Source organism: Dreissena polymorpha, chromosome 12 (genome assembly GCF_020536995.1).
Source record: "Dreissena polymorpha isolate Duluth1 chromosome 12, UMN_Dpol_1.0, whole genome shotgun sequence".
NCBI classification, from domain to species: domain Eukaryota; kingdom Metazoa; phylum Mollusca; class Bivalvia; order Myida; family Dreissenidae; genus Dreissena; species Dreissena polymorpha.
The window spans coordinates 18,353,281-18,466,698 of NC_068366.1; the positions used below are offsets into that span (position 1 = coordinate 18,353,281).

At 35.7% G+C, this 113,418-nt stretch overlaps 4 protein-coding genes and 1 long non-coding RNA gene across 8 annotated transcripts in view; 3 read left to right on the forward strand and 2 right to left on the reverse strand.

Annotated features, from left to right (window-relative positions):
- The first annotated feature begins 1,886 nt into the window (after positions 1-1,886).
- On the forward strand, positions 1,887-58,843 carry LOC127852223 (uncharacterized). 4 transcript variants are annotated; one of them, XM_052386107.1, is made up of 44 exons: positions 1,887-1,995; positions 5,904-6,109; positions 6,438-6,647; positions 8,106-8,255; positions 8,617-8,736; positions 9,350-9,538; positions 10,032-10,253; positions 11,496-11,651; positions 12,664-12,786; positions 13,340-13,531; positions 13,823-14,044; positions 15,391-15,546; positions 16,556-16,678; positions 17,225-17,416; positions 17,712-17,933; positions 18,704-18,859; positions 19,352-19,474; positions 20,125-20,316; positions 20,881-21,099; positions 22,825-22,998; positions 24,099-24,221; positions 24,785-24,926; positions 25,520-25,593; positions 25,766-25,908; positions 26,975-27,078; positions 28,634-28,764; positions 29,179-29,412; positions 30,531-30,695; positions 31,309-31,434; positions 32,019-32,192; positions 32,661-32,800; positions 33,005-33,185; positions 34,816-34,992; positions 42,838-42,981; positions 44,214-44,354; positions 45,433-45,618; positions 46,358-46,545; positions 48,032-48,135; positions 50,028-50,247; positions 50,395-50,610; positions 51,364-51,587; positions 52,173-52,394; positions 57,214-57,420; positions 57,976-58,843. In XM_052386107.1, the coding sequence occupies exons 2-44, from the start codon at positions 5,968-5,970 to the stop codon at positions 58,136-58,138; spliced, it is 7,212 nt and encodes a 2,403-aa protein (XP_052242067.1). In that variant the 5' UTR covers positions 1,887-1,995; positions 5,904-5,967; the 3' UTR covers positions 58,139-58,843. The 4 variants fall into 4 exon arrangements, with proteins under 4 accessions (XP_052242067.1, XP_052242068.1, XP_052242070.1 ...); XM_052386108.1 differs by lacking the exons at positions 13,340-13,531; positions 13,823-14,044; positions 15,391-15,546; positions 16,556-16,678; XM_052386110.1 differs by lacking the exons at positions 12,664-12,786; positions 13,340-13,531; positions 13,823-14,044; positions 15,391-15,546.
- Positions 58,844-85,314: 26,471 nt separating this feature from the next.
- Positions 85,315-86,946, forward strand: LOC127852226 (uncharacterized). The gene is made up of 3 exons (XR_008036142.1): positions 85,315-85,475; positions 86,136-86,275; positions 86,854-86,946. It is a non-coding gene; the product is annotated as an uncharacterized LOC127852226 (long non-coding RNA).
- Positions 86,947-88,999: 2,053 nt separating this feature from the next.
- On the forward strand, positions 89,000-100,889 carry LOC127852412 (protocadherin Fat 1-like). Its single transcript, XM_052386367.1, has 10 exons — positions 89,000-89,075; positions 90,000-90,185; positions 90,713-90,900; positions 91,339-91,442; positions 96,829-97,048; positions 97,611-97,844; positions 98,759-98,982; positions 99,378-99,578; positions 100,005-100,238; positions 100,615-100,889. The coding sequence occupies exons 1-10, from the start codon at positions 89,000-89,002 to the stop codon at positions 100,724-100,726; spliced, it is 1,779 nt and encodes a 592-aa protein (XP_052242327.1). The 3' UTR covers positions 100,727-100,889.
- A 1,415-nt stretch (positions 100,890-102,304) lies between these two features.
- Positions 102,305-106,442, reverse strand: LOC127852224 (uncharacterized). The gene is made up of 4 exons (XM_052386111.1): positions 106,329-106,442; positions 105,457-105,600; positions 104,191-104,412; positions 102,305-103,644 (listed from the first exon to the last, which is right to left on the reverse strand). The coding sequence occupies exons 1-4, from the start codon at positions 106,423-106,425 to the stop codon at positions 103,601-103,603; spliced, it is 507 nt and encodes a 168-aa protein (XP_052242071.1). The 5' UTR covers positions 106,426-106,442; the 3' UTR covers positions 102,305-103,600.
- Positions 106,443-109,201: 2,759 nt separating this feature from the next.
- The window catches only part of LOC127852413 (sushi, von Willebrand factor type A, EGF and pentraxin domain-containing protein 1-like), a 26,143-nt gene continuing 21,926 nt past the window's right edge, over positions 109,202-113,418 (reverse strand). Inside the window, exons 30-33 of the mRNA XM_052386368.1 lie at positions 111,802-111,920; positions 110,082-110,128; positions 109,665-109,742; positions 109,202-109,332 (exon numbers count right to left, since the gene is read on the reverse strand). Coding sequence (XP_052242328.1) covers positions 109,202-109,332; positions 109,665-109,742; positions 110,082-110,128; positions 111,802-111,920 — 375 coding nt within the window. The remainder of the gene's footprint in view (positions 109,333-109,664; positions 109,743-110,081; positions 110,129-111,801; positions 111,921-113,418) is intronic.

The window sequence follows — 113,418 nt, forward strand, 5'->3', positions numbered from 1 at the left end:
TTAGTTACGTGTATGTCTTTTGTTAGAGTGAACAAAGAATGCATCGCCTTCAAAGCTTCGCAGATATGGAATGTTTTGTTCTACGAATAATTATAATGTTCTTGCATTTTAAGTATACGTAGACACAATCTGATTCACCCTTTACTAGGGAGCAGGATCAACGTGGTTCATAGGGATTTACACACGGGCAGGACAGAATGTAAACACACCGTTAAGAACTTGATTTTTGCAAATATCTTAAGTAATTAAAATACATTTGCAAAAAAACGTAAGTGCATAAAAGACAGTTTTAATTGCAGTTACGGCCGATATCTTAAGATTTAAGAATAAATCAAATTGAATACCTCTGAAATCGGTGCCACAATTTCACGTTGCGTGCAGCATATCCGTGTACATGAATGCTGTACTCATCGACGTTTTGGCCAAGAACACATTCTTATAAAAAAAGTAATTCTGATGTATTTTGCATTGCCATAAGAAGCTTTATGCACTAGTTGAAATTTTTAAGGAAACTTGTTGTAAAAAGTCATTTGAAAAAAAGCACCACTTACCCATGTGTTTACATCCATTAACGTTTAATTGTGAACCCCACAAAATCACGTGATCCTGCACCCTGGTTTCATTAATATTATTTGGTGGACCGGCTCTAGAGCGCTGGACAACAAAATACGGTGTGGCCATATAACTTGTTATTTAGAATGGTGCGATATGGTAAATGACCGCAATGAAAGGACTGTAACACTGTTGCAAACGTTTATTTATTTATTTATTTATTTATTTAATAAATTTTATTTATTTATTTATTTTAATTTTTTTATTTATTTTTATTTATTTATTTATTTCTTATTGTGATTATTTATTTATTTATTTATTTTTAGTTATTATTACGGTTGATTGAGTGTATATTAAGAAGCCAATAATCATATTATATTGCATGGTCTTTCGTATAGTTCAATCTATAGCGTCCGCTAAATATACGATTTTGTATCTCTGTTATACATTGAATAAATATGTAGCGCTCGTTAAATTTGTAAATGTTTACTTGTTGTATGCCATTTTTATTAATTATAATCCATATATACGAACTGGTATTGTTTTTTTTACACATCGAGTCTTTCATGTGTAAAATAGACATAAATATAGACATGGAAGTCAGCTCGATATAACACATTTGATATTTAGCGGCCATCTACAACATGCAATTGGCAACATTGAAGATTCCGCTGAGTTTATCAAAAGCAAGCTTAGTCCGGGCTCAAATGTCTTTTGAATTTTTAAATCTCGCCGGACAGGTACGCGCCATGTGTTCCACTCTTATGGACTTACATTTGCAACGAGTTGTAAGATTTTATCATTACTTTAAACGCAGATAAAGCGTTGATCAATCAAAAACTAGAATACAAAATGAGAAAATACAAACGACAAAAAGGTTAAATTCAACTGCAAATACTTTTCTGCTGTACACCAAAAACTTCTCCATATACACAACACATGCGCTCTGTCGGGAAAACTCCATTGTCCGTGCAGATTTGTTCAAATAACACAAATACACAAATTTTGTTCTCCAACAAAAACGAGTAAACGTGTCGTTAACTTGCTCTTTCTAAATTTAATTTAATTATAAAATATATAATTGATGAAACCATATAAATACTGTTTAATAATTTTATTTAACATACACGAATCATAATCATATGTAGTTTTTAATGTTAATTTTTAATTCGTTTATACCGGTACTCGCTATAACGCTACTACCTGACAAAACAGCCGAGGGGTGTTCAATACAAATCGCGGCGACTACTTGCGTTTTTGTCTTACAGATGGAGCCCAATTCACCAGCTCTCCCCACACCACATCTCTGCACGTGAACACGGACGACAAGATGAATCTCTGGACGATTTCCGCCCAGTGCGAAACTTCGTGGGACTGTTCAGAGTGGTGTATCAAAAAATGTGGATATTACTCGGTCTTGCCATCGAATTGCGACGATTGTCTGTAAGTATAAGATAACACATTTCGATCGCTCGGTCCACCAAGTTGAGTGACCTAAAGATAAGATGATAAGATCAAATCGCTGAAGGTACTGCAGTTATTCGCTCTTTGTATCTATTTAGTATTACAGTCACAGGACATGAAGTCCGACTTTTTAACGTAGGCCAAACGAACGGCCACGAAAACTCCAATCACCAATGGAATTTACTTTAATTGTTTACAGTGGTGAGATTTTGCACAAAAAAAACATCGAGGAAGAATATTACATTCATTTACAATCTCTCATAATTTCTTACCGGATTCCCCCCCCCCCATCCCTCCCGTCAGCAATATTTTTTTACGAGCGTACCATCGTCTGCAATGTATTAGTCGAAAATTGACGTATGTTTTCTATAGTTTCCATTAGTTAATACGTTCTCATCGTGTGCATTAATTCCGATTTAAAATTTCCATAATAAAATACTACATGTACTGAATTGCACGTCTATATTTAGTTACAGCACCTGGTCTGTTGCAGCACCCACGATTTTTATGCGTGGAACTTGACAGACGACGTCGAAAATTTCGCTCTCTTATAAAAAAACACTTTCTTTTTAGATGCGTACGAAGGGACTTAAATCAGAAAACACATATGGCTATAGGAAATCGAAATATACATGTACTGCAATTTAATTGCTACTGCGTAGATTCCTTAAAGGTTATTTTTTCACAACTGTCTCGCCATAAGGATTCAATTGCTCACAATTTGCTTTTAATTTTTCATAAGTAACTATATGTTTACAATTAAAAGATGTGATGATGATGCCCGACATTGTCGTTAATGTTTTGTATTAATTACCGTTTTATATCACGTAAATGGTAAAACTGTAATTATTTGTTAAAGAATCTGCGGTAAACGCTTACTTCGTTGACGACTTCAATCAAAAATAATACTAATAGTCGTCAGTTAACCCCGCCCTCATAAGCATTTTCGGAACCAATTGGACGGCGAAAATAACAGTTTATCGACTAGAAAGTAACATGAGGATTTCTAGTTACGCATCAGTGTCAGCACACATGAATCTGTAATGTGGCTTGAATATTCGATAAGTTCGTCATGCTATCTCTTATCAGTGGTTTATCTATTACCCCATGGGGCGTTTATGGCGATTACGCGTTGAAAAAGGTACATAGTGCTCCTTTAAAGTGTGTGTGTATTTCATAAGTTTATTTACAGGTCATCGCTGAGACTTCACGACTACATTATTTGCAGACTTGCCCATGTGACCTTTCAGGGAAACATATTTAAGTTTGAGCCAAAGTAGGTCAAATTTACCTCGGCTACCCGTGTATTCGCCAACGAAATAATCTTGATCCAAATAGATCAGTGCACGGTGGCCAATGAGACCTTAATGAGCACTGGTAGACAATTTAAAGAAAATTCATGTCTGATTTCATTTAAAAGAAAAAGGTTACTCCGATAAGGGAGTGCTGACAATTAAAAAAAGACCTTCTTCCCGCTCCTCGCGCGCTGCGCCGATTTTATGGCCTCTTTTGACGCCACAAGCTGTCGTCCCAAAACCCAGAACGGTTTCCCTAGCACGTTGAGCGTACTAAGTACCGCCGTCCTTGGATACTTTTATTATCTTCATAGGGCTACCCCCTCGAAATCCTGGCCTGTATCAATGCCCAAGGTATGCCCCGCCCGTCCTCTACGCTGCCACCTCCTCTGCTACCATCCCTCTTCCGGGACGGTATGTAGTGAAACCACTATGGACTACGGACAATTACCATTCCGCTTGGCGATCTTCCAAGCTGGGAATCAGCGAAGTCAGTGGGAGAGGACATCCGGGTCGAGGGATGACGGTACTCGCTCATCCCGCCAGCAGAATTTCCCTTATCTGACCTTCTTCAGACAATGTAGTGAAACCACTATCCACCTACGGACAACTACCATTGCGCTTGGCTATTCTTCGTAGTCTTCAAGAAAATCTTCTGCGGGTGACTCTCGCCCCGGTCGCGACGTGCACGCTCCAGCTGCTGACCGAGCTCTTTTAAACTATGGAAAACTATTACAGTTATAGAGTAACCTTGATTTCTTTTACGTTTTCAACTTTAATCGCCAGCTTACAGATTCAAACGCCATTGGCGATTTTGTCGATCGGAAGCGCTAAAATATAATCTCCTGACTTTGAAATAAAGTTAGAAAAACGTTTTAAACATTTAGTTTAAAAATATTTAAATTGTTGTTGTTGTTGTTTTTGTCATTTGTCATTTGCATATTCACCGCATGAAATGTGTGTTATTAATTGAACGTGTATTCAAAATACGTACATTTTCGTAAATAAAAATGATAATACGAGAGATCCAGCATTTCCGTCCTCTTATTGCTTATTATGAGGTTGTTTTTTTCACCATCGAAATATATGGTATTTTAACATTGGATTAACAAACTTTTTTGTTGACACATTCAAATAATCTTTTAGAGCCGCGATATGCGAAAATGGCTCTTGGCGCGTTTGTTAGCGTAGCTAAAGCCATGTCTGAGCATTTGCGTAGTCTGGTCAGGCGCTGCGCTGTCCGCTATAAATCACGCAAGGTTTCGTGGTCTCATTAGGTATCTTCTGACCTGCTGCGAGATGCGTTCAGTGAACCATAGCTACGCTAGCCGCATATGACATAAGACCAATTTTCGCATGAAGCGGGTATATACAAATGTCTTTGTTTCTTATAAATGGAACATCTTAGCACAATACTTTTCGATAGAAAATTTAAGTCAAACTGTGTTATCTATAGCAAACTGGCAATTTTCGGTAGCCTATTCAGTCTTTCAACGACCTTTAAGGAGAGCTCATTGTGTACACACCGGTCTTACTGACCTGTGTACTAACGCGAAAGGAATTGTGGGTAGCACGTAAAGAGTGAAAAGTGAAAGCGATAGTAGGTCAGGTAATCGTGCTTCTGATAATCGCTATCAGTCGTAATAGAGATTCAAAATCACATTTAAACATAATTAAATAACATTTCTTCAAACAACGTTTTGTTTTAAACACACAATAAAAACTACTTTTCTTTCATTATTAACATTTTCATTCCTACGCAGAACTACTTTGGCGGAAGCATAATTCCTCAAACCAAGGGAATGTGATGCGTCTTAGTATAGAGGTGACAATAATGTAGTGACGTCACCATCTATGTAAAGAATGAAGGAGAGCTGTGTTAGGCGATTATAACGTCATACGCAGTGGACTATTTTCCTGGCAAACTGAATATATATTGTTCAACGGTCAAGAGTTAACATGCAAACACATTTTGACTGTCATAAGACTTGGGCTAAACCAGAAAGCGAAATTCTCTGTAACATCAAATAACATTATTGTAAAATATTACACGAATTTTGCTTAAAAAGGCCAATTGACATGAACGTACAAATCTTAAATGAAACGTTTATTCGAATAATACATCACTCTGTGTTTTGTGGATAAAAATGGAGGCGATACGGCGCTGGTAAGGGGATGCCGTTATATTAAAAATCGATATTTGATGTATTGATCGCGTTCTTATTTGATCCTTTGATTGACAGCTGACAAGTGATACGTTGAATGCGCAACCAGTTATCTGGTTTACCTATAAGATACAGAGGGTTTACGTTTAAGCGTTTAACTTTTTGTCCGGTTAAGAATCGATTCTTTGAGAAGAACTCGTCTTTTTACTTAACCAATAACTTCAATGTTTTTAAATGTTATAGTTAAACAGCGGCATGCATTTAAAACACGGTTGAAAGAATGTTTTCTGTTAATTTTGTATTTTGTACTTTTGTGTATGTGCCTCTACAGTTGAGTCATTTGTTTCTAATAACACCTTAGAATGTTAACGAACTTCTTGTTTCAACCAGCTCGTCTGTATTTCTATGTCCCGTTTATACATTACAGAACGCCAGTCATTATAGACCCGAATCCAGACATTACAGACCCGCAACAACCTACAGACCAAATAATGCATGCGGTACAGCGCCGCAGTTCTGATATAAGTTACGGACCGTGTACGTACCTGTGCTCTCAGTCTCAGACTTGCACCGCCACTGTGACTTGCAACTCTTGCTCTATCAGCGATACTTACGGCATGTTTGAATTAATCGGTGAGCAACTTTTGTGTGTGTGTGTGTGTGTTTCTAGCTCTACAACGCCCTATATCATACGACCCATGCTCCGTCGGCAATGTATGCTTTAATAACACTCCTTTTTCTTAAACAAAATGTATGTAAGATAATACTCAATTTCCAAAATGTTTTCCTTAGCGTAGTGTTTTCTGCAGTGCTCTTTTTAAACGATAGTGATCTTTTATTTAATTTATTGTTGCAATATATATTTTTTGCGTTTGTATCCATTTTCAAAATTCAATACTTTGCAACAAGGTTTTAACAGACGTGAACGCATGACCTACGTTTATTTTGTTTTCTACGTCAGATAACACCGTGTACAAAAAAAGTTGCAGCACGCCCTTGTGCACAAGTTGCAACGCATACAACGCATGCCCAAATGCTGGAAATTATAAATACACTGTGAGTTGCAGCGCAACAAACGACAACGGTTACGCTAGCTTCTCGTCAGACACTGCAACAGGAACGTACACGCTCACATTCGTAGATGACATTGATCCGCCCTTCACATATAGCGGTAATGATGCTGATTGGTTGATTACACAATTAAATTAGGAATCAGGAAACTGTATATTTGCAATATTTAAACATATATAGAATCTAAATATAAAACATAATGAAGAAACGATATATATATATATTTGTTATGTATACGTATGCTATATGGTATACATTACAAAAATGCTGATGTTGAATTTCTGCGCATGCCGCTTACACACTTGTCAACGATTTACATGCTAAGACTTATGTATATGTACACTTTAAGCTATTTAAGGGGATCTTTTCACGTTTTGGAAAATTGAGAAAATTTATTAACAAAAAGTGGTTTCAGATTCGCAAATTTTCATTGTAGTTATGATATCTGTGAGGAAGCAGTAATACTGAACATTTACCATGCCCTATAATATGCATTATATGCATCTTTTGACGATTTAAAAACCTGAAAATTGTAATGTGTCGCAACGCGAAACGATTGTATAATTTGAAGAGTTCAGTTGTCGTCGTTATATTTTGTGACACTACGAGGATTGCTTATATAAAGTATAAAATACGTCACTCAGTTTATGAGCAAGGATGGTCGAGTGGTCTAAGCAATAGATTTTTACTCCAGAGGTCAGTGGTTTGAGCCCAATTGAGGGTTACTTTTTTCTTTCTTTTATTTTATTTTCGTTTTTTTTACTGGAGCTTTTTAGATCAATGTCTACATTTATCAGCATAAAGCATTTAATGATAAATTTCAATACATGCCAAAATCTGTGAAAAGGTCCCTTACAAATACAAATAGCAAAATATTGAGAGAAAAAAACACTTCTTATAACGCTTGCCAGAAGCTTAATGTATGGCGCTGAAACTGTTATAAAGTTTCTTTATACATTAGGATGCGTTGTCGGCTATGTCTCGCAATCTTCTTTTAATCAAATACGACAAATACAAGTTGTAAAATGTATAGTTGTTTTATTTTCATGTCGTGGCGTCTAGAATTATGTTGTTCTTGTTTGCACGAATACAACGAAAAGGTTTAAATGTTTCTAACATTGAACCGAATTTTCTTTTAAAAACAAACGTCCGCTCCGGATAAATACTAACTAACGACTTAAAGGGCGCTAAAAGGGGCGGACTATCTTAATCGAGATTTCGCAACCGGGAAAGAGTGGCCTCCCTTAATAATTATTTAATTTTATTAAAATTAGTGAAATGCTTGTTGATGTGCATTGTTATGCTACGATGGTACGTTTTATACATCATTAAATGTTTTTGAAAACCTATGAGCCACATGAAAGTTTCTGTGCTCCTTAAAACCTGTTTAACCCCCATTACTTTGAGCTGACCGTTCCGAAAAAAAAAACATAATAATAAATTATCTTTGCAACCAAATAACAACGTTAGCTGTTGTAAATTAAAATCCAGGAAGTATGAATTGCACATAGAACAGGTGAACTCACAGTCGAACTTAATTATACATTTTATATAATAGCTGGACCAAGTATACAACTTGGACGAAGTATTGCGGGCAATGGCAACCTTGTCAACGCAATCGTGTCCAATCCCGAAGACACCTCGTTAGACAACGACTTTGTGACCTTCTACAGTGCCGATAGTTTCTCGTGGTTATCCCTTGGATCATGTAAGTTGGTCGATCTTTAGACACTCTCTTTCATGGAATTAATAAAGTACCAGCGGATGCTGAAGTCTTTTCTTTTACCGATGGCGTGTCTGGACTTTTAACATTTGGTATCAAATAACTCTTTCTTTCAATATTTATATTAAAAACAATAAATAGATGATCATAATACATGTATTTATATGTATATATTTAAGAAACTTATCTTTTTATAGATTGTGAATTTATTGATCGACGAATACGTGTATTACATGAATTGACTTATTGATTATTAGATCTAAATAGTCAATCATCACTCAATATAAGTTTACCCGATCGTTTCGGCGTTAACCACGAATCAAATGCGTATCGCTTTCTTGATCAGCAAATGGCAATATCCAAGTGACCAGCAGTGTTTCGACCTCTGCGGGTACATACAGTAAAGTGTATTGCGCCCGGAACCGACGCTCCAAGACGACATGTGCGACGTTGAGCATCACAGTGTGTAAGTTCTCATACCGTTTTAATATACATGTATGTAAATTCGCAACTGCTGTCCGCCTTAAATATATTTTAACTTAGGATTTTATATAATAATATTTTCAAAGTCTCGTACAGATCACTCATTTTCCATTTGTTTAGCCAGGTCATATTGTGATTATGTTTGTTGTCTATGATTTTCCGAAGTGCGCATTGTTGTGTTTGTAATGTTCGATGAATGGAAGTAAATGCTTTTACAAAAGCTAGGAAGTATGAAACCATGCATGGAAAAGCACTCTGATCCGCATATTTGTTTAATAATTGTATGATATCTTTGGGTAGGCATTAAATATCATGACATAACCATTCTGTACATATTTGGGCTTGTGAGCTCGAGTACTATATAGAAAATATGATAAATTAAAATTCGCATACAAAATGTTTAAATGTAAATGTGTATTTATTGTTCGAATGAGTGATACATGCATTATGTAAATACACTTTACAAGCATTGTCACTTACTTTATTATAACGAACTGTTAGCAAAAGAACGCGTAATAATAAGGACCGAGTTTCAATAATTATGTATTGATACGAATGGGTTTTACTTAAGTGGACATATCAGTTTGTTCATTTAGATGACAGCTACGTTAGCAACTCACCGGCCATAACGTCCCTGCACGAGAACACAGACGCGCTCAAGAATCTGTGGACTATCACCGCGAAGTGTGACATCTCGTACACGTGCGGAGGATTCACGTGCTCTGCCCAAGAAGACTGTGACTCGTGTACAGTCAGCAATACACAGAACTTCTTCGCAATGAGTGGTACTATTTATCTGCGATATTCAATAACTAGTCTGATTTTAACATGAACAAGTTTAAGGTTATTGTATTGTTTGTTTCTGGTTTAATTATTTTTAAAATTATACATTGAATGCGCATCATTATTTACATGTATTGTATTATAGTGCTTTTTACTATATCCATTTCAGAATCCACATTCCACAAATCTCGTGCGCATGAAATCGAAAATATTAAAACAAAAGTACCGTTTCTGTTTGTCAATATTTACAAATCGTATCCCCAACGTCCATTTATGTTATAAAGCTGTAAAAGCTATATATCGGTTTAACACGCCACCATAATAAAGGTGAAGTTTCTAAGAATATGCTATGCGTAGAAACTGGTTAAATGTTATGGGACAGAAACAATTCATATTTTAATACATCGAACGGAATCTTAAAACTCAAAGATCACGTTCATCGTTGTCGAACAATAACATTTTTGAGTCTTCATTCATTTTCTTACCATTAAACAGGTACTCATACCGTGTACAAAAAAGAATGCCTCACTCCCTTATGCGACACGTGCAGCGTAAGTAATTACTGCGCCAACCAAGGGGAGATCTACACCTACACAGTGTCGTGTGTCCGAACCAACACCTTCGGCTACTCTGGCTTCACTTCTGGAACCGCTACGAAAACGGTCTCCCTGTCGTTTTTCGCTGATGTCAATCCGCCTTTTGCGTACGATTCCAGTAGTAAGTTGACGCTGACATGCATTATCATATTGAACACATTAATACATAAATAAATACATTAATACATAAATATATGATTGAATGAAACCCTGTTCAGTTTACAATTATTGATTATTATTTTTGGTATTTCATGCAATATATTTTATCTTAAAATGTTCTAAATTTATTGCATAAAATATAAATTTATAACCAACATTACCATTAATTTTTGGTTTAAGACCTAAAAAGGCGTTTTTCTTTCATTATTTTTAATAAATAATCGAGAAGATCGAGATACCGTAGCCTAATCCCTTTTCCTTCGTTATCTATAAATAGACTATTTATTTATAGATCTTTGAGCTAGGTTATCTAGAGGCTAACCCCATACCAAATGGTATGATGGTAATACCATTACCTGTCCGTACAGGCTAACTCCGTTAACCTAAGGCCTGTTGAACAGACTAACTCGCATCATATCGGGTGTCAGAAATGGTTCCGGATGCTTATACACCCTTACTAGTTTTTCTGTGTTAAATCTTACCGTTTATTGAGATAAGCAGATGGACAGAATAACATTTGAAAATTCCAAACGATCGTATGCTATATCGTTATAGGCTACGCGCAATAAAAATGTATTTACTATGAGATATTGCAATCTAACCCATATACCCTGAACCGACTTTATAAACGAATTTCTATTTAATATTGACTGTTCGTTCAATGCTGGATAACTACGACCATCTTGGCTTTAAACCATTACACCATTTCACGTATACGTTTAACCGTTTTTATAAATGCTCGTTTGTTATATACTAGTACAATACACGTTGATTGAATCTGTGTTGGGTTGGGGCTTACTACGACCATCTGAACTTTAAACCATTATACAACTAGACGCAAACGTTTAACATTTTGTATAAAGTCTGTGCGTGTTGCGTATATACCATTTTCCATCTAGACGTAAACGTTTAACAGTTTGTATAAAGCCTGTGCATGTTTTGTATATACTAGTATTTATGACCCTCTAAATTTTAAACCATTTTCCAACTAGACGTAAACGTTTAACAGTTTGTATAAAGGCTGTATATAACTAGACGTAAACGTTTAACAGTTTGTAAAAAGTCTGTGCATGTTTTGTATATACGAGTATTTATGACCCTCTCAATTTTAAACCATTTTCCATCTAGACGTAAACGTTTAACAGTTTGTATAAAGGCTATGCTTGTTGCATATATGATTGTATAATGATTGAATGTTGTTTAGTTGGCAACTCCATAAACATTGGCAAAGGCATTCCGGGCACAGGTCAGATGGTCAATAGGATCTTCTCCAATCCGGAGGAGACCACAGATGACAACGATGTACCCGTTTTTTGGCGTAGTTCCGGTGACAACCCTGCGTGGCTAACCGTCGTTCGAGGTAGGCTATGATTTGTTGATAATTGGGCTTCATGTAGTACAGGCGTTCCATATTTCATTTCATTGTGTATTTATCTGTAATGCAAAACATGCGTTCCGTGCTTTCGGTAACATATGTAAAAACATTATCGTTCGGTCTGTGTGACTATGAGTAACAGGTTATAAATAGGATTCGAAACAAAATTAAGTGGATTTCTCGTCTCTAATGCTGAAAACTACCACTAATTATATATAAATGCGACAATAATATTGCCAACACTGATGTTTTATTCGTTAGCTGACGTTCGTGGGATTTAACGATTAAATATCTGCAATTGCAAAACATGTCAAATGATGATTCTTTCTATTTGTATTTATTTAATTGAACATTTGAATTTGGGTCTTTTGAAAACAGATTTAAGCAATTTGAAAAAAAAAAAATCCAATTATATAGCTATTCGACTTTCGGGGAAATGATTGCTATGATGTTATATTCCGAAATTAAAACAGAGAACAAAGACGCTTCCTTTATAGTGTATGCTTGATAGCGGTATCGCGTGCAGCAAGTGCAAAATTGCAAAGGCACCACAACAATATATTCCGTTTAATCGAAATAACTTTTAACTTAAAACCACACGATAAAACGGACGGTATAAATATGTTCTACATAAACATTTACATGCGTTCTTAATAAAGAAGCATCAAATATGGGGTTCAAGCTCCCATAAATCGGTCTACATATTAATCTGATTCAAGACAAACAGGCCTATCTTTCATTCCGATATCCAAGACAAAGACCTAAGTTTTCGTTATGTTTGTTTACGTGTATAATTGTTTAAGCATAACTACGGGTTTTCTGGAATTTGGCAACGTGTCTTCAATAAAGGATCATGTGATGCTTATGATAGCGCTCATTCTGACGCCGCTATCGTTTCATTGTGTTTATATTTAAATCATAAAAACATTCAATGACAGTATTTAGCGTATCAAATCTCGTTTTTAATTTTATTGCTTTACGTTGTTTGTTTTGGCAGCAACTGGTGAAATCAAGGTGACGTCATCATTGACCTCGGAGACTGCTACCTCCATGAGCATTGTCATGTGCGCTGAGAACAGACGTCATCAGACAACGTGCCAAACACTGACTATCCAAATTTGTAAGCGCACTGCATTTATTTAGAATCACACGATAGTCTTGCAACTGATTAAAATAGCCTTTATCTCTACTTCTTATTTTTAATACACGGATTTTACTCGTAATTTGTCAAGACGTGTTATTAATAATGACATGCATTTTAATTTCGCTATTATGCATGTGTTTGTTTAACGACTCATTTTTCATTTGCATCACTTCCAGAACATTTTGAACACCTGTTTTGTTTTGTTTATTTTTGGTTAATAATTGATTGTTAAAAGTTCGTCATTTGCCATATACCGGGTACATATGAAGATTTAAACGTGTCAATTGTTCCTATATTACAACACGGTGACCAGTGTTCAGCAAACGACGTCATTTCACGAGAATACAGACACCCGGACGGGACTGTGTCGGCCACGTGCGAGACCAAGCACGTTTGATTCAATGTTTATACGTGCGTGTAAACGTGCAGTTGTTAAATCTGCACAATAGCAACAGCGTAAGACCGAGGCGGTAAAAAGGTGTTTAACCCAACGATTAGACCAAAGTCTCAAATACTTATTCTGTTTTAGATCACATGTCCATTACGAACAATCCGTCTATCGTTAGTCTGCACGAAAACACTGACATCGATAAGCTGCTTTGGACCATCACGGGCACATGCGACATCTCGTACCAGTGCTTCTCGGTGTACACCTGCGCCCAATCTCACGTCTGCGATAGCTGCGCTGTAACTGACACTTACAACTTCTTCTATGTTGATGGTATTTGTTTAATTATTCAGTTTCTATTGTGGGTTCTTACAGATACAGGCTGTTTGCAATTATTTCGTTTTCGTGTCGTCGCTATTCAAACTGGTAAACGGGTATAACAATGTCCCAAAGTTCTATGACTCTGTGCATGTGTGTTTTTTTACGAATATCATTTTGAAAGGTAAGGCTGAATTTGTATATAAGGAGGGAGAATATTGAATCTTTAAACATCGAAAATCAAGTTCAGCGTTGACGATTAATAACATATGTTGAGTCTTCGTCCATTTCCTTACCACCAAACAGGTACCCATGCAGTGCACAAAAAGGAATGCCTCACTCCCTTATGCGACACGTGCAGCGTAGGTAATTACTGCGCCGACCGAGGGGAGACCTACACCTACACAGTGTCGTGTATCCGAACAAACACCTTCGGCTACTCTGGCTTCACTTCTGGAACCGCTACGAAAACGGTCTCCCTGTCGTTTTTCGCTGATGTCAATCCGCCTTTTGCGTACGATTCCAGTAGTAAGTTGACGCTGACATGCATTATCATATTCAACACATTAATACATAAATAAATACATTAATACATAAATAAATGATTGAATGAAACCCTGTTCTGTTTACAATTATTGATTATTATTTTTGGTTTTTCATACTTTAATATAATTGAACTACAAACAAATCCCCAGTGTTTTTAAAAATTATTAATCTATTCACTATCAGTGTGCAATATATTTAATCTTAAAATGTTCTAAATGTATTGCATAAAATATAAATTTATAACCAATATTTCCATTCTTTATTGGTTTGAGACCTAAAAAGGCGTTTTTCTTTCATTATTTTAAATAAATAATCGAGAAGATCGAGATACCGTAGCCCACGGAGTGTAATCTAGAGTCCGTGCGTAGCCTAATCCCTTTTCCTTCGTTATCTATAAATAGACTATTTATTTATAGATCTTTGAGCTAGGTTATCTAGAAGCTAACCCCATACCAAATGGTATGATGGTAATACCATTGCCTGTCCGTACAGGCTAACTCCGTTAACCTAAGGCCTGTTGAACAGACTAACTCGAGTCATATCGGGTGTCAGAAATGGTTCGGGATGCTTATGCACCCTTACTTGTTTTCTGTGTTAAATCTTACCGTTTATTGAGATAAGCAGATGAACAGAATGACATTTTAAAATTCCAAACGATCGTATGCTATATCGTTATAGGCTACGCGCTATAAAAATGTATTTACTATGAGATATTTGCAATCTTACCCATATACCCTGAACCGACTTTATAAACGAATTTCTATTTAATATTGACTGTTCGTTCAATGCTGGATAACTACGACCATCTGGGCTTTAAACCATTACACCATTTCACGTATACGTTTAACCGTTTTTATAAATGCTCGTGTGTTATATACTAGTACAATACACGTTGATTGAATCTGTGTTGGGTTGGGGCTAACTACGACCATCTGAACTTTAAACCATTATACAACTAGACGCAAACGTTTAACATTTTGTATAAAGTCTGCGCGTGTTGCGTATATACCATTTTCCATCTAGACGTAAACGTTTAACAGTTTGTATAAAGCCTGTGCATGTTTTGTATATACTAGTATTTATGACCCTCTAAATTTTAAACCATTTTCCAACTAGACGTAAACGTTTAACAGTTTGTATAAAGGCTGTATATAACAAGACGTAAACGTTTAACAGTTTGTATAAATTCTGCGCACGTTTTGTATATACGAGTATTTATGACCCTCTCAATTTCAAACCATTTTCCATCTAGACGTAAACGTTTAACAGTTTGTATAAAGGCTGTGCCTGTTGCATATATGATAGTATAATGATTGAATGTTGTTTAGTTGGCAACTCCATAAACATTGGCAAAGGCATTCCGGGCACAGGTCAGATGGTCAATAGGATCTTCTCCAATCCGGAGGAGACCACAGATGACAACGATGTACCCGTTTTTTGGCGTAGTTCCGGTGACAACCCTGCGTGGCTAACCGTCGTTCGAGGTAGGCTGTGATTTGTTGATAATTGTGCTTCATGTGGTATAGGCGTTCCATATTTCATTTCATTGTGTATTTATCTTTAATGCAAAACATGCGTTCCGTGCTTTCGGTAACATATGAAAAAACATTATCGTTCGGTCTGTGTGACTATGAGTAACAAGCAATAAATAGGATTCGAAACAAAAGTAAGTGGATTTCTCGTCTCTAATGCTGAAAACTACCACTAATTATATATAAATACGACAATTATATTGCCAACACTGATGTTTTATTCGTTAGCTGGCGTTCGTGGGATTTAACGATTAAATATCTGCAATTGCAAAACATGTCAAATGATGATTCTTTCTATTTGTATTTATCTAATTGAACATTCGAATTTGAGTCTTTTGAAAACAGATTTAAGCAATTTGAAAAAAAAGATTTTCCAATTATATAGCTATTCGACTTTCGGGGAAATGATTACTATGATGTTATATTCCGAAATTAAAACAGAGAACAAAGACGCTTCCTTTATAGTGTATGCTTGATAGCGGTATCGCGTGCAGCAAGTGCAAAATTTCAAAGGCACCACAACAATATATTCCGTTTAATCGAAATAACTTTTAACTTAAAACCACACGATAAAACGGATGGTATAAATATGTTCTACATAAACATTTACATGCGTTCTTAATATAGAAGCAGCAAATAGGGGGTTCAAGATCCCATAAATCGGTCTACATATTAATCTGATTCAAGACAAACAGGTCTACCTTTCATTCCGATATCCAAGACAAAGACCTAAGTTTTCGTCATGTTTGTTTACATGTATAATTGTTATGCATGACTACGGGTTTTCTGGAATTTGGCTACGTGTCTTCAATAAAGGATCATGTGATGCTTATGACAGCGCTCATTCTGACGCCGCTATCGTTTCATTGTGTTTATATTTAAATAATAAAAACATTCAATGTCAGTATTTAGCGTATTAAATCTCGTTTTTAATTGTATTGCTTACGTTGTTTGTTTGCAGCAACTGGTGAAATCAAGGTGACGTCATCATTGACCTCGGAGACTGCTACCTCCATGAGCATTGTCATGTGCGCTGAGAACAGACGTCATCAGACAACGTGCCAAACACTGACTATCCAAATTTGTTAGCGCACTGCATTTATTTAAAATCACACGATAGTCTTGCGACTGTTTAAAATAGCCTTTATCTCTACTTCTTATTTTTTATACACGGATTTTACCCGTGTTTCGTCAAGACGTGTTATTAATAATGACATGCATATTAATGTCGCTACTATACATGTGTTTGTTTAACGACTCATGTTTCATTTGCATCACTTCCAGAACATTTTGAACACCTGTTTTGTTTTGTTTATTTTTGGTTAATAATTGATTGCTAGAAGTTCGTCATTTGCCATATACATATGAAGATTTAAACGTGTCAATTGTTCCTATATTACAACACGGTGACCAGTGTTCAGCATACGACGTCATATCACGAGAATACAGACGCCCGGACGGGACTGTGTCGGCCACGTACGAGACCAAGCACATTTGATTCAATGTTTATACGTGCGTGTAAACGTGCAGTTGTTAAATCTGCACAGTAGCAACAGCGTAAGACCGAGGCGGTAAAAAGGTGTTTAACCCAACGATTAGACCAAAGTCTCAAATACTTATTCTGTTTTAGATCACATGTCCATTACGAACAATCCGTCTAACGATAGTCTGCACGAAAACACTGACATCGATAAGCTGCTTTGGACCATCACGGGCACATGCGACATCTCGTACCAGTGCTTCTCGGTGTACACCTGCGCCCAATCTCACGTCTGCGATAGCTGCGCTGTAACTGACACCTACAACTTCTTCTATGTTGATGGTATTTGTTTAATTATTCAGTTTCTATTGTGGGTTCTTACAGATACAGGCTGTTTGCAATTATTTTGTTTTCGTGTCGTCGCTATTCAAACTGGTAAACGGGTATAACGATGTCCCAAAGTTCTATGACTCTGTGCACGTGTGTGTTTTTTTTTTCGAATATCATTTTGAAAGGTAATGCTGAATTTGTATATAAGGAGGGAGGACATCGAATCTTTGAAAATCGAAAATAAAGTTCAGCGTTGACGATTAATAACATATCTTGAGTCTTCGTTCATTTCCTTACCAACAAACAGGTACTCATGCAGTGCACAAAAAGAAATGCCTCACTCCCTTATGCGACACGTGCAGCGTAGGTAATTACTGTGCCAACCGAGGGGAGACCTACAACTACACAGTGTCGTGTGTCCGAACCAACACCTTCGGCTACTCTGGCTTCACGTCTGGAACCGCTACGAAAACGGTCTCTTTGTCGTTTTTCGCTGATGTCAATCCGCCTTTTGCGTTCGATTCCAGCCGTAAGTTTTGATACGCTGAAATGCATTATCATATTAAACATTAAATGCGATTGAATGATCAGAAATGGTTCGGAATGCTTATACTACCAAACTAGTTTTCTGTGTTAAATCTTGCCGTTTGTTTAGATAAGCAGATTGACAGAATAGCATTTGAAAATTCCTAACGATCGTATACTATATATTCCTGATAGGCTAGAAGCAATAAATCAGTAGGTGGGTTTCTACACTTGAGAATTCACTCACATTGGAACTTGTCTACATGCTTTCACAAATTACTCACTATATTGTTATGATAAAGTCGGCTCAATATAACAAACTTTTGGTCACTATATTATTGAAGGCATATAACTATGCACTGCAAATCAAACGGTGAACAACACTTGTCTTTGTAATAATATGTATGGTTACTGAGTTGTGCAATATCGTCCTTGCCTGTTGGCTGAACAACAAAAAGAAATAGCGTTTATACGACAATATTGCCATTTGTCGACCTTTTTGTCGTTCTGACAATCGTTTTCTGACAGGTTGTCATGTTGATTATCTTTAAATTCGCTAACACGAAAACTAGAAAAAAGGTATCCTTCAGAACAAAAAAAGGACAACACGCGTGACATTTGACGCCTTTTTATTGTTTTTTCTGATGTGATCTCGTGTAGGCCATCTTCAAACACGCCATACAACTACACAACCAACGTTTAACTTTATTTTTTTAAAGTCCGTGCTTGTTGCATATAACACGTATTATAGTATAAAGCTTGAATGTTATATAGTTGGCAACTCCATAAACATCGGCAAAAGCATTCCGGGCACAGGTCAGATGGTCAATAGGATATTCTCCAACCCCGAGGAGACTACAGACGACAACGATGTACCCGTTTTTTGGCGTAGTTCCGGTGACAACCCCGCGTGGCTAACCGTCGTTCGAGGTAGGTTGTGTTTTGTTTATAATTGTTCTTCATGTGGTATAAGCGTTACATATTTCATTTAATTGTGTATTTATGATTAATGCAACACACGCGTTCTGTGCTTTCGGTAATATATGTAAAAACATTATCGTCCGGTTTGTGTAGACCATATTGACTATGAGTAACTGGTTATGAATAGGATACGAAAAATAAATTGGTTGATGTATCGTCTCTTATGCTGAAAATTGCAACTTATTACAAATGAATACGATAATAATATTTCCAACACTGATTCGTTAGTTGAGGTTTGTGGGCTTCAACGATTTTAAATCATTTGGCCACTTGTCATCAATAACAGATCACGTGATGCCCATGATAGCGCTCATTCTGACGCCGCTTGCGTTTTATTGTGTTTATATTTAAATTAGAAAACCATTTAATGTCAATATTTAGCGTATCAATTTGCTAAATCAACTCGTGTTTAATTTAAAAGCACACGTTGTTTGTTTGCAGCCACTGGTGAAATCAAAGTGACGTCAGCATTGACCTCGGAGACTGCTACCTCCATGAGCATGGTCATGTGCGCTGAGAACAGACGTCATCAGAAAACGTGCCAAACGCTGAATATAACAATTTGTACGTGCACCGCATTTATTTAAAAGAACAAGATTGTGTCCGTTGAAAAAATCCTTTATATCTAATTCTACGTTTAAATACACGGCTGTTACACGTGTTTCGTCTAGACGTGTTTATTACGGAACTTGGTAACATGTTACATGGACTGATCTATTAGTACATTAATAACTGCTTATGTGTTATTAATAACTACATGCATATTAATGTCGACAGCATAATTGTATTTGTTTGTTTAGCGACTTCTCGATGTTTTTTAATTTGCATCACTTCTAGAACATGTTGAATCGTATTGAGAAAACATATTCTGAAAACCTGTTTTGTTTTGTTTAAAGGTTTGGTTAATAATTAATTGTTAAAAGTTCGTCATTTGCCATATACGTATGACGATTGAAACGTATCAATTATTCCTATTCTAAATTACGGTTACAAGTGTCCCGCATACGATGTCATTGCAAGAGAACACAGACGCCCGGATTGACCTCTGGACTGTGTCGGGAAGACAAGTGTCCGGCGTGACAACGCACATGTGATTGAATGTTTATACGTGCGTGTAAACGTACAGTTGTAAAGTCTGCACTGTAGCATATGATGTTAAATAGGTGTTGAACTCAACAATAAGACCGCAGTCGAAAATTACATTTCTGTTTTAGATTACACCTCCATTACGAACAACCCGTCTATCGTTCGTCTGCACGAGAACACGGACCGCGACAAGTTGCTATGGAACGTTACGGGCACGTGCGACATCACGTATCAGTGCTTCTCGGTGTACACGTGCGCCGAGACTCACGTTTGTGATAGCTGCGTTGTTACTGACACCTACAACTTCTTCTATATTGATGGTATTTTGTGTTTTAATAATTCAGTTTCTATTGTGGTTTCTTACACAAACTGGCTGTTGGCAATTGTTTTGCTTTCTTGTCGTCGCTATTCAAATTGGTAAACGGGTATAAGTATGGCGTCCACAAGTTCTATGCCTCTGTGCATGCGATTTTATTTCTACAAATATCCTTTTTAAAGGTACGGCTACATTTGTATATAAGGAAGGGAGGATATTGAACAAGAAACTTTAAATGTTACAAAACAACTGTGTTGAAATTTGTTTTAAGATATTCTTTATGTCAAAATCTACAATGGACTTTCCATTACATTTTATTTAAATCATCACGAAATCAGTATACAAAATGCACCTTTATGGAACGGTGATTTGAAACGATTTGTATACACTTAACGTGAGAAAAGTGAGAGACAAAAAAAATGTGCAAAAATTTCAGAAAAAAGTTAAGTTTATAACAATGTTACATTGAATGAAACGTTTTTGTCTCTACTGCCCGTACAGTTTTAATGAAAACATGCATAGTATTTCGCTGGTAACCTTAAACTGAACAGCTTTACCGGTCTTCTAGAGCCAGCCCACGATGTGCACAAGAAGACCTGCCTGAAGCCTCTCTGTGAGCCGTGCTATATCAGCGACTTCTGCGTCAACGAAGCTGAGACGTACAATTATACCGTGGACTGCGTCAAGACAAACTACAATAGCTTCTCTCAATTCACCACTGGGCACGCCGTGCGCACACCGTCTCTGTATTTCTACACGGATATTATACCACCGTTCAAGTATGACGGTAAGTAAGTTAAGCAGTAAAACTGTTTTCAATTGCTAGTTTTTCATAAAAAGGCGCTTGGCTGCCAACGGGAGTTCTCCTGTGGAAACATAAAATTTCAATAATGGTCTCCGCTATGAGAGCAGGGTGTGTCGTTTATTCTCTTCGTTAAACCGTCCGTCCTTTCGACCTTCGGATTGTTTGAGTCACCAAAACGTATTGCTGTCAGAGATTCACATGTACAATCTTTAAAACATTTCAACTAGTGAACCTTTTGAGTAAGGACTTGTCTCATTAATATGTTTCTTGCTAATTCTGACAAGGTATGCGCCAGTTACTACATGTACAGATACAGCGATCGAATGTGAACATGTTTTATTGTTTCAACATTCAATTATACTAGCCTTATCCTGTTGAATGATATAATAGAGTAAATGAACACGACATTTTACACTTGTTCATTCAATGTTTCAGAACAGTTACCTTGTACAATGATTCCGAGGATAAAAGGCTGAATGAATAATGAATAAGGTGATATGTAACATTGTAATTGAGCCTTGCTCAGGATAAGCGGGGCTTAATTCGTGAGCGTAAATGGCCATCATAGATTAGCCTGTTCATTTCGCACAGGCTAATCAAGGACGACACTTTCCGCTTTTGTTGAATTTTGCGTTTAAAGAGAGATTTTTTTAGCGAATCCAGTTTATGCGGGAAGTGCTGTCCCTTATTAGCCTGTGCGTACAGGCCAGTGCTGTCCCTGATTAGCCTGTGCGTACCGGCCAGTGCTGTCCCTGATTAGCATGTGCGTACCGACCAGTGCTGTCCCTGATTAGCCTGTGCGTACCGACCAGTGCTGTCCCTGATTAGCCTGTGCGTACCGGCCAGTGCTGTCCCTGATTAGCCTGTGCGTACCGACCAGTGCTGTCCCTGATTAGCCTGTGCGTACCGGCCAGTGCTGTCCCTGATTAGCCTGTGCGTACCGGCCAGTGCTGTTCCTGATTAGCCTGTGCGTATCGACCAGTGCTGTCCCTGATTAGCCTGTGCGTACCGGCCAGTGCTGTCCCTGATTAGCCTGTGCGTACCGGCCAGTGCTGTCCCTGATTAGCCTGTGCGTACCGGCCAGTGCTGTCCCTGATTAGCCTGTGCGTACCGGCCAGTGCTGTTCCTGATTAGCCTGTGCGTACCGACCAGTGCTGTCCCTGATTAGCCTGTGCGTACCGGCCAGTGCTGTCCCTGATTAGCCTGTGCGTACAGGCCAGTGCTGTCCCTGATTAGCCTGTGCGTACCGGCCAGTGCTGTCCCTGATTAGCCTGTGCGTACCGACCAGTGCTGTCCCTGATTAGCCTGTGCGTACCGGCCAGTGCTGTCCCTGATTAGCCTGTGCGTACCGGCCAGTGCTGTCCCTGATTAGCCTGTGCGTACCGGCCAGTGCTGTCCCTGATTAGCCTGTGCGTACCGGCCAGTGCTGTTCCTGATTAGCCTGTGCGTACCGACCAGTGCTGTCCCTGATTAGCCTGTGCGTACCGGCCAGTGCTGTCCCTGATTAGCCTGTGCGTACCGGCTAGTGCTGTCCCTGATTAGCCTGTGTGTACCGGCCCGTGTCGTCCCTGATTAGCCTGTGCGTACCGGCCCGTGTCGTCCCTGATAAGCCTGTGCGTACCGACCCGTGTCGGCCCTGATTAGCCTGTGCGTTCCGGCCCGTTTTCCCTGAGCGCAACTCAATTTTAAGTGATTCTTTTCTTACAGACGGAAATAACATCGTCGTATTCCAGAACAATTCCTACAAGGACACCATCATCAACAAGATTATCTCTAACCCGGTTAACGAATCCGACGATAATGACGAGATATTCTACTACACGGACCGACCACCGCGACCGTCTTGGATACACGAAAATATCCTGTTCGTATTGGACACTAGTATGTAGATTTTGTTTTTTCTTGGAATTGTACATCCTCATTTTAATTCTGGTATAAAATAAGATAAGGAATCGCAGATATGCCATGTGTGGTTATTTTCTATATCCTGTTTGTGTGTGCGTGCCACTTTTCGGAGCATTTTATTGGAGACTTCGCTGAAAGATGAATGTGTATTGAGCATGTCTTGCCTTTTGGTGCAGTTCCATGGTTGTCAATATAATGTTTGTTTCCGATAAACAGCATGTTTTTTTAGCTGTTTTAGATATTTTAAATATATTTATGATTGGTTTATTTATGACCAACTTTAAAGATAACAATAATCATTTGTGATAACCAAAGTATTATTTATAAGTTTAAATATGAAACGAGTCACTTGCTGAAAGATGTGTACACAGTATGTGAAAAAAAAACATACTGACCATGTTTATTTATCAAGTATTTAAAACTTATAGTTGTTATATATCAGGGTGCAGAATCAAAGGGGTTTTCACTGGGTTACACACGGGCTAGACAAAATGAAAACACACCGTTAAACACTTATTTTTTTTTTTAAACCTTTAGTGCATAAAAGACAGGTTTTCTTGCAGTTTGTGCCGATATCTTAAGGTATAAGGATAAATTCTTGAATACGTGTGAAATCGGAGACAACATTTCACCTTGAGTGACGCATAGTCGTGCAGTAAACATGGAATTTTGAACAAGAGCACAGGCTCATTAAATAAATTAATTCTGATGTACTTCACGTTGCCATTAGCAGCATAAAAATATGTCTTTTGTGCACTAGTTGAAATTCTTAAGAAAAAAATTGTTTTTAAAAAGTAAATTGGAAAAAAGGAGCCCTTTCGGGGGTATTACATATAATAACGTTTAATTGGGAAAATCCAACAAAGTCACCTGATCCTGCACCCTAAACTGTGCAACGCTTATGACTATAATGCTATCTTTTCGTAGTATTTCACTAACTACGAAAGCATCGCTGCAATAGAACACACACCGTAAAAGCGATTTTTCAGAACAGATCAGGCATATTTACTTGATTATATTAGCAAATGTTTCCCCATCTAAATTTATCGTTTTAAATGTGTTTTGTATCTTTTCAGGCAATGGCTTTGTTAAAGTCAATAAAACACTCGAGTTTGAATTTTCCTACACATTCGACATGAGGCTGTGCGTCCGAAATCGTCGACAGTTTATTAACTGTGACACATTCAACATAACACTGTGTAAGTTTTACCGATCACCGCACATAAATAATCAGCAAAAACGGCGTGTTTCGTTGGTAGAGTGCTCAACTGTTATTAAAATAGAACCCCAGTCTTTCCTCATGAAGCTAACTTGGGTTTGAGCAAAAAAAATAGTTTAAGGATTCGATCAGGTTATGACAGTATATTTCATTTTACAGCAACAATACACCCCACAAGAGGCTGATTTCGTGATCTTTTGCTCGTGTTTGAAAACTTTACGTAATACTCAAACGTATAATATACAAATGAAAACATGTAAATATAAACGTTAATGTCTATCCACTCTCATACATGATTTCATTTATAACATTAGTAGCCATGTCGAGCGAAAATCGACTAAAGGAAATATCCGAACACAGTGGCTCCAGCAATACCTCTGATTTTGAGTCGTAATGTCCTGAAATGACACCACGCTTGATTCTAAGTGGACGTGGCCAGACCGTGCGCAAATACACAGGCTGGTATGGAGCTACGCTGGCTGCAAACAACATAATACAAATTTCGCACGAAGCGGCTCATATTTTTTTATTAAATGCATTCAGGGGCGTGTTACCAGACTCCGAACTGCACGGACCAGGAAATACTTGACCTCAATGATACCCATGGCATCTATGGACACAGTAACAACAAATCCCTGTTCCAGATGATCTACAAACAACCCACCTACCACTTCCCCAACTTCAGGTAAGGTTTTATTTCTTGTTACATTTACCTATGTTTTGTTGCCTTTTTTTAGTGATTTCCACAAATTGTACTGTCTTTTTTCTTGTTTAAGTTTCTTCTAAAACGCTTGGTATACGAATGATTTGCTTATGCTTCTTTTCTCGTTTGTTAAGTTCTTTCTTTTGACAAATGTTTTATAACGTGTGATATGAAATCTAATTCCTAGGTTTTCGTGTTTTTTTCTCCATTATTCTTCCTTTTGGAATGCCTAATTTATTGTATATATCGATATTTATTACTAACAACGCGACTACAATTATCTCCATTCAAATATGCATATAGCATCTTCAACAAAATGAAGCATTGTTTTTAGTTAAAATAATAACCAAAATATTTAATATATGTTATTTCAGTCTCCATATGCAGGCATGTAATTTGAATTTCATTTCGCCTCTTTTGTCTTCTTATGAAAAACTTTTTTTATGAACGACCGTGCATGTTATTATATACAGAAAAGATGGAGCATGTATCATTAATGTTACTTAGTTTAACAAGAAATTAAATAAAATACGGGATAAAGCATGTGTAGACATTTATAATATGGTCCCTTTCAGGAATACTTGGTCAAATCTGACGTGGACGCTGGATAATGGTGGATTTATTGAATCAACAATCAACCCTTTAACGGGTAGGACCAACATTGAATACATTGAATAATTTCACCATCAACGTTATATTGTATTAAACAATTAATATTGAGCATTCTAACATTTTGATAGCGACACCTGTGGACACAATGATCGCAAAGAGCATTCGGACTAAACGCATAATTTGCCGATTATATTGTGATATTATTTCAGGTGAAATCTACTTGACGCAGAACATCAGTATCTGGCCATCGTGGCCGACCAGACACTATATAGAGACTGTAACAGTGGCCAACTCCGAGTCATGCTACACCACCACGTGTCAAATGGATGTCACCATTTGGTATACGAACTGGGTAAGTGCGAACAACTAAAATACTGGATCTAAGATATTTGTAACAAGTATTTAATTAAAGTTTATACATTAACTGTAAGTTTCACAAATCGTGTCCAATTATACATTGCCAACGTTCAAGTCATGCGTCAAGCATTTTATTATTTTCGATTGTGACAGCATATTATGGATTTAAAGATAAGTATGTGCTCTTCAGAACAATATAATACCAAGATATGTGGTGTAATTCTTGCAATATGAAAATGCAATTTGTGTGAATGCTGATACTCTCAGAAAACTGGGTTTCGGTAGTGAAATTTAACAAAAGCGCATTACACAAAAACACCCTAACGATTCATGTTCCACCGTAGTCTCCAATTAAATGTTGCAGACACACATCGGATATATAGGAAATAACCACAAACTGCTTCAATGCAAATCCTAAATGGATTGTATACAGGAAAACAAAACAAACTATTTCGAAATACTACATTCGAAAGGACAAAAGAGGAATATACATTGATTCCGTGGAATAAAAAAAATAATGTTGAATTTTCTGTGCACTTTCATCAATCCGCCGAATACAGAAGTGAACAAAATAACGTATATATCAAAAATTCGATATACTTTGAAAACGCATTGTTGTAGATCACGGTCATATGATAATTGCATTACCATTAAAGGTATTTCAAAGAACTTATGGCAAGGAAATGTATCATTATATCAATTGTAATCCATCATGCTTTGCCATAAGAAAGTATATATTTTGTTATCATCATGTATCGATCTGAAAGTAAAAGCTATCTGGAATACACACAACGGAAGCCTATAACAAGGCGCCGATCGACATATAAAAATGGTCATCTTATATCCTTACTTATCTATGGTTGTACTATTATCTTATGCAGATAGAAGAATACATAATAAATAAATAAGGAGTTTTGCAGGAAAACAACTGTTGTTTTTGCAGTTTTACAATTAATGGGATTTTTTGCTGCAAGACAACAACAATCTGTGCAGTGTCCTTCTGAACGATTATCGTTTTACGGCCTATACATTGGGTTCTGATAAAAAATCTGAACTTTCAGAAACCCCGGATTAGCAGCTTACCAGCCCAGAAAAAACTGCACGAGGATACGGACGCTGAGACGTTGCTCCACAACCTTGAAGTGTATGACTACAACTACGACAGGTATGTGGATGCGGCTTTTCAATATTGTGATCAGAAAAAGCCATACAACAATTATAGGATAGCTATTAATGTAGAATGATACTCGCTGATAAAAGTACTTGGGTGCAACACTTTCCTTATGAGTGTTGTCAATATTTCATATGAAAATCTTTCCTTTTATGCAGGCAGAACTGTGTTTAAAGTAAGCGACGCAAATCAAAATATAACAATTGGAGCCAGAAAACTTTACGTGTGTACTTCACTGTTCGAAATCTCACTATTTAAGGTTGGAATGTCAAAAGCTAAAATATGTGTCGTGTTCTGAGAAAACTGGGCGTAATGCATGTGCGTAAGTGTCGTCCCAGATTAACCTGTGCAGTCCGCACAGGCTAATCAGGGACGACACTTTCCGCTTTAATGACATTTTTCATTGAAATGAAGTCTCTCCTTAGCAAAAATGCAATTTAGTCGGAAAGTGTCGTCCCTTAATAGCCTGTGCGGACTGCACAGGCTAATATGGGACGACACTTTACGCACATACATTAAGCCCAGTTATCTGAGAACGCGACTCATATAATACAGTGACACAACAGAAGAAACCTGGATGAAAATAAACTATTATAACTTACTGTCTACCTCTATATACACTTTTGAATGTTTTTTTATAGATAGCACACTCCAATATCAGTTTTCCGCGCATGCGCTTTACACTGTTTAAAAAGAAATCATTAGAAAAAAATAGAGGGGACGGGGCGGTGCTAATTGTATTCGTGCAATACTATATCCGTTTGTTTCTTCATATATGAAGCTGAATTTTGGCACATCTTCCTAAAAAGGATGCTTCTTTATAATAAAAATGTTGTGTTTTTTTTAATTATATTGATATTGTAATTTTAAACAAAGAATGATTAAATTGTATGTTAAGTAATTCAAGTACACTATTTAGAAAAAGGGAGACAACATTAAATATTTAATCCTTTTATTATTTATTACTATTTAACACATTTAAACATAGAAAAATTAAACGTTTTAGTAATGAAACTAGTGAAACAAAATGATATGAATAGATAAACGTGAATACAAAGTAGAACGGTAAATAACGACATTTTTCAAAAAGAGCAACACAACAGGTTTTATAGATCAATCAGATAAAATGAATGATGAGTTTAATAAAACGGAAATAAGTGTTATGGAACTAAAACCCTAAACGCCTCGAAATATCTTGATTTAGAATTTGAATGATGAAATTTAGTGGAAACAATTTTGAAAAGAAAAAAGAATTACTTTTTACAACATTTCAATTAAAATATATTTTCATTATAATGATACAGGCATATTGTCACAATGTGAAATTTATTAATAACGATTGTTAAATTACACATCAAATTTTTATAATAAAAAAACACAATAAAAGTAACCTTCAAAATACAAGGGTTTAAAGTTTCACATGGTGTTCTTTTTTCATAACGAGATAGACGTTTGTTAGTACTTTGTAAAGCTGAACTGATTTGATTCACTTGTTCGTACCAAGTAACATATTTATGTAGAGGTTATTATTGCGCTTTTGTAATTGAAGGCCTGCGGACGGCCATGCGCTTGAGGACAACTCCACTTGCTGGATTGAATACGTGTTCGATCAGTGGGGTGAGAACGACATGGAGCTGTTTGAACTGAAAGAGGATCCAAACAATCCGAAAAGATGGAACTGTGAGTTTCAGTCATTGTTTTATGTGAAACAATTGTAACAGACATTGAATTTATTATTGTGACTTAAGTACTAACTATCGACTATGGACTAGTTTTTTTTTCATTATGTTGACGCGAAATGCATATTTTAATTCAATTAATAAAACTGTTCAATTATTATATTAAAGTTTTCTCGATTTTATTCGCTTTATGATGTTTGCTGTAAAAGTCCTACAGTAACTTCAAAGCGAGTTTACGATGACGACACACTAAGTTCTTTAATAAGTACGTTTTTTGTTTAAACATCAATTGATTCAAGCATATTTAGCTTAATTAATAATGCCCGACACATGTTTCTTTATATAAACTAATGTATGAAAGGCACTGGTCATATTTGAAAGTCTTCTTCATGAAAAAACTTTTTGCTTTACAAAGCTTATTCGCTGTACAAACGAGAGTGCAACGTCTCCGGCTCTCCGTATACCCCACCATGCGGGTACAAGCGGGAAAACTTCACGTGCCCGAAACACACGGGCTGCATGACCCACAACGTGACTCAGTGGTACGACGTGTCAATCCGATGCAGGGACGGATATGGGGCCGAGGATAACCGAAACTTCTCGTTCTATCCCGAGCCTAACGTGGCTCCGGAGTATAGCAATTTACCTAGTATGTATTGCCTGAATTGTCTGTGTATGTATATCGCAATATCTATTAACTCATAGTTACACAGTTACACAACCCCGATTATGGCCCAGAAATTGTCGCTAAAGCTAAAAAAACATGGGTAATATAGGACTCTTGTGCGGGAAGTTTTGGGAAGCCGTCGTTCCCGATTTGTCTCTGATGAAGCCGAATCAATGCCCACTGAAAGTTATGGTACGTTTGAAGATTGGAAAAATAGATATGTGGGTACTTTTTGGGATATCTCTCCGTAAATACTGGTCTAATAACAACTGGGATGAAAACATGTAACCAACTAAACAGTAACTATCCGTCTCTTTTGATTTGAGGTATAGTTATGAAGCTATTAATTGTATACATATTTTGCCATTTTAATTGTTCTGCCCTTCTGATTGCAATTGTACTTATTGACAAAGCTAAGTAAGGATCATCCGTTTATTGTACTATATTCTTATATATACATGACTTCCGTCCGATACTGAAAGATTTCTAACATCGTTAATCAAGCGGATTCAAGCGTTTCATGATAACTATAATTGTTGACGTTTGTGGATTAGAAGTCAGGCCGTAGAATAAGATACTGAAAAGAATGGAAACACTAATGCGGTCCGCTTAGAACATAGTCGGTTAAAGCCTCTATAACGCTCAAGATCAACGAAAATTTCGTAAAATAAAGTTAACACCTAAACAATCAGTGTTCCTTATAGCAATAGCTACAATTTCAACGCTAGATGTGGTATGATTACATAGATTTTTGTAGATACGAAATGCTCGTTTTTATTTATTTTTGACACAATTAATTTCATTTTAATTTCCCGCGAATATGCCTTTTCATACGACACACGAACACTAAAATGGTACCATGTTAGTGTTCATGTGTCGTATGAATAGATATCGTTGTGGGAAAGTAAAATGGATTTAAATATGCAAAACAATAATAAAAACGAGCATTTTGTATCTACAAACATCTATTTTACCAGACCACATCAGGCGTTGAAAGTTTGGCAATTGCCATAAGGAACAATTATTTTTACGAAATATTGTACGAAATTTTCGTTGATTTTGAGTAGTAATGTTACTTTAATAAACGTGTAATCTTGCAGAGAGCATAACGCTGAACGTAAAGACCGGAAGTGAACATGACATCATTTTCTCCACCATGTACCGAGACGCCGAGAATGAGAATCTCACATATGAGTATACGTTCGTTAAACAGGGCGGGGGCGACGTGACCTACTTTAAAGGCGACCCCAGTGGAAACTATTTCAGTAAAATGTGTTTGATAATATTCTAACAATATGATCAACACTAGTGACAATTATGTCAGTATTGTTAAAAAAGAATCGGCTTGTCCTGCTGTTAACCCTTCATATTTAACTACACTCTTGTCATAATATAATACGCATGATTTACATCTAGAAATGATTTATGTGGATCAACTATAAGTTGCTGTACTTTTCACGCGATAGCAAAATATTTTTTTAAAAGACATAACGTTCTGGCTTTCAACAAAATATGAATACTTGTTGCTGAATATTCATGCCACGTGTTCAAATGTAAGAACAACATTTGTTTAAGTATGTATATTTAATACGATATATTAGTTACAAGCCTTATGGAATGATTTTTTTAAGAATCTTCGTTTAAAGGTGCATTTTTTACTTAAAGTGTTTAAGATCCTCGGTTTTCTGATTATTTGCATACCCCTCCACAAGACTAGTCAATAATGCTTGATAGAAACAAGTGCATGCGCATTTGTGTCTTTGTGAGCAGACTTATCTCCGATCCTCGTGTAATAGACAAAACCAAGCTATACATTTGTTTTATTGCTTATCATGCGTGTTGCATTCTGCTTTGAAAAGTACTATTTTCGTCTTTAAGACCAGCTTGGCAATGTGTCCCTCACGACGTACATGTACGAAACGCCCAACGCCACGTACAAGATACTAATATGTGGCCACGAGCGGCGGAATGAGATATGCGAATACCTTACTGTGGATTTCAGAGGTAAGACAGTTCAGTATATGATTTGCATACATGTTTATTTAGATATTACTTTTAACACATGCATACCATAAGACTGCAAATATTTAGCCTTATATTTTTTGTTTTCATTTTCATTTTGTGCTTACCATAAGATGTTAGGCTTTGAATGTAAAAAGTAACACAAATCATGTAAAGTCTATATACCATCTTAAACATTTATTGTACATTACAGGCTAGGATGATGCTTGTTATCGAACTGACATCTACTTTTGCATTACTTAAATATATCCAACCCTGCTAGCTGCAAATTAGAATATACACCCAGCTTTCGTATGATTAAACGAAATTTTCTTTCTGGGAAATCAGGGCATGTGCGTAAATTGTCATCCCATATTAGCCTTTGCAGTCCGCATATGCTTATCAGGGACGAGACTTTGCGCGTTTATGTGTTTATACGAAGTCTCTTCTTAACCAAAATCCAGTTAAGACAGAAAGCGCCGTCCCTGATTAAGCTGTTTTGACTGAACAGGCTAATCTAGGACGACACTTAAAGCACATACATTATGTTCAGTTTCCCAGATGGAGACTCGAATTAACTGTTTCAGATTATTGCGGTCCCACTCCCGAATGTAATAGTAATTCCACAACGGTGACGTCAGAGACACCTGCGGGAACTGTGATATTTAGCGTTGCCGTCACGAACGCTGCGCTCTACACCAGCTTGGAGTTTTCCCTTACAGCGCAATATGCCAATATGTTTGATATTAATGCCTCAACGGGTAAAACATTATAACGCTGTATTGATCAACTTGATATTTCTATCAATAAACAGGAAATAATATCAATACTAGAAAACTTAACATTAATTTACTTTCGGGCTTTATGGCAATCGCTCACTGTGTCCGTCTGTATGAAATACGCAATGTGTATTGCGAAATTTGCATCATAAACTTTTACATGAACGAATAGGAAAGCAATTTATGTAATGAAATAATTCAAAGCTTTCATTATAAACAGAGAGAGGGCCAATTACAAATTCATAATCCTAGTATTTTCATTTCATTATACATCTAGATTATTAAAGTTAAAATGGGTAACACATGAATGATATCAAACACTACATTGGACAAGAGAACACCTAGAGGATAAAATACAGAGAGTATGAAGTTACGTTTCAATGTTATTGCATATTGTCTGTACACGAAATGTTGACGCAACATGATCAACCAATAAAATCCGCGTTTCAGGAATTGTCAAAACAACGTCCAAACTTGCCGCTTCATATCCATCGACTACATACAGTTTGAACGCCTTTGTGACCGACGTTAACTCGTGCGGTTTCTACTCGGTGTGCCCACTGACGTTGGTCGTCACCTACATCAATTTTGTACGTATTGTATTTGTTGGTGGAATCGAAATGCTTTGCAATGGTTATAATCATGGAAAATTCAACAACATACTTAATAAAGTATATATACTTATAAAATAGAAACAACAATATAATTGATAAATTATATATACTCATTAACTAAGTAAAGTTTACCTGTGTACTCAGCATGTGCTCCTGTAATCGTACGGTTTTGGTCTGCAGCCGCTAAATATAACGAACCTGCCAGCTACAGTCACAATCAAAGAAGATACGCCGTACACCGTGACGTTATTCACTGTTATGACGTCAGACCAGAATACCAATGATGAGGTCATATGTGCCATAACCAATCCAAATGACAACAAACCGTTTTACATGGTTGAAACATTCACTGGATCGGGAGGTATGAACAATTATCAGCACCGCCGTATAATATGTGTATTTATTTTTTTTTATTTTTTTATTTTTTATTTATTTTTCGGAGAACACTATCATTTGGTATATTAGACTATGTATCATCAACCAAATCAACAAAATGAAACACGTCCGGAAACTGCTATTCAAATGTCCTTAAATTCAAGCATGGGTAAATTTCAATGTTAAAAATAAGGTTTTTGTTTAGTTTTAATTTCAAAACTATCTGCATGATTCCTGAGCTTTGCTTGTCTTACATTCACAAACAAATCATATGATGTAAAACTAAACAAACAAACATTGTAATAAAGAATATTAACGTCTAGACTGATCAGTATTTTTCGGCGTAGCTGTTTAACGTCACTTTTGACCTTACCTGACTTGTGTAAGTGTCCAATAAAAATCAAATACAATTTCCCGCGGCTAGACACGAATGAATACGCTTCATTTATTCCATTGGCTGATTTGAGTATACCACCAGAACATTGGAAACATGTCCGCGTCTTTTTAACTGCATGAAACAATTGTATCTCTAATGAAAAGGCTTAATAGATAGAACAGTTTTACACTCAACTCTCGACATGAATACAGTTTGTGCGTGCACCTTTTATTTTCAGAGGATTCCCAGCGCAAGAGCGTTTGTACTTAAAGGCTATGTTCTCATATTTAGTAGTGACTTCCATATTCCTGTCAACATGTTAACATTTAAAAGTATAAAGAGCAGTGGAAGCATGGCCTCATTTAAATGCATTGCATTTCAACCCGCGAGGTAACAGGGTCAGTTGACGGCCAGTGTGTGCGAATAACAGAGTTTATTTACAGATCATCGCTGCGTCTTCACGACTTCCTTATGTGCTGACCTGAGTTCGCGGCCAGAAAAATAATCGTTATATAATATGAACGCTATTGCGTGGACTAGGTGAACTGGAATTTTCTTTAGACCAAAAATATGTTAAATGAAGATATTCAGTGATATAATTATGGTATGTTAATAATAGATTCTTAATGAGTTTTCAACAATACCATGATGAATATTATTTTTGATTAATTTAACAAGAATTATTCCACCATATTGACTAATGTATTAAGCATGAGCGCGATGATTCTCGATACTGTTAATAATCGAATCAAATAGCAACGCCCGACAAACCACTAAAACAGGTTTGTTCGAAGAACGCGCGTATAAATATTTAAAATATGTACGGATACTTCGCGTGTGGCCGGTTGATTCGTATGTTTTAATTTCACTTCCATTCTTCTGTTGGTTTTCTGTTTTGTATCTATAGGTTTATGACCAGCAATGTGTAATAATGTAAAATAAGCCGCGAAAACTCCGCGTAACATCCCGTACTGCGTGTGATGCAGCTAAGAACTGCACAGAAAAAGACATTCGCTATCCTTGATCTCATTCATTGAACTCTTTACCTTTCAAAAACTCCAACCACAATCAACGCCGTATATCTTTTGTAAAGATATTTCTTGTTACTAGCTAATCATGCTTATAACAGGACGTTATGAAGCCGTGTTCTTTTAACTACCGTCTATAGCCGTAAGTTAGGCATTCCAATTCTTCAATGAAACAGATTCAGTAGTAAATTAATGTGTTGTTCTGTATTCAGTGTATGTTGTGAAGAACTACGTAGCTGGGACGAACACAGCTCGCCAGCTCTCATCCGCAAAGCTTTCGTATAACGTCAGCATCAGCTGCAACGACACCATCGGTCAGGGCGACACTGGTGACCTCACGATTGACGTCATACCCAACGAGGGGCCCAGTCTTACCACAATCATTAATGGTTATTTTTCACGATAGTAGCTTTGAATTGATTTGAATAAAAGCACAGATAAATTATTGTACTCATCGTATGCTCACGTAGTTCTTCTAAATGATATCTATTAAATACTACACGATAATATAATGGACATAAACATAGACTTATTGTTTTAGTTACAATAAGACGTCTCTTAATAAATAATACAAATGTTTTGACAATACACTGAAAAAGATGATGTGGTAAAAATGATAATACCATAGTCGTCTTACCAAAGAAAACCGGTCGCTTGTTGTTATTTTATACAAATAGCATATGTATTCTAAATGTATACAGAATTAGTTGTGCCAATGGATTTGTAATGTCATCGTCATAGGTCAACGCATTCTGAATGCGCGATCATCCTTTTGCATAGTCCTCAATACGTTCTCAAATTAATCAAACCAATGATATTATATTCATTCCAATAGTGTTGTTTGTTGCACGCGTTGCTTTGTATTGTATAGGCTTAGTCATTTGGTCACTTGCCTTAAATAAAAGACTAGCTTTTGTTTACAAGCTAACTTTCCTGATAATATTTCTGGGGTTCAAATGCAATTTACTTTTATTTGAGCCTCGCTCTAGTAAAACAGTGCAGTGAGCACATGCTAATCACTGACGACACATTCCGCTTTAATAGTATTTTGAGTTTTCATGTCATAAATACTGATCTGCTATCCCTAGCTTTCTCCTTTCCAAGGGGAATTAAATCATCCGGAATTTTAACTGGGAATCGGCCACCTCAATACCGTAATACAAGCCAGGTTAAACATAGTGCAATGCAACCTAGGCAAAAATCGGTAACCAACCCTCACTATTCTTTCCGGATTGATCAGGTGTATACGTGTCTTTTACGGCTTTGAATTGAAAATTGTTTTTCGATTTATTTCATTTGGTTGATTGGGGTTTTTAACCAGGTTTTCCGAAGGAAAAAACTGGTTATTAGATTGGCGAATGCGGGCGGGCTGGCTGGCTGGCTGGCTGGCTGGCTGGCTGGCTGGCTGGCTGGCTGGCTGGCTGGCGGGCTGGCGGGCGGGCGGAACAAGCTTGTCCGGGCCATAACTATGTCGTTCATTGTCAGATTTTAAAATCATTTGGCACATTTGTTCACCATCATTGGACGGTGTGTCGCGCGAAATAATTACGTCGATATCTCCAAGGTCAAGGTCACACTTTGAGTTCAAAGGTCAAAAATGGCCATAAATGAGCTTGTCCTGGCCATAACTATGTCATTCATTGTGAGATTTTAAAATCATTTGGCACATTTGTTCACCATCATGGGACGGTGTGTCGCACGAAAGAATCACGTCAATATCTCCAATGTCAAGGTCGCCACGACTAAAAATAGATTTTTTTTAAAACAAACTTACAAAGGGGGTTAATTTTGTTTGTTCATTTCAAAAATTCAGTTTGAGTTTTCTCCCTTTATCACTTTTTTTTTCACAATGAAAACCTGGTTTTGTGACAATTTTGTCCCTTGTTAATAGATAAATTGTGTTATTTATTATTTTACTTCTTATTCGGATTATTTTGTGTGAATTTAATAGAGTTTTCTTTCATTTGTAAAGGTAAGCCATGCTTGCTTTTATCGAACAATGGTTTATTTCTACCATGCTGGGTGTTTTCAGGCGCAAACGACCACGTGCAAAACGTGATCTTCTAATACATTTCTAGAACGTGCAAAGCATGTTCTTCTATTGTGTTACGAGATCGTGCAAAAAAAAGCGCGTTCTTCTATTGACAGATTGTTTATCATTTGCCATTGTGTGCAATAATGATTTTAACGTTCCGTATGACAATCTAATTGATCCTCATTTTATTTTTCATCTGTTTTGAATTTAACGTTTGTTTAATTTATGATCTACGGCAGTGTTATAATATGTACAATTGATTTTCTCTTTTATAATAATAACTGAGAGAATGTTTATTATTTTCATTATTGTCAAATAATGATTTTATGTGCCGGAGGATAATCTGGTCTGTGACCAGTTTATTGTTGAATATGTTTTGCTCTTGTTTTTATATAATCGACTAAATGATGGTCGCAGATACAAGCGTTGATAAATACCCGGTGACTTCGCAGACCATGGATGACAAGTTGCAGCATTAGTCACTGGGAAACGGGCAAGATGGCGACCGTACTGAGATTATAAAGTTAAACAGTCGGTCAACATCAGACCATATAGCGTCCCCATACGCCGGTCTTTGCCCGAGGGCATAGGTCAAGGACATCGACCAATGTCTGACCATATGGCAGCCGCCATACTTTGGTCATCATCCGGTGACAACACTGGTCATGATATGACCGGTACGTCACCGAGGACGTTGATCACGGACCTTTGGCTCTGCATTGATCGACGTCTGACCGGCCGGTCCGGTCACCTCCGGTCCGGTCAACGTTCATCAACTTTCAACGGTCAGGTCCGGTCACCGGTCCGGTCCGGTCATCACCGGTCCGGTCTGGTCACCGGTCATCACCGGTCCGGTCACCGGTCCGGTCACCGGTCTGGTCCGGTCCGGTCAACGGTCCGGTTACCGTTCATCACCGGTCCGGTCACCGTTCATCACCGGTCCGGTCCGGTCCGGTCATCACTTGTCACCGTGCACCGGTCCGTTCACCGGTCCGGTTACCGTTCATCACCGGTCCGGTCACCGTTCATCACCGGTCCGGTCCGGTCATCACTTGTCACCGTGTACTGGTCCGTTCACCGGTCAACGGTCAGAAGAAGAAGTTTTTCTTCATCATCGGATTATTGTGGTTATTGTTGCTGTTGTTGCTGTTGTTGTTGTACTATTCTTCTTCTTCATCGTCGAAGGACTCATCATCGTCAACGATCTGTCACCATAGAAACAACAGAATAGACATCGGACACGCCTCTCCTTCACTGAGCACAACAGGATAATCATCGAACACACGTCTCTTTAATTGAGCAGTTCTCGGCTTCGATACGCACGTATGCGATCACGTCAACGTTCACGGAGACAATAATGTAGGAGACCTTATTTCCAGCGTAGCCGAACAACATTTCGGCATCGCAGGTATATGGGACGTCGCCACTCCTCACGTAGGCGTTAATGTACCTACTGGTCATATCGACGATCTCCATTTTATTGCTTTACGGAATATCATGTCTCCATTCCACGTGTGTTGGTTCCCTTATGGCATCCACACATGTTGCAGTCACCGAACCGTGCTTGTTTCGGTTACGTACTAGTACGTTTAACTTTCAGGCTTCGGGATTAGGTGTTCATTACTCCACTACGACTACAATGGACACTTTTTGCCTATTAATACTGATAATCTACCGTTGTTTTCCGGTTTACATTATCAGATGACTTCGTGGATGGTCATTCTTCTGCACCAGATTTTTCATTCTGACGCAGTTATATTATACCGGTCCGATCACCGGACATCGGTAACCATTCACCAGTCATATCACCGGTCAGAATAAGAAGTCGTTCATCATCATCGGATTATTTTTCCTCCTCTTCTTCGTTATCATCATAGGATTATTCTTCCTCCTCTTCTTCATCATCGAATGAATCTTCGTCGTCTGCTTTAATGATGTCTCGTCGTCATCGGATTGGATTTTTGTTACGCCCTTCTATTCCGAGCAGTTCTCGACATTGATATCAAACCATATGGATTCAACCATATGTCGGTCTTTAACCTGTAACGTCACCGGCCATATTATGACTGGTCCGTTCACCTGGCTACAGTTACCGGTCATCGACCAGTCCGGTTCGGTCACCAGTTACCAATCACCGTTATTACACTGTGTTTTCATCGGTCAATTTTATTGTATCACGGGTATCTTCTACATCACCTAGTTGTATACAAACGGCTATGATTGTAATGAATACAATATTTTATGGATTCAACAATCTACATGACATTTTGTGTTTTTCAATACTGATGTTCTACTGGCGAGTGTTGGTTACCAAATCATCTCCGCTGACTTGGTCTATGGTTGATTTTCCTGACCAGCTATCCATTCGGGTGCTGTTTATGAACTACTTATACTAGAAGATTATGATATACCTATATCTGTTATTTCTACTTCTACCTCAACCGGCTACATGCAGACTACTGGTCTTGCAGATGGTTCGGCTGAAGCGGGCTCGGAGTCTAGCATTGAGGTTGAACATTACTATTTGACCTCTATTAATTTATGTTCGAGACCCAAGGGATGAATTGTTTTAACCGCCTTTACCTGTCGGCTACAGACTTTGCAGTCACTGTCACAGAATAGTTTGGACACATACGTGACTCTAGCAGGATTAGCAAAACGACATTTCGTGTCGACTTCTGCTTTTTTATTGCCTCTACGACAGTGCACATTTTCAAGTTACTGGAATCAACAAGATTTCTGACATTATCATACTTTCGCTTCATATGCCAGTTGTTTCTACTACTATCTCAGTTTTGGTTACTCCATGTTGGAGAATTAATAACTAAAAGAGTTGTGATACATAGGATTACCTACCAGATTGACCGCATGGCGGCCACAGTATTGTAGATGGCTTGGGAGCAATTGAACTCAGATCTTAGATGCTAAGGATTTGGAGGTACCTCATCTTCTCTTTTCATCTTCAAGATTCCCTTGTTGGAGACAATTTTATTAGAAACAACAACTTTTCCCTACATAAGTTCTTCTTCTATTACACTTCTGGCCATAACATGCCGACTTCCTATAACTGGTCGTATTCATTTCGTAATTCGTCTGGTTAGGAGTCTTGAAGTAAATGGATTAATCAAGCTAGATTTGAAGACTTCCAAGCATTCTACCGGCAAGGGGGGGCCTCTTTCAGGTTATTCCTAGGGTTTTCACCCTTTTCTGCCACCACACCTCCGATGCCGGTGGTACCACTTTCAGTCATATTCCGTACTTCGCAAATCGATGACTTCACGACCTTTATTCTCCGGGATTTTAAAGGTGCCTTTTATTGGTTCAAGAAAGAGGCTACTGTAGATAGGTCATAAACCTATAGGTGTTAAACACTTTCCTATTCTACCAATTTTCAAGTCTGTTGGGAGTGGGAAAGTTCGGCTTGCCGTGTTTTCTTTCCCCACCCATCATTGACTAATGGTTCCGGCCACCGGTTGGTATTACTGGCCCGGTAACCGGTCTTTCTGCTGCGACGTCTCTTCGTACGTCCGTTTCAGCTTTATTTTTAAGGTTATTGGAATTAATCTCAGGATTATTCAATGACACAAATTTCCATCTTTTTGTCATTATTTCGCACGATTGAGTAGAATATTATCTTGGCAAGAGTATTGTTTCTTCTACAACAATTTTCCTTACATCTTATACTGATGTTAGCATGGAAGGTTATGGATGATCACCTAGAACCACTTATCCTGATATTTTCAATTATGAGATATCCTAATGAATATCACCTGCACATCAACATCTTGAAAAGCGAGCATTCTTTTTAGCTGTTTTTCATTTGCAACACTTTTTCAATGCTCCTTTGTGATGGTTTCAACTAACACACATCGGTCGTAGTTTACTTCCAGACACGGAGGTGAACATTTTATCACTCTTTGTGTCTTGGAACCAGGAACTTTTTCGTTTTTTTTGCAAGAACATCAATTTTTCTCTATCGTCTTACACATACCAGGTCGTCTCAACGCCCTGTTGGACGTTTTGTCTTGCAGTTCTTTCTGTCGAATTAGTTTTCCGTTGGGTTTAAATGAAATATGATTTGCGCATGCGCGGCAGCGTTTTTGCTAATGGCGTCGATGTAGATGCAAAGTAAATCGAGAAACGTTGTCTCTCATCTAACGCTAGTAATGAGCGATATGCGATCGTAGATCGCAGTGTAAATGCTGAACAACGTCAATACACTTCATAGAAATCGATCTAGCAGTGTGTGCGATTGTTATACATTCGTCCACTTGACATAAACTGGATACTTACATTTATTCTATTTTTGTTAGGAATATCTTGGTGAGTTTTTGCCATATTTTCAAATAAAAAAACCATGGGATTATAGTTCTACGACCTTTTTTAAGTCTCCTGTACAAGTATTTTCAGGAAACTTCTTCACAGGTCAAATATCATATCTCAGAGAGACATATTTTTATTGATCCAAACATGTGCCACTATATATATCTCTGGCCATTATTTAGTTATCGCTACAGAAAAACGTTTTTCTGTTTGAGTTTCAATCCTTGTTACTTTTGCAAGGATAGTTCCATCAGAACTGTATAAAGGTTCTATGGAAATTCTTTTTTGACTAGGTATTCGAGAGCATAGTTACCTTAATCTCTCTGCTGGATGCATAGAGGTTTTTCTCATCTTTTTCTTTGATAACAAGAAATGTTGTTCTTTTCTCCGTCAAAGGATAGAGATTATGCTTTCGTATACCTTGTTTTTTGTAAGTCATCACAACTCTGTGCTGTCTTACCTATTTTGGAACTGATCCATGCTATGGAACGTCAACACTATGTTTTTTGTTCCTTTACCTTCTTAAGCGGTTTTGGCTTGTGTTATTGGGTGGCTTAATGAGCTTCCTATGAACTTTTTTCATCAGTCTTATTAACAGTTCCAATAAAATTTTAAGACGGTTTTCCTTCTTATTATGGTTTTTACCATACGGAGAAGTGAAATTCATGCTTTTTCTGTTGAATACGACCAATTCCAGTTGGAACTTGGGTCTAATGTCGTCTTCACTTTGTTGTGTCAGCCAGGATTCCTTGCTTTATATCAAGTCCTCTATTTGGCTTCTAAAATCTTCAAGTTTCCAAGTTTTTCTTTAACTGGTAGACACGAATATGAGGATAAACTGCTATGGCCAATCGTGGCTTTGAAGTTCTATCACAGCAGTGTTAGTCCATTCGAGGTTCTCAAAAGACACTCTTCATTAACCTAAAAAGGGGGATGTGTCTGCGGCTTCTATTTGTCGGGGTTAGACCTCGAATAAGGAAGGTTATTCTTATCTCTATCTAAGGATTCATTCCTCTTTTAGGATCTGACCGCATGAATTAAGAGCTCTGTCTATTTTGTGGGCATATATTAATCACATCCCACTTTTTTACGTGCTCTAAGCTGTTTTCTGGAGGAATCCGACCACCTTTTTATCTTCGTTTTCTGAAGTGCCAACAATACAATTTGTATATGTTTAGTCTTGCTGTGGTTTCACTAACGGTTGTGTCTTCTTTACGACATAGACATATTTACTTTGTCAGAGAAGTCATAATTAATACCGTTTTAACGAAGATTACCTGATAACCCGTGTATTGGGTTTTGCTATCATTAGCTAATAACCCTGTGTATGGGTTCTACTGAGATGGGAAAATATATACGAACCTTCCCACCATAGCTGCAAAATCAGCTAGGGATAGCAGGTCAGTAGTTATGACATTAAAACATTTTTTGTTAGTAAAATTCATTTTAAATATTTAATACTTACCTGCTATCGGTAAGTCCCACCTCCACCCCGCTATTCGATTAATAATTTTGTATATATATATATTGAAAGAATATATAGGGTTGGTTACCGATTTTTGCCTAGGTTGCATTGCACTATGTTTAACCTGGCCTGTATTACGGTATTGAGGTGGCCGATTCCCAGTTTAAATTCCGGATGATTTAATTCCCTTTGGAAAGGAGAAAGCTAGGGATAGCAGGTAAGTATTAAATAATTAAAATGAATTTTTACTTTTAAAAAATCGTTTGAAGGTAGTCTCTTCTTATGGAAAATCCAGTTTAGGCAGAAAGTGTATTCCCTCATTAGACTGTGCGGGCTGCACATGTTAATCTGAGGAAAAAAAATACGCACATGCATTAGACCCGTTTTCCCAGAACGAGGCTCATTTTCTAGGCACGGAACCCTGGCATGTTGACCAGTCGGTGATGTTCAAAGGAGCCGTGCTCTGGACGGAGTCGGCCAAGGACCCCGAGGGCGATGCTCTGACGTACACGTGCACTGTGAACAGCAGCAACAACCCACTTACATGCGCCGTGGGTAGGTTACGCACAATGTCAGTAGTGTTGTTACTGTAATTATCAAACATCAGTTCAAACTTGTTTGTCTGATAACAGTTGCTTTTTTAGAACTGGATGTGAACTGGGGTTTTTCCGCTGGTATGCATTGATTAATATACATCTTGCCTAAATCCATGCTCTAACATAAATTCCCCCAATCTTTTGTCAGTATGTGAAAATTCATGTGACATGGGATCATATTAACTCTAAAATACGTTTTTTAATACATGCAGAATAGTTGAGTTCCGATAAAAGTCTTTCACTCATGTTAACAATCCATGATATTTGGATATTTACAATCCATGATATTTGGATGTTTACAATCCATGATATTTGGATATTTACAATCCATGATATTTGGATATTTACAATCCTTTCTATTTGGATAATTACAATCCATAATATTTGGATATTTACAATCCATGATATTTGGATATTTACAATCCATACTATTTGGATATTTACAATTCATAACATTTGGATATTTACAATCCATAATATTTGGATATTTACATCCATGATATTTGGATATTTACAATCCATGATATTATGATATTTACATCCATGATATTTGGATATTTACATCCATGATATTTGGATATTTACATCCATGATATTTCGATATTTACATTCATGATATTTGGATATTTACATCCATGATATTTGGATATTTACAATCCATAATATTTTGATATTTACAATCCATAATATTTGGATATTTACATCCATGATATTTGGATATTTACATCCATGATATTTGGATAGATGGCTAATGTTAGTACAAATGCGTTTAATAAATTTTAAGCATATTATATTAGCTCTGGTCTAAATTTCGTTGTTTGTAGACTACTGTTGTCATAGAACAAACCGTTTAAAATTTCTTAAAATGGTTGACCGTATAGAATAACGCACTTGTTGGTTTAGTTTGTGTTTTTAATAGCGACATGCACTTTTAAAATAGTTTGTGTATCTGTATAATAACACGGTCTTAAATTTTGATAAACACTTAGTTGATGGTGTTACTAATTCAAACCTTGTGGTTTTATGTTAAATGTAATTAAGCAATTGTACTCATCAAATCTTGTTTATTTGTCTTTTCCCTTTTCTAAAATTAACCAACTATTATATCGGACTGTCTTACCGAGCAATACACTACCGATTTGATATTGTAAGCATATACGGAACATTCAATTATTTCTATTTGGCTTCTAGACAAAAACACGTTATCAATAAAGATGCGGCGGAACGTGAGTATCGGAAGGGAAAACGACAAAGTGTTTTCTATCGACGTGTGTGTTGGCGACGAAAAGCACGTCAATCATAGCTGTGGAACTCTTACTATACTATTTACAGGTACGTATACATAGTTAGACATTTTATAAATCGATGACTGGTTGTTACACTGAAGTAACATCCTAATATTTTCTAGTAGATACGTCAGTTTTACGTTCAATCGTATACTCAAGTATAAAGCGACACTGATAAATGTGTATATTTTAAAGTTCCACACCCATACATCTTAAATGTATAGGTGTTGCATACATATGTTCATAGCGGTTGAAAGCATCAGTCAAACATAGAACACTACATACAAAATATGTTCGTGCACATAGCGCATCGTGAAACAAAGTTTTAAGCAATAACGTCAAATTGGTATATCCTCCTTTTATTTAAAAGCACAGTTATTGACACATATGCCCTATCATATAGTATATATTTACAACATGAATTGTAGCGTTAATTGATGTTGTCATAAAAAAACAAAATATAATCACTGTAAAGAAGGAAAGAAACGCTATATGACTTCCAATGGAAAATATATTAAAACATAATACCATTGGGCTGTAAACAAGACAACCTTACGATTCCAAAAGCATAAATATCATTTATATATTCAAATGTTATACCGATATGACGCTATACAATGACATACTCATTATAATAACCCCGTTCTTTGAAAACTTGGCTTAATGCATGTGCTTATAGTGGCGTCCCAGATCAGCCCGTGCACTCCGCACAGGCTTATCAGGTACAACACTTTCCAACAAAATTAAAAATACCATTAACTATTTCAGTGCTGGAACCAAAGGGTTAAGCGCATGCATAAAGCCTAGTTCCCCCGACCGAGGCTAATATATAACTTGCTCACTTGGCAGTGTGATACTTATCAGACGATATACAATTGAGTCGCGTTCTGAGAAAACTGGGTTTAATGCATGTGCGTAAAGTGTCGTCCACACTTTCCGCTTTTATGATCGTTTCTGTTTAAAAAAAAGTCTCGTTTTGGCAAAAATCTAGTTAAGGCGGAAAGTGTCGTCCCTGATTAGCCTGTGCGGACTGCACAGGCTAATCCGGAACGACACTTTACGCAAATGCATTATGCCCAGTTTTCTCAGAACAGGACTCAATTATGCTTATATTTTATATCAAGCCAAGCACACGTACCCCTCCATAACCAATCTCCCTAACATCACCTTGGTGCCAGAGGATAAGGCAGTAGGATCCACGCTGTTCGAGCCCGTTGTCTTTGATTTGGACGTTCCCGTGGAGACCAAACAGTTCTCCATGAAAGTCGTACCGGCGTCGGCGTCTTCCTATTTTCTTTTGGATAAAACCAGTGAGTAAATTAGATTGAACCTATTTAGTTATGATATATTGCATCGAAAGCCTAAGGCTTATTGAAACACTCTCGAGTCCTTTTTCTGGGTAGAGCCAGTACTTGGTGTCTATTGGAGATCTGAAACTCTGAGATCGCCAACAGTTTGGATCGAACCCGCGACATCCCTGGCTATATTAGTAATTTATATCTTCTGAATACACCTGGTAAGTATTTAAGTGATTATTTATTTTGTCAAGAAATGGACTTGAAAATGACAGAATATATAGTATTCACGTGAAAACGGCTGTTAAACATGGTTCGTTATTGGTTTCATCATTATTTCTCTTTATTAACACAAGCTAAGAGCTCAGCAGATGTATGAAATAACTATTTAAAAAATAAACACTGTATAGAAAAAAATCATTTTACATGACATCGTTAAACATAGGGTATTAATACCCCGTTGTGGTAAAGCAAGTAGGGTACAAGATGTTGCGCATGCGTACGAACATGACGTCCAACGAGAGACAGAACGTAAAAGTTCGGTCCCTCGTTCAAAAGTTATACAGGAATCTTTCACGTTTTTTCCCTTTAATCTTTTCAGTTCAGTACAAATTCCTTTTCCCTTTCTGAAAACTATTTTGATATTCTAAGATGTAAACAGAATTCAACGACACAACGGTATCAAAGCTTTCAAATATTTATTCAACCTATTTACATGTGATGGGATAGTGTATTGGGTATCTCCTGTTTTCAGCCGGGTTTGTTACATTAGCGAAGGGTTTGGATTATGAGACAACATCGTCATATTCCCTATACATCGACGTTAAGGACCCATACCTATCGAGCCAGTCGTCTGGGCGTCTGATAATTAACGTCACTAACGTCAACGAACCAAACACGTTAACGGCAAAGAAAACAACAATTAGTTTTAAGGAAACGCGGGTGAGATGAAATGCTTATTTAGCATCTAGGTTGCATGTGTTGTATGAGTTTGATTTTATGCGCCCCAGACTGATAACTTTTACATTTGAAAATGCTTTTTAGCCGGATTTTTTTTCGAAAAAATCTCGGCTTATAGATTGATGTTGTCGGGCGGGCGGGGGGGGCGGGCGGGCGGGCGGGGTGGCGGCGTGCTCGAAAATGTTAAAGTTCTTATTTCATGGTATAACTTTGGTATGCTTGGACCTAGAGTCTTCAAACTTGACATGAAGGTTGGCCAGGATTAACAGATGACCACTGGTCATTTCAAGGTCATTCATTTGAAGGTCAAGGTCACTGTGACCTTCAATATAAAAAATGTTAAAGTTGTTATAACTTTGGTATGCTTGGACCTAGAGTCTTGAAACTTGACATGAAGGTTGGCCATAACTAGTTAGTAACCACTGGTCATTTCAAGGTCATTCATTTGAAGGTCAAGGTCACTGTGACCTTGAATGTAAAAATGTTAAAGTTCTTATTTCATGGTATAACTTTGGTATGCTTGGACCTAGAGTCTTCAAACTTGACATGAAGGTTGGCCAGGATTAACAGATGACCACTGGTCATTTCAAGGTCATTCATTTGAAGGTGAAGGTCACTGTGACCTTCAATATAAAAATGTTAAAGTTGTTATAACTTTGGTATGCTTGGACCTAGAGTCTTGAAACTTGACATGAAGGTTGGCCAGAACTAGTAAGTAACCACTGGACATTTCAAGGTCATTCATTTGAAGGTCAAGGTCACTGTGACCTTGAATGTAAAAATGTTAAAGTTGTTATAACTTTGGTATGCTTGGACCTAGAGTCTTGAAACTTGACATGAAGGTTGGCCAGAACTAGTAAGTAACCACTGGACATTTCAAGGTCATTCATTTGAAGGTCAAGGTCACTGTGACCTTGAATGTAAAAATGTTAAAGTTCTTATTTCATGTTATAACTTTGGTATGCTTGTACCTAGAGTCTTCAAACTTGAAATAAAGATTGGCCAGTACTAGAAGATGACCACTGGTCATTTCAATGTCATTCATTTGAAGGTCAAGGTCACTGTGACCTTAAATGTTATTGTTGTTCATGTATATGCATGCATTCAAAACATAACACAAGGTTTGCTCATGCCTTGAAAAGTACTTACATTTCATTTTGACCTTTGAACAATATTTCAGTAATTTAAGTATTGCATTGACAAAAACACGAAAGGTACTTTCCTGTCATTTAAATAAAAAATCCGGCTTCAATGCGGTCATCTCCGACCGCGGAACTCTTGTTAACCTGTTGGATTCCATTTACGTTAACAGTTTGAATAACAAACGACATAACAAAATCATATAGAGAATGTTCCATGAATCATAAGGAGTATGTCATTATGAAATTCCTTGCAATGGCTGTTTTTGCTTTTTATTTTTTTCTAATTACAAGTACCCATGTTTTTGAACATGTCTCATTGGTTACAGAAAGTTGGGACGTCGTTTAACTTTGGCCTCAGGTGTACGGATGCTGATGATTTTGACACGCAAACCTTTTCCATAAAAAGTGGAGCACACAAAGACTACTTCAGGTACTATTTTATATTTTATCTTCTTGAAAATATGTATGCTGGCTAAAACTTATTGCACACACAATGTTTCAGTGTCAGTATGCAATGCAAAAAATCAAAGCTTAAATTCAAAATTAAAACATTTGACCCATCTGCACTTCCGTAGTTATTGCTAATATTTATTTATATTTATAACAAACTCTTAAACAATATGATAAAATCATCTACACTATCACTTTCGATTGATAAATGAAGCTTATTATCACGAATTAGAACAGCTTTTCGCTGGAAATTCGATATCGAAAGTTTGAAGTAACTTAATATTTATCCCACTTTTACAGCGAATTCGGTTGATTAAAGCCCCGTTTATTAAATTTTATCTATAATCAACGACACATGCTACGTTGTTAAGCTACGTTGTAAACAAATGTAGTTCCTTGTATATAACAACTAAATGTTATATTGATGTTTTACAACTTTTAGATTTGCAATTCAACATGAATACAATTGTAATTAATAACGCACGACTCTTTGTCACAGAACGATATCCTGATTTTAAAAAATGATTCTTTGATCAGCGGTTATTTTTGGAACGCGGAGTAATACACTGACCTTGGTTAAATTACAGTCATTTTCAAAGTACGACAAACACTCATGAAAACGCGAAATTATCAAGTTAAACTAATTTTGTTTAAATAAAAAGGTTTACTGAATAACAAGTGAGATAAATAGAATAATAGGTTAGTGTTGATTATAGATCAGGTTTATCATGCTCGGCACGAAAACGAAAAATCACGAGCCTTGGCCTTGTTTTCTAAGCCTCGCATGATAAACCTGATCTATATTCAACACTAACCTATTATTCTCTATGTAAACGAACGATAGGTGGCAATGGAATCGACGTTACAATTTAAAAAAAAATAGCGCGATACATTGTATGCTGCGATACAGCGAGGTCCGAGAATAAAACGTACAAATGCTTGTTGAGCTCACGTTCCGGATTCCTAGGAGAGCGTTAAATAAATGGTCAATTATATTTGTAAATTTACTGCGCATTTTTATTTTTTATGAATTGAGATTGCGTGATTGCGAGTTATGTATCATTGTGCTTTTATGAACGTCTTACGTAGTGGCAGTCCAATTTAAAGTACAGAACATCGTTCAATAATAGCCAATAATTTTTTTATATAAGTCTCGATATTCGACAAATTGTTATCAATATTACTTTAGTGGCATCTGCGAAGCAAGAATACACTAGTTGCCTTTCTACTGGTAAATATAGTCAATTATGTGATTTTAGCATGTATACCTTTTTTAGAATTCGTTTACACGTTATTTTCCGTAAATTACCAATATTTAGGTCAAAGATACTGAAAACCTTGGTAAAAACAGCCTTTTATTCTCATCACAGATATTTATGTTTGAGTTTCTGTCCAATTTATTTTTTCTGACGGTCTTCGACAAATCTCGAATTCGTGATGTTATCACAGTGTATACCGAACAATCTTGGGTCCGAGAGTTACATAAATGATCATTTTGCAATCGTGCATTATTTTAGGGCGAAACTGACATCTTCATTTTTACTACAACGCCGCTTGTCTTTTTTAAACAACGTTTCTTGGTTATAATTAAATCAATCACAATACGAGGTCATTTCGTGCCTGACGCTGAATTATGTGACGACCCGGCCTGCGTCTCAGCACTCCTACCTAATTAACTATTTGACACACAAAGTTTGGACGAATTTTAACTTTAAGCTGCAATTTCTAGCTATTTGCTGTTTGTTTAATATAAGATATATTTAATTTTGTTGTGATCCTATGTTGTGTGTGTGTGGGGGGGGGGGGGGGATCTTGAGTACCCCACATGTCCGGTATGGTGACCACTAACCAAACTCACATGCTTTTTACTAGGATGGACAGCTCAAGTCCTCTCATATACCTAACAAAATCATGGGATCTGGACGACACGACGGTGAACCTGCCTACAAGTACCATGCTGGTGGTGCAGTGCGAGGACTCCGTGGGCCTCACTTCCGCCGTGTACCTCAACTTTCTGATTGAGGACGTCAATGATCACAAACCGGAGTTTGCTTACACTCTCCCGCCTGGTCAGAATGACTTAAAATTTAAAGTAAGATTTGTTTGAATCTGTATTCCTCGACAGTCGGCAAGTTGAATATCATTTAATGTATTACAAATACTCGTCTCAGGTTAGTCATGTAATTAAACTTCCATATATTCATTTGCATCAAAATTGTGTCATTTGATCTGAATTCAGCTTGCTTCCAACGCCTCCTTGTCGACATCCTTGCTGACGCTCAGTGCCACGGACCCAAACATTTCGTTCGGCATATTGGGTAACGGCCTCGGTAGAAAGTACTTCCGGATGGAGAAGCGTGTTTCCAGGAAGCGCGCGACATCGACAACTGCGGAGCTGAAGTTGCGACAACCATTAGACTTCAGCAACACGAAAACATTCAGCTTTTATGTAAAGGTACTGTGTTGTTTTAGTGGGACCAGAGCTCCAAATAAGGATTTAGTCTTAAGGGTATTTCACCCCCTGATATTATTGTTAATGCGTATTTTACTCCATTGTTTCAGCCATAAAGGGTTAGGAATATTTAGGGGTATTTTACATTTCCATAGAAAACGGAAAAAGTAAATGGCGTGTTCAATCTAGAAATAGTTTCATTATTTGTTATTTATATTATTAAATGCAAACAGAATATATTTAAAATGACGATATGAACAGACTTTCTTTAAAAATACTCCCGCAGAATGCTTTAAACGTCCCTTTTTGATCCACAAACATGATGGGCTGCTATTTTTATTACAAGCCTATTTTGACTGACTTACTTTTGATTCAAAGTTTAACTTACATTAAAAACTTAACTGGATTATTGGTTAAACCGGTTACGCACTTTCATCGATTTAAAATACGTACCCAGATTTGTAAAGCGTTTTGTTACGTACTGGGCTGATTTTTAATGCGTTTTTTTATTTTTTCAATGCGTAAATACGCAGATACGCCTCTTATCTGGAGCTCTGAGTGGAACCCTATCTTTTTATCTCTTCGAATGAAACGGTCAGGGAATATGACTTTTTAATATGCCATTTGATGTGGATCTTCGAGTAGAGCTATAAAATTAAATACTTTACATATACATCTTGTTAGACAAAAAAGATATCTTACGACAATCAATACCTCGTACACAACTCTCGTATTATACAACTCATATTCCAACAGATCAGTGACGGTGGAACGCCCCCTCAGTTCAGTGCGTTAGAAATAACCGTCGAATACAGCCCCGACCCACACGTTCCAAAAGCGGCGGACATCTCCAAATGCCTAACGTGCTCGAAATCCGGTCAGAGCTTGATAGCGGTGTTGGCAGTCGAGTGTGCCATTGCGCTTGGCCTCATCGTGCACGGGCTCTTCGCCACAGGGATCATTGGTTCTTCAGATAAAATGTATGACTGTGTTTTTATCAGTGAAGTCTTGCGGGTTTTACATTATTTTCAAGTAAGATATAAAATCGATAATACAAACTGCCAAAACGTTGAAAACGCGACGTCCCTTTGTGGAGTTATCGCGTTTTTATTTCTTTTCTTATACGCTGCTATTATGATAAGTGCTGATAATGTTCAGGCATATTCCACATTACATATCATCAAAGCAATGTAGATTCTTATTTAAACACGAAGACAACCTTTTACCTGTAATATGATTGTCTTGATATATACAGTGTGAACACACTGATTACAGTTACGCTAGCGACAAAGCGTTCCTATTTATCCAACACGGAATACTTTTTACGTTTTGTTTTAGACTGAATACCTGAAGACACGTAAATGCATTTTTTACTAACGTTTATTAAAACTGTTTCCTATAGCTTTCGTGTTTTGTTTTTGGTTGTTTATTGTTATTTTGTGTTTTGTGTGTGAGAGGGGGATAATTGTTGCCTTCATGTTGACCAGTGTCTTACTCGCAGAGACAATGCCTATTACAACCAATATGCATTTCAATAAAGTGTTTTTATCTTTAACATTTGCTAGACGGCCTATAACTACCAATACTCCTGGGAACATGCGATACATAAACAACAAGAATCGTGTTACTCAAATTGGAAACATAACAAAGGAAGCACATCGTTTGAAAATTCAAGTGACGGCGATAGCGTCGACAAAGAAGATGGCACTAACTGAGTTGGACAGCAACAGCGACAGCAGTTCCTCATCTGAGAGTGAGAACGATCAGGCCGTGCATGTTAACAGAAGGTTTGCAATCGCTTTTTGTCAAGTTATTTATTTCATTGTCCCATGTAATTGTTTGGTTAATATAGTTGCATATTTTTCTAAATTAATCAGCTTAACAGATACCGTTTATCGCCGCCATTTTGTCCGACCAACAGAGAGTGCCGTAGTAACGGAATCAGCATTGTATGTAAATCAAAGCGCCGACGACGTTGTAAGACGGTTGGTAAGATACTGGGACGTTCCTGCTAAAGTAAATGATAAAGGAAGAGTTGACTGAATGAAAATCTAAAAGACTATCAAAACGGAAATTTTGTTTGAAGAATAATTACAAATAAATGAAACAAGAAGTGATGAAATAGTGCAAAAGATCCTATCGGAAAATCATAAACACGTAGCAAGAGAGCGTGAAATGTTTAATCCTTATTCAAAGTATTCAAATAATTTCAGATAAAATGCAACATAATTTGCAGGTTAATATTTAAATATTTTACTTTTATCCCCCTCCCCCTCGCCGCATAAAATCGCAAGGTAAATGTTTGCCGTCACAGATGTAAACAATATAACAGCCAAAAAAAACTCGTATGTCTTCAATTTATTAATAAATACATTGAAAAGTATGTTATCACAACTTCAACAACGACGAGCTTCACATTGCTAAAACACATAACTAAGTATGCAAAAAGAAAGCTAAAATGTTAGGAACATTTTAAGTGGAATTATAGCATCTATGGAACAAGTTGTGGAACAACATTAGTTTAATCAAACCCCTACCATGTTTTTAAGAAAATCGTTAACAGATTTTGGCTTTTTAGCTCACCTGAGCACAACGTGCTCATGGTGAGCTTTTGTGATCGCCTTTTGTCCGTCGTCCGTCGTATGTCGTGCGTCGTGCGACGTCAACATTTGCTTTGTGAACACTCTAGAGGCCACATTTATTGTCTGATCTTCATGAAATTTGGTCAGAACATTTGGCCTATTGATCCCTCGACTGAGTTCGAAACTGGGTCATGCTGGGTCAAAAACTAGGTCACTAGGTCAAAAAAAGAAAAACCTTGTGAACACTGTAGAAGTCACATTTGATGCCCAATCTTCATGTAACTTTGTCAAAATGTTTGTCTAAAAGATATGTTGGTTGAGTTAAAAAATGGTTCCGGTCCGTTGAAAACATGGCCGCCATGGGGCGGGGCAGTATTCCTTATATGGCTATAGAGAAACCTTGTGAAAACTCTAGAAGTCACAATTTTTGCCCAATCATCATGAAACTTGGTCAAAACATTGGTTTCATTGATATCTCGAACAAGTTTGAAAATGGTCCAGATCGGTGAAAAAACATGGCCGCCAGGGGGCGGGGCAGTTTTCCTTATATGGCTATATTAAAACCTTGTTAACACTCTAGAGGCCACATTTATTGTCCAATCTTCATGGCATTTGTTCAGAAGATTGGTCTGTATGATTTCTTGGATGAATTTGAAAATGGTTACGTTTGCTTGAAAAACGTGGCTGCCAAGTGGCGGGGCATTTTTCCTAATATGGCTATATATGGCTATAGTAAAACCTTGTGAACACTCTAGAGGCCACATTTATTGTCCAATCTTCATGAAATATGGTCAGAAGATTGGTCTCAATGATATCTTGGATTAGTTCGAAACTGAAATGATTACGTTTTCTTGAAGAACATGGCTGCCAAGTGGCGGGGCATTTTTCCTTATATGGCTATATATGGCTATAGTAAAATCTTGTTAACACTCTAGAGGCCACATTGATTGTCCGATCTTCCTGAAACTTGGCCAGAAGATTAATCCCAATAATATTGTGGACGAGTTTAAAAATGATGCTGGTTGGTTGAAAAACATGACCGCCAGGGGGCGGGGCATTTTTCCTTATATGGCTATAGTAAAACCTTGTTAACACTCTAGAGGTCACATTTATTTTCCGATCATCATGAAACTTGCTCAGAAGATTTGTCCCAATAATATCTTGGATGAGTTCAAAAATGGTAACCTTTGCTTGAAAAACATAGCTGCCACGGGGCGGGGCATTTTCCTTATATGGCTATATATGGCTATAGTAAAATCTTGTTAACACTCTAGAGGCCACATTCATTGTCCGATCTTTAGGAAACTTGGTCTGAAGATTTATCCCATTAATATCTTTGACGAGTTCGAAAATGATGCCGGTTGGTTGAAAAACATGGCCGCCAAGGGCGGGGCATTTTTTCTTATATGACTATGGTAAAACCTTGTCAACACTCTAGTTATGTTAAAAGTGCTGCTTTAATGTATTCTTACAATGAAAACAGTGTTAAGTAAATATCCTTCCTATTTTGCATATTAAACTTGCAATAATGTATAGATTCTTAAAATAAAATATCACCATTGATTCATAACGTCTGTATTTCTTAAAATTTAATCAAGTTGCCCAATCTTCATGAAATTTGGTCAGAACATTTGTTTCATGTTTAGTAAAGTTTGGTTTTATTATGTCATTATTATGTACCATTAACTGTTTTATTTAATGTTTCATTACACTGAATTTTTATAATTAACAACTGTTTTAGTCATTATTACTTATGGTAAGCCTATCAACTAAGAGCTAGCTGAAAGAAAGACAACATGTACACAATTTTGCAGTATCTATCTCCCTTGTTTAACCTGCTGAGTCATATTCCCCAATCTATTTTTAGTTCTGCTCTAGAATTTGTTAGACCCCAGATATTGATCATTGCAGTGTGTAACTATTTACCACTCAGCTTACTGACCCTCTCACTGTGCTGGATGCCAGATGTTAATATCAGTGGTCAGTAATAAAAGCTGGTTGAACTGTTTAATATATTTTATTTCACAGTGGGAGTATTTAATGCATGTTTTTAACAATTAACAAAAAAAAATATGTAATTTAAATGGGAACTTCATATCAAAACAAGATTCCAAAATGATTCACTCTATATAATCATATTTAAGATATGTTAACAAATATCACATGGATACTCTATGAAAACAATAAAGAAATAATTTCAATTAAAAGTTTCTGGAGATAAAAAGCAGAATCAGAATAACCTTCAAAGTCAAGATTTACCTTTCTAATTTGCCGAGTTGATTTATCAAGATTAATCATTTTCAGGCTTTATGTATTTAAACGATGTCAGAAAATTGAAAATAAAACGGTAATGAATGATACACAATATTAATATAATGAAATATAAAATTGATACATTTTCATATTTCTAAATTGTTTAGTGTAAAACAGCCTACTGTTGAATAATATGTTTATAAAATGATTCAAGTAAACGGCAATACCATTACTTAATTGAATTACAACCAGTCAGCAGAGTCATCCTGACCGGAAATAAGCGATTGTGGAATAAATATTTCCGCATTACATAAGTGCTCACAAAGTTACATAACTCGTAACCATCCCGTGACGAGTTCACTTGCGTAAGTAAACGAGACCGCACTACCACACCTGGATACTACAGTTGAGTTCGAAAATGGTTTGGATCTATAAAAAACATGGCCGCCAGGGGGGGTCTTTTTCCTTATATTTGTATAGAAAAAAGCTTGTGAACACTCAAGAAGTCACATTTTTTTGCTTAATCACCATAAAAGTTTGTAAAAACATTTGTTATGTGGATGTCTCGGACGAGTTTGAAAATGGTCGTGATAAGTGGAAAAACATGGGCACCAGGCAGTGGACAGTTTTCTTTATATGTATATAGTGAAAACATGTAAACAGTCTAGAAGACATTATCTTCATGAAATTTGGACATATCTTGGAAGAGTTCAAAAATGGTTCAGCTCTGTTAAAAAAAACATGGCCGCCAGAGGGCCATTTGTTGTTCATTTTTCATGAAACTTGGTTAGAACATTTGTTTCATTGATATTTTGGGCTGTAAAGAACAGGTCATTTCTTTTTATCTCAGGTGAGCGACTTTGAACCTTTCAGGCCCTCTTGTTTTCAAACGTTATAACATATGCTTACAAATCATTACTGTTTTGAATAGTCTTAATTATTTTTATATTAAGAAAAACAGTTGAACACAAACAATCTGATGCCACCGGGATTCAAACCCGTATCCTCTGGGACCGTAAGCGAATGCGCTACCACTGCGCCACGAAAACTTTATTGCAGTGCCGCCAAACATTACTCCTATACTAAACGTTAACTTTATCTCTCAGCAAACATTCGGGCATTTTCGGACCGCAATAATAAGCACCTGACTGTTTAGTTTAAACCTATTTATTTTAGCTCGAATGCATCGAAAGCCTTTGGCTTATAGAAACACTCTCGAGTCCGTTTCCTGAGTCTATAACCAGTACTTGGTGTCTTTGGGGAAGATCTAGAGAACGCTCCCAGATTGGCGATCGAACCTGTGACCTCCCGATCGCCAGGCGGACACCTTATTCATTACGCCACGGCGATCACTTGACACGGCACCTGACTGCAATATGTGTTTCTGATTTTCAGCTCTTTACACTTTTTCCATACTGCCAACTGACTAAAAGCAGATCGATTACATGTATTATGCAACTGCTTAATTGACACTGGTCATGTGCAACATATTGGAGTGTGCGCTTTTTTTCTAGGTTAGGACAATACATAATATTAAGGTCCGATATGATAGTAGGAAACTAGGTGTAGCTTAATTTGAGGAATGTAAAATAAAATAATCAACATGGTTCTTCGCTTTTATATCTCACGTCCCGCACTTTGTCTTCTATAGATGTTAGAAACAGCCGTCGTGTTGTGTACTTTCAGCATGTCACTTAATATAAGCATTAATTTGAAAATGTTGTTAATCGATTTTCTCGGAATAGAGTTTAACAATAACGTCTTTTGACAGACGAGACAATGTCGCAAAATCTGGCTTCTTTGCGACTTCACGCCTGAACAGGTATGCTGCAAAAGTGTCTTCCGATTCGGGGTTTCCTGCACCAGTTTATGACCGTCAGATAAAGTTACCACATACCGGGTCATCGTTGCGGACACACCCGGCCCACATTCTTTCTAAGAGTGGTATATCTAGCAGGGACGCTGCCGGAAGTGAAAGGTATGGCAGGAAAATGTCATCATCGGCATCATACTTACATGAGATGTTTGGAATGGTGATCGATTTATGTGTAAACGTTTTTTTCCATTTAATGTATTTAAGCATAAAACAATATTGTGTGTGGTAGGTATCACGAGCTTTTACTAGTTTTAATTGTTTCAATCTCTACCATATGTAGTGGATAATTATAAATAGTGGACATGGTACCGGTTTCGTTCTATATAGGTATTCATTCAGGTGGTACGAAACCGACGCAATTAATGCCTCATTATTGGCGTTTTAGTTACATCAAGGTATGCACTTTATGTGAAAGTTGTTGTATGCTTTAACTTACTGGTGTCAGTGACTTAACGAAGAAAAGTAAGCTAAAAGCGTTCATACCACATTTAGAATGTAGTTTAATATTTCCTGTGAATGCGTACTCTACACTTATTGTACTTATGGACCCAAGCGCAAACAATATTAGATTAATTGAATATCGCTTAACAAAATACAACTCTCTGAAACCCAATATTATTGATGAATCACTCGGTTTTATTCTTAACTACATTACAGACAAACGGGTGGTGTATTTACAATCGCTAATCCGGCCAATGCACCCCGCAGCGGAGCGTCGACGGGATTGCCTTCGGGGATTTATGCTGGCGGCAGCGGTGTGTCAACGGGCTTGCCTGGCGGGATCTATGTTGGCTCGCACAAAAATGGGGACCGTTCATAAACACTATCCTGAATGACATATAACATGCTGTGAAAAGTTCGTTTAGACAGTGTTTACGCATTGTGAGTTGATGTTATAAATATGCGCGTTAGTGCTTGCATGTGTCACTTCGTCAACGTGTAATGAGTTCCATAGTAATAAAACTTTCCTGAAAGAATGACAAAAATCTTATTTTTTTTAATGAACGAACACGATCGTATTTATGATCCAATAATTACGTTGGTGGCATTGGCGCGCCTCTTTATTTTTGTTATTTTTTTAAACAAATGATTTATTGCAACTAAACACGGTTGAGTGATTACTACAAACCTGCATATTATTAAATTGTATGTCTAACTTATGGCATCATGTAAACATGGCATATAATAATGTGTATGCACTTCATAAAAATGTGTTGTTTTTTTTTCCATTCCAAATTACATGAGTTCCTATGTTTGAATTGTCTTTTTTACAGATTTATAGTATTGCATGTAAATATCTAGGTATATGATACGATTGTATGCCTATATAAGGCTGTGGAATAAATACCAAATTCGCAGATTGTCCGTTTAATACGGCAAATATCGTCAGCTTTGCAAATACCGTAGCCTTTCTTACAACTACCTTTTTGTTGTAGAAGTGACGTTTTGATGTGTTGTGTTTTATTATCATCATGTGTAAATTCGCTTTTCACTTCTGCATTGGTAGTAGGGTTCTTTAACATGACAATCCTTAAGTATTGGAGCATGTATTGTTGGTATTATTTTGTTGAATGTTTTTCGAAAAATGTCCATCGATAATATATTGCTTACTTGTATTTCTTATTGAAAAAACTATTTATGTATTTATCATAATTAACGCTCATTGGGTCATTGTCGACCTGAAATGGGTTTAAGTGTCCCGGGGGTGACAAGAAGCCGATTCATGTCACCCTGGGGTGACTTCAAGCGGATTCTAGTCACCCGGTCGGCTTGTAGTCACCCCAGGGTGACATGAACTGGCTTGAAGTCACCCTAGGGTGACAAGCATCGGCTTCTAGTCACCTCCGGGAGACTTTAAGCCACTTTAGGTCGACAATGACCCAATCAACGTAATTAACCACATGATAAATGCACACACAGCTTCCATAACAACTACACCTTAGTCGGAAAATAATTAGTTAAAGGCGTTCGTTTATTAATGTAGCATGTGTAGATTGTGTTTCACAAATGCAAATATTACACAGTGTTGTGGGTTTTTTTCAATGCGTTTTTATATATAAATGTCTTATTTTACCGTTTAAAAACAATTCAACACAGTTTGCAATCTGAACGTTAATTTATGTTTAGTTTTTATGAAAATTCTGTGAATGGTTGACGTCATTTCGTCGTTGATGACGTCATTTTCAGTTGTCTTATATTTCAAAAGGGGCCTGTCCAATGTATAATAATATGAATGGACCGTGCTCTTTGAATAAGGAGTTTAATCCATGTGCGTGAAGTGTCGTCCCAGGTTAGCCTGTGCAGTCCATACAGGCAAATCAGGATCGATACTTTCCGCTTTCATCATATTTTCCGTTTACAGAAAGACTCTTCTTAGCAAAAAATGCAGTTTAAACGAAAGTGTCTTCCCTGATTATCCTGCGTGGAATGCACAGGCTAATCTGGGAAGACATTGTACGAGCATACATTAAAACCCCTTTTCACATAGCTCGGCACAAGTACATTAAGCAGTATGAAGTATTCACACAACTTTCATTCGCGTGCATTTATGCTGATTAACTATGATTTTATTTATTGTGTTTTGCAGTGTTATTTGTTTAATATGAACGGAAAAATACATTTCAGTCATTTATCTTTGTCTTCTAAATACCAACATATAGATCTACACATTAATAAAAAAAAATATAAAATGCATGCGTTTTAAATATAACTCGGTTTCAGGCTACATAACACAATTCAAGCTTTAAAATTTGATTTGTATCACTTTGTTTATTCGATCTGAAGATAAAATACTATGTTGCGGTTCTTTAAATAGTTACATGTACATCCTTTACATTATCAATAGCCTGACCGCTCATTCAACAAACATGAACAAAAAAGTTTTGAATCGACAATACACAAAAAGGGTTCGTTATTGGCAATTATAACATTTTGCTTATTTGTCTCTTTAAGTGTTTGTTCACGTGGTTGTCGGTAAAGTTGGTTATATCGACACAATAATGCAAACAGTGAATTTATCTTTGACAGTTGCTTTGAGGGTTCTATCAAAAGCACGTAAACTTGTTATAATCGCCTTATCAGTAATAAAGATGGAAGACAAATCGACTGAAGACTTGTGTAATACCCAACATGAAAAATTCAGTGATGGGCATTAAAAACACAAAGTAAGGAGCTGACAGCTGATCCTTTAGGCTCGCACTCGTATAAATCTGTATCTTTCGCTTCTTGAATAAGGCGTTCTTTTCCTGAAAGTCCGCAAAAAAGCATTTCCAAACTGTTACTAAGCGCCCATTAAGAAGTTATTCAAAAACATGGAATAAGAATGTTTTATATTACTGCAATATATACAAATCATCAAATATGTTATTGTACCATATGACAAAAGATTAATATTTTTTGTTTTTAATGTGTGGCTTTTAAGGTATCTTGCTGTTGAAAGTCCGCCATCCGCATTTTAAATTTAAAGACTGCATATTATGAACGATATCAACAAATGTCTCTGCATGTGAAAAAAATATACCGCGTTGTTTATAATTTCGAAAAAATCTTAAGGTCATACGTGATTGCATTACTTTAATGTTATTGCTATTTTATTACATATGTAAAGTTGTGACGTTATCTTGTTGTGCATCTTCATTTGGGTTATGGAATAAATAAATGGCAGTCAAATGGTGTCATTGTTTTCTTTATCAAATATGTTTAAAGGAACAGGGCGGAACAAAATTGTTTTACACATAAACTTTCCAGTCTCTAGTGTGAAACAAAATAACGATACAAAATACATGAATATAGTAAGTGGATTTAGCAGAAATGTTATAAAAAAAGTAATGGATGCACCTTACAGATAATTGAACTAAACTCGTTTTATATCGCATGTTAGCAGTGTATCTAGCAACATGTGGAATCCTTCTAATACATGAATGTATTTATAATCATTAAGGTCAAACATTAATTGTAATTTTGATGAGCATAAAATAATACAATACGATTCCAAACCACATATTATTGAAGCAGCAATGGCAAAATTACGAATTATAATTATACTTGGTGTATATGTATAATACATAATCAGCATACAGTCTTTAATCAGTAAAATATAACAATTATAAAAATTTCAAAATATAATATGTTCAAATATGGCATATCACATGATGTAATAATGTATTTAATATAAATCAAAATAAATAAGTTTATGTTTTATATAACCCATAATGACTGTATATGTATAGTATAAAGTTGAACATATAAAATAATTACACATTATTATTAATATAACGATTATGAATCTTGAGTGCTTCTGACATGAACTTTCCTAACTTTAGCATTTCATTTTAATTTTCTGTAGTTTCTGTCATTTTGTGAGATTGAACATTCTAGGTCCGACTCTATAATAGGTTTTAATGTTGTTTTAAGTACTTTGAGCAAATTTAGAACATTTCAACAAAAATTGGTAGTCATCTGCTATTTTATCGCTGTCACATAATTGGCATTGTCGCACGCTTCGTTCCATTCCATCATATCTTCCAGTCTGTAGTTCCAGGTTATGTGTACATATGCGTAATTTCGTAATCGCTGTTCTTAATTAAATTTCTTGAAACAATCGTCTCTTAATATGATCTAACGCATACTGTCGGATCACATAATTGGTAAATGTATTGATACTCGTAAAACGTGATTTAGACTTAATGCTCAAAAAGAGTGTTTTTTTCAGTAAGGAATGAATATAAACAATATTATAATTATGTGAATAATGTAAACTGTACTGTTTCTTCTCTTTCCAATATCATCCAGCCCTTTATATTTAGTATGGCACTCCTCTTTTTTTGAATCTTGATATTCGAGCAATGCACCTGTGATGATGAATAGCTATAAGCCGCTTTTCTTGTTTATTCGGCCACCTCGGAGTTAGATTGACTTTAGTACTGAATAAAAACGTTTTCAACGCAAGAGAGACTTTTACTTTCACATTTGTTTTACAACAAAATTAAGGCCCCCAAAATAAGCATATAAGCTATTCCTTGGTAACATATCCATTCTACGAAGGCATCCTAGCAACACTGATTCGTTATGTGGTTCCTATCAATATGTTAAGTCATCATTTTTATTGAAGCATACTATTTTTGTGTATTTATTTTGATATAAAGCATTACATAAATCTTCGTATAGACTAAAAAACACCAGCATAGTGTTTAAAAGTGAATATTTTCCAAATTATTTGCATTTACACACGTTGAGAAGACTTTTTTGCTAAGGTTTAAATAACATTTTATTTAGTTATATTCGCATAACAATTTATCAGACATATGTATAAGATAACCATAAGCATTTTGCGTGAACTGACAGTTACATACAATTAGGCTCCGATATTCGCATTTCGGCAAAAGTACCGTTATTCTTTGTAAAAAGCCATGAACAACACGTATACTCGTGTAAGTTGCATAACCAAAATGTGTCTAACTGCCAAATGAACAACTCCGCTAACAAAAAGTTGTGATTTCACTATGAACGCTATAATGCACAAAGGAATATTGTCATATCAGAACAGAACAGATATTTATTACGACTTGTACATAGCACATCGTCAGTCTTAACTATGCTATAATAGACATTTAAAAAATGTGAAAAGTTATTGATAATACAGAATTTAGGAGTGTATATACTATAAAACATTGAGGAAAAGAACCCTACTAGCCTAGCTATCGTTCCAATCCTATAAACTTTAGATGCGTGTAAATTACGTTGTAAAACACATTCTTGAATAAATATGTTTAAACCAAAACATAATATATGACAGGAGTGGAAAAACACAAAATACCGGTAATCGCATTTTTACAAAGTATGTATGCGACATGGTGGCAATCAGCTATTATGATGTTAACATTTATGAAAAATGAACTAAATTGTATAATGCTATCAAATAGAAGGAATTAGCCAACATATTATTGCTTGGGTTATATAAGGCAGCAAATTGTATAATCAAACTTGTGTGTTACATATATACATAAAGATACATTTTTAGTTCCGTAAAATAAATGTTCTCAATAGATTATTTATCATATAAACATAGCATATCATTATTAGCATGAACTTCATTAAATTGTGTTGTTTTTTTCCTTACCAAATATCATGAGTGCCTATGCTTGAATTGTCTTTTTTTTACAGATTTATAGTATTGCACGTAATTATCAAGGTATAGGATACAATTGTATGCCTATATACGGCTGTGGAATAAATACCAAATTCGCAGATTGTTCGTTTAATACGGCAAATATCGTCAGCTTTGCAAATACCGTAGCCTTTCTTACAACTACCTTTTTGTTATAGAACTGACGTTTTGATGTGTTGTGTTTTATTATCATCATGTGTAAATTCGCTTTTCACTTCTGCATCGGTAGAAGGGTTCTTTAACATGACAATCCTTAAGTATTGGAGCATGTATTGTTGTTATTATTTTATTGTAGGTTTTTTGAAAAATGTCCATCGATAATATATTGCTTACTTGTATTTCTTCTTGAAACAATATTTATGTATTTATCGTAATTAACGCTCATTGGGTCATTGTCGACCTGAAATGGGTTAAAGTCACCCGGGGGTGACAAGAAGCCGATTCATACCACATGGCTTGTAGTCACCTCAGGGTGACATGAATCGGCTTGAAGTCACCCTAGGGTGACAAGAATCGGCTTCTAGTCACCCCCGGGTGACTTCAAGCCCCTTCAGGTCGACAATGACCCAATGAGCGTAATTAACCACATGATAAATGCAGACACAGCTTCCATAACAACTACACCTTAGTCGGAAAATACTTAGTTTAAGGTTTAAGGTGTTCGTTTATTAGTGTAGCATGTGTATATTGTGTTTTACAAATGCAAATAATACACAGTGTTGTGTTTTTTTCAATGCGTTTTTAAAACAAAATGTCTTTTTTACCGTTTAAAAACAATTCAACACAGTTTGCATATTAAGAAATCTCAACGTTAATTTATGTTTAGATTTTATGAAAATTCTGTGAATGGTTGACGTCATTTCGTCGTTGATGACGTCATTTTCAGGTGTCTTATATTTCAAAAGGGGCCTGCCCAATGTATAATAATATGAATGGACCGTGCTCTTTGAATAGGGAGTTTAATGCATGTGCGTAAAGTGTCGTCCCAGGTTAGCCTGTGCAGTCCATACAGGTTAATCAGGATCGATACTTTCCGCTTTCATGATATTTTTCGTTTACAGAAAGACTCTTCTTAGCAAAAAATGCAGTTTAGGCTGAAAGTGTCTTCCCTGATTAGCCTGTGCGGAATGCACCCTTTTCACATAGCTCGGCACAAGTACATTAAGCAGTATGAAGTATTCACACAACTTTCATTCGCGTGCATTTATGCTGATTAACTATGATTTTATTTATTGTGTTTTGCAGTGTAATTTGTTTCATATTAACGGAAACATATATTTCAGTCATTACTTTTGTCTTCTAAATACCAACATGTAGATCTACACATTAATTTTAAATGAATATAAAATGCATGCGTTTTAAATATTACCCAATTCATCGCTTAATAACACAATTCAAGTTTTTAAATTTGATTTTTATCACTTTGATTATTCGATCTGAAGAATAGTAATTAAAAAAAACATGCAATTGTGCGGTTCTTTACCTAATTACATTCTGTTCATTATCAAGAGCTTAACCGCTTATTCAGCAATCATGAAATAAAATGTTTTAAATTGATAATACACAAAACGGATTCGTAATTTGCAAACAATGAATTTATCTTGGACCATGGCTTTGAGAGCTCTGTCAGAAGCACGTACACTTTTTATTATCACCAGATCAGTCATAAAGATGGCACAGAAATCGACTAAAGACAGTTGTGTAGATACCCAACGTGACAGACCCAGAGATGGACATTCGAAAAAGAGGTTACCGATCCTTTCGGCACGCAAAAGTAGAAATCTGTACTTTTTGGTTCTTGAGAAAGGCGTTTTCTTTATGAAAGTTCAAATTGCTACTAAGCATCAGGTTATTAAAAAACATTATATTAGCGTGTTTTCTGTTAGTGCAATATATACAAATCATCGTAAATATGTTGTTGTACCACATGATTAAATATTTAAAATTGTTGATTTTAATGTGTTGATTTTAATGTATCTCGCTGTCCACCTTCATCATATAAAATATAAGGATTGCAAAATATTTATTACATCGACACTTAATTTGCATGTTTAAAAAAATCGCGCTTTTTATAATTTCTAAGGAATCTTAATGTCATTCGTGTTTGCATTACTTTATTGTTATTGGTATTTTTATGCTCCCCCAAAATTTATTTTGGGGGGAGCATATAGTCGCCGCTTCGTCTGTCCGTGAGTCCGTCCGTGCACAACTTTTGTCCGGGCTATTTCTCGGCAACTAATGACCGGAATTCAATGAAACTTTATGGGAAGCTTCACTACCAAGAGGAGATGTGCCTATTATCAGCGGGTTCTGGTCGAATTAATTTTCACAGAGTTATGGCCCTTTGAAATTTTCTATAAAAAAAATTCTTGTCCCCCCCAACTACTGTGCCCTCAAGACGTTTCATTTTATCTGAATATATAGTGCAATATTGTGACAAAAAAACTTTGGGGAGCATCACCCGTCTCCAACGGTTTCTTGTATTACATATGTCAAGCTGTGGTGCTATCTTGTTGTGCATCGTCATTTTGGTAATGGAAAATAAATAGCAGCCAAATGGTGTCATTGATGTTTATCAAATATTTTTACCTCATACTGTCGGATCACATAATTGGTCAATGCATTGATGCGCAAATAACGTGATTTACACGCAATGCTCGTAAAGAGAGTTTCGCATTAATTAATAAATATAAACAATATTATCATTTTGATGATATTGTAAACTGTACTGTTTCTTCTTTTTCCAACATCAGTCGGCCCTTAAATGTATCGCGCTGGTGTGCTTTCCATTGAAATTCAAAACCCTCTTTTGAATATTGATAATCGATCAATGCACCTGTGATGATGTATAGCTATAATGTGCTTTTCTTGTAAATTCGGTCATTTAAGCCGAAAAAAATAATTATGGTTAATAAAGGTACGTGAAAATATCCATTAAAAGTACAGTTAACACTCATGTGATGAAAACAATTATCTATTCGACTGACTTTTTAAAATAAAGATTAATAAATCAAGTTTGATAAAAAAAAATAGGTAATACATTAAACAGAATATGGGGTTGGCTAAATCTGTATTAATGAATGAAATTATAGGAAAGAACTCAAAACAATGAAGCACGCGTGTATGTAAAGTCGTATTAACAATGTCATTTATTTATAAACAACACTTGAGCTGAATGATTCATGACCTGAACATTTGAATGACAAAGCCATTGTTCTTCATTTGCCGTAATGAACAGACTAATTTCATTTGTACCTAAGTCAAAGGTTTGAGTACCGATCAAAATCAATATAGTCTTAAGGACGGAAATATTGGGAAACACTTGAGAAGTGTCGCTTTTATATTAGTTATGAAATCTCATCAACCTTGACACTATCAAATAACATTGAACACGAATTTGAAAGAACATTCACAAACACTTTTGTGAAAACTAGTGGTGAGGATTGCAATGGGTTGGAGTTTGCTGAATATATTTGTGTGGATTTATTTTTAAAAATTGCGAGAAACATGAAACATGGGTGCTTTGCAAGTTAATTATCTTCTAGTTTGCCATTTATTGTTGCTCTCTGTGGACAAACTGGGTATGTTATGTGTTTGGATTTTATAATGAGAGGTCTATTTGTCTTTTTTAAGGTCCGCCTAATAGTGCTAGTAGTTATCGAATAATACAAACAAAGAATGATTCGCGTTTTCAATCTATATGTAGATACTATTTGGTACCACAAATATATTGTTTAGACATAAAGAAACGAATACAATACAGCAACCGCATAGATTATCTTACGTTTTATGAAATACAATTGTCACCTTAAAATGATGTTTTATGAAAGCAAATGTTACAGAAAAACTGCATACTTTTGTTTTGCAGAAGGCTCTGCTTTCTTAAACGGGCCTAACGTGACTTCACTTGACGTGAACTTCGATAATGAAATAACGATATGGGAAAATGTGCAGGCAGAATGTGGTGTTACATACACAAAAGAGGAGACATGTATAGACAGTGATTGTCAGTATGTATCTATTAATTCTTGTTTTTGAGAAATGTGTTCCATGTGAAATTTTGTTATCGCTCGTATCGATATGGTATATGCTCTAAAATGTGTAAAAAGGTTTTGCGGAACTATCATAGATTTGATATTGGACATTCTATATTTGACCTTTTATCCCATATAAAGCATTTCTGTTTGCTTTGAGATTTTTATTCAGCAACCAATCTTATACTTAAACCAGAAGCCATTATAATTAAAATATCAAGTTTCCCTTTCTTACATCTAATGTTAAGGCTAACATCTCCTGAATATGTTTATATTAATTGCAATTGTTATTAAACACATTCGAAAACATGAACTTTATCTATGCAATGATTTACTCTTAAGCATTACTTGTTTAAGGTCGAATCAAATCAAAGCAAATGGAGAGGTAATAGACCCAAATAACTGTTCTTATACGTGCATTGAAACAGTTCAGGATTTGATAAATTGCGACAGCTGCAGCATCAATAAAAAAGCATACTTAGACATTGATGGTATGTATGCAATCGTATAATGGTAGTTAATAAATGAGTTGATACACCAACTTAATGTATAGGTTAGGCAAATGCTAATAAAGCCTGCAGATGAAAAATAACAGTGCATGTGCGAAATCATGTTGTGTTAATGAATTAATAAACCAGCTTTAAATTTCAAAAATGCGCACGTGTTATTTAACACCAGATCATGTAGTGATGTATAAGCTCTAAATTCATTATTTCAAAATGGCGAAATGTGTATGCTTTTAAATCAACAATCATATTGTATAAGAAATGTTGAGAACAACGATAAAAAGAAGAGAAAAAAAAACAAATCAAATTGATTTGCGCATTTTTCTAGTTCAACAAAGTCATAGTATTAACAAACAGCACATATCTTTTTAAAAAAAGTCTTTATCTAAATAAATTTTTATTACACTAATGAAAGTAACTCATTGAATTTGCATGAACAACAAAATAAAAGTTGTGTTAGTTTTCATATTTTAGCCGGTCTCTCGTTAACCAGGCTTAATATATGTGCGTAAATTTCGTCCCAAATAAGCCTGTGTTGTCCACAATGATTAATCTGTGACGACAATTTCGGCCTGAACAGGAGTTCGTTTCGACGAGACTTCCTTTTTACTACACATTCAATAAACACGGAAAGCGTCGTCCCTGATAAGCCTTTGCAAACGTCACTGCAAATATGGGACGACATTTTACGCACGTTGAAAAAGCCCGTTTTTCAAGAGCGTTTTTTCGTGATAGAAATATCTTTATAGGTAACAGCATTAAAAAGAGTGAATGCCTCAATCACAATTGCACCAACTCGTTGTGCAAACCACCTTGCGCAACTCCTCTAACCCTGCGTTACAAGGTGACCTGTACTGCTACAAATCCTTCTTCATTGAGTAATTTCACAAGTGACACATTATATGAAACGTTTGAGCTGAAGTTCATCGACGACGCGAAACCACTGCTGACATTTGACACCTTGGGTAGGTTGGATAGAAACCACGCGCACACGTTCCACATGTCATAATAATGTGAGCTTTTTCAAGGATGATTGATCAGTACGTAGCAATCCTCCAATTGCTAAAACTAAGCTACCTTAATAAGGTTCAGGTAGAATTTCGTAACATAACGAAAGCCTTCAATCTTAGCTCAAATTGACAATGTGACATGCAAAGATGAAACTTACCGTTACACAAATGTCAACGAGATAGAAAATACGTGTCCAATTTGAAAACCAAAACCATCTTAGACTGGCACTGCTTAAATAATTCACATAATAACTATACACAGTATAACACATATTTTTAATCTGTAATATAGTTGTAACTGTCAACAAATACCGGTATTTGATAGTTGTGTGGTCCATATCATTTCATAGCACATCTGGACATGAAATACTGTGGACATGTCGAATTGGCAAATTTTCCTATTGTTGTTGCAAGTAGTTGTGATTTATTTTAGCCGTTCGTAGGGAAGGGAATTAAACAATTGCCTTGCTTATTTTATTTAAGTTACAAACAACATGGAGGTGTCACAATCTATCAGTAAAGGAAGCTTGATAAATAAGGTATACTGTAACACAACCGATTTTCCAGAGGAACAGGACTTTTGTTCTTTCTACATCAACGATGCTCCTGCTTGGCTTTTCGTTGAACCAGGTTGGTCGATTCGTGTCAGCACACTAGAAACAAACAAATGTAGTTGAGACGTACAAATTGTGACTTTATTAACGTTAACATCATGATGAGCACCTGAGTAAATTGTTCTGTTGTTCGCGTCTTGCATAAATGGGATGCATTCGTATTTCAATCAATTGGCTTACTGCTAAACAGAAGTATTGTTTCAGATTCTGGCGATATCTCTGTAACTGGACCAATTTTTGATTCCGGGAAGATAAATTGTACAATATGTGCTAAGAATCGTCGAGAGAAAATCAGCTGTAAAAAGCTGACAATCACTATATGTATGTATTTTGACTTGCAAACGAATAAAATCTGCGATTTGAATTACTGATTTATATAGTTTCTTTTAATCAAGACTGAGTTGACAATAATTCTAATACTGTACATCGTATAATAAAAATTAATTGGAAAGTATTTTCAAATGCTTTTTAATTGAGGTTGTTGTATGTAGTACACCAAACCTGAAATGCACTATGTTATTGAATTACTTTGTAATTTCTAAAAGTGTTTGTCAAGATACCAGCTATGTGAATAACTTGCCTCACACAACCTCGCTGCACGAAAACACAGACAATCAGAAGAACGTGTGGAGAGTAGCCGCTAGATGTGATGTAACACATACTTGCGGAGCTTTCACGTGCTCCTCACTCGCAAACTGCGATTCGTGTTCGGTTGATAATGGCCTATTTGGCGCAAATGGTAAATGCTTTTGCAGTTTCTTTCTTTATCTTTAGTTCCTAATTGGCAATACGTGTATTGGTCGACGGTAACAACCTACGCCCGCCATTTACAGCATATTTACTACCAAAGTGTCCTGAATGTCTCAATGGCACAATGTTAGACATTAGCACTATTTATGTATTGCATATTTCACGTTACACATTAACTAGAAAAGTTCCTGCAATATCCAATATATATTTTCTCAAAATAATTTTAGACATTAGTACTATTTTTTTTTTGCATACTTCTCAAGTCCACTTGAACTAAAACAGATGCTACAATGTCTAGCATGCTCATAAATAATGAGGGACATTACTTCTTTTTTGTATATTTTACTGTACACTTTTGCCGAAAACGCCCCTGAAATATCCAAAAGGTCTATAGATTATGTCATATATCAGTACGCTTTTTGTTTGTCATATTTCGTTACACGCTTTTTCTAGAAAAGTTCCAGAAAGTCCAATATATCTTTAGATTATATAAGACATTAATTTTATTTTGTGTTGTATATTTCACGATACACTTTTGCTAGATAAATTTTCCAAATGTCTTAAATGCTCATACAAATAATGTATAACATAACTACTTATGTGTTGCATATTTTTAGTTTTAAACATCTACAAACGAGCATGTACCAAACGACTTTGCAACCCATGCTATATATCCGATTTCTGTGGAACAAAAGACACTTCAATACCCTACACAGTTTCGTGTACAGCTACTGGATATATCTCTACTGGAACTGCGACAGCATCAGCGACTTTAACTTTTACGGCTGACGTCAATCCACCGTTTGCGTTTGCTGTCGATCGTGAGTTAAACCAGCTGTTACAATATCCAAAAAGTTGTGTTTGTTTAATTGATACTGCTTATGTATAGTGTCTGTAAAAAAATTAAAATTGAATAAAAAAGACTTGTTCACATATGTTCGCATTTTGTTAAAATGTTAATTAAACGAATGTGAATTAAGAAAATCTGAATTAATTGTTTAGGTTAATTTATTTGGATATACACTTATATAAAGAAGTGAAACTCCAGTTGTTCCAGCAGTATTGCATTCCTATTATACACACGTTCGTGGTCTTTTATTTATGGCAAGTGGCCAACGGACAAAACATTACGGCACAATACAAAACAACATACACATATAGTAGAATAAAACTGGGATCACCGCCTTGGAACGGTCAGTCCTAAGCATTGTTACCAGTTAAACCAGTTACAAATATGTTTGGCGATTGCAAATTTCGAACACGAATCCTTTACGACAAAATCAAGTGTTCTACCATTTAGACATTCAGGCTTTAGAGAATCTTCAATGTGATCTTTTATAATATAAGTATTGTCCAAATTATCTATGAAAAGATTTACAAACATTGTAAAATTCATTTTTGAATGATTTTTACTTCCTTCTGGGATTTAATGATAATGTATTGAAAACATATTATGTTTCCAAATCTGTGAACAAGTCCCTTAACACATTTCAAGCCTGGATCCGTTGTTACCAAATGACACCTAAGCCTCATTTTGAAGAGATTTTATATACACATTCGGAGAAAATATTTACTGCTGACTTGCATTGAAACTCATTTCCCTATAATTTTGTCCCAAAACCGATTCCAATTCCTTACATCACTTTCACAATAAGTTAATACTAGAGATTAATAAGTCTGAGGTACTTTTATTAATTAACACATACTAAAAATGTGATCGTTCTTTTTAACACTCTTTCGTAAAAAAGTGGGCTCTAGCATAACGATAGGACAAAGTATCCGAACGGGCAGCGTCGTCAACAAGGTCTTCTCTAACCCCAAGGAGACAAGTGATGACAACGACAACGTTACATTCACCATTGAAGGGGGCAGACCGTCTTGGTTAAATGTCGATTCAGGTATTTACTGTGTCCAGATCTATATTTCTTATTTTCTTTGGATGCATCGGTAAATAAATCACTTTATCGATCGTCAGACTAGTTCAATCGAAAGTCACGACCTTAGACGATTCCCTTAAAGGTATGCTTTAAGAACAGTTCAATTACAAAGCATCTTTTTATTTGAGCTTGGCATTGCAAACAATCAGAATATTTATAATATTTGACCCCAAGTATTGCACACAAGTATCAGATTATCCCAATAATAATCCGTAACTTCATGTGTAAGGCATTCTTTCATCATTTCAGCTTATCTTCGTAAATCATGATATCCGAATAGATAAATAATACTTTATAAATTTAGTTGATCTTCGAAAGGCAAATCATCGGAATTGTTCAATCATAATTTATCACATTATTTGATCTTCATAAAGCACACCGTCCGAATAGATAAATCACAATAAATATCATTAGTTGTTCCTCGTAAAGAATTCCATCCGAATAGTTTGGTCAAAATTCATCTCCATAGATGTTTCTCGTAGAGAATGCCATCGGAATAGGTCAATCCCAATGAATTGTCAAAGATTTAGTTGTTTCTTATAAATCAGGATAGAGGAATGGTTAAATCATATACCGAGTTGATAACGGGGCATAATTTCAAAATAGTTCAGTTATATCACCACTTCTCTACTGTGACAAGCTCTAGTTTGAATGATTGCAACTATGTAAGTTATTTGAAAACTGTAATAAAGCCTACAAAAGAAGGTCGCAAATGTGAATATTTTTTTAAACTGTTCGACCAATGCATTGAAACGTAAATCCTTTAAGTATTTAAGTACTTTATGCATCGTTGTAGTCAACGGAGATATAAAGGTTATATCAACACTGACGTCTGAAACTTCCCAGTCTTACACAGTCAACGTGTGTGCGAAAAACCGACGAAATTTGGCAACGTGCAATGACCTTGATATAACTATGTGTAAGTACATGAAGCATTTCGAAAATATGCTAAATATATGTGTTGTGTTTTCAGCCATAAAATGTTATCGTACTAATAGTTGTTTTAGCAGTAGCAAAAGGAGGAAGAGAAGAAGTAATAATAGGAGTATTAATAGAAGTAATATAAGTAGGGAACGGATACGTAGCAGTAATAGAAGTAATGCAAGTAGAAGTAGTAGTAGTTGTTGTGGTTGTTTTTAAAGTTTTTTATAGTAAAAGAAGTATTTGTAGTTATTGTTTTGTTGTTTTGTAATAGTTAAATTAATGTTTGTGTTCTGTTGCTTTTTCAATTTGTTCTTATTTACTTGCACATCAGACTTTAAAGGGATCTTTTCACGCTTTGGTAAATTGACAAAATTAAAAAAAGTTGTTTCAGATTCGTAAATTTTCGTTTTAGTTATGATATTTGTGAGGAAACAGTAATACTGAACATTAACCATGCTCTAATATAGCCATTATATGCATCTTTTGACGATTTTAAAACCTAAAAATTATAAAGCGTTGCAACGCGAAACGATTGAATAATTTGGAGAGTTCTGTTTTTGTCGTTAAATTTTGTGAAACTACGAAGATTGCTTATATAAGGTATAAAACACGTCAAGAATGTGTACTCGGCGGAATAGCTCAGTAGGCTAAAGCGTTTTTACTTCAGTACTCTGGCAGGACTCCAGGGGTCACTGGTTCGAAACCTGCTCCGGGCAATGTTCTTTTCCTTGTTTTAAATTTTTTCTTGATTTTTTTTACTGGAGCTTTTACGATCCAATGTTTACATTTATCAATATAAAGCATTTAATGAATACGTTAAAAAAATGCCAAAATCTGTGAAAAGGCCCCTTTAACTAAGAATTATACCGATACATGTTTGTATTCCAGACTACAATAGCATTACCAGTGTCCCATATATATCTGACCTCCACGAGAACACGGACGACAAGAAATTCATTTGGGACGTCAGGGCCACTTGCGAAATCACGTATACATGTTTCACAAACTATACATGCTCAAAGAGCGTAGACTGCGACAGTTGCTCCGTTTCCAACTCTGATAACTTCTTTGGAATTGATGGTATTATAACTAAATTTCATTAAGATAATTAGATCTAATGACTATTTATATTTCGTAATGTCTTACCATACTCAATATATATAGTAAAAGCTGTTTATTACGAAAACAGCACACTTTTGCGTTTTAAAGGTTTGTTTACTTGATATCTTTTTATTTGCTTACGCTTTATTATGCGTAACGAGCGTACGAACTACGTTTTACATAACAATTATAAGACATTAATAAACATCGTCCCAATTACTTAAAATAATTTAAAAAATGAATACAACATGCTATAAAATGTCATTTTATAAACATGCATGCCACTCAGGTTTTGCGGTCTATAAGAAGGAATGTCAGAACAAATTGTGCGACGATTGCGATATTGCGGAGTTCTGCGTAAATGCTTTTGAGTTTTATGACTACACCGTGCCGTGTGTGCGTGTAAACGAAAACTACATTAACTTCACTACCGGGACAGCGTCACTGACAAAAAGGCTCTCATTTTTCGAAGATGTAAATCCTTCGTTCGACTTCGAAATCAAATGTAAGTAATCTAGAAACACGCTGTAAGATTTAACACACCTGACGGTGTATTTTATAAAGCAGGTACGTCCACCAGTGAAGGTCAAGCTCTCTTCTCAACGTTAATATCACCTTAGATCCATTTCAATGTTATTGCCAATCATTCTGCTAGATGCAAATTGGTTTACAACTATTGGTCGGTTAAAACAACAACAAAAATGTTTATTTACGGTATCTTATGTATGTTCAACTGCCAATCTCGAATACATAAAAAATAACTTGGTGACTTTCTTTCTATGGTTGTTTATTGATTGCTTATTACACGATATGCATAATAAATTCATTGCTTATTTGCATGTGAATCAACATACAACACGTATACTGTCAATTATCTTCTGAGATTTGAGTCCACTCGGTATGTGGACGTTTATATCGCATTTAGTTATAGATCCCGTTTATGCATATATTTGTCAGTGGGGAACAATATTTTCATCGGCAAAAGCATCGATGGAACGAATCAAACGGTGAACAAGGTGTTTTCTTCTCCGAATGAGACATCGGATGACAATGATTATGTCAAATTTTATATAGAGTCAGGAGACAAACCAGATTGGTTAGCTGTTGTAAGAGGTAATGCGTAAAAAGAATTTGAAATAACACTTATCATTATATATTAACAATAAACAAAGTTTATGTAAATTTGTACTGTAGAAAAATTCATGTGTAAAAAGTTGATAACAGTACATGTGCATCTTAACTTTGCTGCCTCTTCTCATTGCGTTAAGCAGATCTATGGGGAATTGTACATTCCATTTATTCAAGTGAATTAATTGACTCACGGAAGCGTCTTGTTGTTATGTTGTTATTGTTTTTTGTATGACAAATGATAAAAAGGTGGCTGTTCTGTAAATGTTATACATATTATTTAACTCGGCATTGTACTTATTGTTTTATTATACATTGATGTTGTTGTGTTGTGTTCTGAAGAAACAGGGGAAGTGCAAGTGACCCAAAAGATGACCTCAGAGATTGCTGATTCGCTGAGCACAGAAATATGTGTGGAAAATCGTCGACATCATAAAACATGCAAAAATCTTACCATAACAATATGTAAGCAACACATATTGGATAGTCGTTTTTTTATTTTTCAAAGAATATAATAATTTACTATAATTTTGAGACGTCTATCGCTTTATAAAAAGTTTTACGTGTGTATTTAAAAAAAATACATTGTCAGTTTGCTTAATGGTAAATGTTAAGTTAACCACGTTCAAGAGCTCATTCACGTTATTTCCTTAATACAACCGATCAAAAATGTGTAATATTCATACCTGTGTATATGCGTACTAAATTACTGACTGCAGTCAATTTGTAAAACGTGTAATTCCTTGTACAATTATGTGTCATGCTATGTCACATGTAGATCATACGTCGATCAAAAATAGTCCGGACATAGTAGAGCTTCATGAAAATACCGACAGAGTGAAGATGCTGTGGCGAGTCACTGGCACGTGTGACATCACGTACACGTGTCATGGAATTTATACCTGTTCGGAAACACACGACTGCGACTCTTGCCGTGTCACAGACGATTACAATTTCTTTCGCATTGCTGGTGAGTTTCAAATTAAAGATTTTACGTTTGGGCTTAAGTCAAATCAGGACCTATGTGTAGAATTAAGTCACGAGTGTGATCCGCTTTTATGTACATGCGCAGTTTTAAAAGGATAACTAACACTTATGATTATTAGTTTTTTGCGTATATTATAATTACAGTTTCATACACATGTGTTATTATTTTCTCCTATAATTCGGTTGGTATGAATTGTATATTTATCAACATTACCATGCTTATTTTCATTTTTTTGATTTCGTTATTCGCCGTCGTATCTCCTGTCTACAGAAAGAGGAAAGTGTTCAGCCTATAAGAAATGTATTTACTTGCGCCAAAGAGATACAGAAAAACACAACAAAACGCTGAAGCTCGCTACTTTCAATTTTCTTAACATAAGGAGATAGTTGTCACAAAGTTTGATCCTGTCACTTGTCAGTCATTTTACCAATCATACTTTTCTTTATTCAAAACATAATTCATTTACCTTAATTTCTGACAATCCTGATATGGGAACTAAAAAAACCCTAATACATGTTCCAAACGTCAGTTTGTTCACTAATTTTGCGTTTTATCTTAAATATTTGTATCGGTAAAACCATGTCGAACAACAAAGTATGAAGCATACGTCCAATGTGTGGATGTAAGATGTAAAGTATGGCATAGTACACCTAACAATATGTTTACAAGTTATTTACACGTCAACTTATCTTTCAGAGCCCGAGCATGAGGTTTACAAGAAACAATGCAAGGTTCCGCTGTGTAAGACATGTTATATAGCGGACTTCTGTGCTAACGAGAATGAGAGTTACCATTACACCGTGGATTGTGTGAAGACTAACTACAACAATTTCGGCAACTTCACAAGTGGTCATGGTATAAATACATCCTCTCTTTCATTTTACAAGGACGTTGTACCGGAACTCTATTACGCTGGTAAGGAACTTCAAAATGAACATTATAACGTTCTCCTTTTTCCGCGACTAAGATACGTGTGATGCAAACCCAGTATATATTAGAGTTTTTGGGTTAATAATACAAACTATTTAAGACGTTAATTTTAAAATTGTAATTGTAAGTGCTCTTCATTTTGAACAATTTTGAATGACAAAGTTCTTTTGGAAGTCGGTCCATATTTAAACTCTGTAGTATTTTTCTTGAGTCTAGGTCTATCTCTTAATTTTCAGCTAAATGGTGTGCTAAAGCTAAGGGCCCTGGCGTATTTAACTGTAAATTTAAAAAAGCATTATACTAGATAACAAATACACATCTATACGATAGTTTGTCTATTCAAACTTAAATGTAAATAGAAAGTTATATAGTTATGAATTATAAGCGTGTTTACATCAACCCAATGTGTTGGTATAAATAATATCAATAGGTTGTGTACAAAAAAGTTACTAATTCTTGTTTGTACACTTCTAGCAATCGTAAAAGTACGAATACAATATACAGCATAATAAAACCAAGTATGTGCGCATCAAATTGAAATGTCAGAAAAAATCTCCTTTGTTATTTAGTTACACACTCTTATAATGTAGTAATACATATAAGCGATTCATTCAGTACTTTTTTCAACAGAACATATCTCATGTTATGTGTTTATAGAAGGAACACACGTAAACGTGTTCAAAAACAATTCCTTCGTGGGAACAGTGATCAACAAGATGATATCAAATCCAATTGAGGAAGAAGATGACAATGACAACATTACATATTACACAACAATTGAACCAAGACCATCTTGGATCCACAACAAACAACTATTCACACTAGACACAAGTATAATTCTTTTTTTGTAAATTTAAGCTTGTCTTAAAAATGTGTCGCTTTGAGATTGCGCGTTTTGGTTATGAACCGTGGTGTGTGTGTGTGTATATACACAAATCTCCTTCTGAAAAACGATTGGAGGAAACGAAAATGTATATCCAACTCCAGTATTCTGAAATATGACATAGCATGGTACCTACTGTAGAACATCGTTTGGAACATTTTATATACGAGTTGGTTTCGGACTAATCTTTCTGGAACATAACTAATTGTTTATGATAATTGATTACCAGAAATGCTTAGTTTGCTTAAGTGAGGTTGGACCTTTTTTTAAGATGACTTCTTTATTGATGTATTATTCAACGAAACTAGCAATAGTATATGGTTTATAACTGATAACAAAGGATCAAATAGTTCCGTGAATATATGAAGTATCATCTTTTGTATAGGTAACGGAAATATAAAGGTGGCCGAACCATTGACAGACCAATTTTCTTATTCCTTTAACATGACCAACTGTGTGATCAATCGTCGTGGTTTTGAACATTGTGAAAACTTCGATATCACCCTCTGTAAGTTATTATGTGTGCATAAGGCTGACTGTATGTATTAGATAATGATTAGATTATTAACGCAAAGCTAGTGATATTTCAATTATAAATCAATCACTTTAAACAATGATGGCAGTGCATACTTCACCTTTTACCTAAATTGTATCAGGCATGCTGTTTACATGAAACCGATCAGAAATAGTGAATATTGTGTTCGTTTATTGCATTTGATAATGAGTGCACAGATAAAAAAAACACATTCTGCTATAAATAAGGATACATATTTTGATTTTTAAAGCAACGTTGTAAAGTCATTCCTTGGTATTAGTGTTCCATGAAAAAAATGTTGATATCGTCGATAAATAGGGGCATGTTACCAGACTCCGAACTGCACGGATCAGGAGATCCTGGATCTCTGGGACACCCACGGCATTCTAGGACACAGCTCCAACAACTCCCTGTTCAAGATGATCTACCCACAACCCATCTACCACTTTCCTGACTTTAGGTGAATATAATATAGCATGTTATGACATGTATAAAAAAAAACATTTTTATAATATAATACATATACAAATTAAATATTATTTAACATTAAAAACATCTTCCCGAATTTCAGGTATAGTTAGAGTCTTGCTCTCTTTAGCTATACATGCACACTGGCCGTTACTAAAAACAATTGCTTTCGGAAAAAAGGTATTTTTTAAGTTGAATTGATATTTATAATTGATGTATATAAGAATGTACAATGTTAATATAAATTTCATTAATAATACAGGGGTGATAAAAGCAATAGATATATTTGTGAAAAAATGTTGTATATCTTGCCCTCCTCAGCAAATATCAAACCCTTTTTGCCCCCTTATTATAACTTATGCTGAAAAAAGAATCCTGTACAAAAAGACTTCACGCAATCTTAATATTAATAATGAAAACACATCACATCAGTAAAAGAGAAATGGTTTACAAAACTCAATGCCATATTTAATGGTAAAAGGTATGGAATTGCATATTTCAGCTACTCTTTTGTAGAAACAAGTATGTTAAGGTTCAGGGGTTCCAATACAGATTAATTGCAGGATACTTAAATCAAATAGTCTTTTAAATAAAATAAAGAAATTTACTGATTATCAGTTCTGTTTATTTCGCAAACAAAGATAGGACAATTAAGAACATTTATTCAGGGAATTGGATATATAACAAAGTCTGCATGAGCCATACATATTTTGTTTATTTAGCTATTCTTATAAAATTGTAAAATTAATAGATGCATTCCAAGCATAACAAGAACCCAGAAATACACAAGATATATTTGATAATTTGAGAAAAAATTCAATTGATAGCGTTTCGTTCCAAGAATAAAATTATATGCTTGATTTATGTGTCATAAAATATAATTATATGCAACTAGTATTGTTTCCCCATACGCTTTTCGTCTGTTAATACGATGTTTACACCTTGTTTGTTTTTACACTCTGGATTGTTTTTCTTTTTTATACTTCTCAAATATTTTTCCATCACAAAATTACATGTAATTATGTTATACTTAAAGTGTTTACCCTATTCATTGATGTAACCATTTCTGTAGATTAAACGTGAAGCTTTAATTTCATTTGACACTACGTATGTAAACTTTAAAGTTCTATTAACATTAAGCATCTCTTTTTTACTGTTAAGTTATGTAATCACAAACAAAGATACTCTTTCTTGTAACTCAGTTATATATTGACACAAATAATATGTTCACCCTTACGAGTTTTATATATAAAGGAAACTTCATATGAAAATGCCTTTGTTGAATATTTCAATTAAACAACATGTGTGTAGTAAAGATAGTTACGCTTTACTAGCATATATCCTTTGGATGTAATTGAATTCTATTATATAGATAACTTAGATGTGTTGCATATGCTTGTTCATCTCTTATTGCATAATTTAATGTGTTATTTTTATATTGTATATGAATTTGTTTGCAAACTTGAAATAGTATCAGTTGGATTTCTTTTTCGAAAGAAATACGTGGTCGCAACTAACATGGGCGCTAGAAAATGGTGGTTTTGAGGAAGCTACCATAGATCCATTAACCGGTAAAACGTTGTTTTATATACTAATTAATATAATTAATTGAAAAGTTTTAAAGATACTGGCTAACGTAATATACTATTACAAAACATAATTTTTCAATTATTTTTAATAAGATATCGCCGTATTCACATAAATACAATTGCAATAAATGTGTACAATTAACAGGTGGTTTTGAAATAAATATTTTGCATACGTGAGTATACAGCTCCACTTTATGCCAAAGATACTTTACGATAAATAAATACATATTATATTTTGTTAATCAAGGAGAAATATATTTGACACGGAACATCAGTATCTGGCCCGCGTGGCCAAGCAAGACCTACATCATGACGGTGACTGTTGGCAACTCCGAATCGTGCTACACCACCACGTGTCAAATTGACGTCAAAATATGGTACACGAACTGGGTATGTGTATTAATTATTGTAGTATCTAAAGTTTGCATTTCTACTGTACGACCTTGTTGAAATTAACGTTGCATATGCGAACGTAAATGGGCAAGAACATACATTGAAGAGTACTTGTACGCATATCGAAAAGTGTTAAAAGGGGCATACATCTATTCTAAACACAAAGTTGGCATTTGTGTGAGTTGAAGGCTTTGTTATATCATATTTATCTGAAAACTCAAATCTAGAAGAGTTTTATAAATGTGCACATTTAATTAGCAAACAAAAGTGTTTTAAAAACGCAACATGCACTACAAGGTCATTATCACACTCGCTTTATGGTATGCTTTGTAAACTTGAACAATGATAAATTATACATTCGATGTCGAGGCCATTGGCATACTGAAGAAACCAAATATATGTTATTATTTTTTTAAACTCGCCCTGAGTACTTACTATCAGCGTAATTGGTGATTGACAGAACTAACGTTTTAGGTGCCTCGTATCAGTAGCCTGCCAGCGGAAATGACGTTACACGAAGACACTGACGAGGAGACGCTTCTGCACCATCTGGAAGTGTATGACTACAATTATGATAGGTATCAATTATATATATATATATATATAACAGTTGAAGTATTACCACCTGTATCGTGTGCCACAATTAAGCTTCTTATCGTGTACTATTTCTTCCAATATTTGTTTCATCTATGGTCATTTTGAATGGATATGTAGGCCTTTATGTGCAACAAATAATTTTAAATAATTATTTGCATTACTGTGTAATGTTTCGCGACTATTTTCGTGTCTTTATTAATAGAAAAATGTTTTAAATAATTTAAATTATATTAAATGATAATACTATGAACAAAGTAACGTGCGAAATAAAAAGGTGTCGATTTAAGACTATATGTGATTCTTTTCACATAAATATTGAAAAATTATAGTGCAATTTAATTGGTACTATTTAAAGACAGAAATAAGCTACACAATTTCTGGTACATGGTAAGCAAAGAGTATTCGATACAACAAATGTGCAAAAAATACTTGTAAATTATCAAACACAAAATCAAAGATCTTGTTTACGTCTTAAACATATGTTGTGTTAACCATATCTATGTTAATGCTTTCTCTAGCCGATGTGAACATTTGCGAAAAATGCAACAAATAAACCACTTGCAATTTTCTAATTTACTATGGATTCACATCGAAATACAAAACATAATATGACATTTTTTTACTATTACCTATATTAGTATATGACATATATATGTCATATCAGCCTTCCGTTGTGTACAACATGAAATAAAAAACAATCAAAAACGTAACCCGTCATAACTTTAGACCCTCGGACGGCCACGAGCTTGAGGACAACTCCACGTGCTGGATTGAACACGTGTTCGATCAGTGGGGAGAGAACGACATGGAGCTGTTTGAACTGAAAGAGGATCCTAACAATCCGAAAAGATGGAACTGTGAGTATGGCACTACATTGTCTACAAACTCATATTGAAAACGGTAAATAAATAACATATGTGATATGTGATACTCCTTTTATGTATATGCTTTCTTATTACCGACGTGAACAGTCTCGTTTTAATAAGTTGTTTAAAACACTTAACATATACCAGTCATGAGACTTCCGTTCGTCTAATGTCTATTTGAAATAAGATTGTCTCTGTTTCCAGAATAATGTCCATTTGTTTCAATAAGAGATTTCTTTACTAGTTTCTTTACAAATCCAAATGTCTATGCAAACAATACGCTTTAATCCAAATGCACATACAAATGTCTCTGTAAATTTGCTTTTTAACCAAACCAGCCTACACGCTGTACAAGAGACAGTGTAAATTGTCTCTGTAAATTTGCTATTTAACCAAACCGGCCTACACGCTGTACAAGAGACAGTGTAAAATGTCTCTGTAAATTTGCTTTTTAACAAAACCAGCCTACACGCTGTACAAGAGACAGTGTATCGTCCCAAACTCCCTGTACAACCCGCCCTGTGGATTCAAGCGGGAAAACTACACCTGTCCGAAACACACGGGCTGCATGACATACAACGTGACCCAGTGGTACCAAGTGTCAATACGATGCAGGGACGGATATGGGGCTGAGGATAACCGAAACTTCTCGTTCTATCCCGTGCATAACGTGGCTCCCACGTTTAGGAATTTACCAAGTGTGTTCCAATATATATTTGTATATACATACAAAAAGCACATCCTATTTCTAGTGCTAGAGTTGAGTTTAATTACAATATTCTACTTTCAATAAAATGGAATGTTGCATCGAAACATATAGAAGTTTATAAATGCAAAAGCTTTGATTTTGCAGAGAAGATCGCAATCAATCTCCGAGAAGGCAGCGAACATGACATCATCTTCTCAACAATGTACAGTGACGAGGAGAACGAGAATCTCACTTACGAGTACACTTTCATTCAAGAGGAAACCGGACTACCTGTGACATACTTTAAAGGCGACTCCAGCGGAAACTATTACAGTAAAATATGTTTGATAATTTTCCCATAATCAAATGGGTATATCAAATGGGTGTATGGAGTCACTAGTTTTCAAATGCAAATATGCAAAAATTAGCTTAGATTTGTCACTAAGAACGTATTTTGAGCGTTTTTGCTGTTATTCAAAACAAATACATGTATATGACAATTCTGTCTGTTCTTGTCCTTTTGTTTGGATTAAGTTAGTATATTGTACCATTTCTACTTGCAAAAACACTGATTCATACAAGTCTTTGGTACGTACCCTGGTGTTTAAATGACCGTTTCCTAGCCGACCATTTCGCCCAATCTTACGTTCAACTTGACCGTGTTTTCCATATTCGGCTTTTCAGATATAACATGGACATGTTTATTTAAACAAATATTTTTATATATGTGTATTTTTTATTTGTAATTTTGTTTTCAGATCAGCTCGGTAACATATCATTGACAACATATTTGTATGATACGCCGAAAAACAAGACATACAAGATACAAATATGTGGTCATGATCGTCGAAACGAAATATGCGACTACCTGACCGTGGAATTAAAAGGTATAATCCCATAGCTTTAAATACTTAAGTACTACAATAAATGTCAAGATTTGCATTTGACATGTTTGAACGTTGAATCACAAAGAACATAAGTGCTAAATTTAGATTTGGAGTTGCTCCACTTAAAATAGAAACTGGTAGATATATCCGCCAGCTAGTGGAGGAAAGGTCATGCCCGTTTTGTGTCAATGTTATAAAAAACGAAGCACATGTTATCATACACTGTCCAGAATATATAAGTGAACGAAACTTTCTATTAATGAAGGCCAATGCATATAATAGCAACTTTAGTCAACTGTCTGACTGTGATGAATTTTGATTTTTATTCTCCACCAATGCAATTGTTCGAGATGTTGCCAAAACCTGCTTCCTAATTTTAAAAAGTAGAAATGGAAAGCTGTATAGATAGTTTTAATATTGATGTACATACAAATTTCATTGTTTGTTGTATATAACATTTCTTTGCATGGCACATTTTAGCTTGTCTTATATTATTTTATCTTAGTATAAATATATGATGGTTTTATATTTAACTAAACTATTTTATGTGCTTTAACAGGATGTTTTAGTCTTAGACAGGGACACGTACAGTGTAAAGGCACTGCATATGCTAGTTTTAATAATAAGTTTTATTGTATGTATTTGAATGCTTACTTTATAGTCTCTTATAATTCAAATATGAATGGCATTGTTAACCTTGTTTGTAAAAAATAATTGTTGTATGTATGTGAAACCATGAGGAGACTCTAATAAAGATATTTATTATTAAGTGAAAAAATGTGTTACTTGCTCAATAAAAAAACTCCAGTTAAGAACCAAGCCTTATATAATGTTTCATTGTTAACCTGCATGAGTGTCGGATATTGGAAAGGCAAATTTGTGATAAACATTATTTGCTTTAACAACAGTTTTTAATACCCACATCCGATCGATTTGTTAAATAAGTTCAAAGGGATCTGTATCATTATCTGTATATTTGACAGAATACTGCGGTACAACCCCAGAATGTTCATCAGATTCTGTGACCAATGACACCGAGCTGGCTGTAAGCAGCGTGATTTTCAATGTCCAGAATTTGGTTACAAATCCCAACTCCTTCCAGGCATTGGAGTATTCATTGACAACGAAACACCCGGACCTGTTCGAAATTAACTCAACTACGGGTATGCTGTCTACATGTATAACTGTTATTTATAAAAACATTGATTTTACAACTTTATACAGTTGTTTTTAATTTGATTACTAATATATATTATGATGGTGTACTGCAACTGCTTCTTCTAATGTAACAATATTGACGACAGCATTCTCAAGTACTAAATATAAGCAAGCATGTATGTTTATGTGTATTATGTGTGATGAGAAATATATTTCAAAAATGTTGTGTTCATAGAAAAATACACGGTCTTATAACATAATATAACATAAAATTATTGTTTATTTATTTTTATTTTATTATAATTGACATTTATATCCAAGTGTTATATAAGAAATTATAAAAAATATCAACTAATTTAAGTTCAAAAGAATATATCCGATTATTTGATTTCATGGAATTTATTAATCTCAACGAAATTAAATGAACCCACGGTATTTTTATTATTCTGATAATAATATGATATTAATGAAGAAAATGATAATAGTGCAAATAATGAAAAGACTTACAGACTTGTAATAATACTAATATATACTATAATAATAATAATAATAATAATAATAATAATAATAATAATAATAATAATAACTTTAATAATTATAATAGTAATTATTATAATAATAATAGCATTATTATTGAATCCACGTATTTTTGGTGCTGCACGTAGGTCTAATAAGGACCACCTCTAAGATACCCGCTAAGTACCCGTCTACCACCTATGTCCTGAACGCGTTTGTGACAGATGTGGATTCCTGTGGCACCTATTCCGTCTGCCCTTTGTTTCTCCACGTTACATACGTCAATTACGTAAGTTTATATATTTAAATGCATACATAAACTGTGGTAATAGCCGTCAGATATATTTCTAACAAAACTCAGACGGGGTTCAGCAATTAATATAAAAATGTAGTCCGGTTAAAAAAAAATGATCGTAATAGTACCTTTATGTTTGAATATATAACGAACTATAGGATAAAGCTGAGACTTCATCTAATCTTGTCTTATGTCTTAAAAGGTATAGAAAATTTCAAGTTGTGTTATAACTGTTTGAATCTTTGCATAATCACACAACAACATACTTATAAATACTGTTCGAGTATGCTTACAAATGCGACAATAGTTACATTGTATTTTATTGTTCTACCTGCAAAAAAATAAAAAGTTGACAAAGAAAGGTCTTGCAAGTCAATAAACGAACGTTCCGCCCATTCTATGACTATGCGGATAGCTTTCTACTGGCCCTTACATTTGCCAGTGTAGCTTTCGTGTTACATTGCGTTCGTATTCTAGTGACCATCAAATAAACAATTAATTTGAGTTCGAAATATAAGAAATAGTTCATTTAAAATTAATGACTTCTAATAATGGTGTCCTGCATGTTACAGCCTTTGAATATTACCAATCTACCAAACACGAGCCCAGTGAAAATACTGGAGGATGAAGACACCAACATGTTGTTGTACACCATAGAAACATATGACCGAAATCCTGACGACGACGTGCTTTGCTCTGTATCAAATCCAGATGAAAACAAACCATTTTACATTGATGAAACTTTCAAAGGCTCTGGAAGTAAGTGAAAAGGAAATTTTTTATAAACATATACTAGCATATTGTAAAAACTTTGCCGCATCTATCATATTAAATCCCAGCACATATTAATAACATATTGCACATTTGCTTATATTAAGTTGATTATATAAAAGCTCAGTAAAACTTACAAGTACCTACATGTTAACAAAGCAGCGCAATACAAAACAAAACAAAAACACATAATAACTTATCTTGCAGTATTCGTCATCAAGAACCATGTCGCAGGAACCAACACAGAACGACAGCTGTCAGAGCCTTCATACACCATCACGATAAGGTGCGTCGACAGCCTGGGGGACGGCGATACTGGAGACCTTTCCATTGATGTCATCCCAAACACTGGACCGACCTTGACCACATTAACAGGTATATATTATGATCAGTCTACAAAACAAGTTTTACGCCAAAGTTATTGATTACCGACGATCGGCTGTATTAAAACCATAAAAATGCTAAAAACCGTATCTGTTTGGAAGGTTTGTGCGTGGTGTTTATAAGCCATTGATAACCAATTGCAATACAAAGCCGTTTTCCCGATTTCGGATCATGTTATTTGTGTAAAAAAAAATATGTTAACTACTACGTGGATATATTTAATTTTATTTTTGTTAACTGTAACTACGTGGATATATTTAATTTTATTTTTGTTAACTGTGTATTTAAATTATGATGATTAATTTTAGTAAAAGCTATATGATATATACTTAAAGTTAAACTTCAAACTCCTTAAAACGCAATGCGGTCTTACATTCATGGAAATGAACCAAATGCCAAAACAAGGTGACAAACAAACACAAACACACCAGACATGACACACACGTACATAACAAGCGCACAAAATGAAAAATAACTGAGGTCATCGCCTTCTATCGGTCTATGCAAAAGCGATGGGATTATAAATCGGTTTTATGGAGGTCAAAACATCACACTTAGCCCAGAGTTATTCTATTACAAAATGACACAACTTACAAACTTATAACACGGAGAACTTTAAAACAAACCAAATACGTTAACTGAATAAATATGAGGTAACCTTATCGGGAAAACAAGGCAAAAAATACATGGGGAGATTAAACCGGTTTGAATTAGTTTATATTACCATTCCTCCAGGGACCAATTTATAAACAATTGGCTCAGGCTGTTTATTGTACATTTCATCCCAGTCACGATGCACAAATAAAATATTGAACCTGGATTGATTGCACAAACTCGAGTGCCAGGTTGTTAATTGAACCGTTAATACCTGGATCGATTGCACAAACACAAGTACAAGGCTGTTTATTGAACCTTTCATACCCGGCACTATGCACAAACACGTTGAACAGACTGTTTAGTGTACCGTTTATCGCAGGAATGATGCCCAATCACGTGTACCAGGTTGTCTATTGAACCTTTCATACCCGGCACTATGCACAAACACGTTAAACAGACTGTTTAGTGTACCGTTTATCGCAGGAATGATGCCCAATCACGTGTACCAGGTTGTCAATTGAACCTTTCATTCCCGACACGATGCACAAACACGTTAAACAGACTGTTTAGTGTACCGTTTATCGCAGGAATGATGCCCATCACGTGTACCAGGTTGTCAATTGAACCTTTCATTCCCGACACGATGCACAAACACGTTAAACAGACTGTTTAGTGTACGGTTTATCGCAGGAATGATGCCCAATCACGTGTACCAGGTTGTCTATTGAACCTTTCATACCCTACACGATGCACAAACACGTTGAGCGGACTGTTTAGTGTACCGTTTATCGCAGGAATGATGCCCAAACACAAGTACGAGGCTGTTTATTGTAATTTTCATCCATATCAGAAGGCGTTATTCTTTGGATAGGTCTGTTTAGTGTACGTTTTATCACAGGCACGTTGAATAGAGACGTTGATCAGTCAACGGTGTTTATGGGGATGACATTACTAACCGAGAGGGCGATGGACGCTGAAGGTGATTCTCTCAACTACACGTGCACAGTTGACAATAGCAACAATCCGCTCACGTGCTTTGTCGGTACGTGCTTCGATAATTTTTACTGATTTAACTTATCGTCATGAAATGCTAGAGACGCGATTTTATCAAAACTTTAGTAAATAATTCGAATTTAAAGGAGACATAATATTGTTTGTTCAGTATATTAGTTGTGTTTTTATTAAGAATATATCATATTGGATTATACACTACTTTGCACGACATTCTTAGAGTTTTTTGACATAGGTATAATGATGTTTTGAAACTGAAAACAATTAAAACTATTGTTTCAGACGAATCATTTGTTTTAATCAAACTTCGAAGGAATGTAAGCATCACAACGGAACGAGGAAAGGTTTTCGCTATTGACGTTTGCGTCGGCGACCCAAAACATCCAAATCACGACTGCGGAAGACTGGAAGTAACGTTCAACTGTAAGTTTTCTTGTAATGCCTTCATTTTATTATAAAACATCGCATTGGCTCAAACCGTAAAACATTAATAACCTTAGAGAGTCTCAATCTACTTCATCGGTAAACATTTGCTAAGATAGACCATCGACAATGAAGCTCTTACATTTAAATGGTGTTTAAACCACCCGAGTTTTAAAGTATTGATTGGTATTTTGTCTTCGAAGGTTCATGTTATGACTGTGTTCTTTTCAATGGTTTGTTTGATAATTCATTTACTTACATTGTCTTATATCACAACCATAGCCATTCAATAAAAAGAGTCATTGATGGTACGTTATTTATCGGTCTTTTTAGTTTTTTCGTTATTTTCCCTTGATGTAAATAAATTAATAACACCACGAATTTTTCTAGTGCCAACGGTCAGTACAAAAATTACTTTTGGCATTTTAGTTAACTCGGTCAAATCAAGGTCGACCCAAGCGAAAAGATCAAACGTTTAAGACGACCAATTGGACTGCAAAAGCATACTTCATTTTATGCATCTTTATTTCAGCCTCCAATTCTTACCCGTCCATCATCAATCTCCCATTCGTAAAACATGTACCGGAAGACAGTGTCATAGGGACCGTTCTGTTCACACCGGAAGTAGAGGATATTGACCTTCCTGTGGAACCAAAGACATTCGACATGACCGTGTTACCGGCCTCGGCGTCTGGGTACTTCTCACTCGATAAATCAAGTACGTGCATAACGCCCCAGTTGGGTATAGACCATTTTCCCACTCAGAAACAGAGTGAAAAACGCTATTTGCAACCAGCATAAAACCAAAACAGTCTGCGAGTTGCATGCCGACTGTTCAGGTTTTATGATGATTGCTGCTCACCAGTACCTTAAGGTTGGAAATGAAACCCTTCAAACTTGAATCTTGTAAGAAGAAAGGCTTTCATTTAATGTGATTTTCTAAGCAACTTCAACAGCGTCATAGTGTGTATCTGAGAGGTAAATGGTTAATCTTAACGTACCAGTTAAGTTTTGTGTGTGTCTACTGAGAATTGAGGTTAGGAGCATTGTTTGAGTCTTCGTTAATTGTATTTAATTGCAAATGTTAAACTTCCATGATCGCGTTTGAAATGTGTAGATGGTCCAAAAGTATTCGATCTTGAAAATAAGATTTGTCAAACGTGTTAGCATGTAGTTTGACCTGTTCCTCTATTTTGTTATGGTTTGAAATCGTAAAGTAAAAAAAAAACAGTAGTGTAATTTCAGCGGGAAGCGTAATACTCTCGAAGAAATTGGACTATGAGTCACTGCAGAAATACTCCGTACTGATGAGGGTGCACGATACGTACCTGCGCAGTCAAAGTTCCAAGGTGCTCGTTATTAACGTCACTGATGTTAACGAGCCGAATAGAATCAGTGCCAAGTTCACAACTAAGACCTTTAAGGAGACAAAGGTTATAAGTTTCGCTTGTTATTCAATGTGTATGTTATGTTCCTGAAGTAGTATAAAACAAGATTTTGTATACGGATTGCACTCTTGGTGACAGATGTTTCGACAATTCAACGTTTAATAGTTAAACAGACAATAAAGATATATACATATATATAAGAATATAAAATAAAAACACCATAAATTGTGTATACCTTTTTTCGATTCAAAATGATGATTAGTGATAAACGAAAATGGTTTCCAGTCGAATTCCTTTTTCATAGATTTTTATGGCACCCTATTGTAGACAGTCAATTTGTCAATTATTTGCTAGTCACTGCAAACGAAATTTGAATATTGTAATTAATGTACTCAGTGTACAAATGTATTGTACGTTTTTTTCATTTTCCAGTTTCGTGCACACAATTGTTGATCCAATAGTGTTGGCCATTCTTTGTTTCAGAAAAGGGGAACCAAGTTCGATTTTGAACTCGAATGCTCTGACGAGGATTTTTACGACCAACAGACCTTGACAATAGTCAGTGGGACTTACAAGGATTATTTTAGGTATTGCGACTGCATGTTAACAAGATGTCATACTAGCACAGCGTTCTTTTCGGTAATTTCACGTCAGCTGCGTAATTCATGTCCCAACTCGGTTGGGTAAATGTCCTTCAAGGTTCCTTTTTGGCGATGCCTCAGTTTAAGTGACCGTTTCGTTGTTTTGCTTGTGGTTAAAGGCTATGACGTCATACGTCATTTTCACAGGTGATTAGATTATGGCTATGATATAACTTAATTAATAAAAACATGATATTTTTTGATGTTAATTTGATTATTTTTCGTTCAAAATGATGGTTTTCAATGCGGGGAATCATGTGGTCAGAATTGAGAAAACATGGCCGCCGATGCCTCGATAAGATGGAAAATTTGAGTGTTTAAAAATTAGCACTGTTTAAGTACCAGTTGTTCATGCGGACGCATTGAAACTGGCAAAAAATGGATACATCGATTGCTAATGGCGTTATTTTCCATGTAAAGTTGAGTTTCGATTGATTTTAACGATTGCTGTTGAGTACGCACATGGCTGTTATACACGGACAACTTCTAGAACAACTGTTGTTGGGCACGCACATGTCAAGGAATACTGTTTTCTCCGCCGAATAAGTCTAAAACAACGTCGCATTGGCATGTTCTGGTACATGTGGCGATACATATCTTATGTGTCCAGCCAAACACACATTTTGGTTGAAAATTGTCATGTTTCTTTTAATGAAAATGTTATAATGACAAGTTTTTTTTTCATAAACTGCAAAACAAAACGAAACACACAAAACAACTTTCATGTATGCTAAGCATATAATCAACGCAAATAATTATGGAATAGATTTTCCTTGATTCTCTAAGTTTTAACACTTTTCCAATAAAATAGTTCAGTTTTAAAACTATCAACTTATTTAAAACTGTTTTCACAAAGTCAGAAGCTCAGGAAAAGTACAATACTGCTCACATAGGCACCAAACAGTATTGAGAGGGCCTTCGGGGTTTGGAAGTGAACCTTTCGTGTCCTTCATGGTGGGGTATTAAGGAAATTGTTTATAGTATTAATGATAAAATTTATTGAAGATTAAAAAATAAAATGTATTTAATCAACAAAGATTGTTAATCGAAATTAACATCATCATATATTTCTAGGCAAATCAAGTCTAAGAGTTGGAAAAAAGTTATAAATAACTGAACATTATTTTTGCATGCCATAGACACACTTCAGTTCTTAAATTCAACTTTCTAATAGACGGAAAAATATGCTGAATATTCTAAATATGAATAAATGTAACTGAATTTGACATATTGAACAAGTCAATGTAACAGCATTATACACAACTTTCTCGTATTACTGTAAAGTACTGATACATTACTGAATGCCAGCTAAAACAATTAAAACATTTTAGATATGTTTTTGTGTATCTGTAAGAGATCATAAGAAATACATAAGATATTAGTTTATTGTTACACTCGGGGGAAAAAGTAGTTGGTACTATTTACTCTGCATCAAGATTTGGAAACAAATTTGACAACATTTTTAACAATGACTTTTAATGTAACATTATTTTTCAATGTTATTCCTCCAACTTCTGTTTATAACAGATTAGAATGAAGCCTGCCAAGGTAAGCCGCATCATCATTGCCTGTGCTGTTCTTCATAATCTGCGGTTGATGTGAGGGAACCAGCAGGTTGCCAAGGGAGATATGTTTAAGGCTGTATCGGATGGGAGAAGAGTTAGAGATACAATTGTCGTAAATTTCTTTACTTTGGAAATTAACAGATTAAATATTTAATTTTTTCATTATATTTGTGCTTGTATATCTTGGAGTCATACACTGATAGTTTGGTTCCTTGTTTGTTTAGGTGAGTTTAACAGCATTGGAACAACCATTCAAGAAGTGAACACAATTATTATTTCAATGACTATATAATATTTTTGAAACAATGTTTAGGTAAGAACCTCATTTGTACTCACTCATTTTTGGATTTTTTTAATGAGAATATCAGTCTGTACTGTGAATTATTACCTAGAACTTTTCGTGTTTGTCTGCCAAGCTGTTCTGTTTGGCATAGTACATCTGCATCTCGCTCAGTGACCTGTATATGTTTATATATTTTTGTTTTTCTTGGTTTACTCTATTAACTACTTACACAATTGATAAGCATTGTTCTGAATGATTTTGATTATTGATAGCCATCAGCTAATTTATTATGATTATTGTTAAACAATGATCTGATTCTATTGGTTCAGTATGTCCGTTTCATTGTTAGCAAATAATTTCAATTTAAAGAATATGGCATTGTCATTATATAGTTTAAAGTAGTTTTTTTAGCTTATATAAATGAAACAAGATCCACGAATAGTTATAAACATACATATATACATAATAAGTCTGAGGCTCTTTCTTGTTACTGTTGCAACTTGGGTGTTCATCTGTATCTGCTGATGCACATCTTGCCTGATCTCTGATGAACATACATTACAGAACACAGTTATAGATCTATTATGTTAAAGATCATATTATTTGTTTCATTGAGTCAACTTTGTTAAAGCAAGAGATAATTTGAAGTTTTTATTTGTTTTATACATGCTGAACAGTAGAGATATAATATTGGAAACTGATTCTTACACTGTTGAAATCGTCAATTATCGAAGTTTGTCTAAACATAATAACATCTTGGGCAAAATACCACTTTAGCCCCCGCCAGAGGAGTTGATATGCACACGGAATGAGCCCATTGTGTTATTCAGTATGTATTCACACCTCTGGCGGGGGCTTAAGTGTTATATTGTCAAATCTTGACAAATGAATGAACAGTCAAACCAATACAATTTTCTGATTGTTACCACAATAACAGCTCAATCAGATAATGGCTTCAGACTGTATGACAGACTTGTTTAACAACGGTAATTTCAAATATAACTTTTTAACCATTTGTTTAGTGGATTAAATAATTGTACCCCACTCTTGATTTTCCCAACGATGGTAGCTTCCAAGTCCATATTAAACCATCTTGCTATTTTACTATAAATGTCGTGTCCAAAACATATTTGATACGTATTATACGTTATTCTATGTCTAATATGGCTTATTTTGCAGTACTAATTCCTAATGTAATAGCTTTTTTAGCAAAGTACTACAGAAATACTTACCTGCGGTCACGCTGGCCTAAACTTTATATTGCCACTGTAATGAAGTTATAGGATCAAAGCTTATTTATGATTGTTGTTGTAAACTAGTTACCTTGTGAATTGAAATGTGTCTGAGTTGGTGTCTGTAGCTATAAGGTTTTATGTCTACTTCGATGTTATATGTACAGTCTGTCCTCTATCCGGCTCATGTAAAACGAGTACTGAAAAGAGACCAATGAAACACTATCATTTCAATAAAAATATTCTTGATAATACTAACCTCGGACGAAAAAAAAATGCTACTAATCTGCATCATCAAATGTGTTTAGTATATTCACTCGAAAAAAATATACTTTTTACAAAAATACTTGATGAATTGATCTCTGAAAGCGTAAAACACAGTACACAATCTGTAGGAAATAACATACATTTTCAAGTTGTTTAAATTCATGCCCAATTCCAAATCATATTCATCTTTTATGTTCTGGTCACACACTGTATAGTAATAGGGTAAAATGTTACCCTGTTTTTATAAAGTTTATATGTACTTGTCCCTTTAGCATGAAAAATTGTTCTGAAAACAATTGAACATTCACTTAAATGACAATATCATGAAGGAATTTCTTTAAGCAAAAAAAGCAATCCAAAACAAATATAAATAAAACTGTCTGGAGGAAAAGCAACATTTTCAAATACTCGCAAGCCATTACAAAAGGCAGCTACACCTAACGAGGCTAGCCATAAAATTCCTATTGAAAATAAAATGTTAATGATCCAGATTGCCTATTATCAGTGCGTTTGCATAAGATATGTATCGCTACATGTATCACAATATGCCAATGCGACGTTGTTTTAGACTTATTCGGCGGAGAAAATGTTATTCCTTGACATGTGCGTGCTCAACAACAGTTGTTCAAGAAATTGTCCGTGTATAACAGCCATGTGCGTGCTCAACAACAATCGTCAAAACCAATCGAAACTCAACTTTACCTTGAAAATAACGCCATAAGCAATCGATGTATCCATTTTTTTGCCAGTTTCAATGCGTCCGCATGAACAAATGGTTCTTAAACAGTGCTAATTAGTGTGAAAACAGTTATATTATTGTTAGTCCGTGTACAACAGCAATTGACGGTTGAGGAAATCGCAAAATATTCCATGAGTAATCTCCACACTCAGACCAACCAGAAGACAACAGTTTATACTCGATGAAACCGCGTCCGGCTGGCCCTATGATAGGCGTCATCCGATTGAAAACAAATAAGTAATAAAGAAGATGTACCTGTTGAAACACTCAAATGTTCCATCTTATCGAGGCATCGGCGGCCATGTTTTCTCAATTTTGACCACGTGATTCCCCGCATTGGTTTTACTAATGAATATCATAGTCACACGCTAACCATCTTTGGTCATTTGTGCAAAATATATTATGAACATGACATCAAGTTATTAAATAACATATATTCAATAAGGCTTAAAAAAAGTCTATCAACGTTATTTGATGAAACAGTTGATCTAGAATAGAATATGCATTAGTACATATAGACGGAAGCATGTGTTCAAGTTTTGGCACTAGCAGTCTATCAACGCGTACTCAATGTTACGTGTGTACAGGGTCGGGCTACTACGTTGCATTTACAGCAAGGTACAGTTTAATGTTTACTTCCGAATTCTTCGCGTCAGAAATCCTTAAGAGTACACATACAACAGTACATGCCATATATATATATATATATATATATATATATATATATATATATATATATATATATATATATATATATATATATATATATATATATATGTTAAGGTCTCTGCGGTTAAGATAACAATTCCAAATATTCAATTATACCATAATGCATATTCCAATTAAGACATCCGTGCAAATTTTCTACAAAACGTGGTCTAACCCAATTCGATTTGACAAATTTAATGTCCGTCGGTTATCGAATTAGACAGTTTAGACATTTTACAAAAGGTCGGCCTAATTAATTAACATTAACTTTTTGTAGCAACACTTACAGCAAAATTAACCCGGAGGAATGGAACTTGGTTATTCTTACACATTATATAGAATTCAAAGTTTCATGTATGTTTAAAGTTTAAACAACACTAAAGAAAGATTTACCTGAGGAAGAATTGTAGCTTGTTCCTTATTACATATAGCGTTTATATTATACATGTTTGGCAATGTAATCTTTACAAGTAGGGAAATTTGCATTTCGAAGGAGTATGTCCCATACTACTTAAAGCGTATTATCTATGTTTGGCAGTTTGAACAATTCGGACAGGAAGATTTACCTGGAGAAGGTGTGGGATTTGGAAGACCCAGTGACTAGACTGCCCTCCTCCACGATGATTACGGTCCAGTGTGAAGACAGTGCCAACCACACAGCCATTGAGTACCTCGAGTTTGTCATTGAAGACGTTCGAGAACAGAGACCGGATATATCGTACGCGTTGCCTAGTGGTGAATCTACATTGATTTTACAGGTAAGACTATGAAACTTGGTGTCAGCATTAATGTGTGCGTTTCTTGTGCTCTTTCAGTGATAACTCGTTGACTATATGAACAGTTAATCGTGAGAACCAAATTACAAACGTTGTGTGAAAAAAAAACAATTATTATATAGAATTCAAACGATTGACATTTCTAAACTTGTGTATCTAATTATACGTTATAACTGGAGATTTATGTGTCTTAATAAAGTTAGCATACACGTATTTGACCCACCAAGTGTGAAGTAAGCCGTTGTGTAATGTACAGAGAACAATCCCAGCAATCTGTTTTCATAATAAATCTATCGTTTCATGTTATCTAAAACCAGAGACGTAGATAACGATCGTGTTAAAACTGCTAAAACATTCTCATCACAAAACACGCAAAGCACTGCCGTTTATAGCATGTTTTGTAAAGTCGCTAATTAGCTTTAGACAAGCATGCGAAGCAAACAAAGTTTGTTTTTTTATTTTTGGATTAACCATGATGATAAAAGCAGATATATGTACAACTATACCTAAAAGGTTTTGTGTTGTTTGTGTTGTTTTTTTTCAGATCAACTCCAGCACACCATTGGCACTGGTACTGCTTACTGTCACGGTCCATTTGAACGCTAATGAGCGAGATATATTTTCCTTCGGAATCATCGGCAACGGTCTTGGACGCAAATACTTTCGCATGGAACGAGTATACCCTAGGAAGAGATCCACGGATACGGTTCAGGCACAATTGAAATTGCGGCAACCAATGAAGCTTAATTACCATAAGTCATTCTCCTTCAACATAAAGGTAAGTGTGCATGTTGCTCCTCGAAATTTATCTCTCCGTTGGGGTTATTGGTAGAATACCTTGCAGATTGGGGCGTCTAGTTAGAACCGTTTTGTTTTTAATCTATCAAAAATTGTGTGCGTCGGGGCGTTGTCCATCGTATTATATGTAGTATGGGTTTTAAAGTAAAAAAGGAGGGCAACAAAGCATAGATTTTTATCATTAATAGTATTAGTTTAAAACATATTTATTTCAAACAATACATATTGTTATACATCGAATTACATACAACATTTATACAGTTAACATGTTTGAATAGGATGGGAACGAAAGACAATGTCTTATATAGTTCTTCTTAAATAATATTAGATTTGACTAGTGATACAATGCGTAATGGCGGCAGGGATCTAGCTCTGAAGCAGGGATATATCTGTGCGGAGGTCGAATGTTAACCCTTTACCACTTGGATACGTATTTTCACCCATTTGTAGTCCCTTAGAAAGTTAAATTTAATTAAAAGCTTTCTTACTAGATTGAAGTTTTCAAGGCTTCATCTCCAAACCTTAGATACTGATGAGCAGCAAACAGCCAAAAATCTGAACAGACTGCCAGTTACTCGCAGGCTGTTCTGGTTTAATGCTGTTTGCACATAGCCATTTTCACTTTGCTTCAAAGTGGGAAAATGTTAAGTTGGCAGGTTTACTATTCAATATGATAACAGAAATACTAATGCTGACATACGAACATATGACATATGGACACTAAAAAAACCGTATAAACTTGCCCAGGCTAAATATGATTATTGTAGAAAAAGTTTATAACATACTGGAGTTTATTTTGCTTCTAAATAGGTTAGTGGCTTAATTAAAAGTTTTAGCTTTGCACAGACGCAGTTTCAACCGCACGCATCATTTGTGTTTCCTTGTCTTCTACAGGTAAGCGATGGCGGCACACCACCGTTAATATCGGCCATTCCTATGTCGGTGAACTACACAGCCGACGCGCATGTTCCTAAGGAGGCGGACATTAACAAATGCGTCACGTGCTCACACACCGGAAGAAGCCTGATTGGCATGCTCGTCGTCGAGTGTCTCATAATTGCTGGGCTCTTTGTACACGGTCTGGTCGCCATGGGAATCATTTGTAAATCGAACAACAGGTAATACCGGTAATTATGTTGAAGTTCTGAGATTTTTCTGGCGACTATTTATTTACCCAAATGTAAGCGCATTAATTGCTCCGCTTGGGCGTTCAGTGATACGGGGTAAATCATGTGCATTGTAAAATAATTTGCCTATTATTTACCTCTGAAATGTAAAACTTTTGATTGAACAATAAAGTCCATTTATTGAATGATGATCATCATTTTGTTTGCTTCCGGTATTGCTTGCATCTAACATTTTATTGGTAAATGTTTGAAGGTTGTTCAATGTCAATAAGAAAATTCGCCCATGAAAAAATAGATATATATTTACCGGTATGTTGTATTTGTTACTATTGTTTGGCGAAAATCTCGAAAATGTAATCCTTAAACAAATGTGTAAATTGAACCAGGCTAAAGAAGCTGTTCTCAAAGGCCGGCAAGAAAATCTACAAGGGACGTTGGAAAATAACTTCGAATCCGGCCAAAACACGTTTTAAACCCCGCAACCAGGGACTCAATGCTGGTGGCAGCCGATCGAAGCCAGATTCAGCGATCCCTTCTAGCAGTTCCTCGTCTTTAGAGGGCGAGGAGGAGGTGTCGGGGAGCAGGAGGTACAGTACAGCGAGGTTTGCTGATATAAACTATAACGAGACAAATTTCGTTATTACGCTCAGATTTTTCGTTTCTTTCTACAAAAATTATTGCTTCAATATAAAGATTTTTCGTTTCGTTCTAGAAAAGTTTATACGTCAATATACAGATTTTTCGTTTCGTTCTAGAAAAGTTGTGGCGTCAATGTAATTGATTGCCAAGCTAAGGTATTTTTAATCGCCATTTCGTTTGATTAATTCCGCAAAGCACTTACGTCTTCAATCAAATATGGTCACTTAACTATATATTTCATATCGAATTCAATTTTTTCATCTATGTTCTAGTATTAGACACATTCTCATGCATTATGGAATGGCTATTAGCAAAACAAGGAGAGTAAAATACAAAGTAAACTTTTTAAAATAAATTTCAATAAATATTTGCAGAGCTGACCATGTTGCCCGACATAAGTTTCACGCTAAACGGTACACAACTGGCATGGATTGGGGACCAAGCACGAGTACAGGACTGCCCCGCCCGATATATAGCCAAGATGTTACCGGGGAAACAGAACCGGAAGGCATCGGCCGGACGTTGGCGCAAATTGTGCGTGAGAGAAGGAAGGTTCGCAAAGAAGAGTCTATAATTATTTCCCGGGTCCTTGGACGTAAAAAATCAAGGTAAGTTAATGCGTTTATTTTATCAAGATGTATTTAATAGTTTAGAGAGAACCTTATCCGGATTCTTCAAAAAAAAGTAAAGATGATTAGGTTTTAAAGAGTCGTCGTTGGAGAAAACTGAAACACGAGTGCTGGTCTTTGCTTGAAAGCAAGTAATAAGCTAGCGTACTGGCAAACATTTCACAGCACGTTTTTAAAATAATAAAATACAACTTCAATGACTGTCATATACAAATTGTTATCAGATACCTTAAAACTGCGGGGGAAAAAACGAAAAAAAAACACGCAGATTTCTCCAAATAGTTGTTTACTGACGAGACTTCATTTCATAATTACGACTTCATTTTGCAACAATAATTGACAGTTTTTTTTCCAGTGGCGGCGATTCGAGGTCGAAGCTGGCGTTTGGTCTGCCTATAAAGAATGTGACGTCATCGGGAGCTTTGCCTGGAGGAATTTACGCGGGAAGGGAGGGCTATGAGACATAATAGTGACAGTAAAACACCGCAAATATGTGTGTACCGATGTGACTTTGTTCAAAGACCTATAGAATACATGTATTCTATAGGTCTTTGCTTTGTTATATAGTGCATACTGTTGTTACAGTGTTTTATTAGTAAAATAAAAAAATGCACGTGTGATGCAGATTTATCTGCCTTTTAAGTTCATTGTCTAAATAATATTACTAGTGACCCTTGAGCTAAAAGTGTGCTTTTATCTTGTAACTTTCGTAACGCCTGGATGGGTTTGACAATGCTTGAAAATGTAGACTATCGGTAGTTTATTGAAAATGATCTTGCATGACCTTTGAAAGATATAATAAATTTCAATACATGTCTCGTAAAATGTAATCATCAAGTTTGCAAATTTAATTAAACACTTGTAAACGTACATGTTTGCTTAATAATTGTTTATTACTTTTATGACAAAACCTCAGTAAAAGTATTCCTCGATTTTCGAGTACTTCATTTAATTTCTTATCATAAAATGTTTTTCAACAAATTAAACTATTGGTAAAATTAAATCTGTGTGTATGCTCATCGCAAAAAATGACCGCAATGACATTGGCAAGTTATCAACGGCTATTACAAACCAACGTAGCCTTCGATTTTCCAGACATGACACGAGTTGGGTAAAGTTTCTATGAAATTAAGTGTATGCAGAGTAAACAAAATATCAGTATTAAATGGTTTGTAAAAACCTAAGCCACTAAACTTAACGAGTAGCTGGGGTATTTGTGCCGAACGAATACACTTATCTGTGGTCAATAATGATCTTGTTTCTTTGTGTTTTCATTCTCAACGTTAACAAAAGAAAATAACTAAACAAAACACTAACACATAAAATGACGTCATGAAAATAAATAAATCTATACCTTTGAGTGTTTTCTGTAGAAAGCGTGCTAAATACATGTATCTGATTGGGTGTGGCTGTCCGGTCAGAGAAGTGATTATAACATGTGCTTCTCAACAATGAAACCCGGGTTCAATCCCCGTTTCCACAAGCATGCGAGTTTGGTTGGTGGCAACTATACCGGAGGGTGAGGTTTCCTCCGGGCACTCGAAAATCTCACACACAATACAAGGCCTAAATTTAACATCTTTCTGTAACAACTAAATAGCTGGAAATTGCAGCTATAATTCAAAATTAGTCTCAACTTTCGTGAGTCTAGAAAGCAAATTATGTAAAGAATGCTCGGACATACTCCGGGTCTTCATATGAGTCGTGTTCTGAGAAAACTGGGCATAATGCATGTGCGTAAAGTGTCGTCCCAGATTAGCCTGTGCAGTACGCATAGGCTAATCAGGGACGACACTTTCCGCCTTAATTGGATTTATGCTAAGAAGAGATTTCATCAAAACGAAAAATGTCATAAAAGCGGAAAGTGTCGTCCCTGATTAGCCTGTGCGGACCCAGTTTTCTCCGGCATCTCATCTGGGTCTACACTGTTTGCCAAGGCCTTTTTTCTAGACGCTAGGCATTAATGGGTTAAATAAAATTATAACATTAATACATATTGTTAAGTCCTTGAAACAGTCATAAGTAAGTGCAAGAAAAACACAATATTGATTTAAAACTTTATCTTTTACATCAATGGTTTACATATGAAATTATAACTCAAATGTTATGTACAATTACCATGTTATTTAATAAACTTACAATATTTAGACTCAGTTAAAATCTCAAGAGTTTTAAAGGGATCGCATGCGCAAGTTGTTTTATTCTTGTAAGAGTTTGTGGTACATTTTACACAAAAAACTGTAACTGTTTATATAAGATAAGTTATTTTAGCTATCAAGATGCACACCCATCCAATGTCCTATCCCAGGATATGAGGATCTTTGTATCAATTTTCACTATATATGCTAAATTTGTTTTCGAGATATTGAGAGCAAACACTTTTCCAATATTTAAAAAATTAAGTTTCATAGATTTTAGCTATGGAACATTATTGCTAACTTTCAAAATTGTTTTTAAGAACATTTTGCCCATAATTTTAGGTTTGACAAAGCACATTGATTATTCAAAGTCAAGATTTGGTCCTGCTTTTAACCATGGAAAAAGGTTACTTTTAAGTTGTACTTGGGACAAACATTTTGATAAAAGTTCTTGTTAAAATCTATTGTTTTTGGCTTACAAAATGACAGAATATTAATCTTTTTGCAATATTTCCTGTTTTACATGTAAGAAATTTTAAATATAAAATGGCAAAAACACTCAAAAGCCTGAGACTTAAAGAATTTTATAAATTAAAAAAATCGAGGAATTAATACAAGTTGTTCCAAGAAAGCTTTGATAATATGGGAACTGGCTGATCTCTGTTACCATTTAACGAAATAACTTCTAATATATGAACCCTATATTGTTTTAATATCAAAAAGCTGTATAAAACTTAAAAAATAAGTTTTGGAACAAAACATAATAACAGACAAAAAGTTCTACATGTAATAATATTAATGACAGTTTGAAAATTTCATTTTTAAGCAACTTCTTGAGTAACAAAAACTTCCTGCAGTCCCTTGTTTCTTTTATGATATTTAATCCATCATGCCTAGTGTCTAGAAAAAAGGCCTTGGCAAACAGCGTAGACCGAGATGAGACGCCGCATGATGCGGCCTCTCATCTGGGTCTGCGCTTTTTTGCTTAAAGGAATTTCTGTAAGAAATAGTCTAAATATAGAAATAAATATACTAGACATCCCTAATTTTAGAAATAAATTGATCCAATTTAGAGTGATGGGAGAGTCCACTCGGCATAAATGGGTTAAAATGCATGTGACTCCCATCATCCTACAAATATCACCACTATTAATCTTAAATAGCAATTTCTGTCCATAGCAAAATCCATAACACATCTATATGTCAGGACGCATCAGTTCTTCTCCTTTTTGCTGCTATGGATGAATCTGGAAAAAAGAACACATTTAACCAAAATTAATCAACAAATAAATTAATGAAGTTAAAAACTTAGTTTGGGAACTTTGGCTATGGTGTCCAAACCTGATTTTGTGTTGCGGTTATTTTTACAAAGGACATAATATATATGCTTCCTAAAGAAAACAAAAACAAACCCCAAATTTAAGGGGCCATTATGTGGTGAACCCATGATATTTTCTATCATAAACTTGAAACTTGATGTCGTTGCACTATATAAAGAGCACAAGCTTGGATATTCATTTTTTTGCGATATAAACATGCATACTGCTAGGCATAATACAACATGTATAACATGCATTCCTCTAGGTTTTTGTAAACATATATAACATTGTACGCACACATATAATTTTGACTGATTCTTGTAAAAATAAAATAAGAGAAAGCTCATTACTGAGCTTGATTTTTATTTTAAAAAGGGAAAAATTATAATAGTTTTTTTATTCTGCAAAAAGACCCAATTTGAACCACCAAATGGCTTAATATACTGTAAATGGCGAAAGAATATATAATACAACCTGAAACTGTCCTAGGAATAGCAAACGGTTTTGAAGGATCTGGTCTTCGTAGAGGTCCACTTCCTGTTGAAGACGTCTGCTGCTGGTAAGCTACCTTGTTGGAGGTAGGAATGGTGGATTCTGGATGTCGTCTGCTGGCCACTGATGTCGTTTGCTGAACTGGAGGGTTTGCTATTTGATCTGCATCGAGCTCTAAAGACTGGCTCCAGAATGATGTCTCTTCTGTAAAGGATCAAATGTTTATGTATAACTGATTTGACACGATATTTTAGGTACGTAACAGACTAGCAAAGACCCACATTGCTTGCTTCAACGAAGACAAAGAGTATATTACCAACTGTTAATCTCGTCAACAGGATTTTTTTATATTATGCATTTAAAATTAACAAGAGCTTGTTACAGTAGTGCCAAATCCCAGCCCAAATGTGTTTGCTTGTATGACATTTGTTTTAGAGAGAAGAATAATATTTGTAAAACATGGCACCTGAGTCATCTATTTATATTTCAAGGATAAATTAGTTATAAAGTGTTGGAGTTATGCTGAAGAGAATAAAATATACGGAAATGAAAGAAAGGGAGGTAATTAAAAAAGAAGACTACAAACAGTTACAGTTCTTGATCACCGTATTTTTCCTAAAACTCATCTATTCATTTTACAGTGAATACTTCAGTGTTCAAATAAAAATATTCTCCTACATGTAGCTGCCATCTGTTTATATTTTAAGTTTAAAGTAAATCCATTCAATAGATTTGGAGTTATGCTCTGGACAAAGTTTTGGACGGAAAGACGGACGCACAGACGGACGGACAGACGGACGGAGACTATTACTATATCCCCTCCGAAAAAAAATTTGGCGGGGATAATAACCAGCTTTATTATGCCTAAATAAGACATTTGCCCTGTGTGACCTTTAAAGTTGACCTACTGACACATTTCCACAAAGGTGATCATCTGAGGAAAGTTTTGTACACATTGCTTGAAAGGTGATGAAATTGCATTCCAGGCAAGTAGTTTTCCCCATATTTGACCTTTGACCAGAATGTGTGAGTTTCAACTTTCAGTCAGAGACATCCTTACTGCATGCCATCGCCAATAGCCTGCTAAATGATGATGTTTAGAAAAGTTTTTATATGGCCATATTTTAAGGTCTGACTTCTTATCATGACCTTACCCTTTGGGCTATCAACATAGGTATCACCTCATGGTCATCAATATTGGCATATTATTTGTCTTGCTTAGAGAGGTCATGTTGATCATCATTTTACCAAAATTATCTTCTGCCACTAGCCCGTCAACCTGCATATCTGCCAGTGGTGTGGATGGGTTAGACCTTGCCTGTTGACCTTCAGGGTGTGGGCTAGAGGTCAACAATGGGTTGAAGGCTGGTGTGGACGTTGCTATGGGTGCACCTTCAAACAAACATTTCAAGCATGGTTTTCCATAAAGACTTCCTGAAGGCAAGTCATCTCCCACATCACCATATTAATCCCAAAAGTATGATAAAATCAAACTTAATATGCGTCTCCTAAAAAATGATAGATGTCATCAATAGAAAGACATGGGATCAATCAATTTCAGAAGCTCCTTAAAGGGGGTGGAAGGAAGGCCTGAGCAGTCTGGGGACATTATCAAATAATAACATTAATCTATGGATTTTGATTGTCCAACACTAGCAAATAATGTGTTAAAAAGATTTGTATTAATGAACAATTGAAATTTGAACACATACATGTATATTAATTTTTAAAAGATTTTCACATTATTTGTGTTGACCAACCTATGGGGGCATTAGGAGGAAACCCGAATAAGCAGGTCGCAGCACCCTCTAATTTCAATCTAGATCTATCCCTTACTTCCTCTCTTACTAACGATTCATTAAATGTATGTGCGCCTCTGTAGGTCAAATTGTTCACCAGATAATAAGCACAAAGAACTACTTTGCGAACCCACCAACTGAACTATCCACCAACAGACATGTTAAAAGCAATATATCCCCTGCTTCTTCAAAATAGGGCATACATGTACCTGCAATTTCAATTAGGGGGGGGGGGATAGTAAAACCCTCATAAATTGATGTCCCCTTACTGCCTGTAAAAGTAAAATATTTTGAACAGCAGCTTTTAGAACACAGTCTCACCCAAATTCTCAGGGCTGGAGTTTTTCTGTTTTTCAAGATTTCTCTGGAACTCTAGTTGCTTCATCTGTTTCAGCATCATCCTCTCTTGTTTCGACATGTCCGTTGTGTTCCTGGGATTAGAAACACTGCATTATAACCATTGCATTAAATTATTTAACCCTCACTCTGGGAAAACAGGACTTCATTCATGTGTGTTGAGTGTTGTCCCAGAGTAGCCTGTGCAGTCCAGACAGTCTGGATCAGAGACAACACTTTATGCTTTTTTAGTATTTTTGTTGAAGGGAAGTCTCTTCTCAGAAAAAAACTCTACTTAAGGCGGTAAGTGTTATCCCTGATCAGCCTGTGCAGACTGAACTGGCTAATCTGTTATGACACTTTACCTGCAGGCATTAAGCCCTGTTTTCCAAGAGCAAAGGTCTGCACAGAATGCACAGGCTAATCTGGGACGACACTTTACGCACATTCATTAAACCTCCTTTTCACAGAGCGCGGCCCATAAAGAGATTTGTTTTTGAATTATCATCATTCAAAAGTGATAAAATTACAAAGCATTACACACAAAAAGGATAAAATAATTTAGAATGATTATGTTGTTTTTGTAAATTTGTGGTACAAAATCTGAATCAACTAGAGCTTTGTCACAGACGTGACGAATACCCCCACATGCCACATTGACACAGAATATTTTGCATGTTGTCTTGACAAAAAACAGCGGACAACATGCTTAATGTTTAAAACACACTAAGTGAACCCGTGACCTAGTTTTTGACCCGGCATAGCCCATGTTCGAACTTGACCTACACATCATCTGGATACAACTTCTGACAAAGTGTGGTGAAGATCGGATCAAAACTACTTGAATTAGAGAGCGGACACCATGCTGAATGTGTAAACCGTACTAAGTGACCCCTTGACCTAGTTTTTGACCTGGCATGGCAAATCTTCAAACTTGGCCTAGACATCATCTAGGTACAACTTCTGACCAAGTTTGGTGAAGCTCGGATGAAAACTACTTGAATTAGAGAGCGGACACCATGCTTTATGTTTAAAATGCACTAAGTAACCCCATGACCTAGTTTTTACCCGGCCTGACCCATATTTGAACTTGACCTAGCCATCATCTAGATACAGTATCTGACCAAGTTTGGTGAAGATCGGATTAAAACAACTTGAATTAGAGAGCGGACACTTAATATGGACTGACCGACCGACAGACAGACAAGCTCACTCATATATACTCCCCTAAACTTCGTTTGTGGGGGTATAATTACATCAAGTATAAAACAATTGCAATTTTGGAACAGTCAAGATGGTGATCTAGGCATTAGCCTTTTAATTAAAAAACACTTGTTGAAGCCCACAATGAACAATTTCTTTCATTCTGTTGTTTTTCATGCATGCTTATGTTGCCAAAATAATGGAGCTCTATAAATCTGAGCAAGTTTGGGTATTATCTGACACACTTCATAAAATGCCCCAATCTGTTAACAAGTCCCTTTAGAGCCAGTGATGCATTTGTGACTTTTGCAAAGACAGAACACATTATTGGAATCTATTTAATTTGAGTTTAATTGAAACAAGGGACAAAATTGTCACAAAACCAGGTTTTCATTGTGGAAAAAAAATCTGATAAAGGGAGAAAACTCAAACTGAACTTTTGAAATGAACAAACAAAATTAACCCCCTTTGTAAGTTTGTTTTTAAAAAAATCTATTTTTAGTCGTGGGCGACCTTGACATTGGAGATATTGACGTGATTCTTTCGTGCGACACACCGTCCCATGATGGTGAACAAATGTGCCAAATGATTTTAAAATCTCACAATGAATGACATAGTTATGGCCAGGACAAGCTCATTTATGGCCATTTTTGACCTTTGAACTCAAAGTGTGACCTTGACCTTGGAGATATCGACGTAATTATTTCGCGCGACACACCGTCCAATAATGGTGAACAAATGTGCCAAATGATTTTAAAATCTGACAATGAACGACATAGTTATGGCCCGGACAAGTTTGTTCCGCCCGCCCGCCAGCCCGCCAGCCAGCCAGCCAGCCAGCCAGCCCGCCCGCATTCGCCAATCTAATAACCAGTTTTTTCCTTCGGAAAACCTGGTTAAAAAACTAATTAAAGGTTTAAAGTATATAAAATTCACCTTTTAAGATTAAGCAAAAAGCCAATTTAGCATTAAGGTTGCACAGAAGTTTAATTAATAAGAGATTTGTTTGTCAGAAACACAATGCCCCCTTCTGCGCTGCTTTGAAGTCATATATTTGACCTTTGACCTTGAAGGATGACCTTGACCTTTCACCACTCAAAATGTGCAGCTCCATGAGATACACATGCATGCCAAATATCAAGTTGCTATCTTCAATATTGCAAAAGTTAAAGTTTTGGGACAGACGAACAGACTGACTGACGGACAGACAGACGGAGGGACAGTTCAAAAACAGTTAAACTATATGCCACCCTTCGGGGGAATATAAATGGCTGTACCCTGGTGTAGGGGCTGTTAGTTTCTCCCTGGTTTCCAACTGTAGGGTTGGTCATTCATATCAGCACACTCTGCTTGTCTTTTATCATCCCCAACCATCATCCATCTCAACCATACTTTGTGACCTTCTTTGCATGTGTCGTATCAGAGGTCCCAGCATTTCATGGGCTTCATGTCCATATTAGACCTTCTAAGCTCCATATTTGGCACAGAAAGGACCCAAAATGGACCACAATTTTCTTTGCTGTCATTTTCTGATTGTGGCTGAATTCTTTCTTTGGCCTCATCAGTCACTTTGGGGTAATTTTCATTGTAGCCAGTGAGGTTAGGTGTTCCACTTTGGGCACACAGTTCTGCTGCTTGGACATTAACAATGTGTGTCATAGCCTCTGACTGGTTGGTTGCGATTTCTCCTCACGTCTGCTGCCACCAGGCTGGTCCTGGCGAGCTTCCTGTATGTTGACATCAATCTCAGATGCATCATTTCCTGAGGTTGTATTGTTTCTGCAGACTTGAAAAAGAACATAATTTCAGATCATTCTCAAATTTCAAAATAATAATTTTTAATAAACATTAAAGTCATGATTGTAAATAAGACATTTTAAAGCCAGTTTTAAAACTTGAACCTTAAGTTTTAAGCTGTAACTTTGGAATTGCTTTTGGATAATTGCCAATACATTTCATTAACTTTTAAGAATTTGAATCTTATCACAAAATTAATATACATGTTCGAAAACTTCACAGGAAAAGGATGACATCGAAAAATGAATTTTATAGAAATTATTATTAAAATCTGACTTGGTTAAACAAAACAAGAAGTCATGGATGTGACACCATACATACAGGGTTGGGGAGCTCTGTTGATGCACTTGAGATAATCCTTGTCCCCCAGGCAGTTCCCCATGGCATTTCCAAAACCTCCTGAAATAGCGAGAAATGGTGAAAAAAAAGCAATGCAAGCCAATGATTTCACTGGATACATTACAAGGGATCCTCATAAACTTATTACTACTACTACTTTGTTCTGTTGAACAAGTGCCTTAAATTTTCACTTGTCCTGACCAAAATGTTAATTGGTTCCAAACAGTGTTGTGAGCAAAAACATGCGATTTTATTGCCTCAGTACCGTACAGTGTAAACGTACCTTTATTGTTTAAATGTCAAAATCAACTAAATTCCAGCCAAAGAACTTGATTTTTTTTATTTATTAGAGAAAAAGATCTTGAATTTTTTACTTGGCTTGTAGGACGAGCAAATTACTTTTTGACTTGTCCTGACCTATCACTTGCTTGTTCCGACTTCTGTTACTGTGGAGTCATGACAACCAATGTGGGAATTGGTTATTGAATATTGAATACTATCAATCTTTCAGACATTTTATGAATCTCAGATTCAAGTAGGACTGTTGTCAGTGGTTTGCACAGATGTGTATCAGCACTTAGTATTTTGCCCAGAAAGTGTGTCTAGATAAACTAATCACCTTTAAAAAACTTATCTTATGTTTTAAACAACAAATACAAAAGGAAAAGGATATAAACTAGTTCCCTGCTTTACTCTTCAATCACTATCCCATTTTTTAACATTTAAACAAGTGCAAATTTTTTTTGTAATGTTTTAACAAGATAAGAAAAAGAATCAACAACAAGAAATATTAAAACAGGTGAAATTAAGAAGAACCATCTGACTTGAGTTCTTACTTCAAGTTCAACCCGTCATTTACTGCCTCATTTATAACATTTTAACCAATGCACTTGTTAGGGTTTGCGAATACTTGTTGTAAAACAGATGTGTTTGTGAAACACTATGTCGCCTTGCATATATTTGACCTTTGACCTTGAAGGATAGCCTTGACCTTTCACCACTCAAAATGTGCAGCTCCATGAGATACACATGCATGCCAAATATCAAGTTAATATCTTCAATAGTGCAAAAGTTATGGCCAATCATGTTAAAGTTTGACGCAAACAAACCAACAAACAAACCAACAAATAAACAGACAGGGCAAAACAATATGTCCCCCAGTATAGACTGGGGGACATAATACAAAAATTACAAGAGCACCGCATAACGGGTGCCACGCTCGGCTACTGGTGCAGTTTTGAATAAATGAAAGCTTGTCAGAATTTTTTTGTTTGTTATTTTTTTGTTAGAGGTCACAGTGACCTTGACCTTTGACCTAGTGACCCAAAAATGGGTGTGACATGTAGAACTTGTCAAGGTGCATCTACATATGAAGTTTCAAAGTTGTAGGTGGAAGCACTTTGATTTTAGAGCGAATGTTAAGGTTTATGTTAAAGTTTTATATTAAAGGTCACAGTGACCTTGACCTTTGACCTAGTGACCCAAAATGTGTGTGGCGTGTAGAACTCATTAAGGTGCATCTACATATGAAGTTTCAAAGTTGTAGGTGGAAGCACTTTGATTTTAGAGCCTATGTTGAAGTTTAATACTAGAGGTCACAGTGACCTTGACCTTTGACCTTGTGACCCAAAAATGGGTGTGGCGTGTAGAACTCATCAAGGTGCATCTACATATGAAGTTTCAAAGTTGTAGGTGGAAGCACTTTGATTTTAGAGTCAATGTTAAGGTTTAAGCACGACGCCTACGGCGGACGTCGGACGACGAGCTTGCTATGACAATACCTCGGGTTTTCTCCGAAAACGCCGAGCTAAAAACCTACCGCCAACTAGAGAAGAATAAAGCAGATACAGTGAGTCTGGTTCTGTGAAAACAAGGCTTAATTCATGTGCGTAAAGTAGTCCAAACTTAGCCTGTGCAATCTGCATATGGTTATATGGACAAAACATTCCGCCTTAACTGTTTACAAGAGACCTCTTTTAAACATAAATTTTTCAACAGTGGAAAATGGTTGTCCTAAATTAGCCTGTGCGGACTGCAAAGGCTAATCAGGGATGACCTTCATACACATGCATTACGTCAAGATTTGCAAGAATGCAGCTCATTAAAGCAGCCATCTCACTTGAGAGCCCGTTTCAACCCGTCTGTGACCGCCTCCTTCCTTGCCTTCTCCAGGGAGAGTGCCTTTGACTTCATACCTTCACTGACCCCGTAGCCAATGTCCTCATGGTGGATACCGTCCTGGATAAGGGCGAACAAGCAATTAACCCTTTACACTTAAAGATACGCATTTTGAAGTGTTTGTAGTCCCTTTGAAAACTGTATTAATTACAGATTCTTTCTCGATTCAAGTTTTAAATCAAGTTTAAGTTCAAAGGCTTCATAGCCAACCATAGGATACTGATAAGCAGCAAACAGCATAAAACCTGAACAGACTGCAGGCTGTTCTGGTTTTATTTTTATGCTGGTTGCATTTAACCATTTTCACTATGCTTTTGAGCTGGGAAGGGTTAAATTATAGTTCAATAGAATTATAATGCCCCACAGGTTTATAGGAACGGTCACTTTTATTATTATAATTATTTAAACCTTCGGGTTTTCTTCATATTGCATGCCCCTATGGTCTTGACTTTTAAATCTATAGCGGTCATCTTTCACTAAAGAATACCCGGCATACTAATACATGTAAACCTAAGCTTTCTCTCGATACTGCATGGACAAGGGACAAGGTTTTTATGATTGCCCATTCATGATTTAACCTTGATCCCTCACAATTAAAAGCATCTTCTGCCTCAAAATACAGCATACTTATTTGGATAATCATATGTCATATCGATCATATCCTGAAAAACCTTTTATGTGTACGCAACATAATTTTATCATCACAGCAATTTTTTCCCTTCTGTATAAAGTACCTTTTAAAAGGTTATTTCCCAATTTAAGAAAAACTACAAAATTCCCAATTCATTCTAAAAAAAAATCAAAAATGAAGGAAAATGTCTTCAATTTCGTTACAAAACTGAAAAGAGCAATTTTTTGCAAGTGAACTATGAAATGATTACTGAGTAAAGCTGAACATTTCAAGCCAAAAATGCATGTAAATGAATATTGAGTTTGGTGTGTGCAATTTATACCAAGAAATTTTACAGACCTATAATTCCCAATCGGAAGATTTCACAACACGAATTTTACAAATGTCAGGGTTTTTCACGATTATTCTTCCCCAATCGGTACGGGTAACGGTACTTTTCCCAAAATGGCAAAAAAATGCTGCCTTCAACATGTGGGAGTAAAAAATGGACACCACGGTTACCAGTAATTAGCAATTCAGATGATTGTAGGTCAAAGTTTTCTCTAAATATTTCGCAAAATTGAATTCATGTTACTGGTACAAGTTACTGTGAGTTTGACCTTTGACCTAAAATCAAAAGGCAACTATTTGTTCGTACGAAGTAAACATCATATGATCGACCAACATGCAAAAATCAGTAAACCCTTCTTCTTTTTCAAAGGGGGACATAATTATTTAGAAAGAAGCTTCGAAAATTGATGTGCATGAATTTTAACAAAAAGAGTTCCTGCTTTCTTCTAAGTTTAAACAGTTATACAATGTTGGTTTATTAGATGTCATTTATTCTATGAAGGAAGAAACAAATTAGGATCAGCATAATCCACATCTTGTATACAATTACATTAACATGCATGTTCATGTTTGCTGTTTTTTTTCTTTTGTCTTTCT

Bases quoted from the DNA above. Each gene is read 5' to 3' on its own strand.
- LOC127852224 (XM_052386111.1), bottom strand. From the start codon at position 106,425: ATGTCGAAACAAGAGAGGATGATGCTGAAACAGATGAAGCAACTAGAG. The intron at 104,413-105,456 runs GTAAAATGATGA...GATCCTTTACAG, and splicing joins AGTGGCAGAAGATAATTTTG to AAGAGACATCATTCTGGAGC. The intron at 103,645-104,190 runs GTTGTATTATAT...TCTTTTTTCCAG, and splicing joins TATTCCTAGGACAGTTTCAG to ATTCATCCATAGCAGCAAAA.
- LOC127852223 (XM_052386107.1), top strand. From the start codon at position 5,968: ATGCATGCGGTACAGCGCCGCAGTTCTGATATAAGTTACGGACCGTGT. The intron at 13,532-13,822 runs GTATTTGTTTAA...ACCACCAAACAG, and splicing joins CAACTTCTTCTATGTTGATG to GTACCCATGCAGTGCACAAA. The intron at 29,413-30,530 runs GTATGTATTGCC...GTAATCTTGCAG, and splicing joins GGAGTATAGCAATTTACCTA to AGAGCATAACGCTGAACGTA.
- LOC127852412 (XM_052386367.1), top strand. From the start codon at position 89,000: ATGGACGCTGAAGGTGATTCTCTCAACTACACGTGCACAGTTGACAAT. The intron at 90,186-90,712 runs GTACGTGCATAA...GTGTAATTTCAG, and splicing joins CTTCTCACTCGATAAATCAA to CGGGAAGCGTAATACTCTCG. The intron at 90,901-91,338 runs GTTATAAGTTTC...TCTTTGTTTCAG, and splicing joins AGACCTTTAAGGAGACAAAG to AAAAGGGGAACCAAGTTCGA.